This window comes from Cheilinus undulatus, linkage group 16 (genome assembly GCF_018320785.1).
Source record: "Cheilinus undulatus linkage group 16, ASM1832078v1, whole genome shotgun sequence".
NCBI lineage: Eukaryota > Metazoa > Chordata > Actinopteri > Labriformes > Labridae > Cheilinus > Cheilinus undulatus.
In genome coordinates, this window is record NC_054880.1 from 18,282,102 (window position 1) to 18,426,280 (window position 144,179).

The 144,179-nt window shown below is 38.4% G+C and overlaps 3 protein-coding genes across 16 annotated transcripts in view; 2 read left to right on the forward strand and 1 right to left on the reverse strand.

Moving 5' to 3' along the window:
- The window catches only part of eomesa (eomesodermin homolog a), a 4,868-nt gene extending 3,763 nt beyond the window's left edge, over positions 1-1,105 (forward strand). For 3 of the 4 annotated variants that reach the window (XM_041808183.1, XM_041808180.1, XM_041808182.1), the window contains one exon: positions 1-1,105. This exon is cut by the window's left edge and continues 60 nt beyond it. In XM_041808183.1, coding sequence (XP_041664117.1) covers positions 1-697 — 697 coding nt within the window. In that variant the 3' untranslated portion in view covers positions 698-1,105. The other variant, XM_041808181.1, reaches the window with a different exon arrangement.
- Positions 1,106-19,256: 18,151 nt separating this feature from the next.
- Positions 19,257-82,412, forward strand: LOC121523335 (sodium bicarbonate cotransporter 3-like). Of its 10 annotated transcripts, XR_005993045.1 has the most exons (27): positions 19,257-19,387; positions 46,253-46,334; positions 49,477-49,626; positions 53,839-53,977; positions 56,551-56,711; positions 56,830-57,018; positions 58,056-58,415; positions 63,694-63,809; positions 64,585-64,742; positions 65,368-65,455; positions 65,669-65,815; positions 66,225-66,331; positions 68,902-69,076; positions 71,371-71,504; positions 71,688-71,933; positions 73,905-74,010; positions 74,222-74,383; positions 74,879-74,992; positions 75,148-75,309; positions 76,653-76,904; positions 77,124-77,192; positions 77,449-77,622; positions 77,939-78,076; positions 78,315-78,412; positions 78,728-78,776; positions 79,248-79,364; positions 80,159-80,180. XR_005993045.1 is itself a non-coding variant. In XM_041808175.1 (26 exons), the coding sequence occupies exons 1-26, from the start codon at positions 19,325-19,327 to the stop codon at positions 80,180-80,182; spliced, it is 3,663 nt and encodes a 1,220-aa protein (XP_041664109.1). In that variant the 5' UTR covers positions 19,257-19,324; the 3' UTR covers positions 80,183-82,412. The 10 variants fall into 10 exon arrangements, 9 of the variants coding, with proteins under 9 accessions (XP_041664109.1, XP_041664104.1, XP_041664112.1 ...); XM_041808175.1 differs by lacking the exon at positions 79,248-79,364 and having other exon boundaries at positions 80,159-82,412; XM_041808170.1 differs by lacking the exon at positions 78,728-78,776 and having other exon boundaries at positions 80,159-82,412.
- Positions 82,413-85,821: 3,409 nt separating this feature from the next.
- LOC121523338 (homocysteine-responsive endoplasmic reticulum-resident ubiquitin-like domain member 2 protein) lies at positions 85,822-96,221 on the reverse strand. 2 transcript variants are annotated; one of them, XM_041808185.1, is made up of 9 exons: positions 96,128-96,221; positions 95,337-95,661; positions 92,737-92,814; positions 89,754-89,864; positions 89,442-89,572; positions 87,619-87,732; positions 87,236-87,526; positions 86,803-86,911; positions 85,822-86,571 (listed from the first exon to the last, which is right to left on the reverse strand). In XM_041808185.1, the coding sequence occupies exons 2-9, from the start codon at positions 95,481-95,483 to the stop codon at positions 86,404-86,406; spliced, it is 1,149 nt and encodes a 382-aa protein (XP_041664119.1). In that variant the 5' UTR covers positions 95,484-95,661; positions 96,128-96,221; the 3' UTR covers positions 85,822-86,403. The 2 variants fall into 2 exon arrangements, with proteins under 2 accessions (XP_041664119.1, XP_041664118.1); XM_041808184.1 differs by having other exon boundaries at positions 89,754-89,867.
- Between the last annotated feature and the right edge of the window lie 47,958 nt (positions 96,222-144,179).

Here is a 144,179-nt window from a genome sequence, read left to right on the forward strand (position 1 = left end):
CACCCAAATTGTCCCAGGTGCTCGCTATGCCATGCAGCCCTTTTTTCAGGACCAGTTTGTCAACAACCTGCCTCAGAACCGCTTCTACACCGGCGAAAGGGCAGTCCCCCAAACAAACAGCCTTCTCTCCCCGCAGAGTGAGGATGCCAGTGCTGCTGCTGCCTCTGCTCAGCGCTGGTTTGTCCCCCCAGTTCAGCAGCCGGGCTCCAACAAGCTGGACCTGTCGTATGAGAATGACTACTCCACCAGCAGCCTGCTCTCCTACGGCATCAAACCTCTCTCTCTGCAGACATCGCACGCCCTCAGCTACTACCCCGACTCGGCCTTTGCCTCCATGGCCGCCGGATGGGGCACCAGAAGCTCTTACCAGCGCAAGATGACCACAGGTCTGCCCTGGTCACCTCGTCCGAGTCCCCCAGCCTTCCCTGAGGACCAATTGGGGGTTACAAAAGACAAGCTGCCTGAGGAGAGTGCGCCACCTGCTTCAACCTGGATCGAGACATCCCACTCACTGAAATCGGTGGACTCTACCGACTCGGGCGTGTACTCGGTGGTGTGCAAGAGACGCAGAATGTCTCCTGGGGGCTCGAGCACAGAGAACTCCCCGACTATCAAGTGTGAGGACTTGACCACAGAAGAGTACAACAAGGACAACCCAAAAGGCATGGGTTATTATGCATTCTACACAAGCCCCTAAGACTGTATTTATTGAAGCTCAAATCTAATTCTTTGGTTTGATTATTGAGTGCTCTCTCTCCATTCCTCGTTAATGTCTTTTTTCTCTTTTCTCTAAAGGTGCCAAAGCTTAGTGTTCTCCCCCCAAGCAAGCTGCACAAGGTTATTTTCCCAGGCCAGCCCCTCTCACATACCTGAGCAGAAACATGCATAGTGATTGTTGTTTTTCAAAAAAGCATGTCCCCTCATTTTTTAAAATCAATTTATGTTAAGACATTTTTTATTTACAAATGTGAATTTTTTTATTTTTGCTCCCCCTCCCTGCGTATTTAAGTCAATTTCGTTGTACAGTATTCGTGCACTTTAGAATGTGATGTATCTTGTACAAACTGTCTTCATGGAGGTGTTATTAAATGGATAATAAAAAACAGCTTTTCACAAAGCAGTGTCTTTTTTAGTATGTTTTATTCATACAGAGACAGGCCAGTGATTGTTTCCAGAATTTTGTTACTACATATCCACAGATGCATTTCTTCATTATAACAATACAAGAAGAGCTGGTTCAGCAATACTGCATCTGATATACAGTGCTTAACAAATTTATTAGACCACCTGTCATATTTGTCTCAAAGACCATCCAGCATCATGAAGTGCTTTAATGCGGACTCTTTCGTTTTCAGTCAGCTCTCCACATTTTACCATTTTGAACAGGAATGAGGGATTTCAAATTAAATTCACCCAAATTTGAACCGGCTCACTGGGCTTCTCTGAGAGGTCAGAAATGAATCAAGCATAACATTCGACCACTAAAACTTAATTTTTCTGTTCAGGAATGCAAGTAAATAACTACAATTTGACATTTGAATCAAGAAATATTAATGTGCTTTACTATTTTTTCATTTTTTTTGTAAATCAGTAAATTTGAAAATTCATGGATAACAATAATAATTATATTTTAATTATTTTTGGGTTAAAGAGCTTCTACATATTGGTGTATTAACCATTGCAGAAACATAAAAAATGACTTTGGTAATTACCAATGCTGTTAATTTAGGGCAGCCGTGGCATAAACCTTACTTTGGTTAGGGTTAGGGTGGTCTAATTAATTTGTTAAGCACTGTATGGTAAATTAAAATGTGCTTTTCCTGTTATGCAGTGAATGGGTTCCCAACCTAATGGGCTAAATGGCTTGTAAAAGATGGGCTTGGATTCTTGGCATTAAAAAAAAAAGAGGCCTCCTGATTGGTTACCGCTTATGAACTGTAACAGGTAGCATGAAAATTATTTTAAACCCTGTGTTTTAATCAAACAAAGCTTGCCGATCGGCTTAAAAAAGGGCAGATTCTAATAATCAGTTACACTCATTTCAACTAGCAGCTTTATTTTAGGACTTGAGCTGCAGGTCTTTCTCTGCTTACGATTTTCTGAACAATTTACTGAAATATTTTTGAAAATGCAAAAACTCATAAGCGGGTGTTTTTAAAATGAATTTTAGAAAATGAAAATATTAAGCATTGGCTGCCATATACTTTACTGTGAAAGTCTTTTTCAGAGCTGCAGTCAGCCAAAGCTGGTACGGTTTTACAGTTCGCCTAGTTTAACTCAGTGCTGAAGAAAAAGCAGGCTTATAAAGAAATGTAAATTAGATAAACAAAAAGCAGGACGGTCAGTATTAATGCATTAGTTGCACTGCCTTTAATGCCCATAATTCATTTTTTAAATTGCATCGACCTCATACTATATTGTCCCTTTCAGCACACTGGTGAAGCCACTGCAAAATCACGCTGCAGCCACAGTGATGAAAAACAAGTCCACCTCTGAGTCTAAATGTCTCATTTAAAAACACACACACAACTCTTAGACGGCTCAGGGGACAAGTCAAAAACAACCGCACCTTATCAGACGTTTTACTTTTTAATTGTCTATTTCCTTTTCAGTCCTTTTTCTCTGTGGTTAAGTTTGTGCCATATGCTTAGGTTTACCTGAAGTTGCTTATTTTCTTTCAAATTAAAAGCAGGTCTGTAACCAAAGTCAGTTACCCTTAGTTTAAGACAGAAGAGGAATCTAAAATTTAAAAAAAAATGCAAACATAGTGGAATTTCATGATAAAAAAGGGGTGTTAATTTAATCTACGATAGAAATTCTACAATTAATCATAATTTAAAAACTGTGATCAGTGAACGTCTGTGAAGAAAGTTTTCCATATACATTTAGATTCATTTTATGATTAATTTTAGTTTTTCTGCTTGTATCTGTGTGTTAAAGCGATGTCTGTATGGCTGCTATCATGTGTTTACTTTTCTCTCAGTTTCCGATGATGCTGATATTATTTTCTGTGAAATCTAAATAATAATAACCAAAAAAAGAAGAGAGATTTTACATATTTTCACTTCTGGAAATAGCATTCTCAGAACCTGCTCAGCACAAAACAGCTGAGCAATCCTCTTCAAGCCACAAATGAGTGTAACAAGGTAACACCACAGCTCTCTATTGAAGCGTACAAAGTGTGATTTAAAGAAGAGATTTACATGTCTTACATGACACGACTCACAACACAGACCCAATTAGGTGAAAAGCAGACAAAAGCACAAAGTCCTTCTATCTCCTTCTGTTGTTGCCATGGCGTTTTCACACATTTTATCATTTATTCAAGTAATGCAACAAGGCCTGCGCACCTAGAAGATATGAAAACAGCCTAAATGAAAATTGGTCCGTCAAGCATCCAAGTAGGGGCAATGTACAGCTTAACACCTCTATTTATACGGTGCATCTCTGACCTCACCAAAAGTGGATTAGAGGAGATAAAATCCATGAAAAGAGAAGTCATAATATTCACACACATACTTGGCTCCTGTTCTCAGCACCTGTTTTTTTCCAAAGTGAAAATACTTCAATCCCCCCTCCCCAACCAGAAGTCCAATTTGAATTGATTTACATACTTGAATTCTAATTAATTCTGTTGTCAGACTCCTTGACAAAGTGAGGAGTCTGACTAACTCCAATTAACACCTCCTAACAAGGTAGAGAGCTTGATTGCCCCGGCCTCTCAGGAAAGCTGTAAGAAGAAAAGCTCTTGAGGGGGGTTTAGAGTCTGGAGAATAAAAATGTTTGCACTTGCGCGTGTCAGCAAATTATATTTCTGAGCAACTGATGATGTTTTTCTTTCTCCTTTTCATGTTGTCTTGACCTCAGCTCATCAGTGTTTGAGGTGGAGAATGGCTGTCAGGATCAACTACAGCAGCAGTGGGAAGTAAAGATGACAGTAGCAGAGATGTGACAGAAACCAACAACCAGGCTCAGTTGCCGAAAGGTTGGATCGAGGTAAGACTGATCCAGATTTATAAAATTACCTTTTTTCCCACCTAGGATCACACAATCTAGTTCACATTTATGCTTTGTTTCAAAAAAAGCTGGATTAGATCAACCTCATACGAGTACAGACTCATAAGGATTTCTATAGTTGGATTAATGGTTCTTCTGAGGGGACATCACACTACTTGGTCCACAGGGGGCACCAAAATTCACACAAACTGAAATCAGACTATTGGCACTATTTAGTTGATTATTTGCTTTATTTCTTTAACCCTATGTGTACCTTAACTACTTTGTTACTGGACCAAAACAGCACTAAAGTGAAAAACATATTCTTAAAATGTCTTAAAACACAACTACCTTGTAAAATTTTGTAATGTGTGAGTTAAGAGTCCTGTCAAAATTTCCCCCCATTTCCACCTCCAAATCCATCAGAATAACCACAATTTTTTTCTCTTTTTTGTTAAAATACTCCAATTTTAACATTTTTGGTAGCAATTTTTATTGGAATGGGCACTAATTACTTTGTGATTGTTTAGTAATATGTGTAATTATCAAGCCATTTCTCTAGAAAATAAATGTTAATTACCCAGAAGAAAGTTGGCATTTAACCAAGTAATAACTCTGTAATATGAAGGACGTATTTAACTAGTAATAATGTATCAATTATCAATGATAACTTGTGATATTGTAGCAATTCTCTGGTAATTAAGTGGCATTTCAGTAATTTCTAAGAAATTAGATGATAATATTCCATGTAAGTTGCTTGATAACTCCAAGGAAATCTCTTTATTTTCACTCACTAACTTAAAGTGAGTCCTTCCTGGATCATTTTCAAGTGATTTTTAGGGTTAGGGTAAGGGTTAGGGTTGGGGCAATAGGGTTAGGGTAAAATACCACCTAATTACAGAGAACTGCTACAGTAATACAAGGAATTACTTGATTATTAATACATTATTTCTAAGTAAATATTTCCTTAGTATTACAATATTTTCAAGTTATTGGTAAATAGCAACTTATTACACAGTCCTATTCTTGAAAAATTACTAATAATTACCATTTATTACTATAAAAATACTAGGTTATTAGTGCCCACTAATAAAAAAAAAGCAGTGTTATCAAGTTTTTAAAAATACAAACTGGGAAACTGAGATTTAAGTAGATTAAAAACAGGATTGGAGTACTTGATTTTAGCAGATTGTGCAATCTATTTTTTTCTTTTCAAGATCTGATCAAATCCGATATACACCGCTTTCCACATTATTATGCACATGCCATTTTTCTCTTATTTTCCTGAATATTAATGCAAATGACAGTCAAGTCATCAGTCGTTAGAGCATAATTCAAATGTTTTTGAACAAACTTCATAATGATAACCATTATTTAAAAAAAAATGAAAACCTCAAAATGCACTGTTCCACATTATTATGCAAAACAGAGTTTTAAAAGATTTTATAGGTTATAAAGAACTGAAAATGGTCATTCATTGAATTTGCAGCATTAGGAGGTCATATTTACTGAAATCAAAAGTTATTTCAATCAAAAACATCTTAACAGGCAAAGTTCCATGTTAACATAGGAGCCCTTCTTTAATATCACCTCTGAGTTTTTGGCGAGTTTCTGCTTGAATTTCTTTGCAGGATGTCGGAATATCCTCCCAGAGCTGCTGTTTTGATGTGAACTGCCTCCCACCCTCATAGATCTTTAGCTTGAGGATGCTCCAAAGGTTCTCAATAGGGTTGAGGTCAGGGGAGGATGGGGGCCACACCATGAGTTTCTCTCCTTTTATGCTCATAACAGCCAATGACACAGAGGGATTCTTTGCAGCATGAGATGGTGCATTGTCATGCATGAAGAAAATTTTGCTACAGAAGGCACTGTTCTTCTTTTTGTACCATGGAAGAAAATGGTCAGTCAGAAACTCTATATATTTTACCTTCTGGGACCCTAAAGAGGCCTACCAGCTCTCTCCTCATGAATCCGACCCAGAACATGACTCTGCCACCTCCTTGCTGACGTCACAGCCTTGTTGGGACATGGTGGCCATCCACCAACCATCCACTACCCCTCCATCTGGACCATCCAGGGTTTCACTGCGCTCATCAGTAAAAAAGACAGTTTGAAAAAGAGTCTTTGTGTATTTCTGGGCCCACTGCAACCGTTTCTGCTTGTGAGCATTGGTTAAGGGTGGCTGAATAGTAGGTTTATACGCAACTGCAAGCCTCTGGAGGATCCTACACCTTGAAGTTGGTGGGACTCCAGACACTTCAGCAGCTTCAAATACCTGTTTGCTGCTTTGTAATGACATTTTAGCATCTGCTCTCTTAATCTGATGTATTTGTCCGTCAGAAACCTTCCTTATATGCCTTTATCTGCATGAACCCATCTGCGCTCTGAATCAGCCACACATTTCTTCTATGTTAACATATAACTTTGCCTGTTAAGATGTTTTAGATTGAAATAACTTTTGATTTCTGTAAATATGACCTCCTAATGCTGCAAATTCAGTGAATGACCATTTTCAGTTCTTTATAACCTATAAAATCTTTTAAAACTCTGTTTTGCATAATAATGTGGAACAGTGCATTTTGAGGTTTTTATTTTAAAAAAATGGTTATCATTATGAAGTTTGTTCAAAAACATTTGATTATGCCCTAACAGCTGATGACTTGAAAAATATTCTGTCATTTGCATTAATATTCAGGAAAATAAGAGAAAAAAAGTCATTTGCTTAATAATGTGGAAAGCAGTGTAAATATCATATCCAATTAAAGATTCTGTTTGAGATTTCGCTGGTTTTGAATCAGACTGACATTAATATTAAGACCCTTCTATTATCTTCAAAAGCAAACACGATCATCAGCACAGAGCCTGACTACTGTATTTCTAAATAGTTATTCTTAATGCCTTAAACTCTTTCTGCAGGATAGTTGTCAAACAATGTGCGCATCTCGGATAGTTTAACTTGGATGTATTTGCTAATTCCATTTTGTTTCAGGTATTGCTGTTATTTTCTATTTTTCCCTTATTTCCAACTTCAGTCTCTTAAAAAGCCTCCCATGGACAGGTGTTGAAACACTTACAGCGGTGCATCTGGGACCTGTGCATGATTAAATGTCACACCATCAATGTTACTGTGTGTCCATGTTAAATATATAAAAGTACAAAAACACAGCCTTTATTCACATTTCCTCTGTAAAGCATTTTGGTTTGTAATGTTCTTGACTGCTGAAGAAAGCAGGATGGAATTTTTAGTTAGAAAACTACTTACACATGCAGCAGCACCGCCAGGATTAGGTACGCACAAGAGCCATTCCAGAACATGTAGGACACCTTTATCTTCCAGGTTCCCACGCACGCATACATCATCACAGTGACTGAACGAGAGAGAGAGGCAAGGCCTACACAACACCAAAATCATAATTACAAGTACACTGTGCTTGAATACAACCACAAAGTAGAGAAGTAGAGAAGCAATACTGTTGTATTATTGATATACCATTAAACTAGTACAGAGGAATATGGAATAAAAGTTACTATTAAGCTTGAATTTAGCTTGAAAAATATTTATTTTGACAGAGTCAGATGTATTTTTGAGCTCATAATTGGATGTGGGAAAATATCAGTGTTCTGGGTTTGACAACAGTCACTGATGGTAATATCTGCAAACTTAGATCACTCCCATACTCCAATATGGATTGTATCTTCGTAGCACAAATGCTAACATTAGTACCATCTGTAGTGACACTCACCACAGAGATGCTTTTCTCCATAAAAGCCTAGAGATTTATTTATTCATTCATTTTTTTTGTATTAACTCAGTTTAATCAGTTCCCAATATACATACAATAAACTTCATTTAATACAGCTAAGTTCAGCACCAGAAATATTTCGATATAAAATCCTTAACTTTTAATCTTACAGTTGCAGTATACCAGCCATATGCATTCAAATGGGGAAGCAGCCAATAGCAACACAGAGACAGAAAGGACGAAAGGAAGGGGAAAGATTTATTCAGGATTTTCCTCACCCAAGAGATCCAATATAATCTTTTTTGGGGGCCATTTGAAGTCAAAAACAGGATGCATAGCTTGGATCTACATTTTTTTCAAATATCACATATATTGTAGGCCAGTACCCATGCCGATGTGGAACAGGAGGAGGGGGTCTTTCTATCTCCAAAAAAATATTTTTGATGTTTCTGCTTTCATTTTTTTCAAGTATTTGAGCTTCAAATTAGAGGGCTACATTAGGAGCATAACACTTAGTTGATGACACAGACTGCAGAAGCAGGCTGTATGGTCAGAGATCTGGCAGGAGCAAGCAGGAGTGGGATTCAACTGTCTCATACAGGGCTTTACTGCACAGTTTATGATGTGCAGTTGCACAGTTAACAGTGCAACATGCTTAAGTACTTAAATGTGCAGTGTGTGAATTCCACCACCAGGGGGCTCTCAACCAAAACAATAGCAAACCGTGACAGTAGAGTCCTGCACTACTCAGCTCCACCAATCTCTGGTGTTTTCTTCTTGATTGTAACTGAGGACTCTGTTAAACAAAAACGGCATTCCATATTGTGTATTTACTAAAAAGTGAACCAAATTTTTATTTTCATAGATTAATTTCACATAACCAGGATGAGAAGCTGTTAATACTGCCTTTCCAGGATCCCTCATTATGAGAAATGCATCCATGAAACCAAAATGTCGGTTCAACTGAATACAAGTGAACTAAGGAGGTGCAAGATAGTCCTGCTGCAGACTGTAGATCTCTGTTAGCCTCTCTCTCAGACCGTTCATGTGAGATGCTGTCTCTGTAAGAACAGAAGTGCTATAATTGGCAGTTTTAGATTTTTTTAAAAAAATTCAATTTTATTCATTTACAAAGTCTTGCTGTTACAAGACTTAATTATGTATCAGCCTGTTTTGGAAGTAGTTCCACAAACATTGGCTCGCTTTAGCTTCATCAGCTTTAGCTAAAGCTAACATGCCTTAGCTAGCCATATCTATGCATGTTAACTACAAAATTAACAAAACTACATAAGCCAAACTAGCTAAGTTAGCTATAACAGTGTAAACTCTGGCAAATGTTACAAAAGCTAACTTAACTGCGTAGAAAACTTGGCTTTGTAGCTTAAATAGCTGCTTTGTGAGCTTAGCTTTAGCTACGTAGCTATGTTAGCTACAAACCTACATTATCTACACAGCTTAAGCAGCTGACAGAGCTACATAAGTTGCTGCATTAGAATGCTTTCATGAAGGGCAAGCTTTTTCCTGTAAGCTGAGTTTACTTGGCTTCATTAAATGTTTTGTGGTCAGGTTTTCCAGGTCAGGTTTAACTTTTAAATGTTCATATCCTAACCCTTACCTTAACCCTCACCCTTACCCTAACCTAAAGTTTAATCTGATTTTATCTGAAAAGTTTATTTTCCTTTGGACAGAGACGGCGTCTCACATGATGGGCTGGAAGAGGCGCTGTCCCAGATGTACAGTCTTTAGCCAGACCCCCAAAGGTAACAGAGGTGGGCATACTGAGTAGTGGGCATGGTCTCTACTCCACCTGAAAATGCCCAGAGGGGCCACAACACTATGGGTAAGTGTGAGTATGGGTGGGGGGTTCTGTGTTGAAGGGGTAAGCTTGGTAAACTTGCAACAGATGTCAGAGAAGAGAATAATTATGGTCCATTACGTAGCACAAGGAGCACAAGGAGCTTTGAACATCAGGCTGCTGTATGAGCAGTCCATTGTCCTGTTGAAGCCACTGTGAGGAGCAAGCATTTTGTGTAGGTCTTGGTGACCTCTGTGTCACCTTTTTTGATGGTCTTGCCCTGTACTTGTGTGATGTCTTCTTTAAAAATCTGACTTGAAACAGTCATTATTCAGTGTTAATTTGCCAGGAAATATTAAAAAAGGCTGTATTTGCAGCATGCTGTTACTCTCCCTCTCTGACACCTACCCCGCAGTCATGTTTACAGGCATTAAAAATAACTGAAATGCTCAGTTGCACTGATGGCATCGTTTGCATTTGTAGGTCACAAAGAAGCGAGGATATTAATTTCAGTCTGTTTCATAGCCAGCTAAAAACTCTTCATAGGAGCTTTAAGTGCTATGTTGAAAGCATGTTGGCACTGTTAACAGGTGCTGAAAATGCAATCTCTGCCATCCTCCCACTGCCATAAATCTCCTGTCAATAAAGCAGTAAAAGTCCTCCTCTGCAACTCTTCAAACAGCATTGCTCATCTTTTATTTGATGGATATCCTACAAAAATATGTGAATTGTAGAGGCTCCGGAGTGCTCCGAAAACCCAGCAACAAGTCGATGGATTCTTTCTCAACCATTCATGCAAGAGGCGGGGTAATCAATAGACACCTCTGCAACATGCTTCCACAAATTCAGAGCGTGTTGGCTTAAAGGAGATATGCGCATTGGGATGAGACCTGAAGAATTGACTGCTGTGTTGTTAACATTGCAAACTACAATCTCAGTAATTGACTGAGTTTTCTTGTCGTGTCTGTAATCCGAGGCCTAGAGGGACCAAGTCGTAAAGCGGTTTAGTCAAACTTTTTTAGGGATTTTTTAAATACATGTTAGAGCAGTTTCATTTCTGAACACTTCCCTCAGAACGCCCAGTGGTCACCACGTTGTGAGTTCATGTAAGAAAAGGCCAAGCAGGCTGCTGAGACATTGTAGCCGAAGAGGGCTGACATGTAAGCCCAGATGAAGACCTCAGGCTGTTTCCTCACCTTCAGTCACACACTATTACTGCTCTCACTGACTAAATGCAGCCACAGGCATGCGTGTGTGTCTGGGTCAATATTTTTTAGACGCCCATTTTTTTCTTAAAGTAACCTATAGACCAGCCAGACTGATTATGTTTCCTCTTCACACTATATTCCCCCCTCTGATGTGTTGATAAATGTCACCTCTTTTACGTGATTAGAAGCCAGTTAGAATTATGCTAGAATTTCTCCTCAGGGAGCCTCATATAACCACTCAATGGTGATCTAGTTAATCACATTTATCTTATAAGGGGTTCTGATGTACTTTGATTCAATGTCACAAGTCATAAGAGTCAGATCTGTTCTTTTAAATGCATCGGAAGTGTTGAACAAATTCCCTTTTAGGTCCAGGCCAAAGCAAGATCAAGGGTGCTGTAGTATTCTGCAGAACCCTTGGAGATTAAAGCATTATGCGCATATGTTCTTTGCATCATTAAGTGGAGGTCACAGGCATATTGGTGCTGACAAAGTCCCTCCTTTTAGCTCACACCAGGTGTCAGTGTACACAACACAAAGCTTTATTTAGCCTCCTTTCAAACCTGGTAAAGCAGCAGTAAAAGGAGGGGTGGGCTGACTATGGTACGGGTGTAGTGCTCACAAGTTTGTTAGAGTGAGACCCTGGTGTGAGATGAGTCTCAAGTTAGCAGGGCCACAACTGTTTGGGGAAGGGCGTTGAGTGTTGGCAGAGAGTGCAGAGGTGAGAGGAACCAGAGGCCTTGTGTCGGTGCTCTCAGACGGCGTATGTGCGGTGCAGGAAAAGAGGCCCTGACTCACTGGAGCATGGATAACACAGGGGAGAGTATCCCGCAGCTAGGCTGCACTTAACAGCACATTGATTTCAAACCCCCATGTTCCCTCTGGAGGGCAGTGGGATGCACCTCAACAGGCTTGACCCCCCCCCCCCCCCTTCTTTTCCCTCCACAACGTCCCCCTCCCACCACCGAGTCGATTTAGGTACACCATGCTGGTCACTGGCCTCTACCCTCCCCTCTCTTCTCTGAGGGTCCCTGCAGATTAGAACAGGATTCAGGAGGGGGCACCATATCTCCTGCAAGACACTGCACGAGCTTGAGAGCGATATTTTGGGTTGGGCATGCAGAGGCAGCCACGTGGAACAGATCTGTGGTCAAAATCAATGCATTGGCACTTTGATGGAGCGCTCCAACAGATGTGGGAATTTCACATTCTCCTCTTTCTCTCCTGGCACCATCAGAGGGCCTCACCAGTGGAGGAAAACAACCACCACTAAACCTTCAGGGAAAGAGGGACTCCTCATTCTCTGAAGCTTCTGGGACAAAACATGACACAGTCAATTATCATTTGGTGGATTCAGCCTTTTATGTTACTCTCTCAAATGTGTCACATTGCTGCTCTAACCTAAATGACCAATTATATTTGCTCGCGTACTATTTTTTTCTTGCTGATATTGATCCTATCTAAACTTGAGAATTGGAGCATATCAAGTTTAGTTGGTATAAAGTATTGAGATAAAAATAAATGGTCACCTGACTTGTATGATTCACTGACCATTAGTGTAGTGGGTATACTCTAGCCCACATTTTAGCAGCCTGTTCAGCAAATAATAAACACCCTCTGTTAAAAAGACATGTAAGACCATTTTTCATATTTAGTCAAAAAGCCTTTGGTATTTTCACAGTGACAACTTCTGCAGCTTTATGGAGTATAGATCATTATGAAATTAACAGACAAAGAAGAGCAGATTCAGCAATCACCACTGTCCCACAGTCAGCTACATGATGAATGAACTTTTCCATATTCCTCAGTGGTGTTGGGAGTAAAGTGTAAAAAAGCAATGCACTTGTGTACTCAGATTACTTTTTGTAGCCTTTGCCATCCTAGGAGAGGGGTTTTTGAAGTGGGTATACTGTATGGAGGATAAACATGCGTATATCCTGTACTGCAATACTGTCACTGATGATGAGCTGGTGCCAAATATTGTAGGGATGCAAGACATTGAATTTTTGCCAATATCTAATATGCTGATATTTTGAATCTCATTTAGCTGGCATCGATATTGATGCTGACATACTCACAGCTTCTTTTATTGTAAAAAATGTCAAGTGTCTCCTTGCAAAGAGAGACTGAGTTAAGCTGAGAGAGAAGCAGGGGAGTAGACATTCTGACAGACGATCAAAATGTTCGTTAGATACATTTGTACATTTTTCTAGTCTTTGAGGCCAATACATGATTTATACTGCAGATATGTATAGTCGATATTTAACAAAAATACAGCTGTTTTTTTTCTTTTTCTTTCCAAATTTGACAAATTTTAACTGCTTCACTACTTCAAGATTCATCATGATGCCTGAAAACTGAGAAAAAACTAAGATCGGGTATAAGAGGTCAAACTGACGCCAAACTGTATAGACAAAATTAATAAATCCTGCAATTTGCCATTTATGGATAAGGGTATCGATATGTTTGTCTTTCAAGAGATCACAGAATCACCTTATGTGGAATTACCATCATTTATCACGAATTGTATTGTTTCATGATCCCTGATATACTTGACAGTAGGGCTGAACGATTTGAGAAAAATAACCTAATAGCGTTTTTTTTTTTTACCCAATATTGTGATTGCAATTCAATATACGATTATTTCTTAAGTTCCTCATGTCATGCATTTTCCAACAAAAACAAGCAATAATTAATTCTATGCTATAAACAACACAAGACTAGATTAAACTAGGCCTGGACAATTTTGAAAAAATATCTAATTGTAACGATTTTGACTAATTTTGCAAATTGAATATGAACTGTTGTATTAAAGGAATGACAATTTCAATATAATTCTTATATTTAACAAGAAAAGTATACAAAATGAAGAAAATAGGGTTTTTTTTGTACACTATTCTAAAAATTTGCCACTAGAATGCTTGAATGATAAGTAATGCATAATGTCTCTGTGGCTGCAAAAAAGGTTTAAAACTGAAATTTTGTCTCAAATTTCAGGTAAAAGAAATATTGCACTGTCTGCGATTTGAAAATTGCAGTAGGCTATATTGCAATTTAATCTAATTTGCAATTAATTGCTCAGCCCTACTTGACAGTACCCACTGTAGTAGTGGGATTTGAAATATACCATGATCTGTTAAAACGAATCATTACAATGAGCTGTAAAATAATGCGACGGTAGCAGGGACACTGATATGCATCTATAACAGAAGAACTGGACAAAAGGAACAAAACATATCCTCAAACAACAAGCCTATACTTTAAAGTCAATATAACTACTGATCCTAACACTAGAGATACAGATCACCCACTTTCATGTCAGTTTTTGCGTCCACATCGATCAGACTCATTTCTCACACCACTTTTTGCTGATCATTGCTTATGACATATTCATTATGCTTTTAATGTTGTGAGTGGAACATTCGTTTTTGAACCCATTCATGAAATTTTCAAGCTATAGTCGTTATCAGTAACACAAATTTTATTACGGCCTACAAGCTTTTATCACTTGGTGCTTTGATTGCATCATGGTTGGTGTATGTTGAATGGTGAAAACAGAAAAAATAAGTCTGCACACCAGGAGCTGCTCCAGAGCTTGTTTAATGAAGATTATCACCACATATGTGACGTTTTCGGCCCTAGCCCTTCATCAGAAATGACATGCGTTTTTGTACTGTGCCATCATACATGTTAACAGTTCAAGCACTGATGTTTTTACATTAAGTTCCTAATGGCTAAATAAAGTTTATTCAAATTTTGTTGAGTTTAATTATTTGTGGAAGAGCCCTGATTTCTGATATTATGCCAGCTACAATAACATATGATCCTGCACTAAGCACTTCTAACACACTAGACATTTAACAATGAGTACCTAAATAGTTGTACTGCTAAATGTATGCTGCCCCTTTATTGTATTATTTGTGCTTAATTCTCCTTGTTTTGCCTAACCAAGGCCTGGTTCTAACCAAGGCTATTTTTATCTTTACATATATATTCAGCAGTGGCTTTAGGAGATTCTGTCTTTGTAATTTGAATTTATAAAGCAATTTTTGTTCTTTTTACCCTGCTGAGGGCTGCAGGCGCCAATGAAATAAGTCTTGAATCTTACATGACATTCTCTGTAAGTACTGCAATACAGCCACATGATTATTTACCATTATCATGTGTAAGCTTTTTGTTGTTTTAGTGACAAACAATGCAGTTTATTCAAGACATTATTTCTTTATTTTTAGTGAATTTGTTGGTGTGCTCTTTGCTCTCCTTTATGCTGAGATAACTGGAACTTTTAGCACTTTTATTATTTTTATTGATTGCATCATTTGTATCACTTAGAGGGGGGTCTTAATAATTACATAAATTTCATTCATGTGTCATTATGAATGCTCCTGTCATGCCATCTGCAAAACAATGGTACCTACAGGTACAAGTGAAGTGAAATTAACCTGACTGTCTGGCATAATAGCTGATTAAAAATCTCTGATTTTAGGCTCTGTAAGACACTGATAAGTAAGGTAAGTAAGACCAAATCTATTGGAAACGTGCAACTTTTGCAAAGTTTCTGCAGCTGAGCCTATACAAACTGGATGAAACTTTCAAATCAAAAGACACACTGAGAGTTGAAAATACCTCCTCTAAAGTTCTGCGCGGCTTTCTTCTCCCAGTTTTTTTACTCCTCTCTGAAACACAAAACTTTATTCCTCATCATCACCACACCTCTGCGTGTCTTCATGTGAGTCTCAGCACAGGTGGATGCCAGTGTGATGCTTCTTCCACTTCTTGTCAAACTTATGACTCATCTCCCAGCTGCATTATGTGGATGCATGTTTTCAGGAGCAGTACACAGCACTCTTCTTTGTGCGCTAATGGGCTCTCAGCATCTTTAAGACTCGGGGTACAATTAAGAGGTGATAGTTTGATCTCCCACCTCACAGTTCTATTTCTGAGCTGCCGCGTGATTATGCCGGAGGTTGATGGGTGGGTGAGGAGCGGGCTCTATTTAAAGGGAGACACCCATGAACTCCTCTGAAAGAGCAGACTGCTTTTGCTGTTTGCACCTGTCTAATTGTAAGTCTACATAAATCTTTGTTCATGTTGGTCAAACAAATGTCATTTTGTTTCTCACAATGCATGTGATTGAGGTCATTGAGTTTGTATTTTTGTATCAAACCCCAGAGATCTGCAAAAAAAAGATGACTCTGCAACTGTGCCATGACAGGCTAGAAAAGGTAAATACAAAGTCCAAGGGTATCCATCATGTATCCACATAAAGCTGACTTGCTATGTTTTATAAAGAAGGTCTGAAATTACTTTCCATTTTAAGCTTTGCTTTTAATCAACAAAGCAAATTAAAGTTGGTTTTGGTGGTCTATTGAGCTGGCAGTTAACTGCCGTGTGCCACGACCAGAGAGAAATTGTTGATACAGGACTGCCATCTGCTGGTGCAGTATACTTATTACATGGAAGTGAGCTTTGGGTACATGATAAAATGGTGGTAATAGACACAAAGACCATGTTCAGTATAATGCCATTAAGGCTATAATGTTGTATATAATCTGATAATCTTGTTTGATGTTTGACTCTTGATTCCGTTTGCTCCAGTACATGGGGCTGACTTTGTGAGAGGAATTAATTTATGTTTCATGCAACTCCTCATTCTAACAAATTTTCAGGTATCTACAATTGTATATACCACCAAATCTAAAAATCAAGACAAAGGTTTAATTGTCAATATATTTATGTATTTGAGATCATTACCAATATCTGATATGCCAATATACTCAATTTAGCTGATAGAGATGTCAGTACCGTCAGTACCGATATATAAACACATTTTTACTGTGAAGAACAAGTCTCTCATGTACTGTTCTCTTATTGACCTGTCCTCTAATTTTTTATGACCATCTAGTTTTATAAACAGACTTAAAACCAGACCAACAACATTTGATTCCACCAGGAACAATAGATGTGTTCTTTTTCAAATATTTACACTCAGTATTGAAAAAATCAAAGCCATTCTTTTGGATTACATGTTATACAAAATGTATTGTTACATCTGCTGACAGACATAAAGCTCTGTAGAGCACTAAAATGTTTTCTCCTTTACAAAGCTTCTAAATCAAAATGATCTCTCCTTACTGAACAACAGATTTAACAGCAGTGTGGTTCACTGGGACAATCCTGAGAAAAAGTGCTTTAATAATAGACACGAGTTTTTTTAAAGTCTAAAAATTAGAGTTGGTGCAGTTCAGATCTAAAACTTCAGTCCTTACACTCAAAAGTGTAAAGAAGAAGGATGGAAAAAGGAAAAAACTTGAGCTGAGGTAAATCTGTTGGTTCTATTTTCCATCTCCATAAACATATTTGTAGAATAAGAATGTTCAAATCTACCAATACCAAGAATTTACTTTTTATACTATTGTCTTCTGTTATTGGTGTCATGCTGATAACAGCGGTGGACAGCAACTAATTACATTTACCCAAACTACTGTGATTAAGTAGCTTTTATGTACTTTTTAAAATCATGACTTTTACTTTCAATTAAGTATTTTTGGGGATAAGTATTGTACTCAATTACATTTTAAAAGGCATCAAGTACTGAGTAAAAAATATTCACTATAGGCCAAAACATGGAGGTCTAAGCTTTCTGCCAACAACAAGAAAATGGCCAGTAGTTTGGCTTTGAAAGTAAGTGTATGCTTGCATGTGTTTGGTGCAGAATAAAAACTGTTCACCTTATCTAAAATAATATTTAACTTAATTAATTTGTGATTACTGCTGTTAGCACAACTATTTTGTTGTAAAGGTAGTTGGTTTTACCATTGGGTACAGATAGGCAATTGCCTGGGGGCTCAATTATAGTTATGCATCAAAAAGACTTATAAAATTACTTTTAGTAAAAAAGATATGTATTTTGAATGTAAATGAGGACTAAAGAATCGTAGCATAGAAAATAGTTTTGGGTTGGACCCCTAGCCCAAACAGCAAGGTCAGTGGCCCTCAAAGAGGAAATTTGTACAGAAAAGTAGATCCCAATAGATATACTGAACCAATGAATTGGTTGATTGCTGTAGTGAAATTGCAGAAAACATAAATAATGCAGGATGTGTGGCAGACAAATTAATGCACCAACAGTGAGCATATTCTTTATTCTATAAGTCACAGCTGGCCTACATAAATGCTAAAATTTTTAGATGTGGTGAGTTTTAGTTATGATGTTCTTCAAAGAGTTGATGAGCAAGTGGGTGTTTAGATATTTATATCTCAGATTTGGGTGGGCCTGTCTCCTGCAGTTCTCAGGCTTTGTTACTTAATAAAGGATACTTCAAAACATTTGGTAACAATTTTTTGAGGGGGTATGTATAAGACTGACATTGTCATAATTATGACATGAAACCTGTCATTCACATAAAGAAGGCTTTATGGACATGTATAAATATTGTCATTAAATATCATTCAGTCATTTGTGTGTCATACTTTATGCAACAGATTAAGAGCATACCTACTTCTAAACACACAACTACATGCTGGACATCCCAAATTAAGGGTGGAAATTTTCAGTGTACCTTGCACTCCATCTGGTTGCCCTGCAGTGTTTTCCTTTTTCTGGAGAGCCACATAAGTGAAAGCTGGATCAAACCCCATTCTCCCCTGTTGTTTCCAGTCTTTATGCTAGGCTGAGAAAGGTCTGACCTTACTGTTAAAAGAAGCAAAAAGGGATTAAAAAATGCCAACTTTGCATTAAAGGTGACATAATTGACAAAATGACACTTAATGATGACATTCATGAATGTTCTTAAAGCCTAATTTTGTCATGACATGATTATGACAGTGTCCTGTTAGTCTTACGCATACCCCTTCAAATGAACTGTTACCAAACATTTTGCTCACTTACTATGATTGCTTTCATCTGAATGGTGAAGAGCCTCATATTGATCTTTTGCCCGGAGCCTCTAAATTACTAAAACCCTGGCTGTAAAATAACTTAAAAGGGGTTTGTTAGACTTCTTTGTGACTTTAAAAGCACATCATTGTTTTATGTTAGCTATTTTGGTATGGACTGCATTTCAATGACATTCCTTTTAGGTGCTTTAAAGAAAATGCCTGGTGAAGAAATTTCAAATGTCTTGTAAATTAGTTTTTCTCTTTTTAGTGCTCATTCACGTCCATAGTGTCAAAAGACTGCGTGCACAGATTCAATGTGCAATGAATACCAAACCTAGAGGAGGATATCTTTTTCCGTTTTCAAAATCCTCACCTGTCAAACTTTCACTTCCGATGGGAAGCTTGAGTCGGCACAGCAGGGTTAAAAAAAACCCAATAACAAAAAAGCCCGCTTGGGACTTTGAGCAGACATAGACAGAAACCCGCCCTAGTTTTATGTCTAAGAATGTGATTGGCTGAACACGCAGCGCATTGAACACCAATTGGCTATCAGTCAATGTCAATCGTGTTTGGAGGCGGGTCCTGAGAGCGTCGTCAAGGGAAGCACAGCCAGCCGTCACAGTTCAGAGTAGTGACACCCTGCCCGGTCTCCATAACATATTAACCGGCGAAAAGAAAAAAAAAAACTGTAAACGTTTTGCATGAGACCGGTGGAAGTTAACATGGACGAACCTTCGGAACAAATGAGGCCCCTCTTGAGAACAGTGAGTAACCGCCCGACACAGCTTACCGTTGGCCCTCCATTATGTTTGTAAGGCTCTTTGTCCGGCGGTGCCCCTTGTTTGCCAAGCAGCCGTGGAAGTGCGAGGGATGCTTGGGAGTCAGCTTCAGTGAGGCACCATACGGCTGCTATTGTTAGCCGGCTTTCTACTTCTGACACGTGGCATGGATACAACTTGTGTCAAAGTCGCTTGATAAAGTTAGCGAAAACGTTTATTGATGTATGAACTTGATGGGAAATCATTTTCCAGCAGAAATTTCGAGAGTTTAGCGTGTGTACGCTTGTTTTCAGAAACAACTTGCTAACGTTAATGAACTAGCCGTGCGCGAGCCAAGTCAAGCCAATCCAGTGACGTTATTTACGTTATTAACAGTAATTAAATTACAGGGTGTCCCGTTAGCTTGCAAGTCTTAACAGTATAGTTTGTTGGAATACCTAAATGAACTGAAACGCTAGGATAACTAGCTATGAAAGCTTAAACTGTTGCTTGCTAAAGTATAATAACTATTTTTAATGCTTGTAATAATAAACGTTATAGCTACGTACCAGGGTTGTAGCATTTCCCCTCACGTTCAACAGGTTCACTCGGTCCCTTCTTGATTATATGTCGTATTGATAGGATCTGTCTGAGCATAGACAGAAATAAAAAAGGCTAATTTGCATATCAAATGCGCCCAAAATAGATCGGCTTTCTTGTGTGACATTTCCAAGTCAGGAAGTGCTGCTAATTTTACTGTGAAAGCTCGTGGAGCCAGAGGAGGAAAATAGACATGGGACTGGAAGAGAACTCAGTTTGCACCACAGTATAGGACCTCTACCAAACTGACTGTAAGGCGGTGTTTTTACAGAGTTGTGGCTGACAGCGTAGAGAACAACACCCTTAGAGTAGAGTGTAACTTAACAGTCACAGATGAGATAATGAGCGTCAAACACACAGCAACGTTTACAAGCCGAAAAAAGAAACTGGTTGCAGTGCTAAGTTTGAAATGCAAGCCGACAGTTAGACATCAATGCTGATATAAGGTTGTCGACTCCACTACTATGTGTGTGCGTGTGTACATGGAAGGACATGTGCATCTGAGGAAATTTGACCCCTTCCTCAAGCGTGGAAGTCGGCTCTGTTCTTTGTGACTCACAACCGTTTATGCAGAAGTTCAGCTGCTTTTTGCCTCATAATGGGCAAATTATCTATTAACCCATGAAAATACACTCCCCAAAGAACAGACTATTGTGAACTTTGAGTTGGACATTCAGCTTACATGTGCATGTTTTAAAAAAACATGAATCTGGTTCAACAAGGTTTTTGTGTTTCAGGCTTGCTGGTTGACCAGGGCCATTGTTAACGGTCATTTAAAAAACACTTCGAAAGTGAAATATGGCTGTTCGTGACCTGAGAAATGCATTTTACACCCACAGTAAGAATGAACACATGCCTTGTTATGTGATGAAGTTGTTCTGTTGCATTTTTGCCACTTACAGTCCATTACAGACTGTGTTTGTGATCTTAGAGAGCTGCTTGAAGGACTCTGACCTGTATCCCTTTATCCACTAAGATACTGAGATGTTTTCTGTAATAGGCAGCCTCCTCGGTTAAAAAATTAAGGCAACGTGGAAGTGCCAAAAAGCTGCAGTTCATCAAGTGTCCATTGAGGCTGGCTGCAGAAGCACTGGAAGCATAGACTGTAGAAAGAATTGGACAAACCCTGTGTGACGTCAGCCATCTGCTTACAGTGGCGGACTCAAACAGCTCTTGAAGCCAGTCCGCGGCAGCCTCCATATTGAAATTGCAGTCTCAGTGGAACTTTGAAGATTTTGGAGCTAGCTAGCTAGCATTCTGGTGACAGAAATGTAGCTTCTGCCTGTCGAGCTATCTGTCAGTCAAATGAGACTTGCCAGTCAGTGCGCTGTGAGGTCTTTCCTAAATATAATCTAATCCATTGTGGTACAAAAAAATTCACCCCCGTGCAGTGGGAGCACATAAAGACATTAGCTAATGAGACACGTTTGGTTTTTTAACCAGGCTGTAAACCAGTTTATTTCTAGCGTAAAACCGGCTTTATAACAGGTGTTCAGATGAGACTTCCTTTGTTCCTGCAGGCAGCCTCAAGTGGACACTTGCTGTATTGCAATTTTTTTGCACTTCCGCATTGGCTTCATTTTTCAGGACCAGAGGTTGCCGCTCGACTGGAAGTCACATACACTCATGCTAAAATGCTGATTTATACATCAGAAATAAACACATTTAGAGCCTGGTGCAAAAACGTTGTAATATTTAACGACTTATTGGGCACGAAGAACAGGATTTTAAATTTTTTCATCAATACTTAGTTTTGGTTTGAATTACCAAAAAATAATGTAAATCATAAACTAGGGGCTTGGAGTCCTCCTTTGGTCCCTGATATAACTGCAAACTGGTATTGTGTAGTTGTTTTTTTTTAGCCTGAAGCTGGGAATACACTGTTTGAATTTAAGGCACTTTGATAATGGTCATGGTGAAACAATTTACAACCCATGACAATCACACTATGTGCTGACACTTGCTCTCATTTATTAATGTACAAATGACAGAAATCTCCACACGCTTATCTGCATTTGTCATTCTGAATGTGAGTGGAGGATACATTAAAATCCCACGCCAAGTCTCAGCACAGGAAAGCACATTTTCTAGTCAGCATGGACTTGTGCAGCATTAATTTGGCAGCAATAACATTAAGAGGAGTGTTTTAACCCAAACTATGAATACTAAAAAACCTGGAGTGTGTGTGTAAGAGCTGACCATAAACAAACACAAAAAATGTTAGGTACAGTGTGTAAAATTAGAAATATTAGCAAGATCTAATAGTCAGATCCTAGATTACGATGCACTCCTCTGGGGGTTACCATGGCAACCAGTAGGCTTTTAAAAATATGCACGTCCAATATCTGGTCCCTTCTGTGGTACTGTAGAAACACTTTAGGTTTCAAAACTCCAAGATGACGGAGTCCGTGAAGGAGACCCTCCCTATATGTATATAAAAGGCTTATTCCAAGTTAGTAGAAATAAAACAATTTTTTATATTCAGGTGATTAAACACTGACTTAGATAGGCCAACTTATAAATTAAGTATAAAGCTGTAAGACAGGACCTCATCCAGCACTGTAACATGGAAAAATACAAATGATATGTTTGGCAACAAGAAAACTATTCAAATAAGAAATAAACATAATAACAACCATTTCATTTGTTCATATCCTACTGGAAGTCTAATCAACAGTAAGAAGAGAGCAGCGTATCTCCACCATAAACTGGCATGTTACTGTCTGCCCCCTGCTACTCATAGCTATATAAATCACATAATAATGCCTGTGCAATATCATAATATCATGTGAAATAATATTATATTATGCGCAATATCATGTGCAAGTTATGTATCACAGATGTATGAATTAAATATCTGAAGTCCAACTGAAGTCCATTTGTCCAACATCGCTGTTAACTACAGCAGGGATTTCCTTCCACACACAGCGTCTCTGAATTACTTTAAGACTGAAAATTAACAAATATTTCATTTCCTGTGCCTACCTGACCTGGTAATTGACACCATAATAAGGAGGTCAGTCTTTATTGCCATATTATGAATCTCCATGTCATAATCTTTGGGGACAAGGCTGATTTAACCATGAATATATAGGGGCATGTTATTTAAATGACAATTATTTATCAACACCTGCTCAAGCATACGCTGTGATTGGTCAGATATGCATGTTTCATAAATCACATGTGGTTCTTTGTCATGAGATGATTTCTTCATCCAAATCTACACTGGTTTCTACACCAGTTTGATAAATAAGGACCACTGTATGAGTGAAGCTGAAGCAGACTGTGAAATGTTCATAGAATTTCTTTTGAAAAGTCTCACACATAGCTATTTAATAACACTTTATTGCCTCTAATATTAAACTTTCATTTCAAGCAATATTTTTGCCTTGGCTTTTAACATAATTAGTATTGAAATAAGGTTGAATGATTTTCTTTTACAAATGTAAAGCCTAATTGTTGAATGTTGGTTAGAGTTTGCTCCACTGTTGAAGTGTTGACAAGTAGTGAAAAAGATGATGCACATCACTCCCTATGTAATGTGTTATCAACAGAGGTAGAAAATGTGATGAGGAGGAAAAAGGCCACCATAATGTTATACTATTTAGTAAACAGGGAAAGGTGTCAGGTTCTGTCTGCATTAATGTTAAAACCCAGGACAGCATCACCAGTGAATGACCAATGTTCGCGAGCATAGAAAGCAAAAACGCCTCACCGAAGTGCTCCATGATGTATAAGGTCTGCTTTACATATTTTACAAGCAGACTTTGTTTTTGAACCTTTGAGAATGAAATATTCCCAGACTTTTGAAGTTTTAGGACGTGCAGATGTTGCATCAGGCCATTTCTCTCTGTTTTTCTTTTCCTGTCGATCACTGTTTAGCATGAGCAACTCTTAACAGAGATAGTATGAATGACAGATGGCTCACTCTCAAGCATCTCAGCTTGAGAAAACGTTTTGCAAACACAATAGCAACATGCTGCATGAAATAAATGTGTGCAGACGCAACAAACTTACCATTGACAATAAAATTTGCCGGCGATGGGAGTCATCATTGATTATTTCAACAACGGCGATGAATCAGTGCATCCCTGCTATGTAGTCTCACTGTTATGGATAGCTTGGTTTCGGTCACAAAACTGTGAGTGTACCTGTGTACCTGCTAATCATGTGTAGAAAACCACCTAGAACAGGGATATCCAAACTCTGTCATGCCAAAGACCCCAAATAGTACAAGCCTGGGGCAAAGACCCCCTTCGAAAATTTTCTTACATTTCTCATGCATTACAAAGGTAAAAATAAAAAATGTATACATACAGCTTCTAGATGTTTTACTAGTTCCTTGTCAATTAGTAATTGATAGTCCAGTCATGCAATGATTTAGTATACTTTTTTTAACAGTCTTATAGTTTCTGTCTTTATAACCCACAGTAATGGATTTCCTCTCTTGTCTCTTGGTTGATTTTTACCTCAGGTGTTTGCCTGCTAGCCTGTCGAAAAAGGATTTGTGCTCCCTGCTGTTTCATTAGGGCAGATTTAAGTCTAGCCAGCGTAGGCTCTGACCTGGACTATTATTGACTCAGCACTCACTGCTCGTTTGCAAGCTTGTTCACTATAGTGTAATGCTTTAAATAGGTAATTACAACAAATGAGCCTCTTTTGCCACTCTGATAGAGTGCTGTTCTTTTCAGCTATAGTATTATCATAATACGATTTAAAATAATTAATTCCTACAGTTCCAGCTATCGCCTAAGTGGTGTACACACAAGTGAACGGAGTGATTGTTCGTATTACCCTCTCTACTTTTGGTCATAAGGAAGTGCACTTTTATAAAGTGGGGTGTGATTCAACTGTTCTCTGGTGAAATTAAGCAGTGAATAATTCTTTTCTCAAAGCCCCTACATCCTCTAAACTATTCTGGATATTCAAAGCAGCAACATTTGATCACAGGTCTGCTTTTCTAGTCTTTGGTTGACTGTTTCAAGAACTTCAAGCTTCCCTGGCTGACCAAAACCCACCTTGATTCTTGTATGTTTACAGAACCATGCCCTTAAGGTAATATTCATTATGGAAAGACAGATCCTAGGGCTAGAGATCATACTCGTCTAAATTGGGTTATGCCTTTGTCACTGTTTACAGAGAGGATTTGAGAGGTCATCCTATTAAAGGAAACCTTATGAAACTCATCAACCCCTTCATGTTGTCTAAGTCCTGATGTTTGCAGTTAATTTTTGCTTGGTTTTTGTTGATGCTGCTGGTGTAAACTGGAGGGTATAATGGATCTGAGGTGTTGAAAATTGTAGTATTCTTCTGTAAACCTTGTTCTTTGTTTAAATATAAAATGGCTCACACACAACCCTTAAACTTTTAGGCTTTACTTATAGGCTTCCTTTAAAAGTAGCAAAAATTATAAGATGGCATTTTGGGTGGTTGGAGTGTTTGGAACTGACGTGTTCATGAAATGACAAGTGGATAAGGGATGGGTATAGCATTTGGATTTTTTTGTGATACTGATGCTAAACTGATACTTTTTTACATGGTGCTGGTGCCTAAACAGTGCATGAATCAATATTTGAGAGGAAAAAAGTGTGTTGAAAGTTGGCAGGAGACTTAAAGATGTCTTGGTATTATAAATAATTCACAAAAATTTCTTTATAAGATCCCGGTCAAATATAGGATAAGAAAAGGAAACCGGTGTAACTTAACACATAAATTGAAATGAAGTATCGATATATCTGTGTTGTAGGTATTAGATGTGTTGGTACCGATACCATGTCGGTAGAAATTGCTGCTGTTTATGACAGACATAATAGTTTCCTGAATTGAGCGATGCAGTAATGCTTACTAAAATCTAGAAATGAATTAGCATTTTAGCACTTAGAATTACATTGTCTTAAATATCTGAGATTTTTAAATCAAATTTTGCTTGGTTAACAAAAACTGAATAGATTTAAAGGTTTTTTTGCACAACAAAAATACAACACTTGTGAATTTTGAAGCTTTTTCACATCTCAGAAAATGTGGCTGCTAACAAAGGCGACAGAGTTTGTCAGAAACATAAAGTGTGATCAAACTAAACATGTAAGCTCATCTGCTAGGCTGCCTTTCACCTGGTGAGTTTTTGTTTAAATTACTTTGACTCAAACAGACAAATCTCTGCTGTAAATATAGTATGTAATGTACAAATAAGTTTGTAGAATTTTAAACAGGACAAACAGACAAACATAAAACTTAGTCTCTTTCTTTGTTCATCCTTATTCCTTACACTTGAAAAGGTTTTCCTCAGACCAAAGCTTTCTTTGTCCATCCTTAAACTTGAAAGAGTGTTTTGAGGACTGAAGTTTTATGTCTTAACTACATCTAAACTTAAAACAAAAAGTAAGGCAATTTGTGTTTGGTACATTACTTCGTTGTCGTAACAAGGTTTCTTGGTAACAAAACTTATACCGCTGGAAAGCCTGTTCATTACCCTTTTAAATGATGCCACATTTGTAAGGATCATGCATTTGTGGGATGAGCAGCAGAGCTGAGTATGTGGGTTGCGCCCATGAAAAATGTGCCAAATCTTCTCTGCCGATGCCAAACAGCTGATTCTGCCATTGACTCTTGTTTGGTGTTTGGTGGATTGGATGATTGAAGTTTGAAGAAACTAGGCATGACAATTAAACAATTTATTTATGTAACAAATAGGGCTGACAGCCTCAAGTCGACTGGTCGATTAATTGGTTGATGACCTCGTGTCCGACCAAAATCTAATTGGTCGAACAATCGCATGTGCTACTTTAATTGGAAGAATCCATTTTTTGCAGAGTTGAGAAGGGAGACGTCATGTGTTTTTATTTTTTTTACTAATCTGGTGTTAAAAAATATAATTTACAGAAAAAACTATGAATATAACTAGTCAAGTATAAGTTACTTGTGCCTTTAAGGGTAATTAATTACAGTTTAAATACCCAGAAAGTCAAAACAACGTCACAAGGACCCTCCCACCGAGCAAAGCCCATGAAGCACGTTTATACTCCGTAATTGACAACATGTCGAAAAAGTCAGCGGTGTGGCAACATTTTGTTAAAAAGGATGATTTTGGTCCGTCCCACAACTAATCGATTAATTGATGATCTGGTGTGATTTTAGTCGCCCAAGTTTTCTTTGGTTGACTACAGCCCTAGTAACAAACAGGAGCCTCAGTAGCATGTGGAAGAACCATACACAGCCACAACAGCCTGGCTCCTCCTCCTCATGCTGGTCACCAGCCTGGTCACACACTGCTGTGGGATGGCATCCCGTTCTTCAACCAGCATGTGTCGCCAGTCAGCCAACGTGGTTGTGTTGGTCACTCTGGCACAAACAGCACACCCAAGCGGATCCCACAAGTGTTCAATGGGGTTAAGGTCAGGACTGCTGGCAGGCCATTCCATCCTTTCCATTCTGGAGGTAGTCTCTGATAAACCCCGCTCCATGGGGGGTGAGTGTTGTCATCTTGGAGGAAAGAGTTCTTGCTGACAGGGTGAGAAAACAGTATTCTTGAGGTGTTGTCTTCTTGGGACGCCCACTTCGCGGCCTGTCTCTGACATTCCCCGTTATATGGAACTTGGCCTTCAGTTTGGAGATGGTGCTAGGGCTCACTCCAAACAATGCCGCAACTTGGTTTTGCAGAACACCAGCTTGAAGTTGCCCAACCGACGGACCCTATCCAGATCAGTCAAACGTGGCATGCCGGTTCTTGAAGCAGACATCTACTGACCACTGTAGCAGGGCCCATGCTCACAGCACCTGGGGGTACCAGAAGCTCAAAACAAGAGTCAATAGCAACAGCAAAATAAGCTGTTTAGCATTGGCAGAGAAGATTTGGCACATTTTTCATGGGCGCAACCCACATACTCAGCTCTGCTGCTCATCCCACAAATCCATGATCCTTACAAATGTGGCATTATTTAAAAGGGTAATAAACAGGCTTTCCAACTGTATAAGATTTATTACCAAGAAGCATTGTTAAAACAAAGAAATAATGTACCAAACACAAATTGCCTTACTTTTTGTTTTAAGTTTATATACAGTACTTAACAAATTAATTAGACCTCCTGTCATATTCATCTCAGAGACCGCCCAGCATCATGAAGTGCTTTAATGCGGACTCTTTCATTTTCAGTGACCTCTACACATTTTACCATTTAAAACAGGAATGAGGAATTTCAAACTGAATTCACCTTTTTATACCCACATTTGAGCTGGCTCACTGGGCTTTTTGAGAGGTCAGAAATTAATCAAGCACAACATTCAAGCACTAAAACTAATTTTTCTGTTCAGGAATGCAAGTAAACAACTATAATTTGACATATTAATCAAGAAATATTAATGTGCTTTACTATTTTTTCAGTTTTTTAAATAAATCAGTAAATTTGAAAATTCATGGATAACAATAATAATTCTATTTTAACATTAAAAATATCATTTGGGTTAAAGAGCTTCTACATATTGGTGTATTAATTATTGCAGAAACATAAAAAATGATTTTGGTAATTAACAATGCTGTGGCATAAACCTTACTTTGGGTGGTGGTCTAATAAATTTATTAGGCACTGTATCAGTAACAATATTGGTATCAGCTAAAATGACTTAAAAATGAATAAGTAAATAAGTAAATATCTGCAAATTTGATATTGTCATAAATCCAATATCATGCATCTCTATCAAATAGTCATAGAAATGAGAAAAGTGGCTGTTCTGGTTTTCCCCAAACAGCACAGAAATCACAGCTTGACGTGTTTTAGGCAACTTGAGTAACATCCCCAGTCTAGATGACGATTGCACATGGCACATCACCAGCATGGTTGTTAAACGATATCTCAATCTTTATTTGTATATCACAATTCATAACCAATGTTATCCCAAGACACTTGATATAAATTATGATGCTCTAACATTAATCCACCATGAGCTCAGCACTGAGCAACATTTAGCAAAGTTACAGTGTCAGGGAAAAACTTTCTTTGACCAGGCAGAAACCTTGAGCGGAACCACTCATGCTAAACAGCCATCTGCTGAAACTGTGCTGGGTTAGTAAATATACTGTTTAGTCTTACAAACACTAGCCCTCTACTTTTGCCAATTGCATTTATATTTTGAAATTATGTGATAAGTGATAACTATTTGCGAAGATTATGTTGATTAAAAAAAATAAAAAATTAAACTGTAAGTGTCATGAAGTGCTCTGCCCACAAGCTTTAGCCATCATTTTAAAAACCCCATGGAGAAAGTCCCATGGACTTTTTGCTGATGGAACCCAACCCAGGTGATGCTAACCTCCAGTTTGGCCTACAACAAGCAGCACTCTTATATCTTCTTGTCTTAGTACATTTTCTTGTCACAACGTGCAGTTTTGTTCAGTTCTTGAGCATTTAGAAGTTTGAAATATTTGTGAACTCAAGATAAAGAATTTAATAAATGAAAACTAAAAGATTCATCAACTATCCCGACAACCCCACGTGCAGTTTAGATAACAGAGTCAGACAAAACAAGTTATTAATGATTCTATAAAAATACTTGTCAAAATGATGACTAAATCTACATGCACCCAAATTGTTAGGCTGTAACCTTAATCAGTTTTTGGGTCCCTTTTACCAGGAAGTAGCTGTTCTGCTGCAAACTACTGGTGCATTTGCTCAAGGTTTCTGTTCATTCTGGTCTCTGCACAGGCTCTGAGGTATTTGAGTCAAAATTTCCTGATGCCCACACTCAGCCTTTAGATGTCACTCTTTCTATTAAAAACCATACACTGTTTATATCCCCTGTCACTGGGTGTCTCTGTTTTAAATTTGTCCCCCCTTCATCTTTATAGGTCTATGGTTAGTCTGCTTGGAACTGACTAGTGCTGTTATGAATGTCATGTCAACAGTGTCTGGACTTAAGGATGTCGAGCATTCCCTTGGATTAATTTTATGGAGAGCATTGGTTTTGGGAACATGCTCTTTTTGCCCTACTCATGTAACAGTTCTTTTTGTGGACAGGAAACAAATGACCCACAGTTCTCAGTAAAATAACAGGTTGCTGAAAGACATGTCCAACCTTCAGTCAACGACCAGTATTTTGAATGTCAAAGTCAAAGGCACAGAGGCATTGAGCGATCGTAATGAACACACAGCTATCTGTGCTTTTTCAATTTATTGCAGCCTCTGAGGAATGCCAAACCTACACGTGTGCTTGTTTCTATTTATCTGTGTTGGGGGGTGGGCCTTCATTTGTGACCTGAATACCTCAGTGGGTGAGTGTTTGAATGTCCTCCAAACGTGTGTATGTCCTCTATGGGGCGGTGTGGCTGTGCGTGTGTTTTTAGGCTCTTGGCTGGTCAGATGAAATATTCATGGTGGCATGGTGGGATTGGCTGCCGAGCAAAGAGCGGGCTGACAGTGTAAAGCGGAGCAGTGTGCGTTTTGAAGCCTCTCGCTGCCTCTCTCTCTCTCTCTCTCTCTCTCTCTTTCTGTTTCTCTCTCTCTCTCTCTCTCTCTCTTCTTTTCTCTGTATAAAGAGATGAGCGGAGGAAGAGGGAACAGATTAGTGCGACAGTGTCTCTGTTAGCACTTAGCTCACACACACCTTCTACAGCAGAGATAAACGACAGAAAGAAGGAACTGGCTAACATCCCTTTTGATTTTCTTTGATGTTTTAGTCTAATGGAGGAACCGAGGGAAGGGGAGCATGTGCTTACGGTACGTCTGGTCCTGTACGTGTATGGCTGTATGTGTGTCGGACTGTCGTGTCTGCACCTCATCAGGACCAAGTGGCTCTGTTTTTGCAGCATTATCATTTTGTGCTTGTGTTCATATTGATTTGTTCCCTTTTTGTCTTTTACGGTATAGTGAAGTAGTGGTCTGTGCTAATGAATGGAGCAGGTGGTCAGTACATTTGACCAGAGGGGAAAAGACAGAGGTGTTGGGATGTGTGGGAAAGAGGGGTAATGTGAGAGAGAGGGGGTGAGAAAGCTGTTGCCTCATCTGACATGCCTGTTGTAATGGAAACGTTTCCATTCCACTCTTTGATCGCCTCAAGGAGCAGGAAGGAGAGGACAGAGGCAGACACAGTTATGGCTGCTTGTAGGAGCGGGACAAGGAGAAAAACACGGAGGAGAGGAGAGGGGTGAGGAGAGTCAGGGAGAGGGTGATGAAATAATTGTCTGCTGAGGAAGCTGAAACCAAACAAGGTGCATGCTGTCAAAGATGATGCCTATTGGCTGAAGTGAGATTAAATAAAATAAATGTTCTTAGTCAGTCTGGCTTGTGCAGATCAAATTTACTATGCAGAAGGAGAGCAATGAGCTCAGAGGTACTGTAACAATCAGGTGCACCTGTAAAAGAGGGAAACAATTTTGCAGCAGTGACAAGTGTTGGTTTATGCCTTGTGTTGATGTTTTTGTCTAAATAGTTTTTGGGCTTTTCTTTAGTTTATATCCTGTGAGACTGTGACAGGTATGTGTTGTTTTTTTAACGTTTCTATGGAGTGATATTTGTTCCCAGCCTTTCAAACATAACATGCTTCTGACTATCTTCCTAACTGAGCCCTGCTGAAATGTGCCAACGCTCCAAAGATGAAAATAATATTATGGCTAGTAAATAAAAGTAAGCAAAACATAGCTGAGCAGTCAAATTCTGTTTCTGTTATATTTTAACCTCGCACCCACTGGTAAGAATTATTAGATAATACTATCTAAACAATGTAAATTCTTTTTAATGATGCATTAAACATTACTTTGTTAGCAGCCACCTATTATCTCTCGGTTGTCTGTCTTTGTTGTTCTGTTTTCAGACATAATGTAATTTGGTTGCATAATTGGACAATAGTTGGCAGTAAATAGAAGTCATTACTCTCATCTTTAGTATTCAGTTGTGCATTGGCACTAGGAAATATTCAGTAATCTCAAGGGACAGGTCTCTCACCATGTATCACATTTCTTACGTCAGTCTCTACTGATTGGACCTGGTCCCAGTAAAGCAAGACTGGCAAGGGACTTAGATTAGAGGGAACCAGGCCTGCCGGCTTGTTGGACTGCTGGTTGTTTCATTCACTGTCTGGTTGGCTGAAGAGGTGTTTGGCTGCTGTTTGGTTAAACCATCACCCACACAAACATAACAGAAATGAGGTAAACATAATGGTATTATAATGGAGGGCTCTGTTGTTCGAGGACTGCTGACTGTTGACATAAGATGATGGCATTGCCAAATAGTCAATATCTCCATCAATGAGGAGGCATAACTTAATCACCTTTGGTATTAGGTGATATTAAAACAGTTCAATTTTAATGATGCCCCAGTAACCTGTGGTCAAAAAAGTTACAAAATGATCCTGTGATGTAACACATATTTGGAATGGGGCATGATTTTCATATCTGCATAGGTGCATGTGCCAGCATTAATTTCTAAAACAGACAGATGGAGAGTACAGGAGAGGCACAGCATTGTCTTCTGGTCCTGACCTGTTGGTTGATGATAGGCTTACAACACTGCACAAACACTGTCACCCACAAAATGACCTGAATTTGAATAAATAAAGAATTACAGAATAAGAGCAGAATCACTGCAGACACGTCTTCTGGTTTATTAATGATCATTCAGAGGAAATATTTTATATTAGGTGGGCCCTATATGTCTTTTAAAAAAATCATATTTATCTCTGTTTTATTACTACAAACAGTTCTGTAAACATTCGCTATGTGTTAACTGTTTAGTAGGCCTTTCTTATGTGCAAGTTGAAACTTAATAAAACTAACTTAAGCAGTGTTGGGTGTCCAGGAGTAAGTTTTTGTTGTTGTGGTATCAAAACAGATGTCAATATACTTTAATTTTAGCTAGTATCATATTGAATTTAGAAATGCTGGTACCAAAAATGTAGTATATATCATAAATTGGACTTGAATATCTAGTATTAAGTGTACAATCAAGTTTATAGTTGTCCCCTTGGGAAAATATGGCCTTGAACTTAAGTGCTGTACACAAAGTAAATGTAAAAAAGATAGAGGAGAGATATTTGTTGCCCCCAAAGGGAAAGTGCTTTCAATTCGTGAATTAATGAATATGAACTAATTTGGTTTAGTGAACAGTAGAGATGTAATGGTTTTCTGTCCAAACTACTAAATTATATCAAAAGATTTGTTGTTTTAAATGGAACGTTTACAACACAAAACTGGAGGGCAGGGTCTCTGCAGATTAAGATCTTGCTAGATATCAATAAGTGATGGCCCTCGAAAAGGATCCTAAAATTCTGACATCCGTATGTAAGCTTTCTTAATTAGCAGTCACCAGAGAAACAAGTAGAACTGAGTTGTGCAGCACTGCCTCACATCGTCTTGCATCAAACTGCTCTTTGTTTCTATTTATCTGTTGTGTTATTGTAAGTTTAATTGTCAGTTCGCAGAGTTCACTGTCCGTCTTACAGCTGCTCCTGTATCGCCCAGTGTACATAAAAGCGGGTAAAATAATTCACATGCCCTTGCTGTTGACACTGTATCGACCCAATGTGACAACCTTAAATTAAATTGTAAGTTAATGAAAAATTATGTGAAATTACAGTTTAATATTTTGACTTAATGCAACAAACTCCAACCTGAAGAAATACCTTATAACTGGATGGTATGGTAATACAGTGAGAACATCTGTAAACATGCACTGACTGATTTTCCAAACAAGACTATCTTGTACTTGAACATTTATATTAAACATGGATCACAACACAACCTCTATGTCATACCTAGGAAATGCTTGTGTACACATGGTAAGCCTTGTGTTTGCTCTTAAAGGTTCATGTGAACCGTAAATCCCTCTCCTGCATACAACCCAACACTTTGTGATTTACTGTCTAAGCTCTGTAAAGGCCAGTGGAAATCCTTGTATGCGGACACACACTGACAGTAATTGTTTACCAGCTCTTTATCCCTGATGGCTACAGCAACACAGAAACTGTAGCAGATAGTGGAACATTTGTTTTTTTTCTTTTAATGTAGGTGTCCAGTAGGGGTGTGTATTGGCTGGAATCTGGTGACAGGATGCGTATTGTGATACAAGGGGGCCGATATCGATATATTGCGATATATTATTTTTGTAATTTATTTCTATATATTTATATGCATATACATCTAAATTTGTATGTATATATGGGTGTGTATACAGGGCTGTACATGAACTTTTTTTACCCATAGCGCTGGTGCTACAGAGGTTTACAGTCTTGTAGCACAGAACAAAAACCTGTAGCACAATATCTAATATGTTTGTTACATCTTCAAAACCAACATGTAACCAAAATATATGCTTAGTAAATGAATGTACTTGAAAAACAAAAACAACACAGCCTAAATTACAGCTCTCACGATACAAAACAAGAGCAAACTGCAGGAAGCTGACTAACTTTACAGAAGCTTTGGTGCTTAAATATGAGTAGAGCAGTATGATTTAGAAATCAGGCTTTGAGACAGATCAGACAAAGGAGCAAATGAGCTCAGTTTGTGCTGCTATTTGCTGCTGGAATCCTTTTGTTTGTATTCATCAATTTTTTTTCTTTTTTTTTTTTTTACTTTTGATAGGAACAACAGACAGCTGAAGTCTTTTTCTGTGTTCATCCTTATAACTTAAACTTTTGTGTGTTCTAGAGACTGAAGTATGTTTCTTTGTTCATCCTTAAACTGTGTTTCAAGGACTGAAGTGTTAGGTCTGAACTACATTTATATATTGGTATTGATATCAGCTAAATATAATTTGTAAATATCTCCATATTGTATTAACCCCAATATTGTGCATTTTTAGTCAAACTAAGAAATATAGTAAAGTTTTATGTTCTTATGTGGGCCTTTTTAATTGATTTCTTGCAGGCCAATTCAAAAGGATCAAGGGCCACAGTTGGCCCACAGGCCATCGTTTGGACACCCCTTCTATATTTACTGATACTCAGAGTAATAGGAAAATATTCCTAACATTAGTAGAAATTAATTAAACACTGTTAGAGTTTGATCCATATTGAACTATCACACTGGGTTCTGATGTTTATAGAGCTAATGTAAATGAACAGATGCTCTTTTCTCTCTCTAACAGTGTAATCATAACATCAATACTATTGGAGTTCAATGGTAATTAAAAAAATAGATAAATAAAACTATCTCCAAATCGTGTCTTTACCCTAACAATAAACACAAAGATAATGCAGTGTTGGATGTATTGATCTTCTTCTCTGTGCTCCTCTCTCTCTCTCTCTCTCTCTCTCTCTCTCTCTCTCTCCCTCGTACACTGCTGTCTGTCTGTCCGTGTCATACCTGTATGCTACATTCAGACGCGTATTGGCTTGTTAACTAGACATCAGCAGCTACGATATTAGTGGAGAAAAAAATGCCTCGTTTTATACATTAATCTTTAATCAGAAGTTAGCGCAGACCGAGAGCTCTGTCCTCTCACTGACAGTCAACTCACTGCAACCGTCAGTTGGAAAGGACGAGGCTAACAGAGAAGTAAGCTAGTAGATACACGTTTTTAACATCATCTAGCCTACGTGCCTTAAAATAAAACTTGGGATTATAGCAGCGCTCCTCTTCATCATAATGAAACCTGTACTGCGTCTGCCCTGAGCCTGCCCCGTCTGTTTGAGCTGCAGCAGGCCACTCTCTCATCATGGAGCGTGGCCGGTCGCGCTCCAGATGCACAGGATTGCGCACGACGAGAGGAAAAAAACACATTCTGCTTGAGTCTAAAATGTACCAGAAATAAGAAATAAATGGACTTGGGATGAAATTCAAATCTCAAATCTCAAAATCTCAACAAGTCAAACCTAAAGTCTTATCTGCGCGTCTGGCATTCACACACCTTTCATAGCACCTGTGTGATGAGGAGTGAAAACGTCTTTGCACAGACCAATTTTCTCATAGCATTTGCGACATATATGTCGCACTGTACAGCCCTGGTATATATATGTTTATTCATAGAAATAAGTAACTATGTAATGTTAAATTAATGTGGAATATAACAGAACAAAATAAAGCTATTAATAAACAATACAGTAAAGCGCCGTGAAATATCGCCATACATTAGTGTATCAATATTTTCTAAAACCCCAAGTGTCTAGTGACTACCTGTAATAACAGCTTTTTACATTAGGGAGAAATACTTTCTCAATTAATGGCAATCATATTTGAAACCTGTATTACCAGCTGTGTTAAATTTAATGCTTCTTATTTCTCTCAGTATCTGACTTGAAATAACAACACAATGGAACAAGTTGGACCAGCATTTTTTCATCACATAATCTTCACAGTTCAATTTGGAAAATTGTTGGAGCTTTTTTTCCTTTGGCTGTAGCCCGTATTTTTGGCTAAAATAAATAAATCAAACCGTTGTCTTTTATTTAAGTGATAAAGAAATAGGGACCAGAAAGCGGAAGTGGTTTTGATTGTGCCTCATTCTGCTATACATAAAGAGACAAACTCTGAATTTGTTCAGCAGTTTACAAGTCTCTAAGCGTGTGGAGGACAAACTTTTGCTGCATAACCCAGAGCAGCTGGGTCATGTTAGCTTACTTGGTATCACGATTGTTATAAAAATGCTCTTTCTTTGCTGTCTGACCTAGTTTGGAGCAGATAATTTCAAGCCAAGAAAAAAAAAATCCTATATAAGACTGTTAAAAATAAAATGACATCTACTGTTTCATATGAATACATTTTGTTCTCTGGCAAAGGCACAAGGCAACGACAAGAGAAAATAGATAAGGGGCATAGCTAAACAACTTGTTAATGAGATATGATGAAGTCAAGGGTGTCACTTTTTATAACGTGATCTATTGGCACTTGGCATGTTTCCCTGTGCTGTTACCTCCCTCCCTTTAACTGTCACTTGGAGCCCACTCTGTACTCATCCACATTTGCCCTTTCTGAAGTGTACAGAGAAAAGCCTGACTGGCCTTATCCTGCAACACGCTCCATGCATGCTTTCAGTTCTTCTCACAGAGGTGACGTTATGTTCCCATGTGACATCAAGGGGCTTCTGATGACAATTCCCACCATGCTAGATATCTGTTTTTTTCAGTGGTGTGGGGAGCTGGGTATTTTGAATCCCTTGAGTAACGTCTCTGTCATGTGGCAGCACACAAATCTCAGTGGGAACTTATGAGCAGGGGAAACATAGCTCTGACTTACACATCCACAAAGTTTTCTGGATGAAGCTCTTACCCTACTTACGTTTGATGTTTCATGTTTTTGCTGAAATGTATTGTAAAATATTGACATCTTTTAATTAGATCTTTTCAGCTTATGTTTTATGCAGGTTTTAGACAGGTTCAGTGCTATATTTATACCAAATAGACAACACAGCACATGAATAGTTTTAAGAAACAAAACATTGCTATAAGCAATGCTATAAGCTAGTCTGGCTTTCTTTACAATAGAAATGCAGCCAGAGACGCATCTGTCTTATATCAACTGCACTCTATGTCAATATCTGTTTGCTTTCTTCCTCAGCTGGCATTTTCTGCCTTCTAAATCCTCCTTGTGGCATTGGTCCTGTAGGGCTACCACAGCTGTGCTTTGTGGGCGTAGTAGCCAGTCGCTTCCCCGGCCTGTGAACTGCTGGTGTGATAGACGACCAGTTTATTTTAGACAACGCTATGTGGCAGATTGCATCATAGGTTTTTAAATTGTCCCTTGCAATTCAGGGTCGAGGCAAGGGCACAACAAACTCAAACATGTGCTCACACTTCACCTTAAAGCCATGGCAACAGCATGCATTGAATAGGTGCTAATTGATGTTTATACGTAAACAAGTGTTAAAACAGTCAAATTATAAGATTTGTGAGCATGGTATTTTAAGAAGATTACAAATAATGCTATACTAATGAAAAAGGAAGAGTTTAAGGCTAGCTTTGTGTGCTCTGCTTGTTAACCTGTGTTTATGTGATTTCCACAGTACTGGAAAGTAGCCTAACTAGAACCGTAAGCTGTAAGCTAAACTTACAGTAAAATAAAGATTTAAGCCACACAGTCTGTTTTTTTTTTTTGGGGGGGGGGAGCTTTCCCAGGGGGAAAAAAGGTTTAGCTCTCCTCCTATGTTTGGATTTTCATTTTGTTCAGCAAATTCTTCAGTATGTAGTTTCTGTGCAGTTGTGTTGTGCTTTTAGTACAATCTGTTTTCACTGTATGGAGTTTGCGCATCTAGTAGCTGCAGTATGGTAGGTGAGCTCTCAGCCTCCAGTGATTGTTTATAGCAGGGGTCATCAACTCCGTTCTACAAGGACCAACTTTTTCTTGACTGACGCTGTGGGGGCCAGATATTGAAATAAACTGAAATAAAATTTATACTTTTTGTCTATTTGAATTATGGGTGTGCTGATTGCAATTTTCTGGCCGATCACTGATCTTTAAAAAGCCTGGCCTGCCGATTCCGATTTTGGTGTATACCAATTTTTTTTAATAACTGACAGCATACACCTTCAATGTTCCAGTCTTATTTTATTGAATAACATTGAACAATACCTGTGAAACAATACAAACATGTTGTTTTAACTGCACATGAGGTAGTTCTCTCAAATATAAATGGAAAGTTTAAAGCATTGCTGTCCAAACTACTAAATTATATCAGTTCCTTTAGTCTTTCATTTTTCACATTTTAGTGGGTAGAGGCAACTGAAACCGATCTTATCCACCGATCTTATTTACAAGGATTGGCCAATCTCCTAAAATTAAGGAAATTGGCGCTGATACCGATTAGAGCTGGGTAATGTTAAGAACCTCACGATTCAATTCAATTTCGATTCTTTAGGCTGCGATTCCATTCGATATCAATTCGATCCAATATTGATTTAAATGCTTCAATGTCGATTCAGTAAGAAGTAAAAATACACAAATAACATGTTGACAATTTTTTATAACTATTTTCATGCCCATGTGAACATATGTGGTAGGTCACCTCACATTTTTTAGCAATAAAACATCTGAAAATAAAAATTTGAACAATATTTACTTATTTGTGCAGATGGAATGCAAAAGTAAAAAAACATGACAGTTCTGTATAAACACTGAAAAAGTAAAGTGCATGTAAACTTAATTAATATTTCTGTCCTCTTGGAAATTGTGATAAACCTCACGTAACATGGTTATGGTTGGTTGTTGTTTGGTCAAGTGCGTCCTCCGTCCATACAACGCGAATCTCATGCACAGCGACCCCCACTGGCCAGGAGGTGAATTGATTCAGAGGATTTGCTGAATCGATATTGAATTGGGGGAGGAAGTATTGCGATGCATCGATTAATCGATATTTTTACCCACCCCTGATACCGATTTTGGCCAATCGATCAGTGCACCCCTAATTAAAATATTCTTGTAAGAATGTTATTTCCTTCCAAAAATGAGGAAACTTTGAACCTTTTACAATGAGATCAGTCCGTATCACCTTTACTGCAGCCAGCCACAAGGGGGCAGTTGAGATATTTTAGCTACATATTTCTGAAGCCTCTTGGTGTCTGTTACTGAGTTTGTCGCTTATGTGCTGTGTTGTGATTGGCCAAAAACATTTGCAGAAAACAGATCTGTAAATATTCTTAGAAGGGGAAATTGCACCTTCAAAAAGTCGTATGTGGAAAATTATTGCTAAAAACTGCAATTTTAATCAAAATAATAATAAGTATGTGTTTAGCATGCCAAATTACAGAAATATTAGTGTGCCTCTTGTCTGATTGTCTGATAGGTTGAAGGTTTTCTTTAGACTTCAAGAAAAAAAGTTAAACTACAACATGCCATATTTTTGCCCTCTCAAATTTTCTGAATTTAATAATTTCTGGGGGGGGCTAGGGGCCTGATGTGGCCTCCAATTGATTATCACTGGTCTATAGGGTAGAAAAGCAGTTAATAAGTTGCACCAAACCCTGCTGATCTGGTGCGTGTTATGCCACTGATGATGAATACAGTAATTTAATATTTGTTGTAAAAGTTTGGTGATGTTAAGAGTTTCTGTGCATCAAAAAACATGATTTTCAGATCTTTCACTTGACTTCAGACACTCATGGAACTGCTCCCTGGTGGGCAGGAGCGGCTTCCTATTGTTGTAGACTACTCGTATTTTTGTTTGTTTGTTTTTAACCATCAGAGAAAGAAACCCAGAGATGGGCAAATAGCAGATTAATGCTGATAGAAACTTTGTTGTTTCTGTAGGTTAAAATAAACAGTTCTGCCAAACAGATGTCTTGTAATGCTACCATCAAATATTGTGTTAATATGGACCCAATAATACCGCCTTTTAACTGACATTATAGCTCCAGGCTCCAGAATAGCAAATTAGCACTCACCTGTACTTTGATGAAGAATTTCCTGACCCTCACTTCTCAAACAGCAGCGTTATTCACCCACACACATTGAAAATGCACAAATCTGTCTGCATTTATGTATATTTTCATCCTGGCAGCTTTTTAATGGAAAAGAATCATCACTACAGCTAATGAAATGGCATGTAAACATTGCCGAAGCTACGTTTTTGACTTTTCTGTTTCCAGCTATTTGAGTTAGAGTCCCAATCGTTATATAAGGGTCCAAATTGACAAAAGTAATGGATTAATATCCCTATTTTCTGTGGTTTTCCAGTGTTGTAAACATATGTCCTTTTAAAGAGACAGAGAAAAAATGCCCGATGCTGCAGCCCCACATAATGTTCAGTTGTAGCTGCTCTGTAATAAGGTTTTTTCACCCTCTAGGCCTCTGCATGGTCATGCAACTGAACGCTATAAATAATCTTTAATGGCAGCATAAAACCTTTTGATCTTTTACATTTAATGTTACTTACTGCAAAGAATAAAATTTTCTATCCTGAGTTGATTGCAGCCCCAGATGGTTTCAGCGCCTCTACTTTACAAATGACTATAAGGAAATAGGACAGCTATGGCCACCCTAAGTGTGCTGTATCTCCAGTTCTAGACATGAATTAATTTCTTGGTGCTCTTCTCCCTCACTGCAGCTGAATTATTACTACTCCTCATCAAGGCACTGTCAGAGAGCAACACTGCTCATTATCATGCAAATCCATCGGCAACTGAGACACACACACATGCTAACAAGTGCACAGGCAAACAATCACAGCTGGCATCTTTCATTGTGGGTGGAGCTCTTCTAGGAGACTGATTATGGTAATATATGCGTGGAAATCTGAATGTCATAGAAGACATTTGTAGTAGTAAGGTAGTAAAGATACAAGAAGAGCAATGGCTGGACATGTGGTACGTGCTTTCCATCAGAATGAAACTTTTTTGAGGTCAGGCAGGAGAAGTGACTGGCATGTTAGTGAGGAGGCACACGAGACCCCTGATATCATCCACATATCAAGTATCCTTTGCATGTGACTTGCAGCATCACCTTGTTCTTCCACTCTCCTCCTTTACAGCAGTGAGGTTTTGTGATTGGTCAGAGTACATGAAAGGATCCTCCAAGTGGGGATTGTGCTGCATCAAAGTTTTTGTACACAAGGCAGCAGAGCAGTAAATTTGTAGTTGTTGAAGGGAAGGGCTTGATCACAGTATACAGACTACATGAAAGCCCAATTGTTGAACACGTAAAGATTCCCTGAACTGCAGTTTGTTTTATTGTGTTTGGAATTGGTTGTAATATGTAAGAATATGCTTTTTTGTGTCATAAACTGTATCCTGTATCCTACCCAACCTGATATGATGAAAAGAAATTCTTGAAAATAAGCTTTAAAAATACATTAAGCATCATCTGGCCCAGGATAATGATCATATGACAATACAGCGATTTTTGCAATAGTTGATGTTTCAAATACAATGTGAAATGATACATCAACATACCTTACTGACTGAAGAATTTAGATGCCCCTGAAAGGTAAAGGGCAAGATTAATGAATTTTTCTTGTTTATTATTATGCCTCATCTCTCAGTTTCACTGGTTTTAGACATTTTCTCAGTCAGTATGTTGAAATGAAAAAGCGTTTTTTTTTTTATTTTTTATTTTTTTTAATCTTAAGCCAACTAAAACTGGACTTTAAAACATGCAACTGAATACAACTGATTTCAGTTTTGTTACAAACCTAGATTATGAGGTTGGGGGTCGATTTACTCTGCCATGTATACACCTCAATTGGACCAAAACTGGCCTAGGTGTTCTGCACCTACCCTTAAGTTTCTGTGCTGGGCTTTGACTACTTATGAACGCTCTGTGAGATCAGGCCCACGCTCAGGCAGACGCTCTGTCTAAACTATAACGCAGCCACCCGCCGCTAGTAGCCTCTGAAGTCATTCTTAATGATTACTGCCTTGCTGCCATCACGATGCTCTTTATTCCACTACATACAAATGCTAACTGCTATAGACCTGTAGTGTCTCATAGGAACAGCACACCTTTATTTTGATCAAGAAGATGAGGAATAAGTTTTCCAGAACCATTGTTGGATTACACTCACATATAACCCCAGCACTGAGTGGCAATGTTCAGATCAGGAATATGGATGTCAACCTGCAATGCTAGTGCTGCTAAGGTTACCCACATTCTGCATCATTAAGGTGTGAAGTTGGTTTACAGAATGTATTTACTTGAGTTCAGACTAGTTGGCTAAATGCAATTATATTTTATGTTCAATTGGATGCGAAATTATACACCTAAAAACATTATCAGTATGCACTAATTCTGGATCTTAAGTAATTGTAATTGATGCTGACAGGCCTTTTGAACATGTTTTATTCTCATTCTTTCCATGTATCCCTGGTTCTGTGGTTCTTAACAGTAACACAGTAACAGACAGCTATCACATCACAGCTCACTGCCACCTTCTGATATTTTTTGCACCCATATACTGATGTGTGTCCAACTAAGCCTGTTCCTTGTCATAATGCCTCATACCTTCTCAAATCTGTGCCTGCAGTGAGTCCTAGCTGTGCTGGTAGATGAGATTTGACATGCTAGCTTAGCTCAGTGCTATTGTTTGTTTATTAGGGAGCTGGTGGTTTCATTGATGAGAGCTAGGGGGTTTGATGATACGAGAATACACCAAGGGATTTTCCAATTATTTCGTTGTTGTAGAATGGGGGTAGATTGCGTGTTCTGGTGGTAGACCTGTAGGGATCTATCTAGCACTCTCAGTTCTGTTTTAGCCACCATGCTACTGTAATTGGAGACACAGCCACTGTGGCTGCCTTAAATGTTCTGACACTTAAGGGCAGGGAGTCTGGGGACCAATAATAACAAGGTTGGTAATTGGACCAAGCAGGGTTTGGGTTTGTGAGATTTATGGTTTTGGTTTGTGTGGGTCTGTCAGTGTGCATGTGTGTGGACATCCACTTTTGTCTTTTTCAGAAACAGCTTTGAGTTAATACAGAACAAAGTACATACTCTCCCCTTTTTAAGGGCTGGTAAAGTTTAAATTAAAGGTCATAATGTTGGATGAATAAGCCCAAAAATTAGGGCTTAATCATAGAGAGAGTCCCCTTCAGTGTCTTGTGTTTCAGTTGTAACTGTGTTTCTATTACAGCAGCATATCATTGCCTCATTAAACAAGAAAATAAAAGCATCTACGAAGTAGTAGCTCCGCCTTGTACATGCTAACATCATTGCCATGTTATTTCTACAGTTAGTCAGCAAAGTATCAAACACACATATATGTGGGTTAAATAATCTGTGAAAAGGGAAAAATATTAGAGCCATAGCATCTCTCCCTACTGCTGATGGTTAAAGCAGGGGCTACAGGTATATTATGTGTGTTCATATGTTTTTTAAATTATTATTTCAAGGCACATCATATATACATTCACTTTTACATATCCTGACAACCTCTTTTTTTTTCTACTAGCTCACCCTATCTTCTAGTTCAGGCTATTTTCACTAAGGTCATAACCTATTATTTAATGAGAGCATACAGCTAGACGTAGCTCTGTAACTTGAGCTTTATCACAAGAGGCATAACAGAGAATACATTTTCTGACACAAGCTCATTAGTTTGTGGATATTAACACAGAGATAAGACCTCATAACCTGCCAGGTACACCTTGATGTACCAAGGTTGTTAAAAGAAACAGTCCTCAATTAACTACACTGTTCTCATATCACAAAGTCTGCTGAATTGGACCTGTATGAGCATGTTGTTTTGTGAATGCATGTGAATACAACTTTATATTTAGCAATATGCTCATTCGGTAATATTTATCAGATTATTAGCCAAGCTGCTTCTTTTGACTTTCATGTTTATTTTCAGTGGATATGTGTTGTCCCAATGGGAAGTATTTTAAACCTAATGACTTTGTTTACTTTACTCTTAATGCATAACCCAGAGCAACAGATTTTTAGATAGCGATTAAAGATAAAAAAATAAATAAATAAACAGAAATCCCAGTGTACCTGTTCGTTGAAACATCAGGTAGAGAACCAATTCTAAGTGAAAGAAGACATGTAGGAGTCTCAGTGTAACATTTCTTTTTAAGCTCGTTTATGGCAACATTATTGAAAAAGCTGCATTCTTAAATAGTCAAGGTCATCTTTTCTCTGGACTTTCTTCAACCCTCATTGCCTCTTTAACAGATCCCATACCTACTATTGTGGTAATAAGTTTGAATATAAAAGTATATTTTGAAAAATTAGACACCATAGAAATGTATGAAACCATATAGGGCTGAACGATTTGGGAAAATAATCTAATTGCGATTTTCTACACAATACAATACAGTACAATACAAAAACTTTATTTACCCCTGAGGGGAAATTCAATATTGCAATTGCAATTAAATATGCAATTATTTCTCAAGTTCTTCATCTCGTGCATTTTCCAGCAAGAACAAGCAATAATTCATTCTATATTATGACCAACACTATGTTAAATTGAACTAGGGCTGAACAATTTTGAGAAAATATCTTGTTTTGATGATTTTGACTTATTTTGCAAATTGGAAATGAACTGTTGTATTAAAAGGAATTATACTTTTTACATAATTCTCATATTTGATAAGAAAAACAAACAAAAATGAAGAAAACTGATTTTTTTGTACAATATTCTGAAAATATGGCACTGGTATAATTGCATGCTTAAAATCTCTGCTGCCAAAGGAAAAAAAAAAAAAGTTTAAAGTGGTATTTTGACACAAAATTCAGGTCATTAAAAGCTGTTGACTGATAAGTTTCATTACATTCTCCTGAAATCAAGGCTATAGAGTTTTTACAAACAGCAACTTTAACATACTGCTACTTTATTGCAGTTCAGTGTACAACTATTGAAAATAAAGGCAACAACTTGTACTGTTTGACGTTAAAAAAATGAGTGAAATTTAAGGAATATGCTGCAATTGAAGGAACAGTTTTTATATGACAATGTTTCCCAAAAAAAGTCACTGAACTTTGATAGTAGAGATGGCATTCCCACGTTACCTCATGTTATGTATTTAGTTTTAGTGTTTCTGCTCTTTCGACAGAATTCATCTGCAGTATTCTGTATAAAGGCACCCAAATAACATCACTTGCCTTTTAAAATGTTTAATTCTAAATTCAGTAATCATAGTAGGTGAGCTGTGCATGAAGGCTTATTGGTCATAGGGTAGCGTATCACAGCCATCATCCTAGAGTGCAGCTGTACAGATTAATATCTAGAGATACACAATATTGGATTTCTTCACTATCCAACATGCCAATATTTTCAAACTCATTTTAGCCAATACTGATTTAAACACACCATTTTTACTGTAAGAAACACCAAGTGCTCCCTGTGCAAAGAGAGTCTGAGAGAGAGCGTGGAAGTAGACAGGCTGGTAGTTGTTTTATTTTTGGGGCCTCATTGAAAATCTTCAGGGTTCACAGTGGGCTTCCTCAAATGTCTAGCAGTCTAGTGAGTTACCTAAACCTGGTGGTACAGTTATACATCTTGCCGATAATTAAGGTAGACATAAAATTTATGATGCTGATATGTACAGTTGATACAACAGCTGTAGCCTATATATCAGCAAAAATGTTCGTATCTGCCAATACTGATATTTAACATTTTAAGCTTAATAGCTGTAATACAATATTGTGCCAATAAAATGGTGCATCTGTAATGATATTGGCAGCAAAAAGCTGCAGAAAAAAGAAGAATTAATGGCATACAAAGTTCAATGTGTAACAATAGTTTTAGCAGTGATGCATTTCTGGGAGGTCAGCAAACATATTTAGGTGGATGTTGATCAACCTGGGTGGCCTAAGTGTTTTCTGTGTGTGGGAAATACAGTGTGATACACATTTATATTTTTTTATTTCTGTTTTTATCCCTGCCCTCTGTAATATGCTGCGTCTTTTACTTTCAGGGTCTAGATGAGGAGGCACTAGTAGACCATGGAAAGACCAGCTTCACCACTCATACAAACTATGAAAAGGAAGATTTGGAAAGTAAGTGGAAAAACACTCTTTCTCTCTTCTTGTAACTTTTTCTGTTTTATTAGAAATGGACTGAGTCTGCTCCTAGGTCAGCTCACATGATATAAAAGCACCTTTTACTATTTTTGTTACAGTACTGATATATTAAAAAGACAAGTCAAAGACACTGGCTGAGGCAAAATTGTTGGTTTATAATATAATCCAGCGAACATAAAATTTCCTCAAAGTAAAGTAGTTACTTTTAATACCTAAAGAGTTGGGCTTGAATAGTAAAATATGCCAATATACAGATTCATTTTAGGTGACACTGATATCAGTACCGATATATAAATGCAATTTAGTCCCAAACTTGGATCCTTAAAACACACTTTAAAGTTTAAGGAATGAGGGTGAACAAAAACAAAAATATTTCAGCTGATGTAGGTCTGTTCTTCTTGCCTAAAACTCCACAAACTCATTCATACATACAGTCATGGATGAAAGTATTGGCACCCCTGGATTTTTTTAAGAAAATACACCATTTCTCCCAGAAATTGTTGCAATTACAAATGTTTTTGGTATAGACATGTTGATTTCTCTTATGTGCATTGGAACAACACAAAAAAACAGAAGAAAAAAGGCAAAATTGACAGAATTTTACACAAAACTCAAAATGGGCCAGACAAAATTATTGGCACCCTTTAAAACTATGGATAATCATTTTATTTCAAGCATGTGATGCTCATTTAAACTCACCTGTGGCAGTAACAGGTGCTGGCAAGAAGAGAAATCACACCTGAAGCCAGTTAGAATGTCTAAAAGTTGACTCAACCTTTGTGTTGTGTGCTTGTGTGTGACACACCAAGCATGGAGAAGAAAAAGAAGAGCCGAGAATTGTCAGAGGACTTAAGAAGCAAAATTGTGGAAAAATATGAACAATCTCAAGACCATCTCCAGAGATGTTGAGATTCCTTTGTCCACTGTGTGTAATATAATCAAGAAGTTTATAACCGATGGAACTGTGGCTAATATCCCTGGACGCAGACAGAAGAGAAAAATGGACAAAAGAATGCAACGCAGGAGAGTTGGAATGGTGGATAAACATCCTCAGTCAACTTCACACAAATTCAGGCTGTCCTGCAGACTCAGGGTGCAAAAGTGTCAGCTCGGACCATACGTCGTCATCTGAATGAGATAAGGAGGAGAACCCCACTGCTGACAAAGAGACATAAAAATGCCAGACTGGAGTTTGCAAAAATGTACCTGAGTAAACCTCAATCCTTCTGGGAGAACATTTTGTGGATGGATGAGACTAAGGTAGAGCTTTTTGGAAAAGCACGTCATTCTACTGTTTACTGAAAATGTAAAAAATTACAGTCAAACATGGTGGAGGTTCAAAGATGTTTTGGAGTTATTTTGCTGCCTCTGGCACAGGTTGCCTTGACTGTGTGCAAGGAATCATGAAATCTGGAGACTATCGAAAGATTTTGGGCTGCAATGTAGGGCCTAGTGTCAGAAAGCTGGGTCTGCATCAGAGGCCATTGGTGTTCCAGCTTGACAATGACCCCAAACATACCTCAAAAAGCACCAAGAAATGGTTGAAGACAAAGCACTGGAGAGTTCTGAAGTGGCCAGCAATGAGTCCGGATCTAAATCCCATTTAACACGTATGGAGAGATCTCAAAATTGCTGTTACAAGAAGGCACCCTTTTAAACTTGAGAGACCTGGGGCAGTTTGCAAAAGAAAAGTGTTGAGAGGTGTAAGATGCTTGGTGATGGTTATAGGAAGTGATTAAATAAACGTGTATACCAAAACATTTGTAATTGCAACAATTTCTGGGAGAAATGGTGTATTTTCTTGAAAAATTCCAGGGGTGCCAATACTTTGGTCCATGACTCTATGACTCTGTGATTGATATTAACAGCCAATATATGGGCAAATATGTTTATATCTGTCAATACTTATACCGTGCTAATAATGTAATATTCATACCATACATCCCCCACTCTTTTTCAATAATTTTTATTTTTACATTGTAATGGAAATGTTTTAAAATGTAACAAAGTACAGTATTTTCCTCAAAATTCTCATAAGTTAAAATAAAATTGTTTTAGCAAACTAATCAAAAAAGTAGAATTATACAAAATGCTACTCAATTAGAGCAACTTGAGTGAGCTTTGGCAAAATATGATGTAAAAAAATTATGTTTTTGTCATATATGAAAACTAATCAATTTTTATGAATAAACATTACATTGATGGTTTGATGTTATGATACATAAATTTGCCTTGTTAAAATGTGTATTAATTGGATAATGCAATTGCTAATACTAATATTTGTAGATTTCATAGCCCATGTTATTAAGAGGTCCTTCATAAATCAGTTATTTAGAAAAAAAAATACAGACTTGGACCATTAACATCGACTGCAGGTCTTTAATGCTTTTCCCATTTAGAGAAAGTAGCAGCACCACAAACCTTATTACCCCCGCAGTATCTTCCCTAAGTGTTTGCTACTTCTCCCTTTATCCTCCCCTCCCCCTCCAGCTCACCGCTCATCCTTTATGTGGGCTCACCACTCTCCATCTCTTCCGTTCTCCATCCCATAATATCTCGTTCTCTCCATTTATGACATCCCTGAATCTTTTGTTTTCTGTCCATCTGAGCTGTCAGTTATTTCTCTCTTCATGTCCTCATGTTGTCTGTTTTCTCTATCTCCCTCTTTCTCTCTCATTTTCTCCCCATCTGTTTAGCTCATGTGTGTCGCCTATGCCTTCCTCTGAGTGCCATGTCTTGGTATCACTGCTGGGTTCCCTCTCAAATCAAAGAGAGATGACTCATCTGTGGAAAATGACTATTGGTAGAGAAAGTAGGGCGTTTACATCTCAGAACACAGTTCCTGTGTGGCAGTAACAATAATGAGGGGAAGTAGATAAAACATTGAGAAGGAACAGACGGGTGAAAAAGTTAAATGTTGTACTCTGGTTTGCTTCCAATAGGTTATCTAAAGCATTCAAATTCTTCTTTTCAGATGTTGATCGAGCACAGGTTGTAAAAGCCCAGGCTTTGATACCTTATTTCTTAATGACAAATTCCTTATCTTTTCTGTAATCTTAAACTTCAGAATGCCGAGAAAAATCATCTGATGTGGTCTTGCACTCTTTGTTTTCCCCAGGCCACAGAGCCGTGTATGTAGGTGTCCATGTTCCTCTTGGGAGGGAAAGCAAACGAAGGCATCGTCACAGAGGACACAAACACCACCGAAAGAAGAAAGAAAAAGACAGCGAAGAAGGAAAAGACGATGGAAGAGAGTCCCCCTCTTATGGTTGTAAATCTTTTAAATGCTCACATTTGCTACCAAACATTTGTTTTATTTTATTCCTTCCTCTAGTTGTCCTTCTATGTTTATTTTTCATCACAGTTTGTCTTCTTTTATAGCTTTACATTCACAGCACTCACTAGACAATAATCAGACACCCCTTGCATACCTGTCACCTTGCTAAGACTCATTTTACATTTTAATTGGATTTTTATTACCTCCGCCAAGGAGGTTATGTGATCGGGTGGGTTTGATAGTTTGTTTGCTTGTTAGCAACATAGCTCAAAAAGTTGTGGTGAGATTTTGATGAAATTTTCAGGGAATGTTAGAAGTGGCATAAGGACGAACTGATTAGATTTTGGGAGGGATCTGGATCACCGTCTGGATCCAGGAATTTTTTAAAGGATTCTGTACTATTGGGAGATAGGGCTAATGGCGGAGGTCTGCGCTCTCTGAGTGCTTTTCTAGTTGTGCTTGTATCTCACTTAACTTTTAACTGTTGCAAAAAATGTTGCAAATGAACACATTAAAGCTCAGCCGAGCAAATGTCAGTTGTCATTTTCAACCTGGATTGGCAAACAGTCACCAGAAAGTTGTTAAGAAACTTTATGTCGACTGTAAGTTGGAATTGCCGACTAAGAGCTCCACTCCGCTTAAGCCCTTTTGGTGTCTCCACTTTTCAAACAGATCTGAATAAAACATTCAGCTCGAAAAGGTATTAAAGGCCACTGGGTACCGGCCTTCTGCACTGATTGAAGGCTATGACATTTTCAGTGATGTGTGCTTGCATTTGTGAGGCAAACTGCTGAATCACCTAAGCTGTAAGACTCAGACGTACCCAAACAATGCTTCAAAAGCTTTCAAGGGTTTAACGAAACCAACACATTTAGAAATGTTGGCCTTAATCAATTAAGGTTTTCATCTTTTACATGTATGCCAGGGATTTATCAATTACATTTGTACAGTGGCCAGCTTTATCTCGACAGATGTTGTGGGGACAAATGCACTAAAGTAATTATTTTTACAATATTTGTATATACAGTAGATATTTATTTACTTTCAAAAGTAGACAATTTATGGCCTGTAAGAGTGGATCACTCCCAAACACCTATGCTGCAGCTAGCCATAAGAGGAAGCTTGAGATATTTTGGCCAGATATCATTGGGACTGGCATGTAATCATGGTTTGATTCTAAGATGCTATAAATTGTTTTTTTTAATAATGGCTGACAGGTGGATTTCTGTTGAGAAGATTAGAAATTAGGTCATTCCTGATTAAACTGTCAAGCTCAGTTGTTTTAGGGGTTGCTTAAATAGCTCCAGAGATTTAAAAGAAAAATCCGAAAATAACACCAACATAATTTTTCCTCCTCTCACTTACTGAATTTAAAGACGGGGTATTATACTTTTCCGATTTTTAAAACATAAATATAAAGTCACAGTGTTGGGTGTCCATACTTCACGTGTACAAATTTTCAAACTGCAAGATAAACATATGGGGCAGAAATCTTGGAATTAGAGTGTAAGCCGATGAAAGTGGTTCATTGGGAATCTCTCCGAGATCTTCCCGAGACAAGATTTCGATGGAGCAAACTGATAAGGTCATCACAATAGGATCTCCTGACTGGTTCGTCCTTGCTGCCGACAGAGCAGAACAGACCACCCCCACAAGGCCTTTTAGCTGTTTAGCCATTTAGTAACATGGTAACACTTACCAAACAGATACGTTCCGCTCTATCCTTCGCTGGTGCTGCTGGTTTTCTCCCTCCCCTCTCTCCAAACTATCAGCGTCAGACTCCGGGTCTACACGTACGAATGTATATCGAAATTTGCCATATTTTACTCAGTAAGACCGGTTAATTCAAAGTTTACAAATACTAGCATAGCAACATAGCCACATTGGAGGGGGCAGGCACAAAACATTGAGTCCTGCTGCAGGCCAGCCTTCGAAAAAATCGGCCAATCGGAGTAAAGCAGGTCCGTGGAGCGGAGGGGTGTTAAAAACAAAGTGTTTCAGACGGAGGTTAAAATAAGGGTTTTTCAGGATGCCAGTGTGAGAAACATGAGGAGTTTCTGAGCTGTAAACCATGTGAAGCTACTACATGGGTATCAGAGAGATGTGTAAAGCCTTGAAAAAAAGGCATAATACCCCCACTTTAATAACTTTCTATGGGACTGAATATGTAGAGGGCCTGATGTAGCCGTCAGGCTGCAGATTGATGATCACTGATGTATGCCATACAAAAAATCGAGTAAATTTATATGTCAGAGCAAAATTGAAAAACTAAGAGCATGGTTGTTTTAACTGCAACGTATTAAGGGAAGAGAAATTAAAGTAGTGGCTTTTTTCTTCTTCCCATAACCTACTGAGCACTGTCCATTTGTAATCTGATCAGCCAAAATGCGTCACTTATGCTTCTTTCTATCTTGGTTAGCATTAATGGACAGTACAGAAACCATCACATTAGCCCCACTCTCACTTGTCTATTTGTATTCACTTCATTCAGTATTACAAGAAACTTCTTCAATACTATGTTGTCGTCCAGGACTGCACTTAAAATCGAAATGCTTAAAAGACTATTTTGCTTGGAGAGTAGAGAGTAGGAGAATTAAAGGAACAAATGAACCATTTGAGATTAAAAGCCAGACTGCACTGGAATGTAAACAATGATGGCAGCATATGATTGACTTTATTTTTCAAATTTTCTCAAAATGTAGAGATCTAGTTTTTCTCCCTTTTTTGTTTCTCTTTTTAGTTTTGATTTGACTTTTGTACAACATGAATATCAAAGACACTGAGGTAAATCCAGTAAAGTTAGGATGCCTTAATGCACAGGATTCCTTTGAAAACAACACCATCAATCCACTGCCACCATTTTGCCTTGACCAAGGGCTCAGAGCATCTCGATTTATGCAGTGCATACTCTGAAGCATCACCTTGATTATACACACAGATGGACATGATGCTAAGATATTTCTTTTCATATCCCACAGAGAAACACCCACATTCCCCTTTTAACTGCAGACTTGGGTGTGAATTAAGATTGTTGAGATCTGTTTTGTAATATTCCTTATTATAACCTTTTTCTGTAAAGAATAAGCATTGCAAAGAAAGATATAAGTTGTTTTTTTACAAGTCTTGCTTGCCAATGAATAATGAAATCAGTCTGTGTGCAGGCTTTTCCAGCTTGTTTGTGACTCAGTGTTAACTTGATACAGTAGCTAACATTTTAGGTGTTACAGTTAGTAATTAGTTACTCTTTTCTCCATTAAGGACAAGCAACAATGTTTCTGAAAGGCTCAGAAAAATGAAATATTAACAATGCTATAATTTGATCAATGGATGGAATATCGTTATGTGTTCGAGTTAGTTGAAGGCAGCAGTAGCATCATTCTGAAGCCAGCCTACATGTGCATAGATACACCAAACAACTACACAGTGTACCCGTGTGTTAATTGGAAATTCTCCTCCTTACTTTTTGCTTCCAGTTATTCTATTTCTGCCCCCCTGTGGCTTTCAGTCTTGTAATCTGCCACATCTATATCTGTTTTTGCTCTGATTTCAAATGCTTGAGAATCTACACAGTTAATCAATCAGACTTGAAAAGCAGATTGCTGGAGAGCCCTTAAGTTTTCATTATTCCATCTTGCACACTTCTGCTTAAGGTTTCACAGCATCAAGCATGATGTATTCCTTCTTATGTCTCTGAATGAAAAGAAGTTGCTTTTAGGATTAGCGTGCAAAAAATCAGTTCATCACAGTGTTCTCCAGAGCTTCAGAAGGCACTTGTAAAGTGGTACCAGCCAGCCAGTCACGCACACTTAATCAAATAAGGCAAAGAATCCTGTTTCAAGGTCTCTTTTATCAGGTCAGATGTAACCTCCAACTATGCCCCACATTTTCATCCTGCACAACCAGTTTCTTTGAAAAGTTTGGTCTTACAGGAGCAAAATATGTTGGAGATTTGGATATCCAATCAATAGTGCTATTGTAAATGCTTACAGGTAGTGATACTCAGACAAGAGTTTCCAAACATTTCTAGAACCTGCGTTACTTTCAGACATGTTTACTAGCTTTTTGCCTTCTTCACCACCTTAATGAGTACATTTCTGTATGTATTGTTGTAGTACTGCCCCCTACACCTCATCAGTGTGAAACACTTGTTATTGTGTTCTGACTTTTATTGAAACGTTTCTAAAGTGCCCATTCTTTGTGTAGACACACCATCCCAGAGAGTCCAGTTTATCCTGGGCACAGAAGATGATGATCTGGAGCACGTCCCCCACGATCTTTTCACAGAGCTGGATGAGCTCTCCTTCAGAGATGGCAGTGCCACTGAATGGAAGGAGACTGCAAGGTCAGCATGAAACTCAGGGGGCAAAATTCAGCATAGAGATCACATTAACCCTTAGAAGTCCAAGGCTTTTTTAGCCAATTTGTTAATACTTTTCTATTGACAATATAAACCACTCAGAAAATGTTTACCGTGATCAAGTTTGGTGTAATTTTTTTTTCAGCACAACCTCAACTTTATTAAATTAAGACAGTTGTTTAACTTTAAGTCACCCAGAACGCAAAAAATTCGTAAAATGGATTTTGAAAATTACTATTAAAAAAGAACATCCTTATCAAAACATCATGAAATTGTAATTTTTAGAGTTAAAATTTTTTAAAATGTTAAAAACTTGCATATAAAAATGGTAAAATTACATATCTCAAGCTAGAAGTAATTAACCTTGCAAACCAGATGGATACGCCCGTGTTTCTCACTGGCGAATCCATCCGGCAAAACTCCCGTCTGAACCGCTTAAGAAGTGACAGGACCATTCAGCGACGAGGGGCAGTACTTTGAGGCACGGTAGCGTCCTGACGTAAGTAAGCAGAAACAAGAGGCCAGTGCAGTTATGGCGGATTAGCATGGATGCTGCTAAAGCGCCAGTTTTATCAGAACTGGACTATTTGTTCGTTAAAAGAAGAAAAAAGAACAGCATTGTGTTGTTGTCTTTTCAAAAACAACAAAAGTTGTGTTCCATCTCTACAGTCACCATGGTTCACGTTATGCAGTTCTCTATGGAGATCACTCCTCTGTAAGGGTGCACCTCGGTAGTGGCTACGTCACGTGCTTTGTTGCTCTGATTGGCCTGTAAAGATGGGACAGACAGAACATTCATCCAGTCACCCTCTGATTTTTTTTTTTTAAAGGCTCTGCCCTTTCCCTAATACTGTGTATAAGAGGTTTACCAGTTTTTTTTAGACTGATAGATGTCAATCACTTTGTTTTTTTCATTTGTTCTTGAATTTCTTTGGATAGTGGCATGGTGCGTTTCTTTTTGAGATCTTGTAGCCTACTTCACTTTGTCCGGCAGCTGCTATTTAAGTGATTTCTTGATTGAACAGATCTGGTGGTGATCAGGCCTGGGTGTGGCCAGTGAAATTGAACTCGGCTTTCCAAAAACTATGGTTAATCACAGTTAACTCATGGTTTAACAAGGGGGGCAATTACTTTTTTTACACAGGACCAGATAGGTTTGGATTCCCCCCACCCCACCCCCCCACCCCACCCCACCCCCACCCCCCTCAAAAAATTAGATAATCATTTAAACACTGAATTTTCTATTCACTTGGGTTGTCTTTGGAAAAATAAAATTGGTTTGATGATCCGAAACATTTAAGTGTGATAAATATGCAAAAAAAAAAAAACAGGAATCAGAAAGGGGGCAAATACTTTTTCATGGCACTGTATTGATTAGGTGTACCCAAGTGTAGATAATTTTTGTACTTAAATATACAGATAAAAGTATGGCTTTTTTGCATCCAAGACTGTGAGGGATTCCCATGTAGTGCAAATCAATCATAACAAGATGTAAAAGCGAGCCAAAATCAAGCTAAATGCAGAAAAAAACACAGTTATATACATAGGCATTTTTTTGGTTTTTAACTGTCTCACTGTACAATATATTATGAACACAAATATAGGAATTAAATCACATAGCATTTTTTTACAGAAAAAAACTATTGACAGATAGTAAAAATGTAAGATATTTTTCCTTTAAAAAATGCCATAAAGTAAGGCGTGCCCATGTATGCGGGCGGCCCAGGTTCGAATCCAGCCTGTGGCCCTTTGCATGTCTCTCCCCACGCTCTCATCCCTGTTCTGAGGCACTGATAGGTTGTTTGCACCAAGCACTCTGGTTCAGTTCAGTACAGAACGACACACATTTTTTTGCGTTTCCATACATCAAAAGTTGGAAAGGGTTTTATTTCAGCTCTGTGGCAAAGGAGAAAACTTGTTACCCTCATATGAATTTCATGTATCTACTAGTTGTAGTTTTCAGAAGGTAATTTTACACATCTCTGGACATTGCAGTGAAAATTCTAATTTCAAAATTAAAGCCATTTAAGTTCCTTTTAGGACCAAACTGTGTGATTGTGACATTTTTGAAATCTCTTTTTGTAGTTCAAGGTCTTTCTTATATGACTGCATTGGAAAAGAATGGTCTGAACCACAGTGAAGTTGGGTTTTGTAGATTGGTAATTGCCCTTTTAAACTGCAGCAGTGTTAAAACATTCCTCTTTTCTTTTTCACAAATCACTTTCCATGCAGATTGGAAGAGACAGACCCTACTTTTGCTTAGCCCCAGGTCACGAAACTATAACAGGGCGTTTTTTTACAAAACAGTCTGAGTCGGAAGTCATAACATTGACATAACTTTGCACGGATTTGCCTTGCAGATAAAGCCATATTCCATGAAGGAATGGATTTAAAGAGATAATGTTAGAGTATTCTCCGTCCTGAAAAATGATGATTTTTCAGAGATATTTTGAATTTCTATTCAACTTAAAAGCCACTTTAATTCACAAGCTGATTTGTGGACTTCTGAAAACCATTGTGTTTTGTGTGTGTGTGTTCATTTGATTTTTTCCATGCAGATGGTTGAAGTTTGAAGAAGATGTAGAAGATGGTGGGGAGAGGTGGAGTAAACCTTACGTGGCTACATTGTCACTACACAGCTTATTTGAGCTGCGGAGCTGCATACTTAATGGCACAGTCATGCTGGATATGAGAGCCAATAGTATAGAGGAAATTGCAGGTAATGATAACTTTAATAAGAATTATTTTCAAGACATTCTGGATTATCATGCCATTTAATTGTATATCTTAAGTAGTTGCTGTGCTCACAACCCTGTCTCTGCCTTTGTTCCACTCAGACATGGTGATAGACAGCATGGTTGCAACAGGCCAGCTGAAAGAGGAATTACGGGAGAAGGTGCGGGAAGCCATGCTGAAGAAACACCACCATCAGAACGAGAGAAAGCTCAGCAATCGCATCCCTCTGGTGCGCTCCATTGCTGACATAGGCAAGAAACATTCTGACCCACTCTTGCTTGAAAAAAACGGTGAGATCCTACTACGCGCTCGCATTTCTTTTTCCTCCATATTTTTCCACCACTGGGGAGCTGTTCCTAAAAAAAATCCACTGTTCAAATCCCTCAATGCCAGCGTAGAAGGTGGATGGTAAAAGTGAGTAATATCTAGAGAATGATCTACATTCGAAGCAGTCGTCCCCTTAGTGAAAGAGAAATCTGGGTGCTAATGACTGTGCTAACCTGTATGGCTGGCCTGGCTTGGGGTTTGAATTAATGATTGTTTTTACTCCATAGGGTGACACTCAGGAAACATTGTCTAACCTGCAACCAGAGTCAGCATTGTTTGTTGTTTTCACTGGGCATGCCCGCAGTGGTGTTAATGTATGATATGCATTTTAAGATCTTGAAGTCTTAAGAATGAAGGAATTATGGAATTCTCCACTTCTCTGCTTGTGTTTCCTGTTGGGCTTGCATTTTCATATCATTAAATCTTCAACTTTTATGTGTAAGGTCAAATATATATATATTATAATGATGGTTGGTAATAGTATTATAGTTGTTTTGTGAAAGATGTACTGTGTGTCCTGTACCGTAAGTTTGTATGTGTAGGATTATGATTGGTGTCTTTGTTGTAGAACATATGTTTGCTTACAGTGCACTGACATCGTGCCAACTCATCCTCTCCTGCATGAGGCCTCTCTGAACTCTGAGTTTTGCTTTACCTCAGTCTTGTTGTGTGATTGGGTTTGTTTGGAGTTGAATGAGACAAGTTATTTGGCCCTTGTGGATCCTCCTACATGCCTCACTGACTCATTTTCAGTGTCTTTTGCACACAGCCATGCTTTCGCTCACGTTTATGCAAGCACGAATCTCTTTAACTACACCTCTGCCACGCTCTTGCTGCCCACCCCTTCTGGCTGCGTCTCCTCCAGATACCATCTCCGTGATGTACTCCTACTTCATGTGTTTTTCCTCTCTGCTCCATCCCTTATTCCTTTCCCTTCTCCTTTCCCTCCTTTTTCTCTCCCTTTTTCCTCTCTTCTCTGTGCATTTGTTTCCTCTGTTAGGAGAGGGCCTGTCCTCTTCACGTCTCTCTCTCCACAAGCCGGGGGCAGCCTCCTCTGTCTCCAACCTCTACCAGAGACAAGAGTCCAAGGTCTCCGTCCTGCTCAACCATCTCCTGCCCTCCTCTTCCTCCAACACTGGGCCCTCCCCAGGCCCGTCCACCCCCACCACCCCTCAAAACACCCCCACTCCCTCCCGTTCCCACGGTGCAGGCCCTGGCCCTCAAGGTATCCCTGAGGTGGTGGTATCTCCCCCCGAGGATGATGACCTTCCAAATTGTGCAGAGGAAGAGGCAGCGTCGCCACAGCTCAACCGGAGAACATCCTCGGCATCCCAGGGTCTCGAGCTGCTGCCCTTAGAAGGCAAATATCAGTGTAGCCTGCCAGTGTGAGTCACGGCTTGAACAGAGAACACTAGCACTAGCATGAAAGCTCTGCTTCCTGTTAACTTCCAACCCTCCCCTTCTGCAGCCATCTCATTTTTAATCCACAGCAAGGCTCACAAGCTAAGACGCTCCTCCTTCTGTTTTTACCCACAACAATTTTAAACTTTTCCCTTTCCACTTCATGGTTCTTGCATTTCTCTCTTCTCTGTTTCAATTTGTTCTGCACATTCTTTCTTTCCAAATAATATCCACTTCCACTCTTCACTTCTGATTTACATCTTTCTGCCATTCCCTATCCCCTCCTTGCACATTTCCAAGACATTCCTTAGCATCTGTGCCTTGTTCGCCACTTTTACCTTCACACACTCTTCTTTGTGGTTGCACCACTGCCTTCTGTTTTTGTCGTTTTTATCCCATAATGCATCATGTGTCCTGTGATGTTGTATTTCCATTTTCCAAACCCAACATTCTCTACTCTTTAAAAAAGGGCCATTTAGAAAGGCTGCCCTGATGTTGTTTATTTAAGTCCTCACCTCCTTCACATTCTGAGTCATTAAGTCTTGGATGTCTGTTGATGGAATGAAATATATTAGCAAAAAACTTATTGCAGTTCTGCAGCATAAGGGTCCTTTATTAAAACATGCAAAGCCAATCCAAATTCAACAGACAGAATTACCTTAATTCCAATAAAGTTGGGATGTTGTGTCAAATGTAAACAACAGAAACAGCAAACAAAAACACAACCCAGTGATTTGCTATTCATTTTCAACTGAATACAACAAAAGACAAGACACTTAGTGTCCAAACAGACAAACATCATTGTTTTTTTTGTTTTTTTTTTAATGTACATACATTCTAAATTTGATGTCTGCAACATGCCCCAAAAAAGTTGGTGAAGCAGTTGTTGCTCCAAAACCTGTGTGAGCCTCTCAGTATTTATGGTGCATTCACAGATGTGCAAGTTACCCATGCTGCAGATACTAAAACACCTCTACATCATAAAAAATGGCTTTTGAATATTGCATTGATGTTTTTTCCCTCTTTAGGCTGAAGGCCTAGAGAAGTTGGTAGGGCTTCTGGGTATTGTTGATATGTAGCTTTTGCTTTGCATGGAAGAGGTATTTACTTACATTGTAGATTCAGTGAAGTATTAACTGACAATGGATTTTGAAAGTGTGTCTTACGTCCACATTGTAATATACATCACAGAATGATGGAGGTTTTAATGTAGGGAGGGTCACTGGCATTCAGTGTTAGTTTTCAGTCTTGTCCCTTTATGTGCACAGTAGGGCAGTCTAAAGATTATATTATTTTGATTGCAATTAATCTCAGGATTTCTGAAGTTAATTATGACTAATGACACCTTTTTTGTCATATTCTAAAATTCCACTATTTTGCATTTAAAACTGGTTTTGTAATTTTTGTATTTTTTCTGTTGTAAGCTAAGGGTAAATGACTTACAGTTTGTATACAGACCTACTTTTATAAGTAGACTGAAGACTTAAACATGAACTTAACCACAAAATGAAGAAACTTGTAAAGGACTGAAAAGGAAATCAGTAAAAAATGAAAAGGTAATTGATGAAACAAGGTTTAGGTGATGTTTGACTTGTCTACTGAGCTGTCTGAGTTTAAAGTGAAAAGAGACATTAAGGAACAGTGGTGAACTTTATTAGGTAGGATTAATTGCAATTAAAAAAAACATTTGAGCACTAATTGTAGATCATAGTTAATCATGATTAATGCAATTAATCTTGACAGCCCTAGTGCAGAGACTTCTCTAGATTCTCTGAATCTTTTGATAACATGTTGATGGTGAAATCTTAAGGATTGCTCCCTAATCATACTATCAGTTAACCTGCTTACCTGTAGACTGTTCCAGGCGTTTTTTTTTGTTTTTTTTAGTATTCCATCACTTTCTCTGTCTTTTCTTGCTCCTGTCCCAATGTGTTGGAACTTGTCGCAGGCATCAATTTCAGTGTGTGTAAAAAAAAAAAAATAACAAAGTGAATTGGTTTAAATACAAAATATTCTTTCATTGTAATGTAACAAATTGAATATCAGTTGAAATGGATTTGCAAATCACTGTATTCTGATTTTATCCACATTGTACATGCTGTTCCAGGTTTTTGGGGATTGGGGTTTTAATTTTTACAAGGAAAATTGTCAGTATGACATATTTTTGAGGATCATAATGCATTTTATTTATTTAGAAGAGAGGATTGTCTAAAGGAACAGTTTTTACAAGACTCTAATGACAGGATTTGCAAGGAATCCTTTATATATTATTCATTAACCATTCTGAAAATTACAGTGCACTAACACGTCAAATATAGTTCACCTGTAAAATTTGTAATTTTTCTTTTAGATGTTCAAAACTGCTCTTGTCTTCCTGCACATGCATTGTGTAAGTGTTGATATGATTAGAGAGAAACAGCGAGGTGCTCGTTATTTTTTGCAGCCCTCTGCTGTTCACTCAGTTCTCAGGAATTGATTCAACTATTGTGGCCTTTTTTGTAGGTTTCATACTGTGTACTTTACTCATTTAAGTAATGTTAGGTACAAAGTTACAAAGCAAATCTTAAATCCTTTCAGTTGTATGTGTGTTGTTCCAAGGTTACCTCCTCATTTTTTAAGTATACACAGATAATACCTTCTAGCTTGTGTACTTTCCATCCCATCATTTGGCAACCATGTGCTTCCCCTCATCAATTCCTCAGTATAAACATTCTTTTACCTGATGGAGTGAGGTAGTTTGGGCAGCTTGTGCCAGCAGCATGGCTAAATATAAGCCAGAGACCAGGGTGGTGCTGTTGATCGTACTGTATGTACTATCATATTGGCAACTACTGTTACTTTTCCTTCCTCTCAAACTAACCCTTGTCAGTTTATTTTTAGACTGTGTGTGCATGTGAATGTGTGATTTGTGTTTGTATGGACCATTAATACCAGCAATCACGTGGTGGGAGGTGAATCTGAAAGGTTGGGAAGGTCTGATTATAGCTGCTGGGTTTCTGTAATTGTACCCCCTTCTTGGGAAATATACAGAATTTCCCAAGAGGCATGAGCTTTGACATCAGTGGGTGGGTTATTATTCAGAGGAGGGTTTTAAGCCTTCATTCTGTCAGCTGATAACTAACATTTCAGGATAAAACAACTGGACTTTTACAGTGCCAATTCTAAGCTGCAGTTGGTATGTTTGTTCTAGATAGATGAGTTGGACAGTAAAATGATGAACAGAATAGACTAGCTTACAGACTCAAATGATCAAATTCATTGATGCTTTACAGATGATCTTGCACTGTTGCAGACATGTACTTTGAAGCTACTGGATTGGGTATGAAAGCATTGGTGAAATGACTGAACACAGAGTATGCTGGGAATCACGAGTGTACCTGGTCTATGTTAATCTCCCTTCTTCAGACTTTTAAAATCATGAACATTTCTCTGTTAATGAAGCTTTAACTGGACAAGTATTGGACATTTTTATAATGCAGAACATATTTTAAAGTAGGAAGATTAATGTTTCCCCTATATGGTGACCTTGATCAGTGTACATCCCCATATTTATGCATCTGAATGTAATATTGACTTTTCTTACAGGGTAACATAAACTATCAAAATAACTTCAGATTACTAGCAGTATTTTAAGCTAAAACAGCTAAATCTGCATAGCTGTTATAAAAAACACCACAAATCAGCATCATTCTCCATTAGCAGATAAGCCTCAAAGCCCACAGTCATATCGTCTTCATAATTCAGTTATTTATGTTGCTCTTTTGCATATGAATGTGGCAGCGCTATGACGCCACTGTTCAAATGGCTAACACAGAGGAGCATTCCAGGGCTTAGCCTTCCTGAATGAAGTGTGTTGGCGGACGCAACCTAAGATAATCCTCCCTTATTCCAAGGGGCTTTGTCGGGTATGTGAGCAATCATGCTCCTGTTCAGCAGTCACAGCTCCCCAGTATCTACTGGGGTTACCTCAGGGTACAGTTCAAGGGTATGGATCTCTGGCCAAAACACCTCCCAGAAGTAATTTCACACTTTAGTTTTTGCATATTGCTTAGACACTTCTTAACTTCAAAGTTGGCATGATGACTTCCTAGTGCTAAAATGAGAAAGTTGTCAATGTGGAAACTAAGAGAAGAAGGACAACCTGGTAAAAGAAGTGTTACTCTGAATTTCAGAGGATAGTGTGCAATATACTATCCTTGGATTCAAATGCATCACTCCCTCATTTCATCTCCTGCTCTCATGTCACCTCGAGTGCTAGCGTTTCCTGGATCTGGTATGGCTCGAATCAAATAAGCAATGTTGAAGTATGCTGCCAATTATGCACAGACATATCCAAAGTTCCACACTTGAAGGTTCTGCAGTCTTAGTAAGGTGAACTGTCAGGCATATCAGACGCATCCTCTCACCTTAAACTCAAAGCTGACAATATTCAGGCTTAGCAGAGCTGACATAAGCAGCAAAATAATGAGCTCAGCAAACGAAGAACAACCAGAATTTGTCAAATTTATCCTGTTCCCTGTGGAGAGACATCACAGTCGTACAGCAGCTCTGTACCACATCAACAAATTTAGAGGGAATGGTTTTGCTGCTCAGAAAAAAATAAGAGCAAATTCTACTGTTAACACTGTAGCTGCTTTTTGTTTTATCAGTGTAAAGCTTGTCTAAGTCAGACTTTCTGATCATTTTAGTATACTGGGGCATAGCCCCTGTGTCTAATAGTTAAAACTGCAATGGGCCTCATGTTAAAGTAATATTAAATACATTTTTAACTGATACTAACATGAACCACTGCACAAAGGAGGTTAAAGTCACTACATAATTTTGAATTTTTTATTAAAATGACAAAAACTGATATGAAACAATAATACATAAAACCTGTGTGGGCAGAGGCATGACTCAGAGATTTTGTTCCAGGTTTGTTTGCCAAGAGCTTTCCTCTGATGAAAAAAATGAGAACAATATCAGAGAATTGACTCTCATTTGATGAACTGATACCATAAAGAGCTGGTCTGTCACAGTGGAAAATTGCCTTGCAGATTTTTCCTTTTATGTTCTTGAAAATGAAAGTCTGAATAGAGAGAAAGATGAAAGACAAATGGCTTTTAATAACATAACAAATGGCATGTCATCGTGAAAAAAACACTGGTAACACTATTTGTTTCATGAATACTTACAAAGCATCTATTACTGCTCTGTGCCCCCCTTTGCCTCTCTCTTCTTCCCCCTGTCGCTCCCAGGACAAATGGTGTCTCCCAACTCTGTCCCTAACAACCTGGATGGCAACAAGGCGGTGGAGAGGAGGCCGTCCAAAGCAGGGGTCAGTAGAGAAAGCAGCAGTGTCGACTTCAGCAAGGTAACCTGAGCACAGTACTGAGCACAGAACCAGTCCCATCATGGTGGAGGGGCCACATGAGCTCATCAGAGTCTTCCACAGACACTTCAGTAGTCTGTGTTGAAAACTGCCTGTATGAAAGCAACCATTACATTCCCATCAGCCCTTTTCTTTTTGGGCCCAGTACAATGCTTCTTCAAACATTGCTCCACCTGTGATGGACAAAGAATTGACCATCAAAGTCTTGCACAGTTATGTAACTGTGTTTTGTTTTTAAATGCCTCCCTCACATGGCCTCCATTCATCCTCCCATTTTGCAGCACTTCATCCATTAAAAGAAAATGCAGGCTGCCATTAGTATTTGTCATTACAAAAACTGATATGACTGCCAAAAACACAAGGTGCAGTGTTGACATGATTCAGAGGAGGGATGAGGAAGTCTTTTCTTTACAAGGATAAAGAAAACGTCATATTGAGATCTGTTTTTAGCAAAGCATATCACAGATAGCTTTAAAGGAACAGACATGCTTCAGTGCAACAGAAAATCTTTGCTCAGTACCTTGTAGTTATAGATGTAGCTATCAGCTTAAAGCAACCAAGTGACCTGCTGCCATCTGTTACAATCTCTGTTTGTATTTTTTGTCTTTGTACACTTTGTTTCCTCTCCCAAATGTATCTTCTTCTTTCAGTTTTCCATCCATTACTTATCTTTATTTGCATTTATAACTGATTCATCAATTTATATTCTTTGCCTTTAATTGCAGTTCTTAAATTTCAGTGGTTTTATGGGTTACAGGTGGACATGAATTTTATGAAAAAGATTCCTCCTGGTGCTGAAGCTTCCAATGTACTGGTGGGAGAGGTGGACTTCCTGGAGAAGCCCATAACTGCCTTTGTAAGGCTGTCCCCGGCAGTCCTTATCACAGGCCTCACAGAGGTGCCTGTGCCCACAAGGTACAATAGAAGAAACTTAATAATGTATGACGAAGCTGTCTATTTGAAAGAAGGAGACTTCTGTTTAAGTCTCAAGCTCTGACAGGTTATTACACTCTGGTAACAGTTTTAAGCCAAGTGACATAGTCATTTTAGAAGCCCTGTTCAGTTGGGGCTAATTTAGCCTGGGGATTATCTGTGATGCTCAGTGAAGTTGTGTCTGTGTGTGGAAAGCAAGCGATTTTCAGAGTACATTTGAGCAGCAGCATCAAAACGAAGATCTGCTGGCATGATTGTGTTGTGCATTCATATTGATTCAGCTATGGTATAATATTCAAAATTTCACAGTGCATTAAAGTGTTGAGGAAACAGGAGAGAGCTTGACAGTTAGAAAAACAGAGTAAGCTCCACATACACATCACTCTGCTAATCATGTCTTGCTCAATAACACTGCATGGACTAGCTGATATCAGAGAGATTCCTAAGTTTTCTTTTACATTTAAAAACGTTTTTACATAAACTACTTTGTTGAGTTGCAATAAATATTAACAGGCTACTCTTAAGTGAGTATGTTGTTTTTGTTGTGAATTTTATTGGGATCAGTGTTATAACTGATGTATAAAATAAGTATTTGTCTTGTTTACAGATTTCTGTTCCTGCTTTTGGGTCCTCATGGGAAAGGGCCTCAGTACCATGAGATCGGGAGATCCATGGCGACACTAATGACAGACGAGGTGAGAAAAGAAATGGATCCCTTTCATGCCTGGTTATTTAGGATTGTAATGTCTTAAAACTTATGTAGAACAACATTTTTCAGAACACTTGAATGTTTGACCATTTTTAATTATCTTGCTGCCCTCTCTTAAACACAAGATACGTTTTTGTCCTTGCTGTGACCAGTTGAACATGCTTTTGTTTTAATATTAACATCTGATTTTGTTCTGAAGATTTTCCACGACGTGGCATACAAGGCCAAAGACAGAACAGATCTCCTCTCGGGGATCGATGAGTTCCTTGATCAAGTGACTGTCCTGCCTCCTGGAGAATGGGACCCCACTATCCGGATTGAACCTCCAAAGAATGTCCCATCTCAGGTCAGAGAGTCTCTCTCTTAATTACTTTTTAATCCTCTAACACGTTTTTGATTAGGATATGGCTTTTTTTAAACATACAAATCAATAGCATGTCTTACAAAGATCTGAAAACCTCTTGTGCAACAAACATACATACGATTGCATAGTGTTTTTATTGTATCAGAGACTAATATGCACGTACTTACAAACAAATTAATTGTTAACCAAGGCACAGTGTCTTTACTAGACCTCTTAAAGCCCATATAGGTCTGATCTCACAAACTGTAGCCAGCCCGTCTGTGTTTGCTTCAGAGTCTTCTCTATATGGACACCACTATGAGAGTGCCCCCTTATGGATTTAAAGCATCACGACAGCAAGAGTATTTTAATAGATGAAAATGCATGCTATTTAATTTCCTTGACCATGCAGCTGAAGAGGAAAAGGCCGTCCCAACCCAACGGCACTGCATCTCCAGCAGGCGAGCTGGAAAAGGAGGAGGACCATCATGCAGGGCCTGAGCTGCAGAGGACGGGAAGGTGAGTTTAGCACCTTTTCATGCCAAACACTGATTTGGACTAATCACCCAGCTCAGTACATTTTTAGTTATTAATATCACGTGTTTGAATGGGTTACAAGAAATTACTGATTGAGTGAGCATGTTGAGGATTTTTATATATTTTTTGCAGTAACCTGTTTTACCTTGAGTGGCAGTTACCAGTCTTGCCTTCGAAAAAAAGAAGTAAACACTTTTACATTGATTTTCTTCAATTGTCATCAGCCAGCATTGGCCTTGTCTTCTAAAATTTAAGTCATGTGAAATTTTATAAACTCACCTCCGTGGTGTTTGTTAGCAGACACCTCTGTACTGTACTCTGCCACCCTCAGAGGCTGACATTTATGGATAGCTCATGCCGCGTCCCCGGGGCCCAGGCCACACAGCAAGGAAGATGTGTTTATTTGAAACCACAGCTAGACACACGCACACACACTTTGCAAAAAAACACATCAGTTGGAAGGCACTGTATTATTTACAGATTCACTCTCCTTTCAATCCGCTACTATAAAAGGCTCATGCTATGAAGGAGCAACCAGGGGACGGAAGATTGTAAGAAAGTACAGGAAGTCAATGCAAAGAAAGCTGAATAGGGGCTGCTGTAGAGTAAAGGCAGCAGGGCTTGTGGAGGCTGGTGATAGAGGTTATTTCAGAGCTATGGAGGAAAATAAAATGAAATAAAAATTTACAGCAGAGCAGATACAGGTGTGAGAAAAAAGAGATGAAGAAATAGAAGGTGAGAAATTGAATCCCTCAAAGTTAAAGTAAAAAAGAGGCAGGCAGAAATGGAACAAAAAAGACTGTGGGCAGGGAGTCATTCTGTACAATCTGAGCATAAATTTGTCCCTGCTTAAACCATTTAGGACTGAAGCAACTGTCCTACTCACGATACTGTCCCAGCCATAACACTGTCAGTGTACAAACGGCGTCAAACAGTCAGTATGTTTACATGCATAGTGAAGTCAACCTGCATTATTGCTCAATTTGGCAATTTAACAGGGCGGTTGTCCTTGTCTCAGCATACATGCACAGTCGGAGAATGTTTGGCTCTCAGTGATTTTATGCCCCTTCTAGCTAATTACTATGGACATTTTCCTGTTGACCTTGCTAACAAATTAACAAGCAGTTAACCAGTCGTATGTCAAAAAGTGAAAACATTAACAGTCTTTACAGCTCTGTGCATTTTGTAGTTATTTAACTTTTAAAACAAACAAGATTCACACTGCAACTAAATCATGGCAATATCCTTACATGTTCCTGGACTTGAAATTTAAGGCCATAAAACATCTTAAAAAGGCTTCTTTTTACCTGTGAGAGGGCTTGATTTTAGCGGGCATATTGATGAATGTATGTCTTGGTGTAATTTTTGTTGTCAAGCCAAATTTATCTGATTAGTTTAGATTTAGATTCATTTTAGCATCTACGCTTTCAGAATTGAAGATTTATAGAGGGAATAGCTTTCTCTTTTGGTCATTAATTAATAATTTTGTATTTCTAACTGAATTTTCACCATACATTGTTTAATACCTGTTCATTGAAAGGCAGGGACTGAAATGTTGAATGCTCAAATTATATATATGGATTTTATCTTTGTACAACAAACTCTTATTCCCTATTGTCCTTTTCAAAAGTTACTGCTTAGAATGATTTCAGCATACCTGCAAATATGTGTTATGAATATCTCTATATGGTATATTGATACAATAGAGGTATTAAATGTGCCAGAAATAATCAAACTTGGGGGTTTATGACCAGAAAACCTTTTTGTAATACCATCTGACTTTTCATAACACTGCAGTAGACCAGAAAATTCAGTCTTTGTCCAGAGTACTGAGGAATCCCACATTCCTTTAATTTTGCTGTGCAAAAGTGGTATTAATTTTTCTCAGCTCATGTCTTTAAAAGGTCTTTAAAAGTCTTAAATTAGATTTTTAATGAATGTAGAAACCCTGATCCTTTGTTGAATGAAAATGTGAGTCCTGCTGTGCTTTGAATACTGTTCAGCTTCTGGGTCACAGCCCAGCGCGGAGACTGTGGAATGCCAGTTTAGTCAGGTGCGAGGTGTTTAAATCCAAAAGCAAATCAATCTCCCATTAAATCATCTGGATGTGTCAGTCCAACTTTCAGAAATTTGATTTAGTTAGAATACAGCTGGACTAAAATGTCAGCACCCATTTCAAAAGTCCAGACTTTGTCAGACTAACACAATAATTTTGCTCATTCTCTCTACATATACTGTAAATGTTCTGATTGAAGGACCTTTGACAAATAACCATGTTAAGTTGCCTTTAACACCTCTCTATTAACAGTTGTGACAAAATGACATATTTTTCTCCATATATCTACAATCATTTGAAACATACATTAAGAATTAAAAACTAGGAAGTAAGACAATTGAGTATCCTTTAAACTGTGCTACATAAAACTGTTTAATTAAAAAAGTACACTTGTTTTTTTAATTATTTAAAGGAAAATCTTTCAATGTTCATTGATATAAACTTGCCTTTTATTTAAACATTTCAATTATTAAAATTTACCTTTCTGCACATACAGGATATTTGGAGGTCTGATCCTGGACATCAAGCGAAAAGTACCGTTCTACTGGAGCGACATCAGGGACTCATTCAGTCTGCAGTGTCTAGCCTCCATCCTGTTCCTTTACTGCGCCTGTATGTCCCCTGTCATCACATTTGGAGGTCTGCTTGGGGAGGCCACAAAAAGCAACATAGTGAGTCTTCAATTTGGGCACTTAAGAGACTGCACTTGTGCTTTTTATGAATCCAGTGGGAGCCAGATCTCTAACTGCCTTTGTCTAACTGCTGTAATGCACCTATTCCATGTAGAGATATGTACAGTGTAGCTACTACAGAAGAATGCACATTATTTTTGCAAGTTTTGTAATGAAGTTTTAAGTTACAATATACAGATTCAATGTAAACGTCCGGTGGATATTGCACTTTTGCACCAGTCTCTCAGACCAAAACAAACTACTCTGCTTCCCCATCCTCTCCCATCCTTCCCTCTGTGTTGTGATCGATTGCAGCAGTCAGCAGGACTGATCCCTGTTCTGATAAGCAGCCTAGAGATCATGCAATTCTTATTTCTTTGAACTATTGTTGACCAAAGAAAGTATTTTTTCCAGAAGTCTCACTGAGCTGTACTCTTGTTTCATAAGTATTGGGCCTTATCATACAGCATCCCTGAATGGGCAGTGCTATCTCTCTTCCCCCAGGTGATGGCAGGGCTAATGGTTGGCTAGGGATGCACAATAGTATCTGCATGATATCAGGATTGCCAGATATTGGCTTAAAAAGGGAAATATCTGTATCAGCAGATATGAACAATTATTTTGAGTTTAACACCTAATATTTTAGCTTTAAAAATCTACCTGTATCAGCTATAAATATTACCCATACAAACAAATAAGTCAGGGGAGTTATTGGCTAGACCAGCAGACCTACATCAGCTGAAATTGTTTTCTTTATTCATTATCTTCCTTACACTGAAGACTGTTTTAAAGACTGACATGTCTTTATTTTTTCATCCCCCTTTAAATTGTATTTTTAAGGACTGAACTTTTAGGTCCATGCTACATTTAAATATCAGTAGCAAAAATCCAATATTGAGAACAACAAACACAGAAAAAGATGGAATTCATTCTTTCTTTTAGGAAATGCATTTTTCAAGTGAACAGGTAGTAAACATATATTTCTTACTTGCCATATTAATATTGAAAATGTTGTAGGTGTGCATGATATTGTCTGCCTGGTGTCAGTATCCGCAGATATTAACATTTTTGTCGATATTTAAAACCAATATTTTGGCTTTGAATATTAGCATATATCAACTGTAAATTTTTGCCATTTCTACTAATGAGTCTACAAAGTTTTAGGCTGGACCAACAGACCTACACTGGTTGGGGTGTTTTCCTTTCTTTGTTGTCAATTTTTAAATTTTGAAGCATGTTTCTTTCTTTGTTCAAGCTTATACATTAAAATTTATTCAAAGGGCTGAAGTTTTAGGTCTGACATACGTATTTGAATATTGGTATCAATATCGTTATCAGCTAAAGTTAATCAGTAAATATCAGCATGTCGGATATATCGGCAAAAAATGCAATATCGCGTATCCCTAAAATGTTTTGTACTATACTTTTTCAAATGGATGTTACCTTTGTATGCTTATGATTACATATAAAACCTTAAGCTACACTAAAAAGCAATGATCTCAGGGTAAATAAACTAACAGGGCAGATTAATCAAAGATGTCCAACAAGAATGCAACATTATTTCAAGATGTTTAATGTACATTTATGTCTGTATGTATAAATTAAAGACAGTAATAGCTACACACTCATCGAAGTTTCATCTCTACATATTCATTAGGAAGAATCAGCCTTTTCACAGTTTATTAAGTTTTGTTCTTTTTTTTTTTTTGGTTTTTCTTTTTTTAAGCAGTGGAGGATCTTTGTCTCTAATCTTTTATCCACTTCACTGTGGTATCACTCTCATTTGGTTGGGTGTTTTGCTATTATGAGGTCTGAAGCCACTACTCAATATAGGCTATGATCATTTGGGATTTGTGTGCTCATATCTTTTATCACACTAAAAGCTTTTGCATGAAGTGTCTGTCCTTTTATCATTCTCTCTGTCTGTCTCTTTCTGTTTGCCCCTGTCACTCCTTTTTCCATGATGTCTTACTCGGACAGAGACTGTTAGCATAGGGACGGTCTGTGTGCTGGTGTGTGTGATGTGTCTGGATAAACTCAGCAGGCGAAGCCTTGTCAAAGATATGACTTTGGACAAGTCAGCGGGATGGAAACAAATAGTTTATCTTGCATCTCAGACATAGCCAAGGATGTGGGTTTAATCAAAACTCTCTGTGTTCTGGTCGTATGGCCTCCTCTTCACCTCTGTCTTTTCTCCTTCAGCCTTTCCCTCTCCCTCCTTCTTGGTCGGATTTTACCTCCTCTGTCCACGCTTTCTCACTCCCTCACTCCGTCCCTCTCCTCTGTGTCTACAGAGTGCCATAGAGTCTCTCTTTGGGGCTTCACTGACAGGAGTGGCATACTCCCTCTTCGCAGGCCAACCCCTCACTATTCTAGGCAGCACAGGCCCTGTTTTAGTGTTTGAGAAGATCCTTTTCAAGTTCTGCAAGTACGTTTATGCAAGTATTTTCCTGATTTGACGTTAAACACCAGAATTCAATATACCTAATTCATCTGCATGGTATCCTGCATTTATCATAAATCTGATGATTTTTTAAAATTTGTTTCTATATCATTATTTTTGGCCCCAGTTTGCATGTGTTAGAGTTCTCATCCTAGTCTTTTTTTGCAGTGATTATGGGCTGTCCTACCTGTCACTGCGGACTAGCATTGGTCTGTGGACAGCCTTCCTGTGTCTGATCCTGGTGGCCACAGATGCTAGCTCCCTGGTTTGCTATATTACCCGATTCACAGAGGAGGCCTTTGCTGCGCTCATTTGCATCATCTTCATCTACGAGGCTCTGGAGAAACTATTTCACCTGGGAGAGCACTTTCCTGTCAACATGCATAACAACCTAGACAACCTTACCCTGTACTCGTGAGTACTCAGATGAACATTTTCCCACTTTTGATTTCATCTTTTTTTACTGAGATCTTTAAGGATTTATTTTAGATTTATTTGGGATTTTTTGCCTTTATTTGAGAAATAGGACAATGAATAGAGCCAGAAACAGGAATAAGAGAGTGGAAAATGACATGACGGGAAAGAGCCACAGGCTGGAATTTAACTTGGGCTGCATAGATGGAGGGCAACCAACCCACTAGGCCACCTGTGCCCCTAGGGATTTATTTTACTAAACATTAACAATGGTCGAAGCAGCAATATATTTTACATGACATTGATGAGTTAAATGAATATTTAATTTCTAAATGCTCAATATTCTCAGCATTGTATTGGTATCAGCAGATATTGGCTTAAAAAGATAAAATTTATGCCGATATTTACAGCCAAGGTATCAGCCATGCATATCAGCAATATACCATATACAGGTCTTAAATATTGGCAAAATGTCCAACTCTTCCTTTAAGTATAGGTGGTGCCAAATGTGCCACTCACTCAGGGGGCCCACTGTGAGGCCTGAACATTGTGAATGAAACTCCAAATGTAAAACGACTACCAGACTGTCTACTTCCTGCTCCTCTCTCAGCTCCACTTAACTCAACATTAGTTGGAAATACTGGCATTTCAGATATTCTCAAAATCAAATATCACCCATGCCTATGATCTTTTGCTGAAGGAGTTGATGGAATAAACTACAAAATATTTTGATAACCAGTTTTCTATGTGGAAGGGCTTACCGTAAATATGCTTTAGAGAGGCATTCTAACCGTTGATTGTATAAAAACAGACATAATCCACATGATGTTGCCCATTGGTTTTCCAAGTAGTGATATGAAGCCATATTGTTGATATGTTATATTAAAAATGCTGCAACAACCTTACTTTTATTGATCTAAAAAACAGGCAAAGAGGTGGTGTTAATGTGGGCATTAACTTAATCAGACAGCTACAATGGCCCCATCTGTACTTCAACTCAGTCACACCTTTAGTCATGCAAAATAATGAGAAAGTCTTGGACTTGATAAACACAACAGATTTGTTGTTTAAAAAAAATGTAGCTCTCAGTAAAATGTTTACCAATCAAGACAAGCCATTTGTGTCTTTTTTTTTAATGTTGTTTTACAACCTAATTTGAGAATGATGGACTTCAGCTATGTTGTGAGGAAAGTTATTTCCTCATTCCTTTTTGGTGTCAAGAAAAAAATAATATTTTAAGTACCAAAGAGATGTATAAGGTAGTCTGTCATGATCTTATTATGCACTTAAAATAATAACGCTATTAAACACACGACTCTGCTGAAAACTGTTATTTTATTGCTGTGAGTTGCCCCTGTATGCCATCTCCAGAATGAATAAAATTCCCCAATCATTAAATAAGATAAGACAAGAAAAGAAATACTTTAATTTCCCCGTTGGGAAAATTGCCTTGGACTCTGTCCCACAGTTACAAAATCAATAAATACATTAAGATCATACAAAACACAAAACATTACATCTCATAATAATAGCAGCAATTCCACCAAAAATTTTTCCATAAAAACATACCCATAGTATTGATATACTGACACGTTGCATGACCCCTTGGCACATCTTACATAACCTGTTTGGAAATTCAATGGACCTGGGTGCAAATGAATGTTTGTATTCAGTTCAGCCTGGTCTGAGGGACCCTGAGTCTTCTTCCTGAGGCTAAAAGTTGAAACTCAGAGTGAAGAATGTGTGTCCATTTAGACACAATTTTAGGAGTCCGTGTTGCAGCTATGGTACACCACTGGACGAGCCAGTTAAGAAAATATAACAACATGACAGTAGAAACAACTGTTGCAAGCGGTATTGCCACAGCCTGTGTTTTAAAGTAACTTGGAAGTGAACCTTTTGTATTTTCGAAATGAAAGATAGATGTTTGTTCTTTGGTGACAATTGTCCCCTTGTTCCCCTTGTTGACAGGTGTCAATGCTCTCCACCAGCCAACATCACAGAAGAGCACATTCAGAAGTGGAACCGGACAGGCTACACACCAGACACCATCCCATGGAGCAGCCTCAATGTTTCGGTGAGGCCAGCACACTCAAATATAAAATGCAGGATTCACAGCCCCATTTAATATGGATTACATGTGTTAAGAAAACAAGTACAAAATTAAACACAGTTACCTACATTCTTGTACTCCCAAAAATAAAAAATATTACTTGTTGATAACCATAAAGAGGAAAAAAAAACCCATCACAATTAAAGTTGTCGACATCATATGTCTTTTTCTTCAGATGTGTAAGATGCTCAAAGGGGAGTTTGTGGGTGACGCCTGTGGCCATCATGGACCCTACATCCCAGATGTTCTCTTCTGGTCCATTATCCTCTTCTTCACCACCTTCTTCCTGTCCTCTTTCCTGAAGCAGTTCAAGACAGAGAGATATTTTCCCACCAAGGTGAGATCCTATAAATATATCTTTAAACGGAATAAAAAAAATCTTTTAATTATTGTTTGGAGCCCAACACTTAATAAATTCAAATGTGAAATAGGGTGTCCTTTCTGTAACAGTCTGCATGCTTTAAGCTTCTCCCACTATGCAAATGTTTACATTGTGCCAGTCATTAGTATGCAGGAGCAGTCTTATGTTCAGAGAAGAAAATCTTCTTTCATCCTCCCACACAGTACCAGCTTGTCTGTTATCACTGTATTCTGTGTAGGCATGTGCTGGTATTGTCTGAATTGTTATGGTATTACTCTCGACTTTAATGTAATTACTTCTGTCGCACATCTCACTGGTGACCTGAAGTAAAAAGACTGTGGTTGTGTTGGAACAGGTTCTGTTTGTGGTTGAGTGTATGATTTACAATACAAAACAACACCACTGCTAAGCTGCTGCTCTTTTAAAAATAGCTAAATATAACTATTTCTTATGTGTGTGTTGGTTGTGTAGGTGCGATCCACTATCAGTGACTTTGCTGTGTTTATAACCATCATGATTATGGTGGTTGTGGATTATTTGATGGGCATCCCGTCTCCTAAACTTAATGTCCCAGACCGCTTTGAGGTAAGCACCTAATCCAGCATGTCTTTTGCAGACTATAAAAAACATCCTCTTTAGATAATTTGTAACCAAAGTTCTAGATACAGTCATTACTAAATCCTATAAAAGATTTGTGTATGCCGAGTATTCTAAATATAGCTCACCCTTTTTCCCCACAGCCAACTTCAAAGAACCGGGGCTGGCTGATGGACCCACTAGGAATAAATCCCTGGTGGACGCTGCTGGTGGCAGCACTGCCTGCTCTACTCTGCACCATCCTCATCTTTATGGACCAGCAGATCACTGCAGTCATTATCAACCGCAAGGAGCACAAGCTCAAGGTCAGTACCAGCCTGTTGAGGTTTACTTTTAGAGATGCTGAGTCAAGTATTTTATATTTTTATGAGATACTTGGCACAGTAGTAACATAGTGAAACAGCTGAAAAAGTAGGGTTGACTTATATTTGGGGGCTGGACCCTTAAATGGTATAGATCCATAGCAAGCCATGGTCCAGTGTACCATGAAAACCTCATGCCTTTTTTTACTGTTTACTGTGCAAAAAGTGATATTAATTTATCATATTTTAGGTCTTAAAAAGGTCTTAAAAAGTCTTAAATCTAAACTCAGCTCTATACAGTAGGTTACGAGCTGTAGTGATGTGTCATCCACAAGTCTATGGGTCCATAAATTTATGTGATCAATTGGAGCTAAAATTGTACCAAATGAAGAGTCAGTGAGGGGCCTGAATGACCCACTCTTATTGCTGAGCCACATTATTTGGATCTCTGTCGAATGAGTCGCAGTTCTAATAACCACAACCAAGGCTGAACAGATGTTGGCACTGGTGAGAAAGATTTGGGTTTACTGTCCTAAACCATGGCAAACTGTACTGAATCAAAACAGACCAGATTGCTTGGCAGAAATGCGCCAAAAGTGGCTCAAAGATTGCCAAAGTGCCATCTAAGATCAATGCATGAGTGGATGATCGTCATCTGCTCTAAACCCTGGAGAGACATAATCTGCATATGAAAGTAATGACAGAGAGAGCAAGCATGGAATATGGTGCACAGTTTTTGAAATGGGTGTTGTGTTGGCACATATAGAGAAGAGGGCAGGGTGGGACATCCAGTGTTAAGAGAGAGAAGGTACATGTTTGTGTGGATGGTTCTTGCATGTAAAGTCTAATATTTTCTTAGTAAAATGCAGGCATTAGTCCAGCCTACAAGTGGTTTTAATAATGAAGGATATGAACACATATTTCAAAATATCAGTTTTTAAAATTTAATGTTTTATAATTTGCTATCTCTATCTTGCTGCTTGCTTTATTTGAATACACGTCTGTCTCATTTATCTCTTACCAAGCCTGTTGCCTCCTTTCTGATTTTGGTTTAACAACATATTTTCTTGCCAGATCTTCTGCTGTATTTATCTAACAGAAGCTTTAAACCTTTTTCAGAGGTGTTATGCCTGATTTAATAGTTTTACTGTCTTATAAATTAATTAAGTCGAACTTGAAATTCATGGGGAAATCCTAAGAAACACATGACTATAAGTTAAAAGTTTGTGCTTCTTGATTAGGTTTTCTGTAATTCTTTTTTTTTTATTAAGAATTATCATTGCTTCATGACAGAAAACCATGTTTGTTGAGTGTTCTCTCGTGCCATCTCTCTGTGTATCTTACAGAAAGGCTGTGGCTATCACCTGGATTTGCTGATCGTGGCTGTCATGTTGGGTGTATGCTCGGTCATGGGCCTGCCGTGGTTTGTGGCAGCGACCGTCCTCTCTATCTCCCACGTCAACAGCCTGAAAGTGGAGTCTGGCTGCTCTGCTCCAGGAGAACAGCCCAAGTTTTTGGGCATCCGAGAGCAGCGGGTGACTGGATTTATGATCTTCATCCTTATGGGTTGTTCTGTTTTTATGACCTCCGTGCTCAAGGTGAGATACAGAAACACTACATTAGTATTTTCAGGTTTAAAACCCCACTAATGTAATCTAGTCTCAAATTTGTGCCCAGGGGTAGCAGATGATTTGTAAATGTTTTTAATACTCTGCCTTTTTAATTTGACCTGGTACAGGTGCTGCAACTCTTTCCTCTCTTGTGAGTTGAATTTTTGTACTGTTGTCATAACCACAGTTCATTTCCTCTCCTCACAGTTTATTCCTATGCCAGTCCTGTATGGAGTTTTCCTCTACATGGGTGTCTCTTCCCTCAAAGGCATTCAAGTAAGGCTCTCTTCTGCTGCTCTTTGAAGATAATATACCCCTTTATTCTGAACAGAAACTGCAGTCATGAACTGTTACTGGAGATAAATTTGCTTCTTGTAGTTCCAAACCTTTGATCGTAATGCAGAACCCTAAAGGGCTTTTGTTAAATGTATTCCCTCTTCTGAATAATGGATTAAATTCTCCCCCCTCTTCCTGTCACCACTCGTCTCCCCAGCCTCACTGAATCACTTTTTTGCCCTCCTTTTCTCGGCAGTTCTTTGACAGGATCAAGCTGTTTGGCATGCCTGCCAAGCACCAGCCGGACCTGATCTACCTGCGCTATGTGCCCCTGTGGAAGGTCCACATCTTCACCCTGGTGCAGCTCACCTGTTTAGTGCTGCTCTGGGTTATTAAGGCGTCTGCTGCTGCTGTTGTGTTTCCTATGATGGTAATCACTTCACACCTCAATGACTGTCACACATTTTGCCTTTTATGTGATGTTCAAGACAAATTTGGCTTCAAACATGCAGGATCTGTTAGGCCGCAAACTTCTGCAACGCAGTAGAAGTTGTTTCAGCTTCTATCAGAACAACATTTTTAATATCTTCCTGATAAATAGAAGTATCTGTGGTGCAACATGAAACAATCTGTTCAGTTTTCTAAGTATGATCTTTGTTAGTTTTTCCTTTTACTTCTATTTTAAAGTGTTTTGCAATGTCTATTCAGGGATAATAGCAACACGTGTCTCCTCTGTGTGCCTCCAGGTTCTGGCACTTGTCTTTATCCGAAAGCTTCTTGACTTCTTCTTTACAAAGAGAGAGCTGAGCTGGCTCGATGATTTAATGCCAGAGAGCAAGAAGAAGAAAGAAGACGACAAGAAAAAGAAAGCACGAGAAAAACTGGTAAAAATCATTTAAAGGTGTAATGTCCATGCAAGAATTGCTTTTTACAGAAGCAATATAGGTGTGAAAAAACTGCAGAGAAAGAAACATCACCATGAGACTCTTTGAGTGACTACAGAGCAATAAAAACTCCTCAAACCGCCTGAGGAAATTACAGTTGTACACTCACTTTTGTGTTACGCTCTTGCCATGCCCCATTTCACTGATTAATACTTTCAATACGTATTTTTTTATTCAGGAACAGGAATCCAGATTGCAGGAGGAAGAGATGGGGCTGAAGGTTGGCTATGAAAGCTCCAACAGGCTCAACATCCCAGTAAAAACACTCTCAGGAAGGTGAGTTTTGCAACACAAGAAGCACTCTGATGCCTGAAACTGTTAAAAAAAAATCTTATTATTATTGTAAAAGATCAATAAGCTTTCAGTTGTGTCTCTTTTGTTTTACAGTATGTGATTATATTTTATTATTGTAAGAGTCTTTTGAGGAGACAAAAAACATTTTACCATGGTTTGAAATGTTTTTTGTTCTGCAGAAGTAAATAGTTCCTTCCCTTGTCAGCAAATAAATGACAGACATGAGCTGTTTAGAGTTTAGAGTGGTGATTGTGACAGTGATAGTCAGCTGTGTGTTATTATGTCCATGTTGAACAGATCATACAGAATAGGACTAGTGACCCACAGCCTCCCAATGGAAGACGAGGTAGCAGGGCTGTGTGTCTGACGCAACACATGGCTGCGCTCTAACCTCACTGATCTTCAGACAGCGCATGGCTAAAACTGTCACCCCTCAGCTATTTCAGAATTAGAAACACGCTGCTTTGTGTGCTGTTGGGTTTTATTTTGAGGGTCTGTGATTACATTTTTGTCTTGTTGCACTAACTTGATCTAACTTACTAATAATGTGCACACAAGCTTATCATGATAAATAACCCTTATATCTAATGCGTAAAGCACACATTTCTCAAACACTTTAACCTGGAACAGACCATAGGTCTGTCTGGATTTTGTGCTGTTAATTTATTGAAATCTCTGCATGTCTGTCTGCTTGTTTGAACTGTCCTGCACTGAACCGTTTCCTCTGATTTGATGTCTACTTGCTGTTTTCTCTTTTTGTTTGTGTCCCCTTGTGTGTGTTTGTGTTGCTGCTTGTGTGTTTGCATGTTTTTTGTAGTTCTGATTCTGACCCCTTGGTTGTAAATATCTCTGATGAAATGGTCAAAACCGCAGCGTGGAAAGCAGTGAACTCAAGTGCAGAGTCATGTGCCCAACCTGAGAAACGTAGCCGCAGGTAGCTATGCCATCTCACAGAGCCCCTCCTTCAAACTTCATGAATATAATAAAAGAAATACATTCATAATTACAGACTTTTTTTTTATGTGAAGCAAGTTAAAGCATATGTTACACTGTTGGAAACAGAACAGAAGCTTATTGCTGCCTGGAAGGTCAGAAACTAGTCTGATATCTAATGCTGGATGCTGCATATTAAAGCTCTTGTCGGGAGTTCTTAGCTTGTCAAATTAAAGCTACAGTATTTTTTGTTATTTTGCACGGAAATGTCTATTAATTAAAAATGACTGACCTAGTTCCAGAATGCCTTGCGAGTAGCTCGCAGCCTATACCAGAAAAGCCACTTTTGACAGCTTTTCCCCCTCTTTATGAGAAATTCATCCATGAAACCAAAATGTCAGTTTACTATTTAGTAAAAAAAAACATATGGAGTGCCATTTTTGTTGAACGGAGTCCTCAATTCAAAACACGAAGAACAGCAGAGATAGGTGGCGCTTAACAGAGCTGGTCTCTACTCATCTTACATTGTTTATGTTTTCACAGAGAGACACTTGATGGCTTTTAACACAAGTAGACAGATCTGGTTTAGAATAGTCACAGCATAATCACTCCTACATAAGCATAAGCCCTTTCAACTGCAAGGTCTACACAACTGGTAGTAGATTTTTTCTGTTTGAGAGAAATCTCTCAACCACCTGACAGAAGTTCCCATTTTCAGTAACCCTCCACCCTAAAAAAAACATGAATTTTCACATGCTCACTGCGTCCCTCATCTCTTCCCCCCTTGTGTATTAGCCAGGAGAAGGTGGCCTGCGTTAGAGTCGATGTTAGCCCAGACACACCAGGAGGAGGCTCCACTGCGGAGGCCTTCCTGTGATCAAAGGGAGGCCCTCATCCCCTCCTGACACCTCCTCCCACACAACACTCTACCCTGCTGACGGGCGCCATCCTGGTGGTAAAGAAGGGAGAGCATTTCACTGCTGCAGCGTGCCCTTCCTCAGGGTTGCGGGCGAGCTCCCACAGGACGGCCAGTCCTACTCCAAACAAGTCACGAAGTGTGCGGCTCGATTGCAGACTGCTGATGATGCCCTGCAGAGTGCACACCTCAGAGGGATGAAAGAATTCTGCTGTTACTGCCCACCGATGCTCACTGTTTAGGAACTCTAGGAAACTCATCTCCCATTAAAACCGCAGATGCCAAAGGAACGGGCCTCACTGGTGGGGATCTTGGACTGCTTGGACAGAATTTTACTGTATAACTCTGTTATTTTATTACTTTAGCTGGTCCTAGTGTTGTTCATTTTCACCATAAGCTCTCCAGCACTGTTTGTTTTCATGTACAAAAACTTTACCAGCTTCAGAAGTCATTAGATTAAAGCCATACAGGCACAGTCAGTGTCAGCGGATTATGTTTCATCACTGATCTGATACTGTTATGAAAAGAATCTGCTATGGTCTTAGCAAAAATCAGACAATATACATGCCTGTTTTGATACAATGGTAACAAAAAAGTCCTGAGCATTGGATTTGAGTTGCTTTTTTATCACCAAAAATTGCAGGCAAACTCCTCTCTACTATCTAGACTGTACAATACTGAAATGTCACCTACATATTTGTGCAATTCAGACAGTTCCCTCTCTTTTGCTCATGGCAACATTTGGTTAAAGATAGCACTGAAGATCTGAAGTTTCAGATAAGCTTCAGTGCTTTTTACACCATCCATCATGAAAATATTGTATTGATTTATGTTGCCTTCAAATGGAACTCGTGGTGAGGTTTTGACGTGAACTTGAAGCTTGCAGAAAATCTGACTACCATAAAAATGAGGCTGTAAATACAATCTCATTTGAAGGCACCATTAGAGCGTATGGTATCAAAAAGTATCGCAGGTGTTAAGGCACAAACCAAAACAGAGGTACATTCGGATAGTACCACAGCACACTACTACTATTCATACATCTTTGTAGGATGTCATGAATCATCTCTCCACTCAGTATTGATATTGCTGTTGTTGAGTTTTTTTTCACTGAAAACCTCACTGTTCATATTGTATGTGCTGTTATAGAAGTATGTAATGTGTGTTATTTTCATATGTAACATAGTAGAAACCTACATCAGAGGCCATATAAAGTCTGTACTGTACAGGAAGCACTTTGCCAGTATAGTTTCTTACCGAAAACAGATTATGGTGTATTACTAATAATGATAATAATAATAATAATAATAATAATAATAATAATAAATCTCGTCCTCTCACGGTATCTATAGAGCTGTAGTTCAAACGTCAGTGAAAAAGCTCAGGAATCTTGAGTGATTTCTGATTGTGGTCACTTTGTATTTTTGTCACAAGGCAGTGATAATTAACTGTATTCCTTTCATGGCTGGTATTACACCTATTTTAATAAATGCTGTAAATCATAAAATAGGTACGGTGCAGAGTAAAGAAAAAGAGAATATTCATGACTTTAGAAAGTTGCACCTGTTTTATACTGTCTGTATTATTGTTGCTATTATTGCGTCTGTGTGTGTGCTGTAGAGATAAATGTGTATGTTTAGCTCTGCAAATCATTTTATGCAAAATATTTCTACAGTAAATGTACAAACGATTATATTATGAAGTTCTTATTTTGCTACGTGCAGTCGTGTTTTAGCAATAAGTATCCCATACTGTGCGCTGTATGGACTCATGAACGTGGCTACTGTCAGGCAGATAATAACTAGTGTGATGATTTCTGTGTGTAGCTACAGTGACTGATTTGGACATTAGCTTACGTGCCTTGTCGGAGCTCATTGTGTATGTTGTGTTCAGAACGGATGTGCAGGTACACACAAGGTGGCACACAAACGCCAAAGACAAAGGATCAATACTTTCAGAGTGCAGCAGCAAATGGCTCATCATGTCTGTTCTCTCACATCTTTGTGAAGGTGGTAGCCTCATTATCCATTTATCCTCCATGGAAACGTAACGTCTGTGTGTGTTTACTGTCACAGCTCTAGTATTTGCTCACACTTAAAGCTCTGTAATCAATATTGAGGTACTGTTTATTTTTTAATGATCAGTGAATGTCAAATGATTGTACATCAAAAATGTAGTCAGTGACATTTTGCCAAACGTCTGTTTTTAAATCAGATTTTTATTTCCCTGCATATATGGACCATTTGATATAAAATGTGAGGTATCTGGTCTGTTGAAGCATCACAATAAAGCGAACATCCAACATTTGTGTACTTAAAATTTCATTTTAATAGTGTTTATTTTGATGAAAAATGCCCTATTTTGACATGTATTTATTTCAACATTAGAGGTTGATGTTTAGAGAAGAAACCAGGAGATTTAACCCTTTACCATCACTTAGTAAAAATGTATTTGTTGTGATGTACAGACACATGACATCAATGAAGCACACAGCATCTCTGAACGATGACTTTTCTGTCATGGCTGATTGGTGCAAAGCAATAAAAGTGAATACATCGGGATGTTTTCTGTCTTCTTTTGTTTTTCTATCATTTTTATTGGAAATTATGCTCCTACTTTGGTCTGGTATTATTTTATAGATAATTATTTTAAAACCTGTTTTGTTGGCTTTGTCCACCTTAGCATCTCTGAGCTGTGGCCTTGACAAAAAGAGCTATTTTGTTTTTGTTTTGTTTTTTTAATCAGGTTTTATTTTGATTCTGTGCTTTGTGTTTAATGGTTACACTCTATGGTTATGTCTCTGTGAAGTCAAAGGGTTATTAAAGCCAGCTGCAGGATGGAGACCCCCTTACGGAGCCTGAACTGGTGGTGATGGAGAAAAGGATGAAGGATATGATGTGGAGGGGCCATCTGAAGATCTGGACCAGACACTGATGATCTGCATATGAACACTGAGGATGTGGATCGGACTCTGATCCAAATCTGGACACTAAAGACCTGGATGTGTGGATGTGGACACTAGGTGTAACAGGTGATCCCTGCTGCACGGCAGAGTGAGAGAGAGAAGGGGTGTGGTGCGGCAGAAGAGAGTTTATTAACTGTAGACACCTGTGAGCTGAGTGTGAGAAAAGGAGCAACGAGCGATCCTCAGTGTGTGGTGGCAGGACTACACTCAAGTCCTCTTTGGGATATTCCCATCCTGATCCTGGCTACAACTCTCCTAACTGCAGGTTCACCACATTTCTCTCTCCCACACTTATCTTTCACATTTTCTTTCCTGTACATTATACACGTATTTTTGGTTTGGGCTTAAGAAGCCTTGGCCATTGAATTTGTGGAGTTTGATTTTGCTTGAACTTTTGGGGGACTTTTGATTTATGAACTGTTTGAACTTGGGGAACATTTGATTTGAGTTTGCTTTACTTTTAAATGATCAGCTTAATGGTCTGTCTGGTGCTGAGTTTAAATCACAATAATACAAATATTTTCTGGCCTTTACTTACGCTACAACCCATCATCTGAACCTGGAAATTGAGGATGTGGATCCAGACACTAATGATCTACATCTGGAAACTCAGGATCTGGACCAGACCCTGATTATTTAAATCTGTTTACTGAGGATGTGGATCCCAGAATCAGGACACTGATTTTGTGGACCTGAACACTAAGATGAACCCCAGAATCTGGATGCTGGGGATGTGGACCTGGACACTGATTATCTGAATTTGGGCAGTGTTGATGTGTATCTTGAAACTAGTAATCTAAATTTTGACTCTTAAGTTTTGGACCCCGTCCAAATTATTTAAATCTAGTTATGAGGATGTGGACCCTGGACAGTGAAGATCTAAATCTGGACACAGTCATGTGGACAGAGATGAGCAACATTTTTCTTGTTTGAACTTTTGCTAAGGTTCAGTTTCACGTAAAAGCTGAAGTTGATTTCAGAGATGTCACACATATTCAGTGATCAACTGAATATGAACACAGCTGTGATTCAGAGGCAGGCATTAAGCTGCAAAAAAACACTTTTATTCATCTCAAAAACCAAAATATGAAAACAAAAAGATAACTGTTTTCCCACAAACTCCTATAGCACTACATTTTACGTGAAACTGAGCTGTTGCTAAGCAACCCAAAAATTCTCCTACACTTTTGTTACTTTGTATATCTCCATGGTGACCATAGATCAATGTAATTTTATTTACATTTATTTGAATTATTTAAATGACCATGCAGATAACAAAGGCAGCCTGCTGTGATGTTGATTTGCAGTATCCAGAACACCAAACTTAAGCAAACTTAAAAAATAATTCTGACAAAAGTTCTTGATGTGCAGAAGCCTTAAGAGGGTATAAATACATTTTATTTATTTTTTTACCCATATTTCCACATTAGGTACATTTTCAGTTTTTCCCTCAGGACCTTTACACTTACCTCATTATCCTGAGTTAACAAAGCTGGTTTCCCAATGATAATGCACTGATCTGATATCATGTCTAGAAAACAACCAAAATGTTCATGTCATTACAGGAAACTGAGCAAAATATGTGCTTGCGTGCATGTCCTTTTTAAACCTGTTTGTCGAAACTGCAACTTTTTTTATTAAATACATTTGAACAGCTGACATTTTTTCTGGATTTTGAGTCTTGATTTATCATTAAAGGTGTGGTGGTGGGTACACTTGAGAACCAGTGCTCTTTATCCGCACTCATGAATCACATCAAAGATATTTCAGATAAGAGTGTACAAACAGTATAATTTCAGAAAAAAAAAAATAACTCAATTGTTTTTAGCTGCTGAACACCGAACTATCTGTTGCATTTTTTATGAACCATTTTGAGGGTTTTTTCTTTTAACAATCATGTTTAAAGTTAGTTAATTTTCAGTAAAGCTATGGTGTCTTAATAAACGTAGTGGTGGTTGAGCTACAAAGATAAAATGTAAAGGTCAAGTCCCATCTAAAAGCCCTAGGTGTTTTTCATGATCATGACAGAGGGTGGCAGCAGAGATCAGTCTTACATTGCTGAAATTCATCATTTCATCTGCATCGTCTTTTCATATAACTACAGCTATTTTAGATGCAAGTTTGTGTGTTTGTGAGCAAAGTACAAACCAATCACTGCAGCACGGTGCTGGGATAAGGGTCACTCAAGTTTCTGCAACACATTGATTTTTTAAAAGCATGTGGTCACACTCATCAAACATGACCACTAAGGCTACAATACTAAGTTCTAGTTCTCACTGAATAAACGATTTTCAAATGTATTGCTTCCCATATTAGAATAGAGGCCATGATTCTCTGATTACTGATCTTATATGGCGTCCTCACCATGACTGAAGTTTAATAAATGTGATTATTACAGTAAGTACACGTTAGGATAATGGACACAGTCATTTGACAGAAATCAATTATTTTATCCTACATGATCTGTGAAAAGTGTCAGTGCCTTGTGTAACAAGACAATAAGAGCTAGACTCTTTTACATTTAGAGATTTAATAGCGCACTGCAGCCAGCATCACTCACTAACACAACACACACTATGTGTTCAGACACATTTAATAAACTCTCATGTTATCACAGGGGCTACATGATTGATTTATCCACTCAGGTCCAGCTTTGGACTTGTGCTGCCCTTTTAAATTGTCTCATTTGGATACAAACAACATAACAAAAAATCTTTACATACACGTAAAACTATTTCAACAGAAAACGCAGCTTCATAAAGTAACAAAATCCAGTTGGTTAATCAAAAGTAGTGCTTAAGATTTATAAATGTGCCTTTGTCCCTATTTCATAAGTAAAAGAAGTAACACATTTTGGACTATTTATACAAGACATGTCTAGTCCTCCTTGTATGTAGCAGGTTAACTAAAAATCCTGTCATCCAACAGTTTGTGTATTTATTCGGACAAAAAAAGCCCTCCTTAATAAGGGTTCATTTCCTTTTTTCAGGTTAAATCAGTCACTTGTGTCTTGGCTCAAAGTCTTGGATATGTCATAAAATAACAAAGAGGAAAAGTTAACACTGCACTGTTACAGGAGCAGGTCAGCTATCTGTCCTCCTCTTAAAGAAAAAAGAAAGAAACTACGTGCTCCTGTTGAAATGAGTGGGGGCTTGTGGTTCAGTTAGCAGCGTTTGGCGGCCCCTCAGGGATGAGGGACATGAAGAAGGTGATGATGAAGGACCACGTGGAGGACAGGAAGCCTGTGTGAGGGCCGCTGTTTGGATCGTCAGCTCCCTCCTCCCCGCTTTCCCCATCATCATCTGAGCCGTCATCCATCAGACCGTCCTGCAAGTGATACGGTCAGTTTATAAGAAGGAAAGAGTAACAACGACACTTAAATGACTGATAAATTTAGCGGAGAAGTAATCAGCTTGAGTGGTAGCTCCCCAAGTCAAAGTACTACTTTGTGTATAATCACTAAGATTTCTGACATCAAGATAAAATGAATTAAATCTATTAAGATCCCCGCAGTCTTGAGCAATCTTGTCAAAGCTGAAAGAGATATGAGACAGATACCACTTCTTGCAGGTCCAGGTTGTGCAGCTCTGCCTCCATCTCATCCTGGTTGGCTCTGTCAGGAAACAGTTCATTCTCCAAGTTAAAGGGAAACCAGCCGGCCTGATGCCTGCAAACAAAAACAACAGAAGGAGATTCTAAACTTCTTGGGTTCTGGGCTAAAAGTATAAAAAATGAAAAGCTTTGTCCACAATAAGGAGCTCAGAAAATCTAATTTTTATGTCTGCTTTCATAAACCCAGTCATATACACAATACAAGAGTTGATAGAACTCTAAACTTGGTATGGACTATCACCCCCTGGTAATTTTTCATTGCAATACACAGGAATCCCTCTAACAAAATAGAAAATCAGGGGACAATTACAGCCTTTTAGTGCCTTTAATTATGAAGTTTAATAAAAAAAAATTACTATTCAGCAGACTGAGCACTCACAGGTAGAGCACCAGCATGGCCATCATCACCATAATGAAGCGACTGAACGATGAGTAGAAGTAAACGACACTGAGTAAGATTGCAGCGCGTGAAAACGTGTACACCCAGTCCAGCCAATCCCGGTTCAGCTCTTCCTCATTGAGAACCTCCCCTCCCTGGGCGTTCATCTGAACTTCAGGATTGACGACACGGCGATTCCTCTGAGGTCGCTCACCCACCTGATCCTGCTGGTTAGACTGAGTGGAGGGCTGCTCTGTGTGCAAGGGCTGAGAGGAGGCAGCCAGTAACTGGCTGCAAGGACAGAAGAAGAGAGAACTTTTACTTCTGACAGTCTCAGGAAACATTCAGGAGTTATCTGGGAACAGAAACATGACAGGACTTACTAATGCATGTAGTACTGCCGGGCGTAAAGCTGCTGCCACCACAGCAGTGTCATGGGGTTGTAATAGGCAGCCATGTTGGTGGGAGGAGCTGACATTGGGGGGTACTGATTCCAGCTGGGAAAAAAGACAAGTTTCAGTGATAAAATGGCAAGATTTGATCTGTTTGTGAAAACACAGACACACCCTCAATCAAGACATAGAAATATAGTTTCAAGTGTATAACTGACAAAGATATTCCTCAATACAAAATGCAGTTTTAAAAAGATAACTTCATTTAATGCAGGAAAAAAAGCCAAACCTACCTGGCCCCATGTGAAAAAGTAATTACCCCCTAACAAGTGGTTTTGGCCTTGAAACTCTCCCATGATGCCATTTTTATCCAGTCTCTTTCTTATTGTTTAATCATGAACAGTGACCTTAGCTGAATCAAGTGAGGCCTGCAGGTCTTCAGATGTTCTGGATTCTTTTGTTGACACACTTTAAATCATTTTTGTGGAAAACTTCTTATTGAGTGGCACAAAATTGTGGTTATATGACGTTCCTGTTTCCATAGGAGTGGAGGGAGTTTGTCCCAGAGCCTGCAGCTGTATTTAAACCAGGGGCAAACCAATATAGATTTAGAGCAAATACAGACAGCGATTAGTATTTGTTCATTAGACAGACAGAAAGGTTAAAAATTAGCCTTTAATGTTGGTAATTTCAATGTTACATTTACAACACAAAAAGGTGATGATAGGATGCAAACTTTTTATTAACAAAGAACCAAATACTTCATTAACTTAAATAGAGATGGATATGGCTACTGCTCACGTGACGTCTAGCCTGTCAGATAGTATTAATGGTGGGGCAGTGGAGAATTAAAACAGAACCACAGAAGAGGACGCAAGCCTCAACAGAGCTAAAGTAGTGCACTTAGAAAAAAATATGTGCAATTGGCAAAATAAAAAAGCTGATAATCAGCAAAATGCTGGATACTGGCCCTGATGATCAGCCAGATCAATAATCAGTTGACCCGTAATTTAAATCCTCCACCTTGATTGTGGGTACCCCATTTGTCCCATCAGACTGAGTTCACTCTGTGCCAGAGCGTGAGTGAGGATGGAGTAGTTTAAGAGAGGCCATGTGTGTATTTATCAGCTGTCTCCAAATAAAAAGACCAAAAACAAGATCTGAGAGATTGTGATGTTACATCCAGCATGCTAGATAGAAACACTCAGCATGTTTTTAAATCAAATCTGTCATCAGTCTGCCGAGATTTTACACCAAATCTGTCAATTTCTGTGTCTCATGTCATTTTTTTTCTCCTGCAGATTTCTAAAAAGGCACAAAGCATCCTGTGATTGCTGGAGGTACACAGAGACACGAGATTGTATTTGGTACTCAGAAGTACATACCCATCTCCTACTAGATATCAAAGCCTGTTCTCCCCCAGGATAGATAACAGTTTGATTTGGTATTCTTCAGTCTTATCGTTACTTCCACTGTGAGTACAAGCTGCTGTCACTCCTCACAGTGAATCCATTAACACTTTCTCATCAGTTTATTTATATTACATTTATTAGACAGGAAATCATGCTGCATATTCAGTATTATCCTATGGAACACAAGCAAGAAAGGACTTCAGTTTTAACTTTTCTTACAAGCTGCACATTATCAATTCAAAACATATTTTTAATCCATGAGCTGGATGTAACTTGAAAACAGGAATTGAGTACTGCTGAGTGGTCTTTTATATTTTGATGGTGTAGTGAATTTGCTCACCAAGGCATCCTAAACCTCTGCACTGCGGTACTTATCAAACTTTAAGCAGCCAAATATCTTACCTGTGCATTAACTGTGCATACATATGGGGGTCTGGAAAGTGTCCAGCTCTCTGTCTGAGTCCATCACTGCTCTCTGCTGTAGATGACTGGCTCTGCTGACCAGGTAAAGAACTAGAAGAGTTTTGCTGTGACTGTAATCAGAGAACAGTTCTACTCAGTGATAGTTAACTGTCCTTTAAAGAATGACAGTACAATGACACATTAATAATTCTCAGGGATATGCTGATTACATCAGTGAGCAGGATGATGAAAGACAGCATGCAAATGATCTAATGAATGGAAAGGTATGATAGGTGTGTGTGGCTGACCCACCGTGGGACCGGACGAGCTCTCCTGAGGCTTGTTACTGTGGCTGCGGGGGGGCTTCGGGGAGCTGGGAGGGGTTCTTGAGGCGCACACCAGATGGAGCATATGGTACTCATCCTGCTGTGGATATCAATGCAGCTTATTAACAAACAGAGCACAGGGGATGCATGTTCAAAGAGAAGTCACTGCTGAACTTTATGGCTGGTACCAAAACAGATCAGTTCAAAGCCATTTAAGCCAACTGTTTCAACGGAAATCATAGAAGTTTTATTCATGACATCTGCCTTACCCTGGGAAATATTTTACACATGGAACAACAGATGAATTCAATTTTTAAGTAGATCAAAATCAAAACCTAAGGTTCAATTAAAATCAAAAAGCTGTGATTATATCTAGTGCTCCTGCTGTGCAATAAGAGCAGTTAAATAGGATGTAAAACAGCTCAGTTTAGCTGCCTGCCAATGTAACCCTAAATACAAGGGCCAGATTTAATCTGTAAGACATCTACAATCATATTAATACCATGGCAAATCATCCACGTATGGAGGCCCTCAGTGGACATATAGCTGTAGTTATTTTGGTAACAAGTATGTTATAATTGTTTTCTCTCAAGATCTCGATGTATTTTTCTCATTATCAGAAAGACAAGACAATGCTGGTGGTATTCCTATGATAACAAGTGAATTTCTCAAGACAGAAATAAACACTTTATCACAGGAAAACTAGCATTGTTACTGCGAGATGAAAAATGTCAGGATCTCAAGAAAACAACAAAAATTTGCTTGTTATCATTGGAAAACTGAGTTGTAAAAAACTGCATGTCCGCTTTTGAAATCTAAGCAAGAAATGTACACTATATGGACAAAAGACAATTACACCAACAGGGACGGTAATGGCATTGTATTCCAGCACGCGTACTTTAATATGGAGTTGAAAGCTTTTGTGGGAATGTGTGCCCATTCCTTCTGTAGAGCATTTATGAGGTCAATCTCTGTTCCAATTCATTTCAAAGGTGCTCTGTGAGGGGCAGTCGAGTTCGTCCACACCAAACTCATCAAACCATGTTTTTAAAGTCCTTGCTTTGTGCACTGGGGCACGGTCATGTTGGAATAGAAAAGAGCCTTCCCCAAACTGTTGCTACTACGGTGGAAGCATAGCATTGTCCAAAATGTCATTGAGATTGGCCTTCACTGGAGATAAGGGGCCTAGCCCAAACCCTGAAAAACAGCACAATACCATAATCCCTCCTCCACCAAACTTCACAGTTAGCACAATGCAGTCAGGCAGGTAATGTTCTACTGGCATCTGCCAAACCCAGACTCGCCTATCTGACCGCCAAGAACAGAAGCTTGATTCATCACTCCACAAAACACATTTCACTACTCCACAGTCCAGTGTTCATTTTGGAAGCTATTTTTAATTTTAGTGTTAGTCTTTAGATGAAATGTCTTTTAGTTTTAGTCACATTTTAGTCATTTCTCCACTTTTTAGTTTTAGTCCTTAAAAAGTCCTCCCGTTTTAGTCTTCACTTTTAGTCCAAGCATTTATTCTCTTAGCTAATCTGGTACCAAGTCATGGTAGTGTGTTCTATACACTCTGCAAAACCTGGGGTCCCTGCTTTCTACTGCTAAGAGGCAAAAGAGATACAGCTGCATTGTTTTTTTTTTTGACAGATTTACCACCAGTAGAGAAATATCACGGATTTTGAATGTTAGATAAAAACTACATAACATTTTAGTCTAGTTTTAGTCATCTTGACGAAAACTAACCTTACTTTTTGTCAGGTTTAGTCATCACAGATCTATCTTTTTTAGTCTTAGTCTTAGTTGTTGTTGTGGAAAAAAAAGGCTGTTGACGAATAGTTTTAGTCAACGAATTAACACCGCCACAGTCCAGTGTCAGTGTGCTTCACACCCCTCCATCCAACGCTTGGCATTGGACTTGGTGATGTGAGGCTTGCATGCAGCTGCTCAGCCATGGAAACCCATCCCATGAAGCTCCCGCCACACAATTTTTGTTCTTACATTAATGCCAGTGGAAGTTCAGAGCTCTTCAGCTATGGAATCAAGAGATCACCATGAGCCTCGGCAGTCATTGACCCCACTCTGTGATTTTACATGGTCTTCCACTTTGTGGATAAGTTGCTGTTGTTCCTAAATGCTCAGTCATATGCCCTTGTAGCCCAAACCTTCTGTTGCACCCTCATATTCACTTTTATGCTAATATGACTGAACTGCCTCTGAACTAAAATAAATGGCATTTAATATGCCTTGCCATAAATGTATTTATCTATATAGGGGTTTTGAGTAGTGTGTTCCCTGGAAAGTCAAATGTTGCTTGGCTAACCCAGGGAGCATCTTTTGTTGCAAAGCTTTCATCGCCAAGCAAAACTGTGTGTCCATTATGCAATAAATAGTTAAATGTATGACAAGAGTATTCCTTAATGAATTAGATAAAAACTGTGTGTGACGACTGAACAAAGCAGGTGAACATTACACCCAAAGCTACAAGTGACATTTCACAGCTGCCTCTTCTCTTCTTAGAGAGCTTTCGACAGGGTTTTGCAACCTGGCTGCAAGGATTTTCTCCCATTCTGAAAAGTATTACTGATGTCAGCGGGGGATGCTGGCTGATAAGGCATGACTCAAAGACCACGGGTCACTGAAGTTCAAAGGTGCAGAATGGGGTAGAGGTCATGGCTTTGCGTGGGTCAGTCAAGTTCTCTTCAGCAAACGAGTTCTTAACAGCTCTTCTGTGAGTATGTGAGCATTTTCATGCTTAAAATGAGATGGTCTCCCCCAGAGTTTCCAAAAATAACAAGCACATAATTGTACATTTCACTGAGGCATTAACATTGATTCTGCAAAAATATGAATAAAAAAAACAACATACTGCACTTAAGGCCATAAAGTCTGTCTGGAGCTTTTGTGCTTCTTGTTAGCATTGATGTTCTGATAAAAGAATGTAATCTGAAACAGGGGGAACCTACCTTTCTAAGTACATCCTTCAAGGTAAAGTGGTCCAAAAGCAGCTTCCCAGAATACACCAGCCTCTGGTCCTTTGAGCTCTAAAAGTACAAAGTTAAACTTTTATTGGGGTCACTTGAGAGAAATAGAAATAAGCGAAAACTTTCATCTTCCATCTTCTAGTCTACTCAATACTGATACTACAAAAACTCCAGATCATGCCCAAAAAAGACAGAGATTCAGAGTGTGTAACAAGGATGACATCATTGTGGCCTTAATTAGGATAAACAGGTCTTAACAGTGGATTACACTCAGTAAAACAAGGTCAGAGTGTCTCCTCTTTAAGCCTACATTCACTGCTCCTCCATTCAGGAAGTAAAGATGTTAACCTCTTGATTCCCAATTTAAGTTTCCTTGAAATATGTCTGTGCTCATGTATTACATAAAATACACAAAAAGGGATCAATCTGATGGAAGTTATCTCTGAAACCTGAAACAGAAGCTGTTTGTGTTAACAAAGATTGCATCAGAAAAAGTCCTAGAAGGGGGGGGAACAAGCACAAAGTCAAATCAGCAGCACAATCCAGCAGGAATGTAAACACTGTAAGGACGGACCACAGACTCCTTTACAGCAATTATGGCTGGAGGGCTGCTCCCCTAACTTTGGGATTAGATAGTGGTAAATAGTTTGGTTTCTTTTACAACAACTTAACTGAAATGGGATTTAGAGCAAAAAAAGAGAAATTCAATCAGTGTTTGTTTAGAACGGTCCAAGTCTTAGAATTCAAATTAAGACAAAAGTGAAAAAAAAAAAAAATTCAAGTCTTTGTCTCACTAATGGCAAATCACAAACAGTATTAGGAGTAAACTCTGTAAAGACATCACCAATTTAGCTAAATAGCTAAATATGTGTACAAAAGCAGCATTTCCACTGTGGGAATTTTACCCAGACTACCATGATTGTCTCTGTGTATCTGATATTTCACATATTTTAACCAATACACATACAGATATATTCTAATAATTTTAAGAACAAGTCTTTCCTGTACTAGAATTTACCTGTACCTCTTACTGTGACAGTCTATTTGTCTATATTTTGACATACAACCAAAAAACAATTTATTCCACCATTAATGATAGATGAATCCTTTTAAATATAGACATAATGATTAATAAAGAATTTCTCTGTATTATGTGAACATTATACGAAAACCGTATTTTTGAGAATGAAAAAAAAAACAAGCTTCGTCTAGCTTTATGAGAGCTACAAAAGGAAAAAAGAGATAGTGAGCTTTGTAGTGCATAAAATAAAAAGTGGCAATTTTAAAGGAATAATAAGACAAAGCTATGAAAACTGTATGAATTAAAAACACCATGTTACTTCTGTAAACTTGTTTAAAGTATGGGGTTGTCACGATAACAGAATTTTTAAACTTTGATACAATTCTTGTACTACCTCGATTTTAAAAAAGTTGGGGCACTGTGTAAAATGTAAATAAAAACAGAATGCTATGTTTTACAAATCTCAAAAATCAATACTTTATACACAATTAACAATAAACAAAATATCATATGTTACTCCAAACTGAGACATTTTACCATATCATGAAAAATGCAAGCTCATTTTGAATTTGATTGCAGCAATACATCTCAAAAAAAGTAGGGACAAAGCAACAAAAGGCTGGAAAAGTCAGTGGTACTATTAAAAAACTGCTGGGGGAGCATTTTTCAGCTCATTGGGTTAACTGGTAACAACGGAGCATTTTATAAAGGTAGAGTCTCTCAGAAGAAAAAAAAATGGCACAGGTTAAGCAATCTGCAAAAAACAAAAACACATCTAAAAAACTGTGGATGAATTTCAAAGAAATGTTCCGGCAAAACTGCACGGACTCTGGTTACCCCACCATCTACAGTACATAATGTCATCAAAATATTCAGAGAATCTGGAGAAATCTCTAGGTGCAATAGACAGGGGTGAGGGTCAATACTGGATGCTTGTGATCTTTGAGCCCTCGGGTAGCACTGCATTAAAAGAATTCAATTTGAGGACTTAGTAACACTTCCAGCAGTCACTGATTTTAAACACAGTTCACCGTACCATCCATAAATACAAGTTAAAGCTGTATCATGCAAAAAAGAAGACATATGTGAACAAGATCCAGATATGCAGCTGCCTATTCTGGACCAAAGATCATTTAAAATAGACTATAGCAATATGGAAAAAATGTTCAACACATTGTCTTAATTGCAAGCAATACGCAAGCAACATTCTAGTAATGTGTTTGAGAAGACTGCAGTCTTTTTTATAGATTCAAGCCTTTCCTTAGCAATAGTCCAACAATACACAGCAAATTTTCTTACTATTGTTTAGTTACTATTGGTTAGTGCCAGGAAGGGAAAATTGGTCACATGTGCCTGATATTAGTTTATCTCTAACCTTGTTCTATCTGTCACACTAAGCAGTTAAACTGCTTCATTCAAGCCAGCAAAAAATCCAAACCTCCTTGTGATTTGACTTTTGAGATGTCAGAGTACAGTAGCTCAGACCACTGGAGGCTTCAACAACCCCCTGAGACTTACTCATACTCTCTCTCATACCGAGTGTGTAAAGTCAAATACTCACAGGTTTGCTTGGGTATACATCAGACAGATGAGCTTTGAGCTTCTCCACAGTCCAGTTCTGACAACAGTTGATGGTCTGGTCATTGTACTTTTGGTTGGGTGCCCTGATGACAAGAGTCACAAGACCGTCCACAACACTTGGATCCATGACACAAAATCATTTGTCTCAGGTGAATAAAAAGGTTCTATTTTAGGTCCGCTGAGTACTTTTCTTCTTAATCCCTCCGGGCTACCATAGGAGCAGTAATGTTATGTAAAGTCGGATGATGTTAATCTGCATCAGCAAGGTGTTCCTGTGGTTTGTTCAAACGGGACACAGCTGGAGCCTGATGAGTGGCAAGAAAACAGGATTAGCTTGATTACAACAAATCATTAGTCAAGTGTTATTTTGTTATCACCAACAAGTAAACAGCCCAGATATAAAAATATGAATATGATATGGCGTATAACGTCATAGTTTATTTGACAAGGGGTTAATCACTACTGTCATGATTGCGCTGGATTATATAACACTCTGAAGCACATTTAACTTAATGACAACCAATGTTACTTTGTTACAACGCGATGACTGCCTCGTTTTAACAAGCTGTGGGACAAAAAACGTCTTACAAAACAACCATCCAGTCCTGTTAGTGAGTAATAGAGCACTTGCTATGCTAACGTTAGCGTCGGAAGGTTTTCTGACACTGACGGCTTTTAACTTTCGCCAGAAGGGGCGTTAGCGAAAGAAAATAAGATTAACTGTTTATAAAAGCACTTATATGAAACAAAATTGAGATAAATTCCGTTTACCTGCCCAGTTCAGTCCTAGAGACAGAAGTACACAGCCTACTTAGGACTCCAATCCTTGGCTGAACCGGGATGAACCTACTGGGTCCTCTTCTTCATGGCTTTCGGATGGTATTTTTACGTGTTTACCATTATTACCGCCATCTAGTGGTAAATTTGAATCATAGCACCCAGTTTGAAAATGGCTGGAGGTTATGGGACTCCCACAGTCAGTGTCTTTTGATGTGTTTTATTTGGGTTATTTAATAAAAGTACACAGATGTCACCAAAGTCACACGTTAAAAAGCATAACTTAAGATGTTATTGTCACAAATAATCTGATTGGTTGGTGTTTTCCCCCATTTTACCTCCTGTTTTTCCACAATTCCATTTACAACCCAATTTTTTTAAAACACCGGGCAGAGGTCAAGCTCAATGGCATCTCTTTTGTCCAGACCTTTGCAACCCTGGTAATATGCCTGGAGCCAGCCAGTGGTTTTAAGTCTCTTGGGACATCCATAGAATGAGTGGGAGCTCTCAGCAACCCTATATAACATGCCCTGAGGGTAAGATAAGATAAGATATTCCTTTATTAGTCCCACAAGAGGATTTTTGAAAGATAATATGTTCAATATTCAATCATAATAATATTCAATAGTATTCTCTCAGTGTTTACTTCTCACATCCACCCCTAACTCTGCCCTAAAGGCGTAGACTTTGTTATTTATCCAGCTGACTATTTTCCCATACCCCTGGTTATATACAACGAAATTAGTCCCGATTTTGTCCCCATGCAGCTTACACCTTACATATATGCCTTATTTCAGCCTCAATTTTTTGACCCAAACATGCCTTAATGTTCTGTACAGTACTGTATATTCATAGTATATGACCTTAAAAAAGGGTCCAGATGGGGAACAACAAATATGCAACTTTATATTTGATGTTTCTCGAATTTAATTGGTGAATGACTTCTTTGCCCTGGAACATGAATTGATAGGGTTCACTTTTTCAATTAGAGGGACTTGCCTGCCATCTAGTGGTACCAAAGTGGAACAACTCTGTCTGCTATGAGTCTACTGGCGTTTGTGGCCAATATAGCTGATCCTGAATCTGGTTCAGTATGCACTTTATTTGAATAGAGGTTAGAAAGAGCCTCCTGTGAGAAAAAACAAGTAATTCTACAGATACAGATAATGAATTAATGACAGTGACATGTTTGAAATTTGCCAATAAAACCTTGAGTCATGGCCCTTAAAATCTTAAACAAGACACATCTGGAAAAGTATCTAGTACAGCCTATGAAACATTAAAAAGATGAAAAATCAATTATGTACAGATATATTCCCTATACAACATAAAAGAAACAAACTTTCATATACATAAAACAAATATGTGACATTACTGGAATAAAATAGAATAAAGATATTTATATCTAAAAGCAGTGCTTTATAAAAATTCTGTATATAGAAATCTAACTTCTTGTGAACAAAGAGTATATAGCAGCTTATTAGAAAGCAGTGTGAACTAAACCTCCACCTTGGCACAGCAGAAAATGTTTGATTAAAAAAATGTGATCTTGATGTCACACCTTTAATATTTTATTTTTGAAGTTTACAACTCATTAACACACTAACAAAGATGAGGAAGGAATCAACTCCATTGACCATCCACTGCACACTTGAGTAATTTGCTGCCTGCAGGCCAGATATGACTCTTAAAGGTCACATACATACATACCTTATACAAAATATACTTTTCAGGCTTTTCTAGCAAAGGAATTAGCCCTAGATGTCAAATGGGGAGTTAGCACCGCCATGTTTTGGGGACCTCTGAGACCAATATAAACTTGTTTTAAAAGGGTAAAATATGTGACCTTCAACTTTTCTACTTTTTACTTTTCTACTAGCCCATAGCAGGCTGCCCATAAATTGGACTGATGCGTCTGTAAAACTTAGTAGTCTATGTGTATATCAACTGCCCTAAAAGTATGTTAAACATTTAATTTTTGTTTTTTTAAGATGGTGTGATCTATCAGTAAATCATATCCCGAGATGTAAAATCTGTTCTTACTGTGTTAAATTCTATTCATTTGTTACTACTGCTATTTAAAGATCATTTTTCATACTTTGCATTTACTTGATAAGATAATGAAACCTATTTCCTATTCCCGAGAAATTCCCAGAAGAGTGCATATTTCAGGTTCTACACCATTCTATTCTGTACTGAGAAGCTGCAAATTATTATCTAACACTGAAAAAGGACAATGTGGTCAGGATACCATTGTTGGTTCACTACAAGCATACATTTTCAACCAATTCATCAAGTGTACATAATATATAATAAAAAAATATTGTGTGGGATTGCAATAAAGTCAACAAGATAGCAGGTGACTAAAAACCACCAAAACATTTATCTAAGTCTGAGAGTTCAAAGAGTACTTGTGGAGAGCTCTTACTCTGTGTGAGCTCAGTATGAGATGCATGGACTGAAGCTGGGATGAGAGAAGATTGAGTTCATAAAGAGAACTCTCTGATTCCTCTGCCTGAGATCACAAAGAGACACAAAAGTTTGAGAAACTCTGAGAATTAAATAAGAGTTTGATGAGATCTCTTCTAAAACTTCAAAGGAGACTAAACTGAGATTTAGTGCATCTTATTGCTCAAGAGAAAAAAACAAAGAGACAGGAGAAATACACTTTAGTCTCAGTTTGGTGTTACACAGATCTCATAGTTGTCTAGGAGAAGTAAATGAAACATTTTTGAGATTTGATTTGAGATTTTTCAAATTTCCTTTTCCTCTGGGGAGGTCAGCCCTACACATGGCTCTGTATGTATCTGACTGACTGAGTGTGTGATGCTACTTTCAGAGCTATACCACACAGAGTTGCAGTATGGGCAGGGTTTTGTTGTACAAAAGCTGTCAGTAATGTCTGCTTCCACTACAGTGATTACATCCAATATGGCTTTACATACACATAAATATATGTGATAGTTACAGGGTTAGTTGTTGTGTAGCTAGTGGAGTGATTAGCTCGGACTTGGCCACAACAGCAGTTTTGTCGGAACTGGACGTCTCTTTATTAAAAACTAGGGCAGGGAGCAACACTGAAAGCTTTCAGTAACAGTAAAGATGTTTTCGTTCTTCTCCCGCTCTGTTTCGGCATGGATATGCGATTGTCATGATTTTCCAGTTTATTCAGTGGCTCCTGCTGCAGTAGCCGTTAGCTCAAATGTAGCTGTAGGAAAGCAGCAGTTTTACTGGAATCGGCCTAGATTTCTCTTTAAAACAAGTGCAAAGAGTCACACCAAAAGATTATCTTGGCACATAAGTTATTTTTGCATGTTCCTCGAGTGGCCTTGGCATCAGTTTTACAAGAAGCTCCACCATTCACGATTTAATGCAGCAATGTCCTGCACAAGACTAGCGCATGGGCACTACGTCATTTGCCACTCTGATAGCTCGTCATGAACGTGACGTTACTCCAATCACCTTCTAAAGATTTACTGAAAGGTCCTGCCCTCCTCAGCTGCTTTCTATGAGTGCATTCCCAGATGAGTGTGAAATATATTCAGTCGGTCTGGCTTGTGAGGTTAGCTGTTTCCTGCTGGCAGGGCTTTATGTTTTAAACTTTAAGGGTCCTTCAATTTCAACCCACAGACATAAGGGACGGCACAGTTACACACCTCAAAAACTAATCACTCTGCCAGAACATACAATTCAGTCTGGCATTTCAACAGTCATCCCAGATAACTGTGGTCAGCCATAAACTAGGTTTTAACCACCAGCTGGTGGTCTTGTTTTTGTATTGGTATATCAGCTGCTTGCAATAATGTAACTAACTAAGGTATTATTATCAAGTAATGTCTGTAATATTGTGGCAATTCTCTGGTAATTTAGCAGTATTTTACACCACCCCTAACCTTCTTACCTAACCCTAACCCCCTTACTCTACTGTACCGTAACCTGAACCCCCTAAGTATGATTACTTGGTAATTAGGGCCCATTTTGCCAATGCTCTCCAGAGTAGGGCAGGTACTTTTCATTTGTCAGGTTTTCCATCTGAGAACATTTCTCCTCCTTGTGGAAGACTTTCTCGTCAGGCTGCTTTCTCCACCTTAGGGTAACTCCATCCACTCTCTTTCAGCTTGTCCTGGAGCTGTGAAGCAAATGGAAACCATTTTTAAAAACTTAATTCAAAATACAATGTGCTTTTGTTTGACCTGAGCCCATACCAGGGAAAGGGATGTACACAGTCAAACAAACAAAGGGAATGCCTGGTATTTTTGGGGAATGCTCGCCTTTTTTCAGGATGTCTGCCTTCACAGCTGGGTCATTCAGGGAACAGAAGAGACCTTTGGCTTTATCTGCAGCTTTATGACTTGCTTCTTTGTCATTTTTTGGGAAGGTAGTCTACCTGTTGGTTCATTTAAAGATTAGTTATTCTCATTTAATGCTGTCATTTCTTGTCTCCACTGAAGAGATGTTATCTACTTACGTTGGCCATGGCACACAAACAGGAATCTTTCTTCACAGGAAACTACCCTCCGTCCTCCTGATTGCTCCAAATCAGTGACACCACATACCACAGTCGTGACCCAGAGTTTGAATTTGACACTAGTTCCATCAGACCAGTAAATGTTGGGATCTCTGTGCAACCCAAGCCATGCCACCGTTACAATGGTCATCAAGGTCTTGGTCTTCAGGACCTCAGCATAGTTCCTGACAGTGGCCAGGTCTTTATGGTCATCCCTGCAGTATATCTGAACACCTTACCAGTCCATCTTTTCAGGTACAAGAATAAAGTCATGTTCTTGTTGAGCTCATAGGCTCTGTTTAAAAAAAAAAAGGGAAAATTTTTAGTCAACCACCCAATTTTATGATTGAAATATTTCGGTCCATGAGTCCAGAACAGTGCCTCAGAAAACCAAACTTACTGCCATCCCACATTCCAAAGCTTTCTTTGGATTTTGATCTTGTCAGAGGCTAGGCTTATGTAGAAATATATACTATTCAGGCGATGTTTACAATATCCAATATCAATATCCTAAAATATAGAGATATTCAATATCTCTACATTTAGACCTCATGAAGTGTAATGGTCAAGACTGCCACCTTGCAGAGCAAAGACTCAAATCCAGCTTACTCCAGTAGTGCTGAAAATCATTATTATGAGCTATGCTAAAAAACTGAATTACAGAAGCCCTAAAAAACCAAGCACAGATAGGACAGTGGTGTAATTGTTAAGACTGCAGACTAACAGAGTGAAGGTTCATGGTTATGTTGCCAGGGACCTTCCTGCATGGAAAAGAATTACTTCATAAGTGGACTGTTACGGCCTTCAGAGGAATCTCCTCTGCTAAATCTCAATTAATCAAATTCCAGTGATTACAGGGATATTTTGGTATTCTTGAAGTTGGGTTGTACAAGGCACTTGGCAGTAGTGGCATTGACCTCCAGGGATTTAGGGGAGCGGTGCCTCTTCAAACAGGACATGCTTGGGAAACTAGGTTGTATAGTGACACAGATAGGTACAGTTTTTCCGTGTAATTTAGCAAGTTGGCTCAATTGTACGTTATATCCTCCTGAAACCTATGTGTTTGTTTGGAATGCATTTTTATTTTCTCCCAAAGACTATGTGTTCAAATTTCTAGATGCAAACTCGTGAACAGCACAACAGATCTCTGGAAAGCTCTGTTACTGCAGAAACAACATCCCTGAGTTTTCAGCATATATTTAGGCTGTGCTAGCTTGTTGTTAAAGGGTCATTCGGTCAGTGAGAAATGGTGTCAGTCATTATGAGACACATGTCTCTTGCTATCACATAGGCCCTTGAAAAAGAAGTTTCTGGACGGCTATGTCCCAAACATGACCTTATATCCTATTTCTGAGTCCTTGCACTGTTGCTTTGTACTCATGTGCTTTTGTGGTACATGGCCTCCAGTCGATGTTTATGGGAATAAAAGAATGCATTTACTCTTTAAATTAAAAAAGAAGTGTACAAAACAAGAAAATACAACCAGTGAATCAGCTCCCTTAGTGGGGCTTATGCCCATATAATCTAACCTCTTCAATAAATAACCCACTTCCTGACCTACATTCCCTACAGTTGCTCCAGTTTCCACGCACAGTCTGAAAACCTGCCTCTGAGATGTACTGGAAAATATTCCTCATCTCTGCCAGAAAGCACACTCTGATTGCATTTACCTTCACATAATCGTGCACAGACAAAGCAGAAAATGGATTTCTTGAACTAGAGCTTTCATATTTGGGCCAATTGTTGTACAATAAACTTCATTATTTCAAGTGCACTTTTTAAAGTTGACAATTCTGTTAAAACTTGCATTTCTAAAGCAATTTTGTAACTTTGAATCCCATTTGGTTTTGTTTGATGCTTCAGGATTTTCATGACCATATATGGAGTTCCTCAAATAAAACCTCTCACATTAAGGGATGAGAGTGTCTATTATAAGTGTTCTACTATATTAACAGCTCTGACAAATCAGTCTCTCATAGAGGATGCAGCATTCTGAAAAAGTGATGTATGATGGAGCGGTAATACACATGTCTGCTTGAGTGGCACTGCATTAGACATGTTCAATTGAATTTATGCTCTTCTTCCTGTGCAGTTATCATTCCATTACTCTGCTTCATAAAGAACTGGTTTATTTGGAGGATGTTTTCAAAAAATACCCTCATTGGTGGCGTCACTTTTGTTACAGCTGTCATTGGTTTGTCTTAAGACCTTTCCATTTGCCATGCCAATGAAAATGCACTTAAGAATGATACTAGGTTGAAATTAAATAGAATATTTGTCAGGAGGCAAACTGTTAACAGGTTTCAGGGACGAGGCCAACGTCTGTCCAGCTGTTTATGCTTCATTCTGCATACTACAAAACATACATGAAAGCTAGGATATGAAGACTCCGCTTTTAACTTGATGTGGACTCTGAGCATTAAAGTGCTGAACAGTTTTGTGTGTCATGTAAACACACGGTGACTAAAATTTAGCTAAAGCTGAGGGTAAACAATGGAAGACATCCATCTGTATTCCAGCAAAAGTAAGTCAATTCATCCCTGCTTTGCCCAGAGAGATATGCTATACTGTTTAGAGTGATTTTATTTTTTTTCTATAATACAAGAAATAAACCATGTAAATGAAAATGTAAATATACAATAATGAGCCCAGAAAATTAAGAAGACTTAAAGCTTGCATTGTTCAATTCAATCCTTATCTTTTCAAAGCACTTGTACTACATCACACACACATCACATCACATCACATCTGTATATCACTGCTGCACATTTTCCTTTTTCATTAACTGTTCGTGTCTCCTATGCCTCTTTCGTTCTTAATAAATGCCTACATTTATGACTCACTGGTGTGAAATGTTCACTTACAGGAGGAGGTTTTGATTAAGCAGAACTATCATTCAATTTGAGGTCAGTACACACTTTATTCTGCATGTTTAATCACATCCATAAAGCTTTATTCACTCAATTTTTGGTTGCAAAAAAAGCAATTACTCCGTGGGTTAAGAAAAAAATAAGCATTTTTCCCACTCAAGGATGGCCCCAATTTGATTATTATTTTATTTAAGAAGAATAACTGATGTTTTACTATTACTATCATTATTATTTCAATTATCATCTTTTTTATAATTATTCTTATTACATATTTGCCGAATAAATAAGTTATGGGCCCTATATGCGCTGATAGAATTCACATTTTGTGGCTCTTATGATTAGTTCGAGTCGACATGAGACTTTCAGGAACAAGTAGGCAAGTAACTACCAGGGTTTATTTCGTCTTACACATGCAACTATTCAAAGGAATAAATCACAAGGACTCACCAGCAAAAAATTAACGTCAGTGACAGCGTCATGACGCATATCGAACAGTTTTTACTTGTTCTTTTTTTTTTTTTTTTTTTATATATATTTATTCCTTTGAATAGTTGCATGTGTAAGACGAAATAAACCCTGGTAATTATTTGCCTACTTGTTCCTGAAAGTCTCATGACGACTCAGTGAATTATACCTCTGTGTTTATGTTTGTTGAGGTTAAATTGCCTGTCACACCCACTGTAGTGGACAGCATTTCCTGTCTGTTGGGACACAGTTCAAGACGGTTAACAATGATGGTGCTAATTGCTAACGTGTTGGAGTAGCCTACATCCTGCCTGGTACTAAACTTGGAGGATAACTGGAACAATAAAGAGAGATACTGTCTGAAAGAGCTGCAGTATAAGGCAGGGCAGAAGGTAAGATACTTGTGTTGTTACTCGGGTTGATGTTAGCGTCAGACATTAGGTGTTTTGGTTTACCTTGTGACCATGTTAACTGGTGACTTTCAACCGAAAGCGTCAGTCTTTTAGTTTTAAAAAATGAAGAAAGTTAAGACTCTTTGAAAATGCCCCTGCATATCTGATGAGTGGAATATAACATTAAAACTACAAAATAAAAAGGGACATTCGTGATGACTAATAAATTGTCAACCAAACCACATTCGTTGTAAGACGCCAGTTTTTGGGTCTTCACATAAGCCGAAACAGCGGGAAACTGTTAGCTAGGTGATAAGTCACGTTGTGCTGTTTCCTTAATAACAACAGGTAAATAGATGTACAAAAAAATTACTTTTGCCCATTTACAGTCGTCGTACATTAAACGGATTGTGTAAACCCAAATGTACTTAATTTCACTTCAGTTGTAAAAGCTGGAGATTGTTTTTTTTTTTTTTGGTGGAGACATTTGACAGCAGTGTTGTCTCAGGATATAAGAAGCAGAATCAATTAATACCTGTGATGACCCTTTCATATTGTCCAAGTTATGACGGGTTATGATCTGGTCTTTCTCTGGTAGCATGTACCCCTATCATCAGCAATGGTGATGAAAGTTTTTACTTAATACCCAATCCCTTTACTGGCCAGTAACTTACCTGATTATGTTTTTTTTCACCTTTACCATTTGATTGGCAGGACTGCCTTACAATGTTTTATTTTTACTGCACTGTATGAAAGATCTAAGAGGCAAAGGGACATTTTGAGTGCGAAGAGTCTTATTTTAAACATGGTTTAGTGTTATCACTTCGAACCACGAAAAATCATCAGCCAAAGCTGCTGCTTTCACAGTTGGTGTAACAAGTAAGCAAAAAAGGCAAGCCAAAAAACATTGCCTATAGATTTTTTTTAGTTTGTCAAACTATTATTAACAAGATCAAGACAGATTTTTTAGCATATATATCTTGTTATTCATTATCCGTTAAAATGTCCCATCATGATTAGACGAAAAAATTTACATTATGACCATCCTCTTAAAAAAACAGGAAACGCACTACAGCAAAAGGTCAAAATTTGGTGTTTTTTGGCCTTTTACATTGACGGACACGTAGTACATTAACAAACTTGTCCTAGGGTTTTCATCTGATTGACTACCAATTTTTTTTTTTTTTCCTCAAACTAGACAACCTTAAACCCAAAGTTGTGCGAACTGGGAGTTTTCCCCATAGGGTGGGGTCGCGATCGGAGCTCAGACTTAAACTTCATTTTTGTCTATTTTTTACTGTGAAATTACACCAATATTGCGTTATAACTTTTTAGTAATTCTTTCAATCATCACCAAACTTCACAAGGATAATCGCACATTTGTCCCGAATACATTCTTGCATCAATATCATGACCTTTTCACAGCGCCATCTACTCAGTTGATTTTTAAAGTGATTTTTTAGGTCTTGCAAAAAAATAAAAAATAAATGAATAAATAAATATGAGCTCCCATACACCATTCATAGGGCTATGATTTTCACTCTGCACATGGGTCATGATCAGACCTACAAAAAAGCGTCATGGACCCATGCCAAGATTCCAACAGGAAGTCCACTAGCCTTACCGGAATTTCAAAATGATGCCTGTTTTTGGACAATTATTCACTGAAAACTGATGTGACTTTGGGGGAGCTCATTCTACGGTCTTCAGAGTTTTATGGTAACACAACAATATCACACTGAACACGCCCACATGAAAACATCTCATCAAACACTCTCTAGCACTGCCAACAGGAAGTGACGCAACAGGGTCATTTCTGCATTCCTCTTAGTGCGTTTGACCTATCATGCTCTGATTTTAACCTGAAGTCCTCAATATCTGTCCAAATATTGAAATGTTTCATCAACAGATGCCCCAGTGGCCATTGCGGCCATTTTGATCCTTCGCCATCAGACAGGAAGTGGGTGTAACTCTCATATGAAACATGCGATTTCACTCGAATTACATATGTATGATCAGAGTCTGCCCCTCTCCAGATTTAAATGTTAGTTTCACGGTTTTGCTGTAGCGCCCCCTACTGTAAGATGCCAGTAGTACCTCAAAAATAAAATGTCTAACCTTTTTTTTTCATTTTACATGATAAATTGTCCTGCCCTGATCCCATCTACTTATCAGCAGCTTCCTTTGTCACACTGCCACCTACTGTTGAGGGGCAGTACAACCTCATAAACAGAGTGCACTGTGCTTTTTTTCTTTTTTTCTTTTTAATGTAAGGACACTCACAGGAGGATCTATGTGGTCTCTGCTGTGCTGCAGCATAATGTAGGGGTATGCTAACACCAGACTATTACCACACACGGGCGGTTGTGCCACACCCTGACGTGTGCTGGGGTGCAAGGGCCCTGCTTGCAGCCCTAGTTCCAGGTGGATTTCTTACCAGGGTCGAAGGGTTTGTTCTGAACTGGATAAAAGGGCCTTTAATTATTTTGCTACATGGAAAAACTTACAGATCACTTTACATCTGAAAGATCTTGCCTGACTAGATAATTGCAAAACGATGTTAAAAGGCCATTTAACTGAAAAGTGTGACTGCTTCCTTTAGCTTGTTTTATCCTTTTCTTTGTCTCTAATGTTTGTATGTCACATTTGTTGTGTTTTCTATCTTGTATCTTGTTGTTACTGGTGTGCTGTCTTGGCAGGTTCTCCTTTGAAAAAGAGATGACCTCAAGGGACTATCTGGCCAAATAAAGGTAAAATAAAATAAAACTTTTTTAGGAAGCGCTACTATTTGCATTTTCATCTCAGAGATTTCCAAGCACAAATTAACTGTTTTTTTTTTCATTGAGATTGCTTCATAGATTCTTCTGATCTTGCAAACTTCCTGCATGGGCCTCACACCTTCAGCCTGAGCCGTATGGGACAGAAACAACTGTAAGTAGCCAAATGGAAACAACTCTGTGTAGCTGAGCAGAAATATCTGCTTGTAAAAACTAGGTTACCTTCTTGTCTTTCTTTACTTTCTCTGCTTTCTACAAGCTACTTGGTACCTGACCTGACTCCATGATTACGAAGCAGTCTGCTCAAACCATGAAAGTTTTAACACCAGAGGTGTAGATGTGCAGGGGCTTTGCTTAACTTTTCTGCATGCAGTGGCTGTGTTACCATCAAACATCTCAGTCATCCTTTGGCAGATGATGCACTCTCTGACAGTGATGTGTTTACAGTGTCGTAAGTGATACGCACAAGGTAACTTTGTTGTACGTCACTTCCATAACGGTTCAACAAATGTCAAGTTCTCTCTGTTCAAGGCGTACTTTCAGCACACAGCTCACCTCTGGCGTAGGTAGTGCACAGTAGCACACGGGGGGAGGGGAGAGGGGGTGTTCGCTTTCCACTGTGATGCTGCAGGATTAGTCATGTAAGCAGAAATATAATTGTACTTTATGAATGGTTTCTAGTGTACAGGTTTGAGTTTTACCACGAGAGGAAAGAGTAGATGGATTAACTGAATTTAATCCATCTACTCATGACCTTTAATAAACTTGTTTTCCCCTTTTCAAATGTTGAAACTGTTTCTCAACATTTCCCCTTTGAGATGTGATTAGTCACAAACATCCAAAAGAAAGCAGCTATCTGTTTGTTGGTCATCATCCCTGTCAGTTTGTGATTCATGTTGTATTGTGTTGAATGGCTTGTGAAGCTCTTGTCTCTCCCTCGCTGTCGTCCACACAGATTGAATTCATGTAGAGTGTCTACAATTAGTGACTCATGGGTGTAGAAAAGTAACAAGCTTGTGGAGTAGGAGGATTTATGCATGTTTGAACTCTAATTGTGACTCTTAGGGACTGTGAGGAGTTCATTAAACTCTCAGTTATGTCGTAGTGTTAAGTATAGCACCGTAACAGTATACCCTGTAGCTCTTGTGACTCACAGTAAGTTACTGTTATTGTTACACATGGGTTAGTTATCTGCCATTAGACTTTTTAATACTGTAAATAAGCAGTACTGTAAAAAGACAAGCTTTCTGATTTATCATAAGAATGACATCACAACCACCCATGACTCTCATTCTTGTGCTTTTTGACAAACCTGTTGCTTACACTGGGTGGCAGTATTCGATCAATTTTGCACTGAACCCAGTGGACTAATCTAATAAGCCTGCAATGAGTAATATTGCTAAATTTCCTGCACTCAAACTGCTACTGACATTGAAATTAGTACATTTTAATGCTCATGATATATTAAAAAAGCTACAGCTCTTAGTACATGGCTTTCTTGTGCACACATCTCTGCAACTTTTTGCAGCAGATGTGCAACAATGCACAGTGCAATTTTAATTTTATACGTCCTCATGCTTGCACAGGCAATAACTCTGCACTGTAGATATATTCCTTTGTTTGAGTGGGAATCCTCCAGCAGGAACAGTGTTTCTGATAGAACAGCTGGTTCAATCTTATGCAATGCAGCAATCAATTCTACATTTAAAAGTCTCAATTGATGCTATTGTGCTCCAATGAGCCATAGATCAAATAGAGTGAAACTTAGAGATTCATCCTGCGTCAATAGTTTAAAGAGATCAATGTGAAAACTTTTCTTGTTGAACTGCATAAATGTCTTGCACAGACACGTCAAGCCAATCTAAAAAGACAGCCGTCCCCATGGAAACAGGTCTCCTCAGCTCCATAAACAGATTTCCTGATAGAGAGGGAGGAGACAGGGAGGAGAGGAAAAAAAGGCATAAGTCAAATATTGAGTGTTATAATATAAGCCTTGCCGCTGACATGCAATAATCAGTGAATAAGTATGTGGAGTTTTGGGATGCTGTTGTTTCACCTGGATGTGTGCTGCCAAGTACCCATGACTCACCTGCCAACTTAACAGAGCAGTGGTATTTTCTGTTCGTGCTCACACCATTAGTTTTCCCTCAGAACAAACATTAACTAAGAGGGAGGATGAATGGAAGCAGCCACCACAGTATTACAGTGACTCAACCTTTTCTCTTAAGTGCCATGTGCCACAGGAAGGAAAGATGTACAAATTAGGCTAGGTCAGAAGCGTGCTATTCTGCTAAAAGAAATCCCTCCCACGAGTGCTGATTATAGATGTTAGAAAGTAAAGGCCCCTGGAGTCCTATTTACAGAAAATGCGTTTTGTCTGCTCTATCATCTTGAGGTGGGTCATCTTTTTCATCACAGGCATGATGACCCCTTACCATGTTACCACAAAGGGGCCTGTCATGGATGCATGTGTCACCTGGAGGTCTGTGTACCACTTCCTTATAATAGTGTCATTTCAGGCCGGCTTAATGGTACTGTACTAACCATGAATAGACTACTCAGTAGATACTGGGCGTGCACTTCTCAGCCAAAAACATCTTGGCAGAGGCTTTGTGATCCACAATGGTTCTCCCACGTAGGTAAATTATTAGCGCAACTCACTAAGAATAGTCCCTCAAATCCCCCCAGATAATTACACATTTTGCTAGTGGTGTTAAGCTGAAGCCTCAATTTTAAGACATGTATTTATAGAAAACTGTGATCTAAAAAGGGGGTGCAAAATAGCAGGAAAATCTACTTTTGGATATCTGATTTAAAAAAAAGAACAACTTGGATGTCTAGATATTTTTAAACAAATACAGTAAGTTCCTGTTTAGATTTTTGAAAGTAGAGTGAATAATGTTCTTTATTCAACACAAACCAGACTAAAAGAGGGTTTCTTGTTCAAGTTATCCAAAGAAAATATACCAAATGAAACAAAAAGACTCAAACTTTCTCTAAATTTCCATCTAGGGATGCACCGATGCATCAGTTTAACTTTGGTATTGATAATATTGGCCTTGTTGTCAAACTTTGGCAAATAATGCGGCATTATCAGATATCAGAAGCTTATGTTTATCTGTTGTTTCCATCCATCCATCTTCCTACGCATATCCAAGTTGGGTCGCAGGTTAGCCTAGACTTCCATCTCCCCAGCAACGTTTTCCACTTCTCCCCGAGGAATCCCAAGGTGCTCCCAGGCCAGATGGGAAATATAATCCCTTGAGTTCTGGATCTTCCCCTGTGGTGTCCTCCAGGTTGGACGTATCCAGAAGACCTCTACAGGGAGGCGCCTAGGCGCCTGTCCTGAACAGATGCTTGAACTACCTCAGCTGGCTCCTTTCGACGTGAAGAAGCAGCAGCTGTACTTTCAGATGCTTTTGGATGTCCTATATCCTCATCCTATCTCTAAGGCTGAGCCCATCCAGCTACCTGCCTTAGGAATCTCACTTCTATCTGCGATCTCACTCTTTCGCTCATTACCCTAAGCTCATTATCGTAGGTGAGAGTTGGAACATAGATCATCCGGTAAATTGGAAACCTTGCCATCTTGAAAAGAGACAAGGGAAAGGAAAAAGAAATCTTTTGTTTCCCATAATTTTAATGCTGGTTTATAGTACACCTTACTGCTGATTTGAAGAAGATTATTTTTTATTAGGCAGTGTAGGTCATCTGTTGGACAAACTATGAAGAAGAAAATGTTGACACAGTGGGAGTCTAATAAAGTGCTGTTTAGCATATTTATGCAACTCTTTCTTTTAAAATATGTAAAAGAGAATAAGTTTTGCTGACGCACATCAAGTTATTATTTATTTAGATATTAAGAGAATCACCCATAGTGTGTTGGTGTAGCCTATTTTCAAGTATATTGGGAGGAAAATCATTTGACAGCTGCAGCCCACCAAAATAGAGAAGCTGTTTGTTCTCCTTGAGCGGAGGTTTTTAACACCCACTTTTAAACAAAGTAAGACCTTAAACTTTACTTTGGAAAACCTTTAAAATGGTAGCTTTTTTGAAAACTTTCTGAAGAACTATTCAGAAGTTTTAAACTTAAACTACCAGATAAACATCCCTAACTATTTTTACTAAAACCAAGAGAGATTAAGAAACTTTGTTCTTGTCCCTTGGTCCCTCATCAGCCACAACATAATTCAGTCCATGCTGCTTTCAGATTTGGTTAGCCATAATGTCATAATAACCATTCAAGGTAGACTTACTATGAGCTAACAGAGTATGAAAAATGATGTACGGTCATTTTGAAGACACAAGTTAGCATGTTAATAACCACTTTTGAAACAAAACAAAAAAAAGTGACTTCTCTGATTGGTCGATCCTGCCCTTACCTATGGAACTTTCTGCCTGGTTCTGCAGCTAGTTGTGAATTTAACGGTCGCTTTTGAATAAAGACAGTTTAAATGGGGTAATAACGATACGATTTTGTTGAACACTTATGTCTGGATATCATCAACTTCATATTCATGATCTCATGCAAAAGCACCACCGTGAAAGTGTCACAGCGGCATCTGTGATTGGCTGATCTCACTCAAAATTTCCGCATTTTGTGTTTCTTCCGATACTAGTGAATTTAATGGTAGTTTTTCAACAAAAATTTCAATGGGGAAACAGAGGTATAAGGCCATGCAGAAGACACAAGCAAGTATATTATCAACTCTGCTTAAGAAAGATACAACTTATTTGCGATCATGGGCAACATCACTACATTACCCACAATCCTAGAGTGGCAACATCTCTGACTCATGGAGCAAAAATTATAGCTGTTGGTCGCCACAAGTGAAGTTAACGGTTGTGGAAAAAGTGGGTGGTATCTGTTGAGCTCTGTGTTGACGACAGACGGCCCCACATTCACCACATAACACCAGAACAGCTGGTAGAAACTCTTTTAAAAATAAAATTGCAGTAGATGGTTTCAAACTGTAGAGGGTAGTTGCCTTGCATGTTTTTTACTCAAAATGTAGAATTTAAATACTCAAAATTTGGACCCTGACTGATCAACTATACTACCAAATCCCCATGTGCATTATTTCTATCTGATAAAAGTGGTCTGAGGGTTCACTTACTATGTAATAACTTGAATTTCATAGGGGACAAAAGTTTTAACCAGGAATTTTTGGATTGTTTTGGCAGAGGATTGATTAGGGTAATTTAAGAAAATCTTTGTAGTATTTAATGTTTTTTCAGAATCTGCAGTAGACAGAAATGATTTAAGTATCTGAAGCACTCTAGATTTAACCTGACACACCAGATGGATGTGTGAAGCTTCAATAGGAAACGTTTGAGAAAAGGCAGAGGCTTTGAAAAAAAACTGATTGGGTGAACGTTCTGTCTGTCACATCTCTATGGGCCAATCAGAGCAACAACACACGTGACGTAGCCGCTATCGAGCTGCGCGTGCACAGCTACTGAGGAATAATGCGAAACATGGCGACTATAGACATGTTAGCACTCGACTTTTGTCGTCTTTGAAAAGAAAACAACTCACTGCTGTCCTTTGTTCTTCTTTTAACAAAGAAATGTTTTCAAGTTCTGATAAAACTGGCGCTTTAGCAGCATCCACACTAATCTCTTCCTCCATAACTGCACCAGCTCTTGCTGCTTGTTAATGTCACGACTCTGCTGTGCCTGAAAGTACTGCCCCTCATTGCTGATTGGTCCTGTCACCTTCTAACCGGACCAAATGGTTCAGATGGGAGCTTAACAAGATGGATTCGCCATTGAAAAACAAGGAAACGGGCGTATCCATCTGCTTTGCAAGGTTACTCTAGATTTCATTTTCAGTTAATCTATAGTGTGTTTTTTGTCAAAATTGTTTTCTACAGCCACAGATAAGTAAAAATCTATTCTCGCATATCAGGTTTTTATTAATTAATAATATAATCATAACTGGTGCACAGAAGAGGAAGCCTTGACCAAAATATTGCTATGCCATTATCCACTTGCAAGGATCTGTCAAGGCTTAACAGCCAGTAAGTACTGAGACTGGTTGTAACATAACACAAATCTTGGATTTTGATTTATACTTTCTAAACATGACTGTCTGTGCTACAGCTGAGTGGCACTTTGTCTGAATATGTTGCTTTTACCAGCACAATCTTTGCAAATCAGGGTCTCTGACTGTAATCATGGCCACTTTAAGGGCCATTATATAGAATGCTTTCTTCTTAGACTCTTCAGTCCGCAGCAGGAGGGTCATGTTAAAATCTCAACAGTTTTGAAGCTGTGGTTGACTTGGGTGCTATGATAAATATAATGTATATCACATCATTTAGTAACTTTAGCATGCATTTACATCTTTTGAACACACAAAGTTTTCCCAAGATTTGTCATTAAAAGTCATGAGTTGTGGCTCTTGTATAAGCATTTTGTGTCACATCACATCCCATTATCATCCTCCCACCATTTGATTTACTAATTAATTCTGTCCTAACAAACATGTTTACTGTCATCCCGCTGAAATGCAAAAATAAAACTTAGATTAAATGTAAGTGGGTTGGGAGTGAGGCATGACAACTGGTAAACCTCCCCCTTCTTAGTCTTTCATAATCTGAGAGACAAAACATGAATGGAGGTGAAAGTGGAGACCTGTCAGCACCGTCAATGGGCTTGACTACTCATTCAGAAAAAATTTTGCTGCAGTGTACACAGGCTATTGAAAACCAAGTCTTGTGTCTATCATTTCACTGTCTGTCAATACTGAAAGAATGGGAGCAATCCTGTGCAATAGGGGAATGAAGCATTAAACTGCACTTAAGTGAAAATGCTGTGCAATGCTCAAAGTGTCTCATAATGAGAAAGTTGGCATTCAGTGGCAAGTTACCATGGCTACATGTTCATCAGAATGCGAGACACGTGTGGTCCAACTCCACTTGAGATGTGAGCGAAGGGACAACCAGGTTGAATTGATGCACTCTGCAGAGTAACAAATGATACCATTAACCCATTAAAGCCTTGAAACACAAATTATTGCCAGAAAATTCTAATTTTTTGGGACTGATATGATTATTTAACTCTCTCCTGAAATCCTGAAAATCAAAATTTCCATAAGATTTTTTATATATATATATATATGTATATATATATGTATATGTATATATATATGTATATGTATATATATATGTATATGTATATGTATATGTATATATATATGTATATGTATATATACACATATACATATATATATATTTTCTATCTCATTTGATACATTAGGTGTTTTGGTAACTGCTAATCCACTTGAGGGCATTTTTATCATCTATCAGATTGTATTCAGAATTGTTTTTAGTAATTTATTGATCATATTGATTAGATAGAGGTATCATAAAAGCATGTATCAAATATGATACAACAGGCTTAAAGGGGTTAAGTTCACTTAGCAGGCATCCATCTGATAACTTGGTGCAGTTGTCAGGATAATTAGTCTTAATGGTCTCTTGTACCACATGAGATCACTACATGACTTCTGCATATATAGCAGCTGCCTATATGCTGCATGGCTGACATACCTGTGGCTCAGTACTCATAGGCTTGCCTGCTTTGAGATACTTGGATAATTACCCACATCTCAGATTGATTCAGGTTGAAAATGTATACAGTAAAACCTTTACTCAACCATGATGATTTGAAGATAAAGCCATTGACAGTACAGAAAGTTTGACATCCCATTGTTGCCAGATATAGCTGATAGTTTGCAGCCTATGCAAAACTAGTTCCATTGACCATAATTGTTTGTTTTCCTCCTAAAAACACAGACTCAGGCACCTTTTTTGCAAAAGTATCGATTTAACACTTTCATTGCAAAAAACACAAACAATACCCAAGCCTGTGATTAACAGCAGCAGAATTATATGAATTGTGCAATAGTGAACAACATACATATAATACTCAATCATATCTATGTAGCAAATGAAACTAGAAACCTTGTGTGTCAGATTTTGGATCTAGCCATGAAAGTCTTGCAACCACTGATTTATATAAGGTTGTAGCATTTTGGGTTGGAGTCCAAATCTGTTGATAACACCTCTGGGAAATTGAAAATGAACCAAGAGGTTTTAGACTTTCCCATATTTGCAAATTTGACAAGTGAAGCTAGGCTAATTAAAAATTTTGACCTTGCTTATGCGTGGTACTGGCAAAGAGCTCTTTTAAATCTTGCCCTGTAGCAAAACACCACCCACATTTTCTCTACAGGCCAAGTGCTTTGAGCGACGCCGGGCCTGGTCTCTGTCACCCCTGCTGCATGTAGTCCTATCCTCTACACTCTGGTTCCTCGTGGATAATAACACATTTTCAATGAACAGCAGTGGTAGAAGTAAAGTGACTAAATATTTTTTTTCTGCCAACCCTACTGATACTGATAGATAATGAGGTAAGTGGGCTGCCAGAGGAGCAGGAAAGTGGCGTAAAGGCTATCACTTCATAATCCATTTGAAATTATTTTCTTTGATGATTTCAGCTTCATATATTCCTGGGTGATTCCTATTTATTTGACAGTACTCTGAAAGGTTGTAGGCTGCTGGAAAAATTGCAGAAAACTGTACATAGATGCTTGCATAATAAAAGTATTGATTTAATGTGCCCGCCTTTAAATACCCTGCTGCAGGGTCTGCTCAAACTTCTGTTTCAGTGTGACTTGTAAGTTTAGAAAAGGTCCCAGTAATAGATGATAAACAGGCACGTATCTGTTTTAATGCAATCGCTGCTTACTGCTTAGGTCCCTATGCACTTTTACTGTTATCTCTTATTACCCAACATGCAAAACAAAATAAGTTCCTTCCTTAACTTTTCTATTATGTATTCTGAGTGCAGGGTCAGGGTCAGAACCTGCTAGCACAGCAGTACAACAGAAGAGGGAACATTCACAGGTGAATCTTTCTCTCTGTTGTCAAAGAAATAACCTGTGATGTATCTGTGGTATTTGACCTTGACTTGTTGCTTTAACCTCCCACTGCCCCCAGCCATGTGTGTCAGAGCCGCTCTCAGCTGTGCCCTACTGTTCCAGTCTTCCTCTCAGGTCTTTGCAGAGAGTATCGGCCACCTGACAGCAGCCACTAGAGCCTGTCAGTATCAGAGCGATGTATTCATCTCCATTCTCTCTTCTCCCCTCAAGGGCAGCCGACTTCCTGTTGCTGGGTTACACTAATTGCAGCATTAGTATTCTGAATTGAGCGGCTGCCGGAAGCTGAGACTCTACCAGACACTGGTGGCCAATGCAAGCCATTGTAATCTCAATACTTCAGACAACACTTTCACACTGTGACTGGGTTTCTTAAACTCATGCAGCTTCCGTTTAACAGCATCTGTTATGCTTTTCCCTCATTTCTTAGCCTAACCTCTTGGTTTAAGAGGGCACAGGGGTCCTATTTTCCTGTTTCCTTTGTGGCACCTCATCTGTTAGTGGTACCTTGTGATGCAGGACCTCCTGTAGAGCTTGAAATTCAAAGAAAATGAACCTGCTGAAACTGTGCTTGCATATGCTGTAAAAACTCAGAACAAGTTTAGTTTCTTCAAACATTTAGTAAAGCAACACTGGGCTTTAAATGCAATAAAATCCTAAAGATTTTGCACTAAAATTATTGCAAAGTACAAATTTTGTCCTTAAATGAGTGTTTACCTTCAAAGTAGGATATTCTTGTCAGATTCATTTACTAAATTCAGAAAAAAATAAAACCCCACATATTTCGGGTCATGTTGATTGCAAACAAGCTCCCTGCATGTTGATAAAGTATGCCCACAGTGGAGTTCAAGTAATGGATGAAATTACCTTAAATTGATGAAAAAAGCCTCATTTCCGGCTGTGATCTGCTCAGTCACACTCATGCAGGTGCCCCTGGAGATTACGTGTTTGTGTGGACATGCATGTGCCTGTGTGTGAATGTAGCATGCAGAGGCGTGGGCGATCAAAACGAGAGTCACTGGTGCTCACTGAGTGACGCAGAGGCTCTTTTGCAGCCTGTGCTCATCCAACCTGGCCAAAGGCAGATGGAGGATTTGTGTCATTCTGAAAGTGAGGAATTCCAACAAGAGTAAACAGGCTTTTTTTTTTCTTGGAGTGCTCTCTTGCTTGATGATGAGCACAGCAGTCATGCACACATCATCCATAAAGTATCTATTCCATTCCAGTAGAAGCTTAAAAATGATTGGGTTTTTATAATTGTGCATGCAGACCACGATGCTGTGTTCCTGAAGAAAGCCTCACAGTTCCTTCGTAGAATGAATATCACGTCTCTGCTGTTCACTTGCTTTCTGCCTCACCAGGCGCAGGCTTTTTTTCAGCTAGATGTGCGTCATTGGATCTGGTGAGGCCAATCTCCCTGCAGAGGCATCTCTCCCTCAATCAGGTGGAGTCACCAGGTCCGTTTTCCTTTAAGTCATTGCTCCTGCGTCTCTGTGTGAATGGGCAATACATACTGAGATTGAGTAGTTCTAGATGGTGAACATTTCATTTTCTTTTTGTGATGAAAAGAGTTTTGTCAGGAAATTGCAGTAAACATCAGAGAAACATCAGTTCATATTAAATGTTGTGGTCTGTGTTTGTTGGTTATGCTTCTGTTGTGTGATGATTCACAGGGCTGAGAAATCCCTTCAAAACAAGCATTACCAAACAGCTGCTTAAGAATGACAATGCTGCAGGCATTCCATTACAGCATAAACATGCTTGCATTAGAAAAACACTCACTGTAATTACCATCAGAATTTCAGACCCCAGGAAGAATAGCTTCCAGCTTATGCTGGTGCTAATGCAGATCAAAACAAACAAACAAACAAACAAATAAACAAACAGCATAAATAATGGGGCCATTTTGGAAATTCTTAGCTCAGCAGAGGATATTAACATAAGAATTTTTTGAGTTTTTGTTTTTAAGGAAGGTAATTTGTTTTAATGAGATAGAGAAGTGATTCACTTTAATAATGTAGACTGTGGCAGCTGACCATAGTCTAATCTGTCCTGCTATAATCTAATATGTCCTGCTGATGTTGCATTTTTATGAGGTACTGAATGTATTTTCATACTTCTCACAATATGAAGGTCCCCCCAGTTAACCAGTCAACTCCCCGTCTCTTCCAACTCCTCCGTGAATTGCACTCACATTTGCACACTTATGCATGGACATATCCACGACTGAAAGCATAAATGAGTTTGACATGAGTAGCCTTTAGACTTTTTACAGTAAGCACAAAAGTTGTCAACAAGTCAGAAAACAATTCTGTCATTATCGTATAGGACTAGGGATAGAGAACAAATCCTGGTCCTGCATTTTACAAAACTGGAAAATCAATAATGTCTTAAGCCGGGTGTACACTGTACAATTTTCCTGCGATTCAGCCATGAATTTGGATCAGATAGCCGTTGTTTCTCGTGCTGTGTACGGGGGCATATGACGGCCGACCACAGCCCGACTATGACTGTACGACCTGCTCCCGACTGGTCGGGAGGATTTCTGGCATGTTTGATATTTTGGTTGTACGACTCCAGACACTTCACAGCGAGAGCAGGAAAAAACTACTGTGGGGGGTTGTTCTCCTCTGTAAACTGTCAGACAATGTCCTAAATTACCATGACAACAGCTAGAATGACTTTCTGATGCCCCTCCACCCCTGATATGATAAAGTAAATAAATGAGCAGGAAATATTCCCATCCGCAGACCTGCAGCTGATACAGAGATAATGCTGTACGTGTGTGTGAGAGAGCATATGACTGGAAACACTTCACCCTCAGACTATGAGACTTTCTAAAAAGGAAACTCTGTGGGTTTCTGTCACAGTCCGTCTCGACTTCAGTCGCACAGTGTGAGCACTCAGGTCGTGCATGACCGTCGGATCGTACAGTGTGAGCACCCAACTCGTGCAAGATGGTCATAAACAATTCAGTCACACTGTATGAGATGACATTCTGCCACAACCTTCTTGAAATCGCACATTGTACACCCAGCTTTAGCTGATCAATACTGCTCTAGAGTCTTGTCGGTTCTGTGATATAACAAGGTTTTATGTCATCACTGGTGCAATATCAGGTCTTTTGAGGGGGAACATAAGCACATAGCACATTAGATTTACGCATCAAATTAAGCCAAAGTGTGGCACCTTCAAAAATCTGCTTGGAAAAAAGGACCTTAGGAGGCAGTGAAATGGTAAAACATGCTTGACAGGGGGAAAGGGAATTTTAAAGCTTAGGTTTGCATAGGTTTGCTTTGTCAGTCTGTTAACTGCAGCAAGTTTGAATGTGAATTTTTTGGCTCTTTCTAATCATAATGCAACAAAAATCAATCATGTAAGGGGTTTAAAACAGTAAACCATCCCCTCACCCAACAGGTTAATAATTAAACCAGGACTTTTAGTGTATTCATGGCACATGCACAATGTCTCAGTGTTCTTCAATTGTTAGGACAGCAGCTTCTTAATGCTAGCACCAAACCTCATAATAGTAGAAAATTCTATTAAAAACCTCATAACACAGGGAAAAGACCCCAAAGAAAGTAGCCTGTATTGTAACTGCATGAAGAAAGGGGGATAAACGTTAAAAAAAAAAGAATAAAACAGTAGTATTCCTTTTAGCATCTGAAAATCAGCTGTCCCCTCAAACTGATCATTACTAAGTCTAACAGACAGAGTACAAGTGCACTCAACGCAACGCTCTGTGTAAGCACTATCTCTTTGCCACTTTTCTTAGATCCTTGAACTGCAATGTGACTAAATCAAGACTTCACAAATTCTGAAGTTCTTAAAGAAGGAAAGCAAATAATTGAGCTGTTTTCAAATATGGCAGCACTTAATCTTATTTGTTGTCCTTGCAAAAACACGGTAATTAGAGTATGATTTATCTTTTTACAAAAAGGTCAGTGTTATCAGTAATTATGGAAATAAAACAAAGTTGCATTGTAAAAACTACGTTATTGCTGAGTGCATATTTAGGAACATCGCAATATTTATTCATATTTGACTTGTATTTTCTTCCAGCTCGGTTGTATAGTTTAAGTAGGTGTGCATACATTTGTTAGCCATAAAAACCAAAAAGGAGGCATTTAGTTCTAAATGACTCTTCCTGCAGATTAATGAGGGCACATAATTTTGTGTCTGATTGTCATCCTCTCAGTGTATGTTTTATACCATCTTTGAATCTCCCCTGCGTTTTGGAATATTAATTCAATCTTTCATTGTCAGTCTTTATTTCACTGTCTTTGTCTCTCTCTGTCTCTTTTCACCATCCGTGTTCAATGACGTCTGTTCCAGCTCAGGCTGTTGAAGTGCTGTCATTCATATTGTCATAGTGTTCAATAACTGCAATCAGCCCACTCACTATGTGCTGTCTCTCTCTCTCTCTCTCTCTCTCTCTCTCCCTGTCTATCGCTCTCCAGTTTGTGTGTTCAATTGTGCACTCGTGCACAATTAATCTGTCTCAGTAGGAATGAAAAGTGTCAAAGGGAATTGGTGAGGCTCCCCATCTTTTTTTTTTTTACTCCAGTGACGTCAGTGACATTTTAAAGGATAAACTTGACACCCACAGAAATCGCTTTCTTTGAAGTGTGCCTCACCAAAGCTTGGAGAAAGACAGCGTGAGTGATTTCACCATAGCTCTAAGAAAGATGAATTCACTGTAATTGTCAGGAGGCAATAGCTCCCTGTTTCTTAATGGATCACCTGTCTGCAGGCTGCAGTCATACTTTGCTGAAATTCCAACATATATCAGAAACAAAGCAGCAACAGCCATAAAAATGTATTTTTTCCTAGAAAAATGCCTAGACTTGATGCACACAATTTAACTCAGTTACATATGTATGAGTGAAGCTTATGAATAACATTTGCAGTCTATGTCAACCTTATGAAGAGTATGTTGCATTTCCTGTATTTGCTGAACTATGGGCACAACTATGTTTAGAAAATGGTTTCTTTTTAAGTGAAGACAGCAGTAGTGATTTCTGTAGGGCTGCCAGCAAATCAGATTTAATTATTACCTCAGCCAAGAAGGTTACGTGATCGGGCGAGTTTGTTGGTTTGTTTGTTTGTTAGCAACATAACTCAAAAAGTTGTGGATGGATTTTGATGAAATTTTCAGTAAATGTCAGAAATGGCATAAGGAAGAACTGATTAGATTTTGGGAGTGATTTGAATCACTGTCTGGATCCAGGAATTTTTTAAAGGATTCTGTACTATTGGGACATAGGGCTAATGGCGGAGGTCCGCGCTGTTACCACTTTACACCAGGAGATGGTAGACACAAGTACCTTCAATCCCAGCAGCATGTTGGGTGTGTTTCTATTCAAAGTTTTGGAGTTTATAGAGTTTGAAAGACGCACGCCCGGTCGAGGAGATGAGTCAGAGCGTAACAGAGAGAAAGACAGCGAATTGTAGCGAGAATACTCACAATGCTGGGAGGAACAGAAGAATATTCACCCTCTGCCATGACTTCCAGTTGTCCAGTGAGACCATGGGTGAGACTGTCAGTGCATCTGTTGGCACCAGCAGGCAATGCTTACACCATGACAGTCCACCCATAGCAAAGCCAGTGCTTTGCCTCACCATGTTTCCATCCCACCGGGGAGGGAGTAATCGCTGAATGCCGTGGTGGGGGGCACGTGGGGAGGGATCCAGGATTTTTTAAAGGATGCTTCACTAATGGGAGATAGGGCTGATGGAAGAAGTTTGTGCTCTCCAGGGTTTTTCTAATTATATGAGCATTTGCACTGAACACAATGGAAATTTCTTTCATCACAATAAATGATAAGAAAATGTTTTTTTTATGTAAACAAGCATTGCTTTCTCACTTTTGCACTTTAAAGAGAATTTGTGCAATCTTCATTTGGCCCTTTCAAATATGTTTTTAACACATTTAATTTGTTTTTCAACAGAATTTTATTTTATTTTACAATTTTATTGTGGTTTTTGTTTTCAAGGCACCATAAGGGAGGATTGCATTCAATTTCTTTGTACATATACAATGATAATAGACTTTTCTATAAGATTTTTTAATTAGTCCCTATGAATCTCAGGCAGATGTTAAAGAATACTTGCTCCACCAGCAGAAAGAAACGTAAAAGATTATAAAGTATGACATTTCTGCTTATACTGAGCAAGCATATGGTGTCAGCGTTGACTACTATACTCCTCTGTTGATTAGTTTGAAAAGACTGCTGCTGCCTCTGCTCATTTAGCTGCAAACTCACCTGATGTCTGCTCCTTTCATTTCAAAGATAAATTCACACACAGAAAAAGAAATGGGATTATAAGCTTAAAAATGAAGAAAGGGAAAATGAGTTATGAAGGTGCTGCACTGTGAGGAGGGTAGGCATTTCAGAGTAAAACTAACTCTTCATTGGAAATCAATTATGCACACATTATTGCACAAATGGCACGTGGAACACTCAGAACTGTGTGTGAAGGTTGATGCTCTTCCTGTAACCACAAATGGGCTTTTCATGTTGGTGCATCAACAGATCTGCTGTCCAGGTTGAAATTATTATCTTAGCATTTTTTCGTCAATCACTAGAGTCATTCCTGTTACCATCCTTCTAACATGGTTTGCAGCTATTGTAAAGGAAGAGCTTTGAGCTTCTGAATGAAGCTGAATGTTTATCATCTTGTCTGTAAACTTCTTAAACTCTGACTTTAAAGCTTCTGTGGGGTACCAATTTTTTTTCCAATTTCGGCGCCTCCAGAGTTTTAAGTGGTACATCTCATCTCTTTATTAATCTGTCTTTTGTATGCAAGTTGCTATTTTCTGACAAAAACACTCATCCTGTTGTATTTTAAAAGTCAAATGTATGGCTTATAGGGAATCTTTGCTTTGTAAAATGTAAAAAAAAAGCATGACTAGAAATTTCAGTCTGTTTAATTGAGTGTCAAAATTTTACCCTAAACTCTGCTCATGAAGTCCTGCTGCAGTGCCCTGACTTTTTTCAGAAAGTACATGGGAGGGTTATTTGCCTGCTGCAGCACCAAGGTTGTAGCTAACTTCTGGGCTAATCCCCACCACTTTAAGTCTAAGCCATGAGTTGACATGGGAGCCTGGCTTGAGTCTTGGGAAGTTGGGATGCTTATTTTTGCACACACAGCTTGAATGTTACATTCACGGACCTCTCCATTTAAAAAGAATTCTTTTTTTTTTTTTTTACATTTTCCTAACTGTTCAAAGTTATAGCCATGCAGTGATATTTTTCCTTCATTTACATTTTTAATCTCTGGTCTTTCTGCTCATTTTCCTCTATAACAGTGAAAAAAAAGCAAAACTGAATCATCCAAACTTACAATATGACTAGTTAAGTATAACCCCAATCCAAAAAAAAGTTGCTGAGCTTCGTAAAATGTAAATGAAAACAGAATGCGATGATTTGCAAATCTCATGAATCATTAGCTCATTTGAATATGATGCCAGCAACACGTCTAAGAAAAGTAGAGACAGAGCAACACATGGCTGGAAAAGTCAGTGATACTAACAAAAACAGCTGGAGAAGCATTTTGCAACAAATCAGGTCAATTGACAGCAGGTCAGGTCAGGAGGTTCTTGATCTTTGGGCCCTCAGGTGACACAGCATTAAAAACAGGCATGATTCTGGACTGGAAATTACTGCATGGGCTCAGGAACACCTCCAAAAATCATTGTCTGTCTACACAGTTCACTGTGCCATCCACAAATGCAAGTTAAAGCTGCATCATGCGAAGAAGAAGCCATATCCAGAAACGCTGCCATCATCTTTTGGCCAGAGCTCACTTAAATGAACGGAGGCAAGGTAGAAAACTGTTCTGTGGTCAGATTAATTAAAATTTGAAATCGTTTAGGAAACCACGGAAGCTGAAGAACAGAGCGAGAACATCCAGCTTGTAATGAGACCACAGTTCAGTAGACTACATCTCTGATGATTTGGGTTGCATTAGTGCCTTTGGTGTGGGCAGCTTCCACATCTGGAAAGGCACTATCAATGCTGAAAAGTTTATCACGGTTTTTCAGAATAACATGCTTTCATCCAGACAGCATGCCTGTCAGGGAAGGCCTTGCATGTTTGAGGAAGACGATGCTAAACCACACACCACATGCTACACAGTGGTAAACATGGCCCTGTCCCTATTTTGGGGGGTGTGTTGCTACCATCAAATTCAAAATGTGCTAATATTTGTCATGAAATTGGAAAAGTCTTAGTTTCAACCTCTGATATGTTTATGTTTAATTGTTAATAATATATGGGTTTTGGAGCTTTGGAAACTATTGCATTCAGCATTTATTCACATTTTACACAGTGCTCCAGCTTTTTTTTTGGAATTAGGTTGTGTAAAGCCAAGACGTGATTAAGTTTTTCATGGAATGTAACTTCAACAACACCCATTAAGTTATCATGAAAAACAATCACGGATTGTTCAACTAATCCGCCTGTTAGTTAGCGACCAGTCGACTATAAATTGGTAGACGTTCGCATTGCTTTTCAATAAGATCTGTTATCTGAATAAATATAGGTACACTCACAGAAATATTTAGGCCTATTCTTAAGATTTGTGTTTTTCAATTGCATTTAACATTTCCATCCATTTGATTTATTTAGATTTAACATTAACAGGCCAATAAACTTTATGTGCTGTAAATCTCATTCTTAATTGTTTCATTTACATTTGAGTGACAAATATGCAGCACAAAAGTTTATTGGCCTGTTTATGTTAAATCTAATTCATTCAAATGGATGGAAATTTTTTATGCAATTGAAATACATAAATCTTAAGAATAGGCCTAAATATTTCTGTGAGTGTATAATATTGTCATGAAATCAATCCTGAGCTCCCTAGTCTAATCCAAAGTGCATCCTAAAAGACTTTGTGTTATGTGTAAGTATCATCTTGTTGTCAAAGGAGTAATACTGTATCAGAATGAAACCAGTGATTTTTACACCCCTAGAAAACAGCCAGCAGCAGCTCTGTTAGGCTATAATCAGATGCTTGACTTGTGTAGCATACTACCAAACTCTCATTAACAATTTGATATGCAGTGAAACAAAGCTCTTGATCACCATTTATGAGCACCATTTTATGACAATTGAGAGAGGGCTAATGACTCACAAGAAAAATTATCATTTTCTTCCCTAGTTAAAGGCTTCTGTCTAGCTTGTTGTAAATTCAAGCACTTGTTAAAACTGCAGTATCATTCCAGGAATGCAAGCTGATAGCTTGATGTGAGGGCATATCCTGGCTGATTTATCTTTACTTAGCTTTGCTCATTTAAACCTCATTCTGATAAATCATTGTCAGAGTGGCAGCCTGAAGGTGACCATTAGTGGGACAAACAGTGCAAAGCTTAACAAACGTTGCTTGGTTTTGCAGCTTCTCTGATTCAATCAAAAAGTGCCTTCTGAACCTGGAAATTGACGTCAGAACCTTTATTGGATTTGTGTTTGAGCTTTATTGTTGTGATATCTCTCTGCCCTCCTGCCAGCTTTCACATCCTGTGAGACAGAAACAATGACAGACACCCTGAAAAAAGAACATGGGTGCAGGTTGATAGGCTCAGTTTATAAAGCAGCATTTGACGTACAAACATCACACAGTTATACAAGGCTTTAGGATGCTCTGTACAAGATTATGCTGTAGATGTAAAACAGGTGGAAAAAAAGCCTGGCAGCAGGTGGATTTTACTTAATAACTTCTTTATTTAGCATTTGGAACAAGCTACGGAAAATTAATCTAATAAAAACAATCCTGCACTACCCCACTCTTGCAGTAGAATATCTTAGGGGATCCGGAAGTAAATGTTCTGCTTGACTCCCTTGTATTTACACATTAATATGAAACTCAACATCTCCTTGCATGAGCCAGTTAAAAGTCTAATTATGCAGTGCTCTTAATGACTGTGGACAAGACGGTGTTGGGGAAGGCCTGTGCGTCATCGTATTCATCATTCTGTTTGGGCTACATTGAGGACTTGTGAGGTTGCAATCACTTACTGTGCAGTGTACAGTTTGGATCACTAACCCAGGCGCCCACCTGGTGGCTCAACAATGGCTGAGCACACACACATCAAGCAGTAATGAATCATTTATAAGCGTAAGAGGATGAATGCTCTCGTAAAAACAGGCAATTATATCACTGGTAGATTTTGCTGAAAAAAAAAAAAAGCGTTAATGAGTAAGTCTATTGTCATTGTGGGATATGACACACATCTCATTTTGGGTTTAAATTATCCTGCAGTGTGTCTAAAATCTCTGAACACAGGACGTGTTGAGTAACCCTGTAGGAAAAAGCAGACAGTTAGGAAGCTTCCAGAAAATTGCAAGCAGTCACTAAGTGACAACTCGGACAGCTGGCACTTGGGGAAAGCCCAGTGAACAGCCATCATCACTCATTCCCAAAGTCCAGGTCAGGACCCATGGGTGCATCGCGAAAATATTTCCTTTTGGGTTACCGAATGAGTTTTCAGAATTCTTTGCTGCAGTATATGATAGCACATTTATATCTACAGTACACATTATAGCCGCACAGGGAGCTCCACCCTATAACACTCACCCTCTCCACCACAATAAAAGACAAAACAAGGATCTACAAGCAGCGGGATGGCAAAAGAGCTAAAGTCACCGTTATAGATGCTTGGCAAGTAAAAAAAAAGAAACTCATTGTTCCAGACTAGACAGGCCCCCAAAAGGGCCAAGCATTTTGGAAACACTTTGGAAAGACTTAATATTTTAACTCTTTGTGTTAATTTTTTCCATTCACACAGTGTTGTTTTTTTTACACATTAGAGTCCCTGTAAAGTGAAATCCAAACTTTGTGTCTTAACACACTAGATATGTTGGAATAAGGTTGCTGTAAACATGTGACAACACTGAGATATATGAGCGGCTGAATTTTGGATTTAGTCCATTAGAAAGTTATTCACCTCTTTTCTGGCTTGGTTTTATATGAGCAGGGCAAATATGTGAGCCCATGACATTACCAGTCTTGATGGGGAATTACCCCGCTCCCCTACTGCTATAATGATATAAAATCACTGAGCATTTCATCTCAGTACATTCTGTTGTTAGCTGATGTCACTACCATCACTGAAAGTTAACAGCTGGTAACATGATAGGTTTTTGTTCATTGTGCGGTAAATCTTCCAAATTCATCAGCCACATTGGCCTACGGGTCATTAAAAGTATCATAACAGAGATTTGTACCAGAAAACAGTAAATTTTGTACCTAAACAGTAATTTAATCTGTTATAATTGGCCCATCAGTATGAGGTCTGCAGATTTCCTCAAGTATAAAAATGTAAACATGTTAGGGCTGAATGGTTTTGGGAAATAATCTAATTGTGATTTTTGTCCCCAGTATTGCAATTGGATTTGATTATTCCTTAACTTTCTTTTATTCTTAAACAAGGGCTGAACAAGTCTTTGAAAGTGTCTAATTCTGATGATTTTGACTCATATTGCAAATTGGATATGAATTGTTGCATTGAAGGGATTTGTCATTCTTATGTTTAATCAGAAAAAAGTAAAAAAAAAAATGAAGAAGGTAGGATTTTTTTGTACACTATTTGAAAAAAGTGGTACCTGAATGATTGCATGATATGTCATGCATAACATCTCTGCTGCAGAAGTTTACTGGTATTTTGACACAAATTTCACCTCAAAGGAATATTGCACCTTTTGCAGCAGCAGACCATATTGCGATTTAATCTAATTTTCGTAAATTACGCTGCCCTAAAACACATCCTTGATGATTTAAGATATCTTTGTTAAATCAAAAAATCTGAAAAAATAAGGAATAACAATAATTAGATAAGAAGTCAGGTATGTGGGAAAAGAAATTAATTTGTGTTTTAGTATTATATTCTCAATTTTGCATCTCACAATTATGACTCAAACTTAAGATTTTGACTTTTTATTTCATATTTTTGAGCATACACTCACAGTTTTACATTTTGAATTATATTTTGACTTTTATTTCATGATTACAAATTTTATTTCATATTTTGATCTTTTAAACCCATGATTTCAGCTTTCTTTCTAATATATTTGCCTTTAAAAAAAACATTATTTTTCAATTTAATGTTTTGACCTTTTTGAACTAATAAATTTATTTTACTCAGATTGTGAGCCTTTAAACTTATCTTTTTAAATTTTAAATTTCAAAATCATTTATCATTAGTGCCAAGTTTTTTTCCTCATATTTGTGACCGAAGCCAGATAAAGTTCCTGCAAGTCGGCATTCCGGTGGTTGAGAAAAATGGATACAAAGTCGTTTTCTTCAAAATTATCATTTTTCAGTTTTTCTCATATTATGCAAGTCTGACATTTAAACTACTTGTTTGATGAAAAAAGTAACACAAATGTGACATTTAAAAGCGTTAATTTTGTGTTTTAAAATGCCCTGTTTTCAAAGTTACCACAGGGAGATTGAGGGGAGGGGAAAGCGAAACTGCTGGATGATAATTGGCCACTCAGCCTGGCATTGTTCCCAGTTTTGCCCATTGAGATGGACAATAACAAACACCACATGGCTTAAACACCACCCCTCCACGTAAATAAAGCTGTTTCTAGTTATAACCTTTTATTAAAAAGCCTCAAGATGCCCCCTGCAGCGAAGAAAAGTAGAAGACACGATGAAGAAGCAGCAAGAATTATCAACAGACTTGGGACAACTTTAAGATCACTCGACAGTGAAAGTTTGATGAAGGCGGATTTCCAGCAAGAAATGCACGCTGACGGCTCAGAATTTCCACATAATTTATGCTCAGAATCCACGATATAGTCATTTTATACATTGTGCGTGGCAAAAGCTGGGATACATCAAGTATACTCGATATATTGCCCAGCCCTAGTTGAAAATTTATGGTTAAAAAGGTGACCCTGTTAGGCCCTGAGGTTAGACCTGAATCCAGAATCTGTTCCCTGCTGTGATTGAGTGTGACACCCCTGCTCTAGGTGTATAGTTAGGGTATTTATCATTTTGATAATTTACACAGTGCAAAGCACTGTTCATACTGAGAGAATGAAAGGTCCATTATAAGTCCATTATGGCAACAATGGAGCAAAGAGACGGATGCAGAGCTAGATTATGCACTGATCTTAGAATCTGCTTTCCCTTCTTTACTGTGGTCCATCCCTGACACAAGTTAGTGGATAAAATCACTCATGGTGCAGAAGTGTTTAACATCAAAAGAACCCTAAATAAAGGAATCCCTGCAGTTATCACTGCACAATAGACAATATCAAAGCATATCTAAACACGTACAAACACATCTGAAAACATATAAAATACATCCTAACACTCTGCCAAAGGCATGATGGGAAGACGTCCCCCAGATTGAAAATTGCGGTGGATGGAGTTTGGATCAATTGACTCTCTACAGAGTAAGATTAACACTAATCAGTACTGTCAAATAACTCCAACACTGAAGGCCATTTAACTCAGAGGAGTTGAATCACCCTATGAGAGTGAAAATCAACTCTGAAATGTTCAACACTATGAATTGAACACTGCCGTCTTTGCTGTGCAGGCTCTGACTGGCTAATAAAATTTCCCTCCTTTCAGTGTGCCACTTAACAAACTGAACACACCCCAGCCACTGTATAAAATATATTGATTATGACAGTTACATTATGTCTGCTGAAACAATAACATGACATCAGAAGTGATCAGAGAGCATACTTTAATGAAGTTATGGCTGTGTGTTAATTCATAAAATGCCACATATCAGACAGACCTTAGATTAGATGATTGGATTATATTATTGGATTATATGACAAAGCAGGCATCAGAGGGAGCTCGCCTGTCCTTTTATTTCTGTCTGTTACTTCATGAAGCCACTCATCTATAACTGAAGAGGGAAGTAACGATGGTGTCCTACAAAAATACACACCATGATGTTTGTGATTCCTGGATATCAGGATGTTTATTGTTTTCTGTGCTAGAGCTGATGCTGTAACAGGGAAAATATACCTGTCAGCATTAAAAAAAAAAACACCTGTAACAGGGAAATGCACAGTCTGGTTGTTGTTTTATGTTTAGGGCTCCATTAAAAATGCTCAGGACTCAACCACCCGTACCAGATGATACAGTTGTTTATTTTTACAGAGATTTAAGGCCAGTATATGATACATACTGCTGATATGTATGGTTCATATATTGGCTGTAAATATAGGCAGAAATTTTCATATCTGCTAACTTTCTAAGCTAAAATCTGCTGATAGCAATATCATAACAATATTATCATGCATTCCTACTCATTCCTACTCCATTTTGCAAGGTCTTGACAATCAGTTAAGGCCGTTTTACACTCCCCTGGCTTGGTTCACTGGGGAAAGAATAAGGTGTCCCCTAGGGCTGAAGGATTGGGGAAAAATAATCTGATTGTATTTTTTTCTTTTTCACCAACATTGCAATTGTGATTTAATATGCAAATATATTTCAACTTCCTTATCTTATAAATTTCTCAACAAACACAAGCAATAAACTATTCAATATAATAACCAACACAATATTAGCTGGATTAAACTAGGGTGGAACAATTTTGAAGAAATATGTTATTCTGATTTTTTGGATTTATGGAATGATCATTTTCAGGTCATTCTCATTTTGATTAAGAAACATACATAAAATTTAGGAAAGTAGGGTTTTTGTAAACTATTTTAAAAATGACACTTAAATGATTGCATGATGTGACATCTCTGATGCAAAAAAATGTTTTAAACAGGTGTTTTGGAACATATTTCAGGTCAAAGAAATATTGCATCTTCTGTAATTTGAAAATTGCACTCTGCCATTTTGCGATATAACCAAAATTTGGATTAATTTCCCAGCCCTAGTGTCCACAATGTTTACTTAAATACAAGAAGTTGAAGTCAACATGATTATTGGAGAAAAACTGTAGGAAGTCTAAATAAATACTATTTATTCATGTATAAATTTATTTCCACCCTTATTACATATAGTGTGATTCTGTTCTTGACTTAGAGCTCTAAACTCATAATATTGTGCCACACACTTAATGCTACTCTTGTACAAGTCTAAAAGTCAATGTCCCAGGTGTCTCCAAGTTCTTAATGAGTGAAAGAAAATTGTTTAGATGAGCAGAAAACCCTTGAGGATCTGGACTAGATGCTGATTAACTGAATAGAGGTGGCTGGGGTTCAGGATTCCAGCATCCAAACAACAGGCTAGCTGTGAAAGAGAGGAAGACAAATTTAAAAATCTGACTAGCTTGGTATTTAAGAGAGTGAACACCCAATTAGCTGATCACCAGAGCGGGAAGAGAGAAAGAAGGGAGGATATGAACGAGTGATGACTAATGAATGAGTAAGACACAGTCTGCCTACTCAGTAGTTTGCAGACTTGAATGAAACATTCCAGAAGGTGAGTGAAGATATTTGAGTTTTTTAATACAGCATTTTTAATGTTTTTAAATAGAATGCTGCTGTTGAATATTGTCAAAAACAGAGACACAAAAACCTCTAAGAAATCTTTGGTTTGATTCACTTTTTGTTCAATTTCTGGATTGTACACATCACAGTGGCACTCATTTTGGGATCTATTTTTTGCTGGTATACTATATTGGAAGACCATCTGTACAGAAATAATAATGAGGAAATGATTTTAACATACAGTACGAGCATAAATTAAGAATGCATCACTACTTAATGAACTAAGAGTATTTCCCCAAAAAGTCTAAGGCCAGTAAAAAATCAAGTACTAAAAGCAAATAAACAGATAAATAGGACCTAAATATCAAATAAACATAAATTAAAGTGAGTATGCAAATCACAGATGTATTGTAGGCTGGCTACAGCCCCTCTGGGTGAATAATTGTGTTACTGAATATGATTTAAGATAATGATTGTTTGTGGTTTTGCAAACATCTCTGCTGCTGACTTCAGAAACTGGGTTAATTATCTTGCGTAACTGTTTAGCACAAAGTAATAGGCACTAACACTCGACAATGCATCCTTAAAACACAAGGAAATACCAGTGGAATTGTTTTAATGAAGTCTCTGCCTGAAATCTCACAGGGTTACGTATCAGCCTGCAGTGCCTGTCAGACACGCACTTCAACACACAAGTGGTCTCGTAAACAGAGTCCAGTGGTAAACACAACATACTCGACTGTGCAAGTTCGTACTCCTCCTTACACAATGTGTTTGAAGTGTGTTAGATGACTTAATGTCAGTAAGAAAGGATTAAGGGACCTTAAATCATCAAAAGGCTCCTTAGGCATGATATCATGGCAGTTATGTCCTCAGTGATTACAGAAGAGCTTTTAAACCTGTTGAATACAGGGCTGACAGAAGAATCCTTTATTGAATTCTCATTAAAATGGATGGATCCTCAATGGTGTGCTTTAATCATCCCAGCTAATTTGTGGAATAATACATATATCCACTGAAGAATCAGGTGCAGAAAAGGGGTGAAATACATATAAACTACAATCTAAGGAAGTTAAACAGTGATTCAGGCAGTGGTGAAAATGACTGTCATGTACTGAATTTACAAATCTTACTAATGTTCCCTTGCAGTTGCAGGATAGAAGCATTTCATGGCGGCTCCCGCACTGACTCACAGAACATCTGAATCACCAAAAGAGAAGGCTGTAAGAGTTCAGTAAATGTGTGCTAATAGATTAAATAATGGTAGAATCAATACTAAAAACAGTATAACTACTCTGTAATTTACTATTTAAAGAGTTGAAAGATTCATTCAGTTACCATGATTTTAAAGGCTGGCATCACAAACAGATATCAATTTAAATTCACTTTGGACCGTTGTCAATCACCCAGTATACTATTAAAACTGCTCAGCACAGTCAAAGCTACAACCTAGATTCAGTGATGTTTAAATACAATTATATCTACCATAGTGAAGAATCCTTCTCTTCACACTGCTACCAGACTACTGAGTGTAAGAGTATGGACAGTTTTGTACATTTTTATTGCATTCCAGTCAGTGATGTAGCTATTTGGGAAGGGGAAGAATTTCATCATCAACTAAGTGTAGATGAGTGCCAGTTAGCTAGCATCAGCTGGCTCATGTTACTTAATGAAAGTATAAGGATCACTGTCAGCTGTCAGTCAGTGTTCTGGCAATATAATGTCAGTGAAAAGACAGTCATACGTTCAAAGTTAACACAATACTTGATGGCGAGTTTAGGATCTAGCATCTATTTTTACCTACAGAGAAAGCAGAATAATATCATTAATCAGCTATTTGCACCTCTCTGGGTCTTCTTAATAAGATGGGATTCTTTAGGAGTATAACCTGGGCTTCTTTCCTCATGAGTAAATGTATTCATCAAAGAAATAGAAATAAAACTGGTTATAACATAGATGGCAACTGAGACCGTCAACTTACGATTGCTTCCATGACTATTTTAGGTCATGTAAAAGGTATGACTAGCCATTAATTCTCACCAGAAAGTATTTCACTGAACGGTTTGATGTTATGGCACTTTCACCATCAAATTCAAAATGAGCATTTTGAGCAAAATTTGAAGACATTCCTTTGAGACATTCCTGAGAAATCACAAGAACAGAATGGAATGGATGAAAAGAATGTCAAGTTGAAACACAATGCCATGAGCGGCAGAGTACTCTGGGGAAACAGATGCATGAAAAAACAAAGGTCATTATGCCTAGCTTTCAGGCACATAACTAGTGCTGAAGCCTGGAGGGCAAAATGAGCTTAGAAAAGTAGAAACCACCACTGAACACTCTGGAACTACAGCATGGCCTCGATACTTTTCCATCTCTGTAGAACAAGTCATGTTCACAGCACCTGAAAACCCAGAATTGAGATTTTAAGCTGGATAAAGACTTTGGGGAAGTTTTAACCCGTTAAATAACACCTGAAAAACTATTTCAATTTTCCCTTACATTGAAAGCCTTCTGAATTTTGGGCAGCTGTATGCATTTTAAATTCGGTTTGATCAATAAGGCTGCTGTTTAGGGAGTGAATGGCAACAAATTCTTTCTCAAAAGACTGGTGAGTGCTGATGAGCTTACATTAGCTAATTATGCCACTTAATAATAGATTGATGATCTGTTTGCTATGACTTTTACAGAAATTTGAGCTTTGCAGATCTGCCCCATGGATCATCCCTTTGTCAACCTTACCTGATCCAGCTGTTTACAGGGTTCCTGCTGATCCCTGAAAAGTCTTAAGAAGACTTGAATTGGACATCTGAAATATAAGCCCTTAAAAAGTCATAAAAAGCCAGATTTTTAACAGTGAGAGATTTTAAATTTTAGGAGGCACATTGGCTAAGACACATTGCCTAAGCTAACTAGAATGTGAGTTACAGAGGAAATTGTCTTCTTTTATATGAATGATTTGAAATATTTTGTATTTATTAATGAATTTCCTCCACATATTGTTTAAATATTTTCCAGAATTCAAAGAATTCAATGTTGAATGCTCAAAATATACTTGGGGAGGACCCCCAGACCCCCTCTTGTATTTTTTTTAAATGTTTTTCTACTTTTTAAAAGTCAACATGTTTAGAATCAGCCCAGCACAGCCGCTAAAATTGTTGTGATCAATATTACCATATGGCATATGGATATAATAGAGGCATGTGCCAGAAATCATCAAATTTGGGCATTTATGGCCAAAAATGTCTTTGCTCTTTACCATTTGACATTTCATTTACAGTACATCAAATAAGAAATTCATCCCTGGTCGGTCTTGCGTTGTTCATTTTTGACCGTTTGCTGTACAAAAATGGTATTACATTTTTTCAGTGTAGGTCATACAAAGGCCTTAAAAAGTCTTAATTGCTTTTCAAAAGTTTGTAGGAACCCTGTATGTAAGTCAGGGATGAAAAGGTATTCAAGGATCTGATCTCGTCATCCTTTGTTTTTTAAATCCTTTTTTAAGTTCAGTGTAATTACCTTCTAAAGTGATTCAGGTGGTCACAGTGTGTAGAGTGACTCACATCCTTTCCCCGGAGTTCCCTCATTCATCCCACCTTAAAGGCCTATTTGTACAAAAGGGCTGACGGGTCTACTAACAGCATGTGACACATACTGAAGGTCTGTCATTTTCCTCTCTGGCCAATTTAACCCATCATCCTGGTCATGTGCTCTCCTTTATTGCTGCAACATCCAGTGCATGAATTGGCAAGTGTGGAAATTGAGCAAAGTATCTTGGATTGATGAGGTGATGACCCATTTTAATCTGCAGTATTGTTTTTTGTATTAAAATTATACTTGCACTACAAACTGTTTTATACTGTAATGGCACTACCTTCTTATGGAGGTAATTCAGACAGAGAACTTACATTAAAATTAATATAACAATCCTTAGCTGTTACACACAGTAATCATTTCTGTTATCTCCTTAAGTATCTTCCTCTTCAGTCCACTCTGCTGGCAGATGCAGCTGTATTTTTGCTTGTTATGACAAAGCAATCATGCTCCACTGAGCACACCGCTGCTAAAACCTTGAGATGGATGCTCATTCAAATTCACAATTAATCCATTTACCAATAATAGATTAATGAGAAAAAGATTAAACAGGTCGTTATAAGAGAGACTAATCTTTCTCCAGTTTCATCTTGAGTATGATTACAGTTCCTTATATAACAAAGAAGCCACTGTTTTCTGTATAATTGATCATTAAGTGCTCTCAGCATTTTGTAATTGCCATGCCATCTTTCATCATTTCATTTCAATGCAGCTACAGTTTTTTGTCTCTGCAGGTGACAGTTGAGGCCAGAGACATTATGTTTCTTGGGTGTCTGTCCATCCTTCGATCAGGGTCATTTTTGTGAAACTTTCCCAAGAAAACTTTGAGGGATTTCCTTCAAACTTTGCACAAATGCCCACCATGGTAAACCCTTTAAATACTGACCCAGCGCCGGCACTGTGCTTTATATGTCCGGAGTATTATTACTGTAACGCTGTCAAAAATTGTCCGATCAGAAAAATTCCAATGCTGTTGGAAAGCTGAGAATTGTGGGCATGCGCACATATATGGTTTATTACGGTACTCGCAACCATATGATGTGGGTATTCATAGCAAAACACCATGGCAAAACACCAGAAGTATCGCAAGACTGCTACACGGATTCTCAACACTGTAACTCCTCAAAAGTTTGCTCAATTTAAAAAATTCCAATGCTGACAGAGAGCTGAGAAGCTGTGCTTTCAGGCAATATATGATGTGTGGTATATATATTACGGAACAACATCGCAAAAACGGCAGCTTTGGCAGAAGACGAACGAGAAAGGAGAGTGAAGGAAAAGAGTAAAAGGAGAGCGAGCGAGAGTGGTGTTTTGTAGGGGTGCACGATAACTATCGGGCTGATAGTTATCGTGCACCAAACCAGGACCATGAATAAAAAAGCGTTACACCCCTTACAAAAGTACATGCGCTAACATCAGTGACTATCGACCAACTTTTGGCCAATTAACGATTATTTGTAAAAGGCTATAATCACCTGACTAAATCAACTGGACAATTAACCACTCAGGCTCTACTGCATAGGGGAGAACGAGGTTGGTTGTCACACGGGTTGGTTGTCACACTCATTACATTTCACCATCAGAGAGCACTGTCTCTCAAAATTTGGTATGCAAATTTCCAGAATTGGGATCAAAGGTCCCTACACAGTCTTCTCAGGAGTAGGACAGCTGTACATGAGGTGAGAGGACTTTTTGTGTTTTTCATGTTATATTGAACATATTCAGCTCCTCAGTATTTCTTTCTACGCTTTTACACAATGGGTTTCTAACAAAACAATTGTTACCCTTAAAAAGTGTGAAGGGAAAGCTATAGTTTAGATTGTTGTTAGCTAGCTTACTAGTTGTTGGGCAGTTGTTAGCCTTGATCTTAGCAGGAAATGCCAGTTGGGATTGGTCATTACATTCTTTTTCTGGCTGGCTGTCACATGCTGTCACTTACCAATTTGTTTTGGTCTTTATGTTGCTGTAGGCCGGTCTTAAGATGTTACGATGGTCAAAATGTGTCAGAGTGTCTTTGATCATTAATTTCCTCCTTGTTCCAATAAGGTGGAAAATGAAAGGGATAAACATTTTAAGCCAACACCTAAGGCTTCAATTTCATTTTGGAGTGACTTCACACCAGAGTAAAAAGTGTGACAACCAACCCCATTCTCCCATAAAACATTTGATTCATGGTAAAATGGTGTTCTTAATTGGAAACTGAGCAAAGATAAAAGACTGTGTGTGTGTATGTATATATATATATATATATATATATATATATACATATTTGTGAGGATGAAGAGACTGTGTATCCCATAACCCATATTGATGTCATTTATTCATTTATAAGTACATTTTTTCAAGCTTTCAAACCATACATGCAGATTTTTGGCTGACCACGGACGTCAGCCCTGCACATGGGTCTGGATATGACTGACTTCCTGCCTGACTGAGTGACTCTACTTTCAGAGGCGCACATACAGAGTTGCACTGTAGGTGGGGTTTAGTTGTACTCAAAGTCATCGGTGATTGCTGCCTCTATTGCGGTGATTACTTCAGATGTGGCTTTAGCATTAAAGAACATAGCATAAAGAACTGAGGCATCAAGAACAAAAACAAGAACTGATTTGGCAATGATTTTTAAGTTTTAATCTAAACATCACATGTAGTTACATAATATTGCTTTAAGAATGCTTATGATGTTCTGTTTCATTACCTCATGAAATAATATTTTCATATTTATGCAAAGTCAGCAGTCTAGACAGATAAAATGCCAACAAAACAAATACAAGACCAAACTTCTTATTTGATTCTTATTACCTTGTTGATGTGGGCTCACGTGAACCATCAAATGTTTTCTAAGGTACAATCCGAGTATGTGACTTGCAGCTTTTTACGTCTCTCTACAAAAAACAGCTTAATTTACTTCTTTAATATCATATAAATAAGGTTTCAGATGCAACTTTTCTCAAAAGTCATAGGTCAGTCAGAATATATAATCAGTTCAATAAATGAGGATTTTGATCATTCAAGCATAACAACTACAACTTTATTTCAGGGACTTGAATTGGATCTGAAAAGATCATTAAAGGTTGCATTGTGTTAGAGTATGACAGTGAGATAGAGATGATATTCAAATTCAGTCATTTTTCCAGCTTTGTATTTGCTTCTCTTTGTCCCGGGGTATTGAGAGCCTCTTTAATATCATCAATAATTATTTCCCAGGGAGCTCACATGGAACATTTTATTGTGACAGCTGAGCATGTTTTGATCATCCAGGCTTGGATTTTGTAACAGTCTGCAACAGAAACTCCAGGAAAAAGAGATGAATTACAAAGTTGTCTGAATGTCTCTGCACTGGCAAATAGCAAGAGCAGTAAAATGTTTACATGATTTAGCTCTCTGACAATTCATAGTATCTTCTTTTTAAAATTTTAATCAATGTTGCCGAATTTTAGGGCATTATGCCTTTATTAGAAAGGACATTGTAAGAGGGATGAGAAATATGGGGAGAGAATGTGGAAAACATGCACCAAACAGTAGAAGGATTGGGAATTGATAGACCCCACAATTAGTGAAGCAAGAAATCTAGCCTCTGTGTAGCAGAGGGCTTTGGACCCAAATGCAGCACACTTGAGCGCAGTGATTGTAGTAGGGCCGGGCGATTATGGCAAAAAGTTTGATGCTTATTAATTCACGATGAGAACCAGCGCGGTAACTTGACAGAGTTTCTTCATACATTTTCAAACTAAACAATGGCAGAAGTTCACGTTTAACCAGAGAGGATGCATTTACAGCAGAGATCTGATGAAAGAGACTCTGTGTAGAGAGAAAGACCACTGCACTTATTGACTGATCACAGATGACATCGATCTCCATTTAGATAATCTTGGGGTTAATTTACTAATGTGTGACGCCCAGATAAGATTATGTTTGGTCAACGCTGTACATGTATTACCTTGATCATTTGTATCATACTGATGTGCAGAGAGAGAGAAACGCTCAAAGCAAGCCCCCCCAGCTGCCCCGCTGTTTGAGTTTTACTCCGTAGCGTTTCCATGTAGTATTGGATAGGGCGCTTGTCACGTGACCTCCTCTCACATAGTGGGCTTCTATGGTGCATTAATAGAGAGATTTACAAGGGGACAAAACCGAAATAACCGACACAGCAGTTTTATGTTGGTTATTGGCTATAAATGTCGGTTTTGATTATTTTTCAAGTAATTGCCCAGCACCAAGTCATAAGCCGTTTATACACAGAGATTCTGCAATAAATGCGAAAAGGAATACCCGTCTCTGTTCCGCAACGAGCAATTCACGCAAAGGTGTAACAGAGCCGTGCACGCCCGAGCCTACACACACACACCCGGTGTCTCATAATCAGATGGCAGCCGCTGCCCAAACTACTGCTTTCAATGAAACTCGAAACTCTGGATTTATCAGTTCAAAACTTTGTATTTTCTAAATGAAATTTGCGTCTGTATTTCTTCTGCCCTTAGCTGTAGAAAGCAGGGACCCCAGCTTTGGTAGAGTGCATCAGACACATTAACATGATTTGGTACCATTTAGACAAGAGAAAAATGTTTGTACTAAAAGTTAAGACTAAAATGTGAGGACTTTCTATGGATTAAAACTAGACTAAAATGGGGAGCAGGTGGCCTAGTGGTTAAAGCGCCCCATGTACGCGGGCGGCCCGGGTTCGAATCCAGCCTGAGGCCCCTCACCCATGTCTCTCCCCCACTCTTGACCCTGTTTCCAACTCCATCCACTGTCCTAAAATGTTTTGGAGTTTTTGTCGCCTTTAAATTTGCAACTTTGCTGCAAGTTTCTTGACCTTGATAGATGGGTCGTTCTGTCTTACTTGTCATTGTAATGGACTTTGCCTCATCTCACTGACCGCCTTAGCTTTCTTCCATTTTAGAGATTTATTTTTTGGGGCCTTTTATGCCAGAGGAGGACAGTGGTCAGGATCGGAAACAGGGTTGAGAGAGCTGGGGAGAGAAATTCAGGAAGGTGCCACAAGCTGGATTTGAACCAGGGCCTACCACGTACATGGGGTGCCCCTTAAACCGCGAGGCCACCTGCGCCCCTGCTTTGTTCCATTTTAAAAAGGGTTGTTGCTTGTATTGTTGATCAGCTGTGGCAGTGCTGTTTCTGGTGTGGAATGTGTAGTTTGTTTGACTTGCGTTGTAGTGTTGGCTCACTGAAAGAAAATACCAGCAAAATGGCTGCAAAGTGTGGTCAAGATGCAGTGCTTTAGTCCATTTCCCACAAAAAACCCTAATCAAATGAACTTAAAAACTGCATATGCATATGCACACTAAATAATGTTCTTTTCTTCTTGAATGTAGGGAAAGTATTGTCAAAGCGATCTTTCTGTCAGTGCTACATTATGATGATATTATCTGTAGACATGCTGCTGTCTCCTCTCTGAAATACTCTTTTCATCAATTTTCATACCTGGGGATCCCTTTAACACCCATTATTGTTTTATATGTAACAAAACTGGGCAGACTTCTTTGGCATAGAGGCATAAACACTTATATCTCTTTATTCATAAATCCCTGATTGAACATTTGTCATTTTACATGAAATCTATGCTGAAGTGGACCACTGGACTTCCCAAAACTCACTCCACTGACTGACTAATGCTTCAGGTCCCAAAGGTTTACTCTTACCTTGAAAAACTGTGCTATTCATAAACATCCAGAGCGAAAGCAGTACAGTCATAAAGTAGTTTTATTAAATTCGAAGATGAAGCTAAAATTTGACTTTACCATGCATGTCCATGTACTGAGTATTTCTTGTTAAATTATGGAATAGTAGACATGAGTAAACTAATCTCATCAAAATACTGTACAAAAAAGTTGAAAACCACACTCAGAAAGAGATTGAAAACAATAAGCACACAGGGATGAACAAAGAGTCTCTTAGCCAACATGTTTGGATAAATCTGTTTATCATAATACCCAGTCAAATCATGCAAAAGTCATGTTTTAAGTGATTTTCTATAAATATGAACTAATTTCCAGGTACTTTTAAGGGTAAATGTCACCAACAGGAAAAACACTGTGAGAACCAACTTCTCACAGCTTGATAGCATGAATTACACACTCAGTAGCATCATTAAGATACTCGATTACGGTATCACAATATCTAAACATAGCCACTCACGTCACTGAAACTCTGCCACAATCAAGCATATTGTACAACGAAAGATACCCAATTAACTCGAGCTCTCTGCTTTGAAAAAAATATACGGCTTACTGATTGAAACGATACATGCAGAGCGTGATTAGGTGCTTTAAAGAGAAACTCCACATTTGCCTGAGTAGGCCTACTGAGATAATAAAAATAAAGTATTGCCCTCATCCTTTAATAGAGGGACTGTTAAATCTGCTGTGCACAATTCTTGTGTTCCTGATAATTGTCTCAGCCATGACTACTGCTGGAATGGAGGCATGATATCAGCAACACCAAGAGGTTTTCTATAACCCAGTACTGAAGGATGAACTGATTTAATGTGAACTGTTTTAGGTCGAGGCCAGAGTGATGCCTCAAGAAAAGCTTTTTGGTGATTAGCCAGAAGTAAAGCACATCCACCAAATTTGATGCAGTTATATTTCTTATAGAAAAGGCACTAGTCGTCACTTGTGGTGGGTGATATACTAGTATTAAAACTGGATTTTTGGGACACAATCATCACCGGTTTAAACACATGCATTGTGCTGTAGTGCACATACAAGGCATATTTGATGCCCCTGTCAGTGTACCAGTGTAACGTTAGACCCAGAAATGTAACGTAAGTTTGATCCTCTCCCAGTGTAATGTCTGTAATAACAGCACCATGTAGTGAGTGTCCTCGCTTTGTGAAGCGGCTCCAGCTGTCAGTGACAATGGACCAGCTCTACTCATCTTGAGCCCAGTGTTGCAGTAGTTTATAAGTCTCGACCTCATGACGGTTCAAAGAAGTGGGCTGTGGTGTTAAACAGGATCAGAGAAGCAGCCATAAACCTCCACATCAGAAAAAATGGTATTGTCAGCCGCAGCTTACGCTCCTCAGTAAGAGAGTAATGAAACCCCAACACCCTAGTAAATGATAGCTTTTCAGGATAGACCTACTGTCACGGCTCATTTCTTTTAAGGTTAAAGGGGTCTTTTGGAGGGAAATATGTGGGGAAATATCAATGGATATAAACTCAACTGGGCAGCATAGACAAACATCCCCAAGGCAGCAATTTAAGTTCAACATCAGTATAACTGAGAGGAAACAAAGAGAGGGTAACTCAAAAAAGAACAATAACTGTAAATAGTACATGTTACATTTCACATTTTAAATGGAGCCCAGTGAACAAGCAGTTGAACTCAGTGGAAATTGTTATTTTCCAACACCCCTTCTCTCAGCATTCATCCACTTCCTCTCTACCTTTGAGAAATAAGCCAATAATGGCGAACAACAAGGAAGCTAGTGATTCAGAGTCACCCTTGACCTACCTCCCTCTCTACGTCCTTAAACAGAAGGGAGCTCCTCCGCTGGAGGTGTGCAATGAAACAGAGTGAATTCGTCACACCTTGAGAATGTCAATCATGCAGCACAACTGTTAGGCCATGCTGGTGTAGGTTGGACATTGTGTCTGCGTAGATCTCATTCTGTGTGAGCAGGTGTTAATAGACAATTGATCAAATGGTGTTTTCGTCATCTTGTGGTGATGGTGGGTGTGTGGGGAGGGGACTTTTTCTGTGGCTTCAAGCCTGTTCGTCATCTGTGTTTTTTCTGTGGGTGTCTGCTCCATGTGCCACATGGCTCAGTTACATTCAATGTAGTTTTAATTGAGCCATATATACAAGCTTATGCATCACAGTGTACGTAAGAGTAAACACAAGCCAAGATGACTGATGCTCCCCCCTGCATAATCTAAATCTTACAGCTTCTAAAACTGTTTTAATGCCAAGATTTCTCACGTTACATCTATTTTCCCTTTGCTTATTCCCTTGACGTGCTTAACAAGATTTACATTGCTTGGGTTGAATCAGATGCTTCTGTCTGCCCAGAGGGCTCTCATATTTGCAAAGGCTGTTTTTTATATTTTGAAAAAAGATATACAAATGTGGTACACCAGCCTGCATTTAGTATGCACTCTGAGGTTCACTTCTTTTTTTCCAACAGCAATGTAATTTTTCTAATTTTAACAGAGACTTCTGAGATTTTGTGGTCGGATAAAACCTGTTAAAGTTGTGCATTCGCATTTTCTGCTTGGGTCTGTCTTTGAATTTGAAAGATGAAAAGATTGATGCCAAATGATGGATGTAATAAGCAAAACCCAAAAGCAATTGGCATAGCCTTGCTTAATAACTAAGCAAGGGGAAATAGCTAGATTCTGTCCAAACATGAAAAAATCAAATTTTGTTTTTACAGGGCCAACACCGATACTTGTTATTAGTAGTTCATAAAACTGAAAAACAATATTTGGAACCAAGATGTGCTTACAACAAAAATTAGATCTGTTTTTCTAAGTTTAGATTAAAAGCAACGAAGGTGACTTTTTATCTCTGACAACTGTACACCTTTTATAATTCATTTTTAGATACGAGAGATGTCATATTTCAGTATTTTAAAGTTGGGTTGAAGTACCATAGTAGTACCATTAGCCTCTAGTGATTTCAGTGAGCGTTGCCCCCTTCAGACAGGATGTGCTTAGGGAGGTGAGGCTATATAGGGCCACAGATGGGTGTAGCTGCTGTGTGTAATTTGTCAAGTTTAAGGTAAAAAATATGCCCCAAAACAATATTGGCTCAATTGTAGACTACCGTATTTTCCGGACTATAAGTCGCACTTTTTTTCATAGTTTGGCTGGTCCTGCGACTTATAGTCAGGTGCGACTTAGATATTAAAATACATATAATTTAACATGTTTTTTAATGTTAATTCATACTGACTGACACGCACAAGGAGTAAACATTACCGTTTACAGCCGCGGGAGGGCGTTCTAGGCTTGTTACAACCATGGTGACAAATATATGGTATATGCTATATGCTCCTGTACCACTGAAAAAAATGAACGAAAACTGTAATCGAGCAGCAGAAAGAAA

Bases quoted from the DNA above. Each gene is read 5' to 3' on its own strand.
- LOC121523335 (XM_041808170.1), top strand. From the start codon at position 19,325: ATGAGACCGGTGGAAGTTAACATGGACGAACCTTCGGAACAAATGAGG. The intron at 46,335-49,476 runs GTAAGTGGAAAA...TGTTTTCCCCAG, and splicing joins TGAAAAGGAAGATTTGGAAA to GCCACAGAGCCGTGTATGTA. The intron at 74,011-74,221 runs GTGAGGCCAGCA...CTTTTTCTTCAG, and splicing joins GGAGCAGCCTCAATGTTTCG to ATGTGTAAGATGCTCAAAGG.
- LOC121523338 (XM_041808184.1), bottom strand. From the start codon at position 95,483: ATGGATCCAAGTGTTGTGGACGGTCTTGTGACTCTTGTCATCAGGGCA. The intron at 89,573-89,753 runs GTGGGTCAGCCA...CTCTGATTACAG, and splicing joins AGAGCTCGTCCGGTCCCACG to TCACAGCAAAACTCTTCTAG. The intron at 87,733-89,441 runs GTAAGATATTTG...CTTTTTTCCCAG, and splicing joins TATGCACAGTTAATGCACAG to CTGGAATCAGTACCCCCCAA.